The 143681-nt window shown below is 44.2% G+C and overlaps 3 protein-coding genes across 8 annotated transcripts; all 3 read left to right on the top strand.

Annotated features, from left to right (window-relative positions):
* Positions 1-22317: 22317 nt before the first annotated feature.
* Positions 22318-41449, top strand: LOC309411416 (myosin heavy chain, skeletal muscle, adult-like). 4 transcript variants are annotated; one of them, XM_082008045.1, is made up of 38 exons: positions 22318-22757; positions 22847-22990; positions 23083-23239; positions 24331-24358; positions 24457-24562; positions 24662-24754; positions 25752-25815; positions 25907-26005; positions 26099-26202; positions 26283-26421; positions 26659-26777; positions 26871-27020; positions 27926-28096; positions 29078-29372; positions 29491-29570; positions 30007-30094; positions 30189-30306; positions 31018-31141; positions 31227-31363; positions 31465-31720; positions 32236-32478; positions 32700-32876; positions 32962-33107; positions 33195-33285; positions 33374-33763; positions 34007-34133; positions 34238-34356; positions 34534-34730; positions 34980-35163; positions 35250-35415; positions 35588-35712; positions 35913-36221; positions 39188-39391; positions 39740-39865; positions 39961-40131; positions 40220-40324; positions 40468-40563; positions 41210-41449. In XM_082008045.1, the coding sequence occupies exons 1-38, from the start codon at positions 22554-22556 to the stop codon at positions 41363-41365; spliced, it is 5808 nt and encodes a 1935-aa protein (XP_081864171.1). In that variant the 5' UTR covers positions 22318-22553; the 3' UTR covers positions 41366-41449. The 4 variants fall into 4 exon arrangements, with proteins under 4 accessions (XP_081864171.1, XP_081864170.1, XP_081864168.1 ...); XM_082008044.1 differs by having other exon boundaries at positions 24457-24568; XM_082008042.1 differs by having other exon boundaries at positions 24457-24568; positions 29078-29384.
* Positions 41450-88180: 46731 nt separating this feature from the next.
* LOC309411641 (myosin heavy chain, skeletal muscle, adult-like) lies at positions 88181-107897 on the top strand (the record flags this gene model as incomplete). Its single annotated transcript, XM_082008313.1, has 38 exons — positions 88181-88384; positions 88474-88617; positions 88710-88866; positions 91700-91727; positions 91826-91943; positions 92023-92115; positions 92230-92293; positions 92376-92474; positions 92576-92679; positions 92759-92897; positions 94804-94922; positions 95013-95162; positions 95788-95958; positions 96203-96509; positions 96872-96945; positions 98375-98462; positions 98558-98675; positions 99382-99505; positions 99591-99727; positions 99829-100084; positions 101063-101305; positions 101527-101703; positions 101789-101934; positions 102022-102112; positions 102201-102590; positions 102834-102960; positions 103065-103183; positions 103361-103557; positions 103966-104149; positions 104236-104401; positions 104574-104698; positions 104986-105294; positions 105446-105649; positions 106318-106443; positions 106539-106709; positions 106798-106902; positions 107140-107235; positions 107745-107897. The coding sequence occupies 38 exons, from the start codon at positions 88181-88183 to the stop codon at positions 107895-107897; spliced, it is 5823 nt and encodes a 1940-aa protein (XP_081864439.1).
* An 8859-nt stretch (positions 107898-116756) lies between these two features.
* On the top strand, positions 116757-140138 carry LOC309411670 (myosin-1B). 3 transcript variants are annotated; one of them, XM_082008354.1, is made up of 38 exons: positions 116757-117958; positions 118046-118189; positions 118537-118693; positions 119290-119317; positions 119416-119527; positions 119613-119705; positions 119820-119883; positions 119966-120064; positions 120166-120269; positions 120349-120487; positions 122257-122375; positions 122475-122624; positions 123241-123411; positions 123727-124036; positions 124677-124750; positions 125051-125138; positions 125225-125342; positions 126161-126284; positions 126361-126497; positions 127226-127481; positions 129013-129255; positions 129361-129537; positions 129623-129768; positions 129856-129946; positions 130035-130424; positions 131068-131194; positions 134864-134982; positions 135294-135490; positions 135893-136076; positions 136163-136328; positions 136493-136617; positions 136905-137213; positions 137303-137506; positions 138379-138504; positions 138600-138770; positions 138859-138963; positions 139227-139322; positions 139944-140138. In XM_082008354.1, the coding sequence occupies exons 1-38, from the start codon at positions 117755-117757 to the stop codon at positions 140094-140096; spliced, it is 5820 nt and encodes a 1939-aa protein (XP_081864480.1). In that variant the 5' UTR covers positions 116757-117754; the 3' UTR covers positions 140097-140138. The 3 variants fall into 3 exon arrangements, with proteins under 3 accessions (XP_081864480.1, XP_081864481.1, XP_081864479.1); XM_082008355.1 differs by having other exon boundaries at positions 119416-119533; positions 123727-124021; XM_082008353.1 differs by having other exon boundaries at positions 119416-119533.
* The last annotated feature ends 3543 nt before the right edge of the window (positions 140139-143681 follow it).

The raw sequence follows: 143681 nt of genomic DNA, 5'->3' as shown, positions 1-143681 counted from the left end.
GCTATGTGCTTAGGCCACAGAAAAATTGTCTTGACCAAAAAGTGTGTTCCTCCCCAGTGACAGAAAAGGAGGGGAACAAAAAAAGAAAGAGAAAGCAAAAGAGAGGGAGAGAGGACGAGGGAGAAAGAGAAAAGGAGAGGGGAAGAATGAGAGATGGAGAAGGAAGGAAGGAAGGAAGGAAGGAAGGAAGGAAGGAAGGAAGGAAGGAAGGAAGGAAGGAAGGAAGGAAGGAAGGAAGGAAGGAAGGAAGGAAGGAAGGAAGGAAGGAAGGAAGGAAGGAAGGAAGGAAGGAAGGAAGGAAGGAAGGAAGGAAGGAAGGAAGGAAGGAAGGAAGGAAGGAAGGAAGGAAGGAAGGAAGGAAGGAAGGAAGGAAGGAAGGAAGGAAGGAAGGAAGGAAGGAAGGAAGGAAGGAAGGAAGGAAGGAAGGAAGGAAGGGCAAGACAGAGAGAAAAGAGCAGAAGTGAAGAAGAGATTAAGAAAGATTAAGAAAGAAAGAGAGAGAAAGATTGAGGGGCAAGAGAGAAAGACTGAGGAAGGGGAAGGGAGAAGGAGAAGTGAGGGACGGATGGACGGACGGAAGGAAGGAAGGAAGGAAGGAAGGAAGGAAGGAAGGAAGGAAGGAAGGAAGGAAGGAAGGAAGGAAGGAAGGAAGGAAGGAAGGAAGGAAATAAGGCATAAAAAGAGAAAGGAAAATAGAGAACAATCACATTAACATTATCTAGCTGTTGGTACCTGACCCCAGACTTCAACTCTGCTGTTTTTGATCATCTGTGAGAGCATTTTCTAGTTACATCATCAACCCTCTTCAAGTAGCTGGGTCACAGTGCAGGTAACTGCTGTTCTTATGTGCAGAATCGTGGCTTCAGAGGCCAGAGGTGTGATAAGAAGAACACAGGGATGCAGGGAATTCACTTGGGAGCAACTGTAACAGCTGTACAGCTACACTCTGGAAGGGGAATCCACACTGCTCTTGTGAACTCACTCTCCATCCACCTATTTCATGCCCATTGCCTTAGTACCTCAATGCCTGTCTTGCTGGGTAAGAGTGCCTTGGGAAACAGATTTGTTTTCTGAATCTCTGCTTTGTGCTGGCACTGCAGAGGGGCAGGTAGGCAGGCTGTGTCTGGTGCCTCCTCACACCCCAAGTCCTTGTGAGCAATGGTGCCAAAAGAAATGGGTGAAAACAGAGAAGGGAGGTGCACCTTGGGAAAGCAGAGGTACTGGTGGGGAGTGGGAGGGTGGGTAGAGTGCAGCACACTCATGGGAGAGCAGAGGGAGTAAGGGCACGCTGAGCCCTGCATGAGATGCTATTTTATAAGCATGTAACTGAGATACAGTTAGTGTGAATGTGACCTTCTTGCAAACTGTGAAGTATAGAGCAGTGAGGTCATGGTCCTTCTCCTCACAGGTTCAGCCTGCTCACAGCATTGGCATAAGTGAGCAGGGCAACAACAGTATATCCCAGCCAATAGACCAGAACCCTGGTGTGAGCTAAGAAAGAATTGAAATTCACATTTCAATGAAGGCAGATCTGATCCTGAGCTGCATCTAGGGTATTAAGGGTATTACTAGCAGAGTTAAAGCTGTGATCATCCCACTCTACTCAGCACTTGTCAGGCTGCACGGAAAGTATTGTGTCCAGTTATGATCTCCACAATTCAAAAATGGAATGACGTGGACAGACTGGAGAGGCTCCAAAGGAGGACCAGAAAGGTGATCAAAGAACTGGAGAACCTGCCCTATAAGGAAGGACTGAAGGAGTTAGGTCTTTTCTCCCTGGAGAAGAGATGGCTCAGAGGGGGACCTCATCACAATTTTCCTGTACTTAAAGGGCAATACAAAGGTGACAGAGGTTTTCTCCTCACAAGGAGCCACATGAAGAGGACAAGGGGTAATGGGTGCAAATTACACCGGGAGGTGTTTCATCTTGATGTAAGAAAGAAATTCTTACAGTGAGAACAATCATTTACTGGAACAACCTCCCCAGGGAAATGGGTGGAGTCCCCATCACTGGATGTTTCCATGAGGTAACTGGACAGGGTGTTAGATAATCTCATCTAGGCTCCCTTTTCCATGAAAGCCTAGGCCAGATGATACGTTGAAGTCCCTTCCAATCAGGGTTGCTCTACAATTCCATGATTTTTGAGATTTTTCATAAAGAAGTTTGTGGTAAAAAAGATGCAATGTCTGTATAAATTCCATTTATATCCTCAAAAGAGTCAGGCTTGAAAATGAAGCAGATACACTTCCATATGATGATCTTCAAGTATCTACTGTAGATGAATGATTACCTTATCATTTTTTTTCTTCTCTCACTGCAAGCTGGTTGTTTGCTGTTTCTAATATTGAACTTTGAACACTTATTTCTGTCATTTCTGCTTTACTCTCCAACATCTCAGATACTTCCAGACATCTCTAGTTCCCATTGACTTCTCATTCTTTCTACCGTACTCATCTTCTCTGTAACTGAAACTCCAGTGTGTGGTGGGAAAAGTATCCTCTGTATCACCCTCATCTTATTTAAAACACTGCTCATATGTCATCCTCTCAGGTTTGTTGTGATGGTAGGAGGAGGATAATTAGCTAACTCTAATGCACTTTCAAAAACTGCTTATCCTAACATCCCAGATCATAGTTTTTACCTTCGTCTCCACTGCGCAGTGAAATGATACTTTCCCCTTAACTGCAGATTATCTGTCACTGTAGCTTTTCAAGAAGCCACTTGGAATCCACACTGAAAAAGGATGTCATCACCTTTACAAAAATGCAACTTCCAACATTCTATACCAGGAGAAGTAAACAGTTTGATTTCTATAAACTGAAGCAAGATCACAAGTATACCAAGCACTAGGAACAAAGGGATGGGACTTGAAGAGGGAAAAGCCAGACATCCATACCAAAAAAACCAACTAAAAACTCCTCCCAGCCTTCACCAGCAGCACTATCCTGGGGCTTAGATTCTAGCTCCATGGATTTTAGCTTGCATCTCTCATAGCCCATGCAATGAACATCTTGAACTGCTTTTCATCCCAGAGGATGCCTTCAAGTCCCTCATTAGTTATGATCATTACCAACTTTCTTCCAGAGGTCAGTTCATGTTTCACAATTATTTTTTTCTGCACCAACATGGAATTCTCTATTAGGGATGCCAGAACAGACCTCTAAAAGACATTTCCTTACCAGGCAACACACTGTGCCAGCCACAGTATGGCACACAAACAGCCTGCAAGAAACACACAAAGATTCACTCATTTTAATTTAATCTGACCTGATTCTTATTGATTTTTATATGCAAATGATGTCCTTACCATTGCCACAGTCCAGTACGCAGCTGCATCTTAGCAGAAGAGTAGGGATGAAAAGTTTTGACCTAGAAGATGAGAGCACTGGCATTTCTTTTCATCTTGTGCTAACATTTCTGGGAGCTCTCGTTTTACACAGAGGGCAGCAGAAAAGCTGCTGCAGCAGAGGCTGGGTATTCCCTGTCAGACAGTTAATCAGGGCCCACAGGGTGCCCTGACACTCTCTTACTGAGATTGTGGCCAACAATAGCACTTGCAAGATGTTCCCATGGGGAACTTTTTTGAATAAAATAATCTGGTGTATCCGATATTCCAAAGAAGTACAAAACTCAGTTTAACTGGAAATGTTGGTGTGTTTGTCTGTGTTATCTGTGAGCTTTTAAGTGTAGCTTATTAAGTAACAGATATGTCTCTGCATATCTGAGTGTTTCAGTGTTTGCTACAACATTTCTGACAGTTTCAATATTAACCTTGAATGTGACAAAAACTATCATTGAGGAGTGATCCCATTAGCTGCATCATTGGGACTAATCTGTTCCAATGTGAGAAAATGTTCTAAAAGATGATCTAAATGGTCTCATCTCAAGCATCAACATATGTCTATAAAGCAGATTGATAACACAGATGGAAAAATAGGAGTTTTTATGGAAGACACTGATGACAGGTCAGAATATATCATTATGTCATGGTATAGGATTCTTCATGTGCCCAAAGCTTGAATATTGAATTTAGTTTTGGTAACCACATCCCAAAAAGGTGTAGAGAAGGATCTCGAGTAATATCAGAGATAGAAAACTGCTCCCATACAAGGAGGGGACAGTCCTTGATGACATCTTCAGATGGAAGAAGAGATGACTGAGGCAGAATGTGATAGACATCTATAAAACCAACAATCATGTGGAGAAGGGGAAGGTAAATAGATTGTGTTATGTGTAGATACAAAGCAAACAGCAGCAAGTAAACTTACTTTTAATGTTAGTAGAAACATTCTGCATTTCTTTGTCAGCTGCTACATGAGGGAACAGCACATAAATTTTCCTGTGCCTTCCGGCACACATAAAACAGCACCTTACGTGACAGTTCACAGAGCTAAACCGTAACATTTCTGGGAGTCACAGCAGGATGTATCCTGACAGCCTATGGCCCAGCTATGCAACTAGGAGACCATCCTTCAAGCACACTGCCCCCTTTGAGTGGTTACTCAACAGCAACATCTACATTGTCTTTGTACCCAAGAGAGTATGTCTTGGGTGCAGGACCATGTGGTGCAGCCTTGGTAACACCACTACTGTGGCCTCTGGGCACGGTATATTGTCTTCTTTCTGTGCATGGGCTGCAGGACACTGGGGTGTGGCAACTGTTCCACAACTCTCTGGATTTCCACAGCCTTGCTCTTTATTGCACACAGTGTGCACTTCACTTTTCTGCCACTTAACTGATGAGGACGAGCACACCAGCTTTTACAGCAAAAAGGGGCTATTTCCCAAACAAATACTAGATTCTGCTTAGCACTTCTTGTATCACCTTGCTACCTACTTATCTACCGCTTTCCATAGAGAGACAATGACATTGAGGATTTGAGTCGAGGCCACCTTCATGCAGTGGCCTAAAGCCAGGCCAGCAGTGGTCTTAATGGCCTGGTTACCAGCAGCAACGCAACTCAGACCTCTGTTACTAAGGAAAAGTACCAAGCACTGAGACTACAGACCTGCTATGAGCAACACAAGGTACTCACCATGGAAATGTGAGTTCTTCTCTGGAGCTTAGGAACGTCTCGCTCACAACAACCTGTGTTGAGCTAACTGAATGAGAAAGTTCACCATAAGCTTCCTGGTGGCTGACATCTTGCAGACCATGCTTTTTCCTGTGGTCTGTATGAGTTTGTCAGGAGCTTCACTTAGAGAGGTTTTCCCCACTGTAGGATATACTCCTACATGGGCTTGTCAATGCGACGCCCATCTGCAAGAAAGGCCAGAAGGAGGATCCTGGGAACTACAGATCTGTCAGCCTGACCTCGGTACCTGGAAAGATTATGGAGTGGTTCATCTTGAGAATCCTCACAGGGTGTGTGCAGGACAACCAAGGGATCAGGTCCAGCCAGCACAGGTTCATGAAAGCATGTCCTGCTTGACCAACCTCATCTCCTTCTATGACCAGGTGACCTGCATAGCAGATGAGGGAAAGGCTGTGGATGTTGTCTACCTAGAGTTTAGTAAAGCCTTTGGCAGCGTCTCCCACAACATTCTCCTGGAGAAACTGGCGGCTTATGGCTTAGACAGGCGTACTGTTTGCTGGGTAAAAAACTGGCTGGATGAGTGAGCTCTAAGAGTTGTGGTGAATAGCGTTAAATCTAGTTGGTGGACAGTCACAAGCGGTGTTCCCGAGGGCTCGGTTCTGGGACCGGTCTTGTTCAATATCTTTATTCATGACCTGGATGAGGGGATTGAGTGCTCCCTCAAGTAAGTTTACAGATGACACCAAGTTGGGTGGGAGTGTTGATCTGCTGGAGGGCAGGAGGACTCTGCAGAGGAATCTGGACAGGCTGGATCAATAGGCTGAGATCAACTGTATAAGGTTTAATAAGGCCAAAGTCCTGCACTTGGGTCACAACAACCCCATGCAATGCTACAGGCTTGGGGAAGAGTGGCTGGAGAGCTGCCCGGCGGAAAGAGACCTGGGGGTGTTGGTTGACAGCCGGCTGAACATGAGCCGGCAGTCTGCCCAGGTGGCCAAGAAGGCCAACAGCATCCTGTATCAGCACTAGTGTGGCCAGCAGGAGTAGGGCAGGGATCATGCCCCTGTACTGGGCACTGGTGAGGCCACACCTCGAATACTGTGTTCAGTGTTGGGCCCCTCACTACAAGAAGGACATTGAGGTGCTGGAGCATGTCCAGAGAAGGTCAACGAAGCTGGTGAGGGGTCTGGAGCACAAGTCTTATGAGGAGCAGCTGAGGGAACTGGGGTTGTTCAGTCTGCAGAAGAGGAGACTGAGGGGAGACCTTATCGCTCTCTACAACTACCTGAAAGGGGGTTGTGGCGACGTGGGTGTTGGTCTCTTCTCCCAAGTAACTAGTGATAGGACGAGAGGAAATGGCCTCAAGTTGCGCCAGGGGAGGTTTAGACTGGATATTAGGGAAAATTTCTTCACCGAGAGGGTGGTCAAGCATTGGTACAGGCTGCCCAGGGAGGTGGTGGAGTCACCATCTCTGGAAGTGTTTAAAAAACGTGTGGATGTGGCACTTCAGGACATGGTTTAAGGGACATGGTGACGCTGGATTAATGGTTGGACTTGATGATCTTGAAGGTCCTTTCCAACCTTAGTGATTCTGTGATTCCCATCGAAACAAAACATTACTGTTCACCAATCCCTGACTACCTTTAAGATTAATCTATCCCTTGGCAATTTCTCAGGGCTGGGAGTTACATTTAAGAAGTTTAAGACTCAGACTTATGCAATGAAATCCCCTACCAAAAATATAAGTAGACTTTTATGATAATAAAGGCAGTTCCTTTCTGGTGCCAAATCTTTGTGCCTGCCTATAGGAAGAAAGACAGAAGTTTCCCTACATCTTCTATTTTGGTTGAACCCCATTCTGGTTGAACCTCATTCTGGTTCAAATTTACAACAGACTGCCTAAATGGTCCAGAATGGCAAGGAAGTCTCAGTGACATTGGAGAAGATTCTGCCACCAGTCATGCCAGCCTTCAGTGCCTCTGTGAATCACGAGAGGATCTAAGTGCTGCCCATTGAAAACTGGAGTGCCTGAAGTGCAATGCTCCTGTTGGGACCTATTGTGGCCATTTACAGGCCAGAGTTCAACATTCTGTGGGGCCAGATGACAAGGTGGGGAGAACTTTTGTTCTAGTGGAACCATACCTTGAGGTGACACCTGCCCATTCCCCCTTCAGGAAGGATTTCCAGACCTGCCTTCTTACACCATGCACACACCACGCATGGGCTAGAGCAAGGCCTGGGAATGACAAGGTCTGGGGAACGAATGACTGTCCACAGGGTCACGGAATGTCCTCTAGCATTCAGCAAGAAGTAATGCTCTGCAACAGAGTCTGCATTACAAGGAAAAGTGGATGAAAAGTGGTTTGTCAAAGGCAGGCCAAGACAGACTAAACTGCCATCTTCCTCAGATAAGACATCCAACTGTCCAGGCAAAGGAGCTGTGACATTTCTGATCTAGCTGGAGTAGAACAGCTAGGCTATGGAACAAAGTCAACAGGGAAACCGTTGTTAAAGTGGAAAACATTTGGATATTGAGCATTGTGAGGTGGGGAAATGAGTGTTTCCCTACCAGACAGACAGCTTGCCAACTGACCCCCTTCAGCTGGCAGGGCTGCAGGGGCTTTTGCTGCTCAAAATATTCTGGCAGTGTCTGAGATAACAAGTGAATGTCGAGTGGATTTGTAAAGTTCCTCTGGCTGACCTGGCTGGGAAGGCACAAAGTTCACTATTCCTTTTCTGCATTAGCCACATGTGTTACTTGCTCAGCGCTGACAAGGAGGAAGCTTGACGGAAAGCAAATTGATCAAAATAAAAAGCAGAGGAACCAACCAGAATGGCATGTTTGTGATCAGTGTCCAGCCCCATATGCTCTGAGAGAACTATTGGTAAAAGTCTTTGGCATAGAGTAGACAGCCCTGTTCATTTGGGATATTTCCCAGGTCAACATGAAGAAAACAAGAACTCAAAGGGAAAACCACAGTAAAGTGTAAATTCCTGAGTGAAATTCAGATGCCTTTGCACACAGAGCTCACCCTCAGGTGGGAAGGCAGATAGCAGGAGATATGGGAGGGCATATGGCTGACGGCAGCAGAAGATGCAGTAGCTGTGTGCAGGCATTGCTGTACATTGACACACAGCCTAGACATGAGCACGGCTCTGAGCCACTGCCAGGGAGACACTGCTCTGGGCTGGCATTTGGGCTTACCCAGAGCAACTGCCACGTCCTGACATGCTTATCACAACAAGCCGACATACAGCAGCAAGGCAAGTAGGTCCCCCTTGGGATCAGCACTTGGCAAAGAGGCTGTGCAACGGACAGCCTGGAGCCCAGATCATCAAGTCCAACCATTAATCCAGCGCCACTGTGTCCCCGAAGCGCCTGAAGCGCCACATCCACACGTTTTTTGAACACTTCCAGAGATGGTTACTCCACCATCTCCCTGGGCAGCCCGTGCCAATGCCTGACCACCTTCTCGGTAAAGAAATTTTTCCTAATATCCAATCTAAACCTCCCCTGGCACAACTTGAGGCCATTCCTCTCGTCCTATCACTAGTTACTTGGGAGAAGAGACCAACACCCACGTCGCCACAACCCCCTTTCAGGTAGCTGTAGAGAGCGATAAGGTCTCCCCTCAGTCTCCTCTTCTGCAGACTGAACAACCCCAGTTCCCTCAGCCACTCCTCATAAGACTTGTGCTCCAGCCCCCTCACCAGCTTTGTTGCCCTTCTCTGGACATGCTCCAGCACCTCCATGTCCTTCTTGTAGTGAGGGGCCCAACACTGAACACAGTATTCGAGGTGCGGCCTCACCAGTGCCCAGTACAGGGGCACAATCCCTGCCCTACTCCTGCTGGCCACACTAGTGCTGATACAGGCCAGGATGCTGTTGGCCTTCTTGGCCACCTGGGCACACTGCCGGCTCATGTTCAGCCGGCTGTCAACCAGAACCCCCAGGTCCCTTTTTGCTGGGCAGCTCTCCAGCCACTCCTCCCCAAGTCTGTAGCATTGCATGGGGTTGTTGTGGCTGAAGTGCAGGACCTGGATTTCTGAGCAGGTATCATCAGGGTTTTATACAGTACCACTACGGCTACCCCAGCAGTTTCCAAATGTGAGCTGATGCACTCAGCATTATCTCTTACCTCTTTGTGAAGTGCTCCTGTGCCTTTCACTGATGCTCTGAACTCAGGCATTACTGTTGATGAGCTCTCATCCTACCTCAGAACTGATGTAGGAGGGTAGCATTTACTCCAGTGACACACAGCTCAGATGAATGAAATATCAAATTATCATTTCAGCTTTCATTTCAGTACACACACATTCCAGGAAAAACAGAATTTTACTTCTAGGATGCTCTTTGTGCACTATTTATGCCAGCATAATCTTCAGATGCAGTGGTTGTGAACAGCCCATTCCTGGGAAATAGGAAAAATTACCTACTGTCTTATCCCAGAGACTGAAGTCAGATTAATACCTTAATAAGAATCACAAAATTTTTACGCATCTTCATTTGAAGCTGGAGGTAATGTGCCCAATGCCTGGGGATTCTGAGTTTCTTTACATTAACTTATTACTGTTTCTAGCAAATACAATCTCAGTATTGACTTGTCTGAATCTATATTTATGAATATATTTATGAATCTATACTTATGAATATGTATGAATTTATGATATACAGTTATATTTATGAACAATTCCATGCATTTTTGCCCTAAAATAATTACAGTTTTTAATCTCATCTGTAACCTTATTCTTTATGTTTTCTTTTTGTTATTTAGAACAGGAAGATCAGTTATAGCTCTCCAACAGCAATACCTCTTCTCCTTTTTTCTTCTTTCTTTTCTTTTTTATTTAAGACATGTTTGTATGCCTCAGAGTTGCAGAAATTACTTTGTGAACTGACTATAAGTAGGTGTAATGACCGTTCCGTGATATGATTTCTGGGGCAAGTATTTTGCAAAATTACTTCACCTATGGATCTGATCAGACCTCCACTTCCAGGGTTGTCTGAAGACATTCCCGTGTGCACTGACCCATCATTGTACCTGTAGTGGCAGAGTCTTTTAAAAAAGACAACCACTGGGTCTTCTGGGAGCTTTAAAGTAATAAAGCTACTAGATATAACCCTATCTCTTCATCTAGGTCAAGTCTCCATGTTCTTTACCATGCTGAAACTGTAGCAGTGTGCTTTTCTTTCTTTCTTTCTTTTTTTTTTTTTTTTTTTAGCCAAGTCACAAAATTGAGAACTTTTTCTATGGAATACATTAGGTTTTGCACCAGAGTGACGTACAATGTGTCCTTCTGGTATGCAACTATCCAAGTCCAGGAAAGAGACCAAGGTCATAGAATAAAAACTAGTTCTAGATGTAAAAAACAAAGACACTACCGCTGGCTCAGAAAGTCTGCAAGCAACAAATCAGAAGGACTGTGAGAGTATTCTCAGCAAGATCACTATACACTTGCTATGTTCATATATTCTAACTGGGAATCTCGTCTTGGCAAGTGTCAGAGACAAGATCCTGGGCTAGGAAGATCTTGATACAGACATTCTTATGTTCATTCCCATAACGTGAACAACCACTAGACCTCAAATGTCCACTAGGACAAAGGATTTCATGGAGTCAGAGACAGGCATCCTTGAGACATTTCCACTTACTTCTATGATTCAAACTGCACTAAAATGTGGTCTCTCACTCTCAGGCTCTTTTCAATAATCACAGAACATGGGGGAGAAGCAACTGTATCATAAGGTGTGGTAGAAAGTGAGGCTGTTGCCTGATCTGGCTCTAGGTGTCAACTGGCTCTAGGTGGCCGTGCTTGTGCAAGCGAGTTGGACCAGATAACCTCCAGAGGTCCCTTCCAACCTCAGCCGCTCTGTCATTCTGCAATTCTGTGATCTTTTTCTCAAGAAGGATCTATTTTCAGCATGCCTGAATCCCCTCTCCTCCATGGGGAATATCAGCACTCCAGTGCTTTGCCCAAGACGCATTGCTGTGCAGGACAGTCTGTACACAGAGACATCATTCAAAGTGCCTCTTCTCTTTCAACTATGCTGTGTTTTGCTTCCAGCATTGGTGGAGTCCAGCCCTGCAGAGATGGACAGAAACAAGAATGGCAGAAAAAGAATGGTTGGCAGGAGCCACTTCATTTTTCTTTTTGCTTCAAAGTTTGATTCATTCATTAGATATTTTCCATAACAGAAGACTGATACACTGTTTGGGCAGCCTTTACCTAGGTGCACTTTATAAACATGGTAAGTCAGTGCTTCCGTAGTACTATCCCAGTGTATTCAATCAAATTATACAAGTGTGGAAACAGGAACAAACAGTGGTAGTTACATTTCAGTGTAAGAGCCGTGCAGACTCCTCTTTCACATTTAACAGAATTTAATTCCTCCATTTAACAGAACTGAAAGATGAAAGGAATCATTGCTCAAATTAATGTATCAGTTCTAAGTGATAAATGTTAGAGGGTTTTTTTTTCTTTTTTAGTAGGTTTAGAAAAAAACTAAATGCCAGCTGTTTCAGTGGGAACTTTCACAAATGAACCTTACTTGGCCTTTCAAGCTCATTTAGCTGCTAAAAGCTGACAATGACAGAGATTTGTAAACTCTGAAACTTTAGCTGAACCTAAAGAAGCAGCTCTTTAAGATGAGGTGAGCTGAAATGGCAAATTTGGTCTGCATATGGTGGAGATTCCATTTCTCTCCAACTCTTCCCTTTCCAGGACTGAACAAAATTAAGACCAGGGGAAAGAACAGGGAGAACAAAATCTCCTTGTTTCATCAGAAGTAAGCTGTTTCAGTGGCTCAGTAGACTGTCACAATTATCTTAGCAATACTTTTAGCAATACTTAATGATTTTATTCAATGGGGAGGTAAACAGATAGTGACAAATAGTGGCTATGGTAGCTCTATGCTGAATAATCTGACTGAATCTTCCCAGGAAGAGAAGAGAAAGCCATAATCACTTTTTCAAGCATAAATAACAGAAGGCTGTAGTCCTTCACATCAGAGGCCTTAGCAATTCCTGGACTTTTGCAAAAGACAGGAAAAAGAAAAGATCTTGCATTAGCATAGCACATAATACTAGGCAAGCGTGAAACAAAAGACTAGAATCACACCCTATGAAGAAAAGACACGTGTTAACATGTAGCAGAGATTTCCTTGGGATTGAAATTACAAGCCAAAGTAGAAAAATGTGGTATAGGGTTCATCTAACCAAAATAGTGACAACTATAATATCCTGAGGGGGAACAAGAGGTAGGAAAGGAAGGAAACACCATAGCGATAGTAAATTTAACTATTCCTATGCAGACTGGATAAATGACATATTAGGGTGTGATACAAGGAGTAAATGCTGATGGCAGCATATAGCACTGATAGCTGAAAGGGTGCATTTGCCATGCAGCAGGAGACTCCCTATTGAGGGGTGTTACTCCACTCAAAATGTTTGTACTTCCTCTCTGGTTTTCAAGGGCACACCTGAAGGGTTTCCCTTTGCTTGGGAAGAAGCAGTTCCAAGTAACCTGAACCTCAGAACACCAGTAATGGTAACCCATCTTACCCATATTATTTCGGTTTGCATGACACTATCTGCCAAAACTGTTCAAGCACCAGTTCTCTCTGTCTCTCAGGCTTTCTGAAGGCTCCATGAAAAATATGAGGAGAGTGAAACTATTCCTCCCTAACCTCCCTCACTAACAAGAGGTAGTCTCTTGTTCCCTGTTTTCTGGCCCTGAAATGATGGCTGGATGTGGTGCCTAGATGCTAGGAGAGACATATTTATGTTACTTTCTAACTATGTAGTTCATGCTGAGGAACAAAAATGGCATCAGCTCTCTTAGGTTATGCAAGACGGTCATGGGCAACAATGCCAGGCTGCTGCAAGAAATGAAAAATGCTAAAATCCTTGTGCATTTAGATCAAATTGTGGGCCAAAAGGATCTGAAACACTGCATTTATTTTTTGTAGTTGATATTTGAGTGATGTCTGGAACAATGCCAGTGAACAGAGAATGTCCAAGTATACAAAATGAGAAAAAGCTCCAACTGGTTCTTGCCACCTCTGGTGGACTGGACAAGCACCATTCAAATGTTGGTAAGACCAGTCACTCATCTGTGGAAACATTCAAGATCAGATTGGCTGGGGCTCTGAGCAACCTGATCTAGTTGAAGTTGTCCTTGCTCATTGCAGGGAGGGTGGACTAGATGATGTTTAAAGGTCCCTCCCAATCCAAAGATTCTATGATTCCATGACTGGCTGAACTGCTCAGCAGACAAGGCAACCACCACCAAGTACTGTTCCACGGAGAGGGGCCCTGTCTTATGTCAGAGGCATAAACAAATGAAACAATAGAAGATGGAACTTAAGTAGTCCAGCTGCAGTGGTATGAGCACTTTTCCGCCATCAGGACACAGTTAAGAACACCAGTATTGGATGCACTGGAAAATGCATCAGGTACTCATGAGTACAGCAGGATCCACAGTCTCCTTGAGGACACTTACGTCTGACACCTCTGTTCTTGGCCTGGCACCTCATTTCCTCAAACTGAGCAGTCGTGGAAGGCCCCTGAAGGCCACTCTGCTCAGCTATATGTCAAGCAAATCAATGATAATCTTTATTTATGGGTATCTTGAATGCTTCTGTCATAAGCAAAATTTGTTATTTCACTTTTTACCTACCTATCATTTATAAATAAGTACCTGAAAACACATATTCCAACACAATTTATTATGGGATTCTACTGAAAAAGTTCCTTCTCTGTGAAAACAAGTTCTGTTAGAGTTTATAATTTGATTTATATCCAGTTTCCTAAATTTTACATGTTATAAATCCTGAGAATAACCTTGCCTCTTTTCCAATGATGGCTTCTTTCTTTAAATGATTATGATGGGGGACTTCATTGAAAAAATTTTGATTATCCAGCCTTACAGCTTCAAACAGATTTTCTTCTCTATGTGCCTGTGTATTTCTTCACAAATCCACTTTTATGAGGCATAGTAAGGAAAATGTCCTTCTTTTGTATAGATATCCCTATTTCTATAAAACAAGCTTTTACAGATTTAACCAGCTTGTCACTTTCGTAGAGTCATTCACAGAATCACAGAATTACAGAATGGCTGAGGTTGGAAGGGACCTCTGGAGGTTATCTGGTCCAGCTCCCCTGCTCAAGCAGACACCTAGAAGCTTCCCAGCACCATGTCCAGATGATTTTTTAGTATCTTTAAGGATGGACACTCCACAACCTCTCTGGGCAATCTATTCCAGTGCTTGGTCATCCTCACAGTGAAAAAGTGTTTCCTAATGTTCTGATGCAGCCTCATGTGTTCCAGTTTGTACCCATTGCCTCTTGTCCCTGTCACTAGGCACCACTGAAAAAAGCCTGGCTCCATCTTCTTTACACCCTGCCTCCAGGTATTTGTATAATTTGATGAGATCCCCCTGATCCTTCTCTTCTCCAGGCTCCTTCAGTTTCAGCTCTCTCAGCCTTTCCTCACAGGAGAGATTCTTCAGTCCCTTAATCATCTTCACATTCCTTTGTTGGACTCTCTACAGTATGTCCATGTCTCTCTAGTACTGTGGGGCCCAGAACTGAACAAGTACTCCAAGTGTGGCCTCACTAGTGCTGAGCAGAGGGGAAGGATCACCTCCCTCGACCTGATGGCAACACTCTCCTAATGTAGCCTAGGACACCGTTAGCCTTCTTTGCAGCAAGGATACATTACTGGCTCATTCAGTTTGGTGTCCACTGGGACCCCCTGGTCCTTTTCTGCAAAACTGCTTTCCAGCTGGGTCATCCCTGGAAAATATTGGTTCCTCCTCCCCAGGTGCAGGCTCCTTGCTGAACTGCAGGAGTGTCCTGTCAGCCCATTTCTCCAGCTTGTCAAGGTCCCTCTGCACAGCAGCCACCCCTCCCAGTTTTGTGTCATCAGTGAACTTGCTGAGGGTGCACTCTGCCCCATCATTTAGATCATTAATGAAGACGTTAAACATGACTGTACCTAGTATTGACCCCTAGGGTACACTGCTAGATATTGTTCTCCAACTAGACTTTGTGCCACTCATCACCACCCTCTGAGCCTGGTCATTCAGACAGTTTTCAATCCATCCAGCTGTCTGTTCCACACTTCAACAGCTTCTCTACAAGGAACTTATGGGGGACAGTGTCAAAGGCCTTCCTGAAGTCAAGGCCAACAATATCCACTGCTCTGCTCTCATCTACCAGGACAGCCATTCATCATAGAAGGTGATAAGGTTGATCTAGCATGACTTCCCCTTGGTGAAGCCATGCTGACTACTCTTGATGATTTTCTTGGCCTTCAGTTGCCTGGAAATTGTTTCCAGGATTAGTTGCTCCAACATCTTCCCAAAGATCAAGGTGAGGCTGACTGGCCTGTAGTTCCCTGGACCCTACTTCTTACCCTTTTTGAAGATAGGAGTGACATTTTCTTTTCTCCAGCCTTCAGGCACTTCTGCTAACTGCCATGACTGATCAAAAATTATCAAGACTCACCTCACAGTGACACCAGCATCTCCCTCAGAATTTATGGGTGTATCCCTTCAGGGCCCACAGACTTCCGTATGTCCAGTTTGCTTAAGTATTCCTTGACCTCAGCCATGGTCTCCACTCAGCTGAAAACCGTGGCCAGAAGGAATGTGGCGATTCAAAGGAGGAAGGGTATAAAACCAGGCTCACTAGAGATGAGCATAGGGGTGGTATGTCAGAGCTGGGGGTGAAATTGATAGCCCAGCTCAAGTGCATCTACACCAATGCATGCAGCATGAGCATCAAACAGGAGGTGCTGGAAGCCATTGTGCAGCGGGACAGCTATGATGTAGTTGCCATCACAGAAACATGGTGGGATGACTCTCACAACTGGAGTGCTGCAATGGATGGCTATAAGCTCTTCAGAAGAGACAGGCATGGAAGGAGAGGTGGTGGGGTATCTCTGCATGTTAAGGAGTGTTTTGATTATATAGAAATCAATGACTGTGAAGACTAAGTCGAGTGCTTATGGGTAAGGATGAGAGGGAAGGCCAATGAGGCAGATATCCTGCTGGGAGTCTGTTATAGACCACCCAACCAGGATGAAGAGGCAGATGAAACATTCTATAAGCGGCTGGCAGAAGTCTCACAATCGCTAGCCCTTGTTCTTGTGGGGGACTTCAATCTACTGGACGTCTGCTGGAAGTATAACACAACAGAGAGGAAACAGTCTAGGAGGTTCCTGGAGTGTGTGGAGGATAACTTCCTGACAAAGCTAGTAAATGAGCTTACCAGGGGAGGTGCCCCACTTGACCTGCTGTTTACAAACAGAGAAGGACTGGTGGGAGATGTGGTTGTCAGAGGCCGTCTTGGGCTTAGCGACCATGACATGATAGAATTCTCGATTCTGAGTGAAGTAAGGAGGGGGGTCAGCAAAATTGCTACCATGGACTTCTGGAGGGCAGACTTTGGCCTGTTCAGGTCACTGGTTGAGAGAGTCCCTTGGGAGACAGTCCTGAAGGACAAAGGGGTCCAGGAAGGCTGGACAGTCTTCAGGAAGGAAATCTTAAAGGCGCAGGAGCAGGCGGTCCCCAGGTGCCGTAAGACGAGCTGGCGGGGAAAGCGACCGGCCTGGCTGAACAGGGAGATTTTGCTGGGACTCAGGGAAAAGAGGAGAGTTTATCACCTCTGGAAGAAGGGGCAGGCAACTCAAGAAGAGTACAAGGATCTCGTTAGGTCAAGCAGAGACAAAATTAGAAAGGCAAAAGCCCAGCTAGAGCTCAGTCTGGCCACAGTCATAAAGGATAACAAAAAATGCTTCTACGAATATATTAACAACAAAAAGAGAGGCAAAGAGAATCTCCATCCCCTACTGGATATGGCGGGGAACATTGTGTCCAAGGATGAGGACAAGGTTGAGGTGCCTTCTTTGCCTCAGTCTTTAATAGCCAGTCCAGGTATCTGCAGGGTATTGAGCTCCCTGAGCTGGAAGACGGGGATGGAGAGCACAATAAACTCCTCATAATCCAGCAGGAAACAGTTAATGACCTGTTAAGCCACCTGGATACCCACAAGTCTATGGGGCCTAATGGGATCCACACAAGAGTACTGAGGGAGCTGGATGAGGAGCTTGCCAAGCCACTCTCCATCATTTATCAGCAGTTGTGGTTAACAGGGGAGATCCCAGACGACTGGAGGCTTGCCAGTGTGATGCCCATCTACAGGAAGGGCCAGAAGGAGGATCCGGGGAACTACAGGCCTGTCAGCCTGACTTCGGTACCTGGGAAGATTATGGAGCAGTTCATCTTGAGGGCACTCACAGGGCATCTGCAGGACAACCAAGGGATCAGGTCCAGCCAGCATGGGTTCATGAAAGGCAGGTCCTGCTTGACCAACCTGATTTCCTTCTATGACCAGGTGACCCACCTAGTGGATGAGGGAAAGGCTGTGGATGTTGTCTACATGGACTTTAGCAAAGCCTTTGACAGCAGCGCCCACAGCATTCTCCTGGAGAAACTGGAAGTTCATGGCTTAGACAGGTTTACTCTTCGCTGGGTAAAGAACTGGCTGGATGGCCGAGCCCAGAGGGTTGTGGTGAACGGCGTTAAATCCAGCTGGCAGCTGGTCACAAGTGGTGTTCCCCAGGGCTTGGTTCTGGGGCCGGTCTTGTTCAATATCTTTATTGATGATCTGGATGAGGGGATCGAGTGCTCCCTCAGTAAGTTTGCAGATGACACCAAGTTGGGTGGGAGTGTAGATCTGCTGGAGGGTAGGAGGGCTCTGCAGAGGGATCTGGACAGGCTGGATCAACGGGCAGAGGTCAACTGTATGAGGTTTAATAAGGCCAAGTGCCGGGTCCTGCACTTGGGTCACAACAACCCCATGCAATGCTACAGGCTTGGGGAGGAGTGGCTGGAGAGCTGCTGGCAGGAAAAGGACCTGGGGGTGCTGGTTGACAGCCGGCTGAACATGAGCCGGCAGTGTGCCCAGGTGGCCAAGAAGGCCAACAGCATCCTGGCCTGTATCAGCACTAGTGTGGCCAGCAGGAGTAGGGCAGCGATCGTGCCCCTGTATTGGGCACTGGTGAGGCCACAGCTTGAATACTATGTTCAGTGTTGGGCCCCTCACTACAAGAAGGACATTGAGGTGCTGGAGCATGTCCAGAGAAGGGCAACGAAGCTGGTGAGGGGTCTGGAGCACAAGTCTTACAAGGAGCAGCTGAGGGAACTGGGGTTGTTCAGTCTGGAGAAGAGGAGGCTGAGGGGAGACCTTATCACTCTCTACAACTACCTGAAAGGGGGTTCTGGCGCTGTGGGTGTTGGTCTCTTCTCCCAAGTAACTGGTGATAGGACGAGAGGAAATGGCCTCAAGTTGCACCAGGGGAGGTTTAGGTTGGATATTAGGGAAAATTTCTTTACTGGGAGAGTGGACAAGCATTGGCACAGGCTGCCCAGGGAGGTGGTGGAGTCACCATCTCCGGAAGTGTTCAGAAAATGTCTGGACATGGCACTTCAGGACATGGTTTAGGGGCCATGGTGGTATTTGGTTAATGGTTGGACTTGATGATCTCGAAGGTTCCTTCCAACCTTAATGATTCTGTGATTCTGTGACCTGATGCTCTTCCACCAAGGGTATGTCTGCCTTGCTCCAAACTTTCTCCCTGCTCTCTGGGACCTAAGCATCCCTGAAGTTCTTATTAGCAGCATTCAGTACCTCAGCCTTTTCCATGTCCTGACCATTTCAGCAATGGTCCCACATTTTCCCTAGTCTTTCTTTTGTTTGCTATGTACTTGAAACCCTTCTTGCTGTCTTTAACATCTTTGGCCAGATTCAATCCTATTTGGGCTTTGGCTTGCTTTACCTCACCCCTGCATGCTCAGACAGTGTCTCTCAGGTACCTCACAGGTTGCCTGTCCTTGCTTCCACCCTCTGTATGCTGCCTTTTTCTGTCTTGAGTATTACCATGAGCTCCTTATTCATCCATGCAGTGCTCCCGGAATTTTCTTTACCTGAATCACCATTTGCCTCAATAAAGGTAAATGGTAAAATTACCTGTCATTACATATGGAGTTTCACGTATTTGAGTCTTATGTGTTACAGCTCTGTCAGCCAAGGATGGCCTTGAAAAAGCATGTCTAGGTATCTCAAGGATGTCCTTCATGATGCAAAATTATTCTCAGTGGGAAAAAGTAAAGTGAGAATAGCTGTGAAAGGACTTTGTGATGCTTACACTGGACAAAAAATATTGGTAAGTGCAAAGTAATGTACATAGGATAAGCAACACTCACTATCAAATATAGTGATGGATAGAAGCAACCCTAACTATCAAATATAGTGATGGACAGTGTTCAGATCTATGGAGGTGTAGTATGAACACTGCATGTCATCAGATCGTGAGAGAGAAGGTAGAACTAGAAAATTATAAGGGAGAACATCAAAGCTAATGAGAACTAAACAATACATTCATCGTATTGTACAGACTTTCCATACAAGGAGAGATAAAATAGATTAGTACTATTTGCCTTGTTATGTGGAGAGGGTTTATTGATTTTTTTCTATTATGGGAAGAACTAGGGATGGACAGGGAAAGAAGCGCCACTAAAGTAAAGAAAGTATTTTTCAGTAAATTAATTCAAACTATAAATCTCATTGCCAGAGAGCTCTTTGGGTGCCAAAAGTGAAATTGGTTGTAAAGTGATTAAGTCAAATGAACAAAAATCTAGCAAAAGCTCTTGAACACAGTCACATGTCCTCCTATGAATCTCTAAACTCAAGATTTCCAGAATGTTGAAAGATACACAAATGAATGTCATTTTATATTGATATCCAGAGATGGAATACAACTTAATGAACATCTAGTATGGTTCAAGGTGACTATTCTCCCTGACACAATGCACTGTATTATGTTACAACTGAAAGAAGTGAATCAGAGTAATATTTAATCTGATTAAGATAAGCAGTGCAGACAACAGTAAAATCCACATCTCATATTCAAGGTCTGTAAGTAGAGAGGTCTGTAAAAGGACAGCTGTCATCATACTTATGGTGGCCTCAGAAAAAGTTAAAGTATGCACCCAAATGTCACCGTGCTTACCCAGTGAATGATTATCCTGGCTCCCCTACCTCAGATTCATGGAGCATCTATGGCCTACAGTTATTAGTAGTTACCCTCATCCCTCTAGTCAGCATTAGCTGAAATTCCCTCCTTAGGAATCTTCTCATATTATTTATAGGAGATTTATTCACATAGCTAGTGAGAGACCAAAAATTTCTAATTATATCTAGTAACATCACTTTCCGGTTTTCAGTTCGTTCGGTTTGCCAGACAATGCTTTGCCAAAAACAAGGTTTGCCAAAAATGCTTTGCCCAAAGACAGAGGAGGCATCTGCAGCATGTGCTGACCAGACTCTATAAAAGGGTCTCTGAATCTGGGCTATCCTGTCTCCAGAGAAAAGTTCATGGTAAGTGCATGTCTGTGGCTGGTAGAAAGGGACAGTGTCCCTGCAGTCCACATGTCCCACTTCATCCCTGCTGTCCTGGTGTACGTATCTGTGTCTGCAAGGATTTAATATCTGTAAGATAAAGCATGTTGGTATTTTCACTTTGTGCCTGTGGAATTCTGTGCAGCAGTAGTGAGCGATCTGCCATTTCTGCTTTACAGCACTTACCGTCTTCCAGCCTGCAAGGAATCTTCTCATATCGTAAGAGGTAAGAGCATAAATTACTCTACACTTCAGGGACAGACAAAAAGGTAGCAGATTTCTGTAGAACAGATTTATTCATGCTGAGAAATTTCTGTAAAATTGTGTGGGCAATTGCTGTATGCCCATATATTGCTGGCCCCTGCTCGGTTATGGTAAATACAGTATGCTGATGGTTGGGTAAGTTGCTAATGGCAAGCAAGCTGTCCTAAGTAGCTGTGCTTGAAGCCACTAGCCACTGATGTCATGCCAGGAAATGCTTCTTGGGGATTCCTCATGTTTAATTATGGATCAGTGAAGTAAATAATCTGTTCTTGCATGAAGTCCGGTCAGATAGAGCCAGCCAACAGAACAGACTATTGCAAAATCTTAAAGGTTTGTTACAAATTATATGTATTAATGTATATGATACTGGCCAAAGATTTATGTGGAAATATTTTTCAGATGATACTGCAGTGTTATAATCTACATGTGGGCCCCGTGCTAGGAAACTTGGTAAAAATGCAAAAATCAACAAAACAAATGAACAAAAAAATGTACTGCTCTTGTTCCTCTGAAACAAAACAGAATAAAGTAGAGGGTCCACTTGCTCCTAGGAACTGTTGCAAATGTTAAAATTTGGTTGGCTCATGACTAAAAGTCATGACATGACATCTAAATAAGTTGCCTGTTTGTCTAACTTCCTAGGAACTCAGGTGCTTTCTATTACTGGATATGTGGTATCTCCTTGGAAATCCAGTACTGCATTTAGATATCCATTTTTGATTTGTAAATTCTTGAACGAAGGTTTCTAACTTTGCACATGATTATTTTCACAAACAATTAGTATACAAAGAAATAATTAGTGATGCAGTATTTTAACTTATTGTATTTTCTGTCCTTATATACCATTTGCTCACATACTACTTCCCAGAGTTAAGTCACTTGCAGCAAATTTCTGCCATTGTCAAGGAAATATCAGTGCAGTTGATTTAAGGCGAAAGCCATACTAAAATTTAAGCATGAAATCAAATCGGAAGTTAACTATATTTTACACACTTAAGTTCTTGGACAATGGAACATGGGGGAAAAAAAGTCTTATTTTGTTCAGACAGAACAGATCTCTCACATTTCCAGTATGACTTTCTTAGATCATTGAAATTGTTGTATTATCCACACTCAGGATTATTTCTACTTTAGACCTAGGTATATCTCTTCATTTAAACTCAGCTCCCATACCTGAAGCACCATCTTCAGTTTAGTGCTCCCTGGTGACAAGAAAGACATTGATAATCTGGAGTCAGTCCAGTGAAGCGCTTCCAACATAGGCAGGAGCAAATGATGAATGAGGAGAGACTGAAAGGATAGGGTTTGTCCATTCTGGAGACAAAATTAAGATGTGGTTGTCTTATTGCTATCTTCAACATAAAGTGGGTGGCTATACAGTAAAAAGAGCCAGACTCTTCTCAGAAGTGCAGAGTGAAAGGATGAGGGACAACAGACACGTGTTGCAGAAATAGGAATTTTGATCAGCTATTGGGAAAAAAAAATCACCATCAAGGTGGTCAGACATTAAACAGGGATGCAGAGGGACCAAGGAATCTCCATTCTTGGAGGTAATCAAAATTTCATTGGAAAAGGCTCTGGGTAATTTGACTCAACATTTGCCCTGCTTTGCACAGGAAGGGGGACCAAAGAACTGGCTGAAATTATTCCCAAATCACAAACCCTATGACACTATTTCAATTTTTCAATAAACTGCATGGCAACCAAAAATGTTGACTCATTTGGGCAACGTATCTGCTCTTCCACAGTGTTCTCTGCTGACAAGCCCCTCCATAAACTGAAGACATGTCATCAGACTCTGAGATGGCCATCTTTGGGCCGGCAGCTCCTTACCTCCGAAAGTCAGAAAAGGAGAGAATTGAGGCCCAGAACAAGCCTTTCGATGCCAAGACATCAGTCTTTGTGGTGCATCCCAAGGAATCCTTTGTGAAAGGGACAATCCAGAGCAAGGAGTCAGGAAAGGTCACTGTCAAGACTGAAGGTGGAGAGGTGGGTAAAATGCAAGATTTACAAACAGCATTTAATTTCCACTTTGGGCTCTTAGCTGAAGTGTATGTTCCTTACTTTTCCTCTGACAGACCCTGACAGTGAAGGAAGATCAGATCTTCTCCATGAACCCTCCCAAGTACGATAAAATCGAGGACATGGCCATGATGACCCACCTCCATGAACCCGCTGTGCTGTACAACCTCAAAGAGCGTTATGCAGCCTGGATGATCTACGTAAGTACCAGCAGCATCTTCCTTTGGGCAGCTGGGAGGAACTGCTCTGCCAGGCTAAGTGGAAGCCAACGTGCTGTCTCCCTTCCTCGCAGACCTACTCGGGTCTCTTCTGCGTCACTGTCAACCCCTACAAGTGGCTGCCGGTGTACAACCCGGAGGTGGTGTTGGCCTACCGAGGCAAGAAGCGCCAGGAGGCCCCTCCACACATCTTCTCCATTTCTGACAACGCCTATCAGTTCATGCTGACTGGTGAGTGGCTCTATATGTCTCAGATCGATTGTACCATGAAATTCCCTGAAGGGATACTCTGTCTCAGTAATATGAGGAGACTTCCAAAATTTTCATGGTTCTGATGCATACATGCTATTGTGTGTTTTACTATCTTCACACCATTGTTTCTACTATCGTACATGAAAGACACCCCTTGCATTCAGTGAGATGTCTTGGCATTTTGCTTGTTTGTTTTAAGTTCATGCTAAAAGGTGAGTGGCTCTCAGAGTGATTCTATCAAAAAGATTTTTTAAAAGTTATCACAAAGTTTCCCTGATGATTATGCTGATATTTTCTTAACACATCACTAGAGTTTTATTTTAGTCATATCATTAATCACTGCTAATTTAAATAGGATTTTTTTCACATCAGTATTTCTAAAAAGGAACTATATTACCACAGATAGTTAGAGTGTCAGGAAAAATGGTAAGTCAAATGGACCAGGTGGAGCAAGGAATATAATTATGCCTGTAATGAAATGTTGAAATTGAACAGGGTATGAGATCCATATGTGATATGAAAATTCTGTTTAATGATGTGAAGTTAATTCACCAAAGGGCTACAGGAAAAATCAATATTGTAATTATTAAGATTTGTCTTGAGAAAACCATGACATGAAAAAATGAAATAGAATTATACATTGCTGCTAGTTTTGCTTCCACCTTTTCCTTCTTGTCTTTCTCTGTGCTATATGTTCAGAACTATTACCCATGCTCATGATTCCTTTGTCATGGGTTCTTACTATCCCTTTCTGTACTTCTGCTCTAAATACAATCTCTGTAGCAGAAAGATAAAACAACTAAAACAGAAAATATTTACTGTATGCAGGAGAAAAAAGATTGTAAAGAGTGCCATAGGGAATAAACACATGTCCCTTCAAGGGTTTTCATGGAAAAGCAATACTTTGCAGCAATACTTTGCAGGGATTAAATTTTTAAAAAATGTTACTAGCAAGCAAAGGAAAAGAAATGCAGAAATTTTTCTTGTCATAACTTACATTTACTGCATTAATTTTCAGTCTTTGTGTGTTCTTCATTTATAAAGTCTCTTTGTTTCTGCCTCTCTCACAGATCGCGAGAACCAGTCGATCCTGATCACGTATGTACACTCCCTGCTCACGTCCCTGCCCGACTGCCAGGTACCAGGGGACCTCCTGCCTGACCACACGCTCTCTGCTTCTCTCTTTGCTTTGACAGCGGAGAATCCGGTGCAGGGAAGACTGTGAACACAAAGCGTGTCATCCAGTACTTTGCAACAATTGCAGCCAGTGGGGATAAGAAGAAGGAGGAGCAGTCTGGCAAAATGCAGGTAAATCAATAGACCCTGGATTGAATCAATGCTTTCCTCTGTTTCTTACATGATTTGTGGAAAGGATAACCAACAATAATTATCATCCTGCAGGGAACACTTGAGGATCAAATCATCAGTGCTAACCCACTGCTGGAGGCCTTTGGAAATGCCAAGACTGTGAGAAATGACAATTCCTCACGCTTTGTAAGTTTTTGAGCAGAGAAGTTGACATTTACTGGTAAACAAGGATGTCAGAACAGAAGCTGTCATTTGTGAAGTGTCACGGTTAGATGATTGTATTCATTGAACTAATATTTTCTGACTTTTGTCAACTAAAAACTATCTAACTAGACTATCTAATTAACAATATAACTTTAAAAGTGTAGTACAGCCAACAAATATTTACAAAGGGGGATCAATTAAATATATATAAATATCTGTATTATTTAACATTTTTATATTTTTGTATATATACACACATACTCCTGGTATTTTTCATACAGACGGTAAATACAAATTTCTGTGAATAGATTTAATGCAGAAGGAAGGGAAGGAGGAACCTTGATACAAGGTCTCTGGGAAGGCATAGGGACAAAGGTGCCTTCAAGACATTCTATAAGAAACCAAACTATGCTATGACATGTCCCTTTGATTATTTTAATGCAAAAAGCCATTTGTAAATTTTATTAGGTAAACTGTGAATGTCCTTGAGAAATCACAATACCAATCCACAGTCTCAACCTAAAGTTCTATGTTCTGCATGTGTTGCAGCTATCCCCACAACTCAGAAAATAACATCTGCCTTCTGTTTTTCCACAAGATCAAAAAAACTCATTTAACATTTACACCACCAAAATCCACCTTCACAGCATCTTATCTGATTAAAAAATGAAGCAACTGCATCTTGACATTCTCTGTATCCATATCTCTGTTTGAACTGAGGCATAAATGACCTAATAAAAGGCTTGCTTAATGGTTTTCTTGTTCCTGTGTATTCAGGGTTATCCACTAAATAATAATAACACAGCTCAATATAGAGAGTTTCCTGAATATTTTTTTGTTCTATTTTGCCTTTTTTTTTAAGAAAACTACGAAGAAAAAAAAATTGAAACAACTTCCAAGTTTAAATCTTGACAGAATAAAAAGTTACATACTTACAGCCTTAGTGACATCAAAATTCCTTTTTTTTTCCCCTCTAAAGGGCAAATTCATTCGAATCCACTTTGGAGCCACAGGCAAACTGGCTTCTGCTGATATTGAAACATGTAAGACACCTCCTGATCTTATCCCTTCCTTCCTCCTTTTCCACCTCAGTGTACGTTCTCAGACCTAACTCTGTCTTACCATCCTTGCCAGATCTGCTGGAGAAGTCCAGAGTCACTTTCCAGCTGAAAGCAGAAAGAAGCTACCACATATTTTATCAGATCATGTCCAACAAGAAGCCAGAGCTAATTGGTAGGAAATATTATAAATTGTTTGATGGAATCTGAACATGTTTAACATTTATTTTCATTCTTATGCCGAAATATGTCCTATTCCTCTTTACAGACATGCTCCTCGTTACCACCAACCCATATGACTACCAATTTGTGAGTCAAGGTGAGATCACTGTTGCCAGTATCAATGACCAGGAGGAGCTGATGGCTACAGATGTAAGTGACACAGAGTATATTGGTATAATGAAAGTTCTGTTCAATGGCCCAGAGCTTTATTTGACACATTCTGTTACCAGAGTGCCATTGACATCCTGGGTTTCACTGCTGATGAAAAAACAGCCATTTACAAGCTGACAGGAGCTGTCATGCACTATGGGAACTTGAAGTTCAAGCAGAAGCAGCGTGAGGAGCAGGCAGAGCCAGATGGCACAGAAGGTATTAACAAAATCTAGAACTCCTGGTAACAGAAACAGTTACATAGCTGGCAGCTGGCATTCAGATATCTTGCTCCAATTTACTTCCATAAAGACATAAATCTCAGCTTTCATAATATTCATGCTTCTAAATTTCCCTTCAAGCTATCACAATATTGAAGTGGTGAAACCTACAGTTATGTCTATTTTCAATAAGCACTTCTCCTCTGTCACTGTCTCCATCTCTCTTTGTGTATAGTTGCTGACAAGGCTGCCTACCTGATGGGTCTGAACTCAGCTGACCTGCTCAAGGCCCTCTGCTACCCCCGAGTCAAGGTTGGGAATGAATATGTGACCAAGGGTCAAACTGTGCAGCAGGTAACAACCAGCTGGTGACTGGGAACCTCTGGCCTGGTTTATTCTCTTGCTCTAGGTACTATTTTCCTTCTGCTCCATTCTTCTTTGTTTTAGGTGAACAATTCAGTGGGTGCTCTGGCAAAAGCTGTCTATGAGAAGATGTTCCTGTGGATGGTTGTTCGCATCAACCAACAGCTGGATACGAAACAGCCCAGACAGTACTTCATTGGTGTCCTGGACATTGCTGGCTTCGAGATCTTTGATGCAAGTACCACAGAAATCATAGTAAAATCTTGAAAAGACAATTAGGGCTCAAGGGAAACTGGAGAATTATGGTGTTTTTTTAAAAAAACATTCCATTCACTTGCAATTTCAAATCAAGTTTTACCTTTTTTTGGAAACAGATTATTTTTTATTTTTTGAAAATGCTTTCCTTCCTTTTATATATCACTACTTTTTCTCCAGCAAAATCCATGAGCTTCAATGGATTGGCATGTAATAGCTTTATGTGATACACAAGGAAAAAGCAGCTATCTTTTACATAATTAGCACAAATGTTGTAGCTTTTCAATAATATGAGCTTAGTATTAAAAAACGACAAATAGCACACCGACGATAAAACATCACGGAGTATAGGATGAGAAAGGCAGACTTAAGTCCTCCGCAAAATTGTGCCAAGGCTTTGGAAAAAGAGAGCGATATATATCTTTTGCTTCTGAAAAGCCAGAGGGTGATTCCAACAGGAAGAATGCATTGGCTGCCTTTAGTGCAGACAGAGAAGTTCTACAGACATTTGAGGAAGGTACCTGAATCCAAGCCAGGACCGGCAGATACTGACAATGTCTAACTTTTTTTTAAGGGCAACAGGAAAATTCACATAATACAAGAGAAGAATGATGTAAATTGCACCTTGATAGGAATAAGACTACCAAATAATTTTGGAATTTGAATTAAAAATAAATTATATATGTAAACATCATTCAGGTACCAAAGAGACAAAAAAATCACCCTCTTTAAAAATAGTTAATGGGGTGTCTTAAGACAAAAAAAAATAAATCTTTGTTTTAACTGGGCATCCCTTCTGCATGGTATTTTGAGTGCACAGGAGAAAGCTATACAGGCAGTTCCTCATCTTGAAAATGAGTAAATCTTGTCTTTGCACTGAGCAGTTCAATAGCCTGGAGCAACTGTGCATCAACTTCACCAATGAGAAACTGCAACAGTTCTTCAACCACCACATGTTCGTGCTGGAGCAGGAAGAGTACAAGAAAGAAGGAATTGAATGGACATTCATTGACTTCGGGATGGACCTGGCTGCCTGCATTGAGCTCATTGAAAAAGTATGTTGATTACATTTAAGATTTTCTAATTCTTCTTTGTGACAGAATTTTAGGATTTTTCTTCAGCCTTATTTTTTCTTGCCCTAATGCTTCACAAACCTACCCATTATTATCCAGTTATGGTCCTAGCTATTTTTATTCGAACAACACCTTTTCATTTCAAATATTGTATGTGTTCAGACAGTAATTTCTAAGGACCTTTGTGATTAGGCTACAAAAGAAGTACCTTTAGGTTATCCATTAACTACAATATTACGCCTTTTTTTTTTAAATGTAATTTTGTTTGTTTGGCAATAGAAAAATTAATGTGATCACACATAATTTGATGGCAAGGACTCTCTGTAGGTGTGTTTTCTAGTCTACAAAGATGAAAGATCTCCTCTCAGAAACCTAGACACAATTTTCAGTACTATGATTGTGATTTCCATATTAACACTGTGATTTCTGAAACACAATTTCTAAGTAAAATCATAGGTGTATATAGAAAAAAGGCACTGGATGAACAGAGATTAATAAAACCATCACTATGAGCTGAAACTCTTTTGTGGAACATCCTCTTGTATAAGAATGAAAGGACAGAGATATCACATAAAAAATAAAATTTCAGTAAGTAGCTGAAAAATCTGTTGAAAAAAGGTCAATTTTGAAGGTAAGACACCTTCATCCACACAAATTTATTTTTGGAAAACATTAATGCAAAAAATAAAAATCTCCATTTGATTCATCAGATGTGCAAAATTTTTTGTGTGTGTGTGACTTTTTCTTTGTCTGATTACTGTGACACTATCAGTTCTGAAATGCATTAATTTCAGACACAAATTCATAATTTGTCTAGAATTACATGTGCAAAACTTAACAAAGATTTGATCAGATTTGATTAAAAAAATTTAATCAATTTCTCATTTTCCTGTGCCTTACTGCAGTCCGCTTCTGAAGGCAGGTCTGTATTTTATCACTGTTATTTTTTGCTGCTTCTCCCAGCCCATGGGCATCTTCTCCATCCTGGAAGAGGAGTGCATGTTCCCCAAGGCAACTGACACCTCTTTCAAGAACAAGCTCTATGACCAACATTTGGGGAAGTCCAACAACTTCCAGAAGCCCAAGCCTGGCAAAGGCAAGGCTGAGGCCCACTTCTCCCTAGTGCACTATGCTGGCACGGTGGACTACAATATCTCTGGCTGGCTTGAAAAGAACAAGGACCCCCTAAATGAAACTGTCATTGGGCTGTATCAGAAATCATCTGTGAAGACACTGGCTTTACTTTTTGCCTCTGCTGGTGGAGAGGCAGGTCAGTTCTCTGAAATGTCATCTTTGGTGCACAGTGGTTCTGCAAAATTATGGAATCATGAATGGGCCCCAAAGCCATAAATGTTTCATTATCTTCACTTTACCAGAGGCTAGTGGTGGTGGTGGTGGCAAGAAAGGTGGCAAGAAAAAGGGTTCTTCTTTCCAGACTGTCTCAGCTCTTTTCCGGGTAAGTAAACACTTCAACTTTTCATCTATGCAAATTAGAGTTAAACTGCATTTTCAATTGGCTCAGCCACAATAAAAAAGCAAACATACAATTTTCGTTCACATCCTCATTTAAAAAAAAAAAAATCTTATGAAATAAAAAGTGGCATCATTTAATCCTAAACTTACATTTAAAATAAATATTAATGTTCTCATAAAACAATGAAGTACCCACCCTCTATCTCTCACTGATTTTATGGCAACATTTTTTCTTATCTTAAAAGGTGATGTTCAATGTTCAGAATCAAAGGAGATTGAGCTATTGATTGAGGTATTATCAGCTGATAATTTTCAGCCCAGGACATCTCCATTGATAGGCCTTTTCTGCTAAGTTCAAAGAATTAAGAATTAATTTTTCCATAATTCATATAAAAACAAACTAAATCATGGTCCCACAGGAGAACTTAAACAAGTTGATGACCAATCTACGGAGCACTCACCCCCATTTTGTCCGTTGCATCATCCCCAATGAAACAAAAACACCTGGTAAGACGCTCAAGCAGAAAGACAACTTCCTCTGATACAGCCATTCCCCTCTGCACTGGCAACTGTGGCATTCATTTCTGCTCTGAATCGCTAGGTGCCATGGAGCATGAACTTGTACTTCACCAGCTGCGGTGTAATGGTGTGCTGGAAGGCATCAGAATTTGCAGGAAAGGTTTCCCCAGCAGAGTCCTCTATGCTGACTTCAAACAGAGGTGAGAGGGTGACGGAGCACTGGAACAGGCTGCCCAGAGAGTTTGTGGAGCCTCCTTCTCTGGAGACCTTCAAAACCCGACTGGACGTGTTTCTGTGCAACCTGCCCTAGGTGACCAGATGATCTTCAGAGGTCGCTTCAAACCCCTACCATTCTGTGCTTCTGTGATATAAAAAGAAGAGATGTCATGTGTCCTCACTGATTGCTGTTCATCAAACAGTTGAACTTTGCCAGTGTCTCTGAATATGGAAACACAATAGAGCTACATAAGCCAGAGATTACAAGATTAAAAAATGCAAGTTGGGATGTGACTACAACACGTCCTCAGTCAAAAATTACAAACTCAGATAGAGTGCTTTGGCCACTGTATCAGCTGCAAGTTTCAGGCAAAGATGCTTTCTTCCTATACACATAGTGGCAACGTTCCTCTCTAGCAATTTTCTACAGCATAGTTTAAGTGAAAAAGGCATTGGACTGAAATGGCTGGAGATCAGTGTCCTCTTGTCATCTATGACTGATCACCTAAAGACAGTAAAGGTTACCTTAATGTTGTTATCAGATTAGGACGTCATTATGACTGTATCTGTAAACAAGGGATGAAAATCCAACTTCCCCAGCCTCATTCTGCTGCAAAGACTGCTGTTAATTTCAATAAACAGTGTAGCCTTATGACTTGAGATTGTATTCATTCACATTTCCTCTCATTCCGCAGATACAAGGTGCTTAATGCCAGTGCTATCCCAGAGGGACAGTTCATTGATAGCAAGAAGGCTTCTGAGAAGCTCCTTGGGTCAATCGATGTGGACCACACCCAGTACAAATTTGGTCACACCAAGGTACGAGCCCTCCTTGACTCACTCACTGTGTGCCTGTGCTTTGCTCTACCTGACAGTGATGTGTGGCAACGTTCCCTTTCTCAAGGTGTTCTTCAAAGCTGGGCTGCTGGGACTTCTGGAGGAGATGAGGGATGAGAAGCTGGCACAGCTCATCACTCGCACACAGGCCAGGTGCAGGGGCTTCCTGATGAGAGTGGAGTACCAGAGGATGGTGGAGAGGAGGTAGACGTTCCTCACCTTCTGTTACAGCCACTGTACTTGGGGGAAAGTGTTGGCACTTGTCATACTGAAAATATTCAATGTACATTTTAATTATGCTTCAGGGAGTCCATCTTCTGCATCCAGTACAATATTCGTGCATTCATGAACGTGAAGCACTGGTCCTGGATGAAGCTGTTCTTCAAGATCAAGCCCTTGCTGAAGAGTGCAGAATCTGAGAAGGAGATGGCCAACATGAAGGAAGAATTTGAGAAAACCAAGGAAGAGCTTGCAAAGTCTGAGGCAAAGAGGAAGGAGCTGGAGGAGAAAATGGTGAAACTGGTGCAGGAGAAAAACGACCTGCAGCTCCAAGTGCAGGCTGTGAGTAACATTATTTTATCTTTTTATAGGGTAGATGAGTACATAAGATCTAATTCTTCTTTTACAATACAGAACTCTCAAATTGCACACAAAGCTACCTGACAAAATATTTTAAGCAGAATACCTGTAATTTTACCTTAAAGGTAAAACTCAGGCCACATTCTTTCCCCACTCAGTCTCACTGTTACAAAGTGGACTTCATGCTAAAGAATTACTTTTTAGTCTTAGTGCCTACAGGCACATGTCTCCATGTGAGTCCATGATATAAAGCCTCATTATAGTCACTATAGTGTATTTAGTGGAGTGGGGACAGTGATTCCATTGATCAACTATTATGCCACAATTGAATTTAGTTGCTGAAATGAAGAGCCTAGTGTCATTTCTGATGGTATATCTGTAATTGCACAGTAATGTGATTGCACAGTAACCTTTTCCCAAAAAGTAATCCCCAAGGTCTTACTGATATATACATGTTCCTTCAGCATTAAATTAACTTCTCTGTATTTTCTCACCAGGAAGCTGATGCTTTAGCTGATGCTGAGGAAAGATGTGACCAGCTCATCAAAACCAAAATCCAGCTGGAAGCCAAGATTAAGGAGGTGACTGAAAGGGCCGAGGATGAGGAGGAAATTAATGCCGAGCTGACAGCCAAGAAGAGAAAACTGGAGGATGAATGTTCAGAGCTGAAGAAAGATATTGACGATCTTGAATTAACGCTAGCCAAGGTTGAGAAGGAAAAACATGCCACCGAAAACAAGGTACGTACATGGGGAGTCACATAAAGGGCCAAGACATCACTGACTCTCAGAGTAAGAGCCGGCCACTGTAAGATATGGTGGCTTTAGAAAATTTTGAGCTGGGCCTTGTCTGAGCTTCCAAATGGTAAATGAAACACCTGGCAAAACACTGGGAAGTGAAAAAGCCACTGGACCAGTGAACATGTTTTCTACCAAATTTTGACACTGGCTTATATTTGTAGGTGAAAAACCTCACAGAGGAGATGGCAGCCCTGGACGAGACCATTGCCAAGCTGACAAAAGAGAAGAAAGCCCTCCAGGAGGCCCATCAGCAGACCCTGGACGACCTGCAGGCAGAAGAGGACAAAGTCAATACGCTGACCAAAGCCAAGACCAAGCTGGAGCAGCAAGTGGACGATGTAAGCACACGGGCATACAGCAAGAACAGGGCAGGTATGGAGTTAGACCCGGCTGGTAGAGCACTGATGGTCTTGCCCTTTTTAGCTGGAAGGGTCCCTGGAGCAAGAGAAGAAGCTGCGCATGGACCTTGAGCGAGCTAAGAGGAAACTCGAAGGAGACCTGAAGCTGGCCCACGACAGCATAATGGATTTGGAAAACGATAAGCAGCAGCTGGATGAGAAACTGAAGAAGTAAGCGTGGCCGTGGGGCACCGGAGTGCTGGGCTGGTGCACTTGTCTTTTTCCTTTCAGCTCTAACGTGCTTTGCTTTGCCCAAAGGAAAGACTTTGAAATCAGCCAGATCCAGAGCAAAATCGAGGATGAGCAAGCCCTGGGCATGCAATTACAGAAGAAGATCAAGGAGCTGCAGGCAAGCCTCTGTTCCTTCCCCTCTTTCACCCAGACACAGGTCAGGTAGGAGGAGGGCATGGGTGTGAAGGGTCCCTGATGTTCCCCAGGCTCGTATTGAGGAGCTGGAGGAGGAAATTGAGGCAGAGCGAACCTCTCGGGCAAAAGCAGAGAAGCATCGGGCCGATCTCTCGAGGGAGCTAGAGGAGATCAGCGAGCGCCTGGAGGAAGCCGGAGGGGCTACCGCGGCTCAGATTGAGATGAACAAGAAGCGTGAGGCAGAATTTCAGAAGATGCGCCGCGACCTCGAAGAGGCCACGCTGCAGCACGAAGCCACGGCTGCCGCCCTGCGGAAGAAGCATGCGGACAGCACAGCTGAGCTTGGGGAGCAGATCGACAACCTGCAGCGAGTGAAGCAGAAGCTGGAGAAGGAGAAGAGTGAGCTGAAGATGGAGATTGATGACTTGGCCAGTAACATGGAGTCTGTCTCCAAAGCCAAGGTATTGAAAAATATACAGACAACAACTTGAAAATAAATAACGTTGAAACATATCTTTTTAGAATATGGTCATGTTCCAGTAGAACTCTCTGTCTCTGTACGGAACTGTATTTCTAACCTTCTCATGCCAATGAGCAGCTTATGGCTTGCACGTCTGTTCACATTTTTCTGGTGAGAATCCTACTGTTCCGAATGAGGAGGAGTCCCGATACTTCTCTTCTGTCATTCTCTGTGACCTCCACAGGCAAATCTGGAGAAGATGTGCCGCACGCTGGAAGACCAGCTGAGTGAGATTAAGACAAAGGAAGAAGAGCACCAGCGCATGATCAATGACCTCAGTGCTCAAAGAGCTCGTCTGCAGACAGAATCAGGTGAGAGAGCCTCCGCTGTGCTGTGGAACGGGAGAGCATCCTAAAACAGTTTCTTTGGGTCACAAATGACAATGAAAATGTTTCCTCTCCGTGTGCTTTCCTAGGTGAATATTCACGCCAGGTGGAGGAGAAAGATGCTCTGATTTCTCAGCTGTCAAGAGGCAAGCAGGCTTTCACCCAACAGATTGAGGAACTCAAGAGGCACTTAGAGGAAGAGATAAAGGTGATGACTTTTCCTACAGCTGGCTGTTGAAAACACTCTTCACACTGCCTAGCGGGGACAGGGTCTGCTTAGCACAAGCCATACTGGGAGAAGATTTTAATTTCTGTGGGGAGTGCAGTTAGTGGCTTTTGTCATCCAGGCTTACCATTCCTCGTGCCAATCCCACTCTCTACCTAGGCCAAGAACGCCCTGGCCCATGCCTTGCAGTCTGCTCGCCACGACTGTGACTTGCTCCGGGAACAATACGAGGAGGAGCAGGAAGCCAAGGGGGAGCTGCAGCGTGCCCTGTCCAAGGCCAACAGCGAAGTGGCCCAGTGGAGAACCAAATACGAGACGGACGCTATTCAGCGCACAGAGGAGCTGGAGGAGGCCAAGTATGTGGGGAAGACAAAAAAAGGGGTGGAGTAACAAGGGAAATTTGAAGACAAAACTGCAATTTTGTCATAAAAATTTAAAGCTGTGCTTTGGTGCAGGACAAGGGCTGAGGTAAAGTCTGTGCACCGTCTGTGCATAGGATACATACTAAATGAGTGGTAAAACATCCTGTTGTGAAAAGCCCATCAGCCACACACCACAGCCTCCCCTTTGCTCTCAAACCATGAGCTGTGCTTACCACTTCCCAGGAAGAAGCTGGCACAGCGGCTGCAGGATGCAGAGGAACACGTCGAAGCCGTCAATGCCAAATGTGCTTCCCTGGAAAAGACAAAGCAGAGGCTGCAGAATGAAGTGGAGGACCTGATGATTGACGTAGAGCGAGCTAATGCTGCCTGCGCAGCTCTGGATAAGAAGCAGAAGAACTTTGACAAGGTCTTTTGGGCTGCAGCCCTGGGGTTCCTGGGCAGAGCGTGCCCTCCTGCTTGCCACATGCATGCTGAGGTCCTGTTTGTCTTCAGATCCTGGCAGAGTGGAAGCAGAAGTACGAGGAAACGCAGGCTGAGCTGGAAGCGTCCCAGAAGGAGTCTCGCTCTCTCAGCACGGAGCTGTTTAAGATGAAGAACGCCTATGAGGAGTCCCTGGACCACCTGGAAACGCTGAAGCGCGAGAACAAGAACCTGCAGCGTAAGTGCCTGGCCCTCTGCTCCTGGCTGGGCTTTCTCTCTATCCACCACTACGTACCGCTCCACATAGGTCTGTGCCTGCAGGTCGGCAAAGATGCTCGTCAACCTGGTGCGGCAGAGCCCTTCCCGTTCTGCTCTGTGCCTGACCATGCCATTGCCCTTTGTTCCCACAGAGGAGATTTCCGACCTCACGGAGCAGATTGCCGAGGGAGGAAAGGCAATTCACGAGCTGGAGAAAGTCAAGAAGCAGATTGAGCAGGAGAAGTCTGAACTCCAAGCCTCCCTGGAGGAAGCTGAGGTACGTGCCCATAATCACTGGGGATTTTTAGTCTGCACTAAAAATATGAGCAATGGGGAAATGTGGCTAAAAAATGCTTGTTCCCCCTCTGTTCTGTCTGGGGAGCACAGCCAGCTGAGATTCCTGAAATATTCCGTAATCACCTAGAAAGCAAGCAGTAGCCATATGGACGTTACTAATGTTTGTATCCACTTGCCCAGGCCTCCCTGGAACACGAAGAGGGGAAGATCCTGCGCCTCCAGCTTGAGCTCAACCAGGTGAAGTCTGAGATTGACAGGAAGATAGCAGAGAAAGATGAGGAGATCGACCAGCTGAAGAGAAACCACCTCAGAATTGTGGAGTCCATGCAGAGCACGCTGGATGCTGAGATCAGGAGCAGGAATGAAGCCCTGCGGCTGAAGAAGAAGATGGAGGGAGACCTGAATGAAATGGAGATCCAGCTGAGCCATGCCAACCGCGTGGCGGCAGAGGCACAAAAGAACCTGAGAAACACACAGGCAGTGCTCAAGGTATGTTAAGTTAAGCATGTGCACATATGTTTCTAGCCTATTCGTTATCACAGAATCATTGAATCATAGAATGGCTTGGGTTGAAAGGGACCTTCAAAGATCACCTAGTCTGTCCCCTCTGCCATGGGGAAGGACATCTTTTACTAGTTCAAATGGCTCAAAGCCCAATCCAACGTGAGCTTCACATGATGGGGTACCCACAATGTCCTCTCACTGGATACCAGGGAGAAGAGATCAGCACCTCCGTTTTCACTTCCTCTCCTCAGGAAGCTGTAAAGAGCTATGAGGTTGCCCCTCAGCATACTTGTCTCCAAACCAGACAATCACCATGTCCTCAGCTGCTCCTCAGAGGACATGCCTTCTAGCCCTTTCAACAGCTTTGTGGCCCTCCTCTAGATGCATTCAAGTACCACAGAATCACAGAATCACTAAGGTAACCATCAATCCAGCGCCACCATGTCCCCGAAACCATGTCCTGAAGCACCACATCCACATGTTTTTTGAACACTTCCAGAGATGGTGACTCCACCACCTCCCTGGGCAGCCTGTTCCAATGCCTGACCACTCTCTCGGTGAAGAAATTTTTCCTAATATCCAATCTAAACCTCCCCTGGTGCAACTTGAGGCCATTCCCTCTCTATCCTATCACTATTTATTATCACTATCTATTATATCACTATCTATTCCTATCACTAGTTACTTAGGAGAAGAGACCAACACTCACGTTGCCACAACCCCCTTTCAGGTAGTTGTAGAGAGCGATGAGGTCTCCCCTCAGTCTCCGCTTCTCCAGACTGAACAACCCCAGTTCCCTCAGTCGCTCCTCATAAGACTTGTGCTCCAGACCCCTCACCAGCTTCGTTGCCCTTCTCTGGACATGCTCCAGCACCTCCATGTCCTCCTTGTAGGGAGAGGCCCAAAAGTGAGCACAGTATTTGAGGTGCGGCATCACCAGTGCCGAGTACAGAGGGACAATCACTTCCCTACTGCTGATGGCCACACTAGTGCTGATACAGGCCAGGATGCTGTTGGCCTTCTTGGCCACCTGGGCACACTGCCGGCTCATGTTCAGTCGGCTGTCAGCCAGAACCCCCAGGTCCCTTTTTGCTGGGCAGCTCTCCAGCCACTCTTCCCCAAGCCTGTAGCATCGCATGGGGTTGTTGTGGCCCAAGTGCAGGACCCGGTACTTGGCCTTATTAACCTCATACAGTTGACCTCTGCCCATCGATCCAGCCTGTCCAGATCCCTCTGCAGAGCCCTCATACCCTCCAGCAGACCAACACTCCCACCAACTTGATGTCGTCTGCAAACTTACTGAGGGAGCACTCGATCCCCTCATCCAAATCATCAATAAAGATATTGAACAAGACCGGCCCCAGAACCGAGCCCTGGGGAAAACATCCTTTTTAACTTGTGGGGCCCAGAACTGCATGCAATACTCAAGGTGAGGCAAAGCTTAATGCAACAGGAATTCAGTTCCAGCTGTGCCTTAAGTTTCCTGATCCTATCCCTACACATCCCTATATTCTCCCCAAGACACGTCTTTGGTTCCACTGCCTACACATTTCCTTCCTACACTTCAGGTTGACCAGGTGGTCCTTACTCAGCCATGCTATTCTCCTGCCTTTCTTGCCTGATTGCTTACACATTGGGAACTGAGAGCTCTTGCACTCTAAGAAAAATGTTCTTAAAGAGCTGCCAACTCTTTTCTGTTCCTTTATCCCTGAGGGCAGTTTCCCAGGGAGTCCCACCCAGTAATTCCTTAAACAACTGAAAGTCAGCTCTCCTAAAATTCAGGGTCTTAACTGCACTCTTCTTTTGCCCCATATCCCTCAAGATTGTGAATATTACCAGGGCATGGTGACCGCAGTTCAGGCTGCCACCAGTCTTGAAACTTCTAATTAGTTCATCTGTGTTGGTAAGCAACAGGTCCAGTAACGCTTCTCCTCCAGTTGGGCTGGATGAAGATATTATCCTTGATGCACTCCAGGAGTCTCCTGGACTGCTTACAGCTTGCTGTGCTGCTTTCCCAGCACATGTCAGGGTGATTGAATCCCCCGGCAGGATCAGAGACTGACAAAACTTTGAATATGGCACTGACTGGATGGCCAGGCATTCACCCGTTCAATTTTTCTCCTCCTTCTTCCTGAACCCCTTCCTCTGATTGGGAGGATAGAGGAGAACACCACTGTGCTCCAGATCCTTTTGACATCACTTCATGTAGCATATAATCTCTTTTGATGTTGTGAAGTTGCCTTGTTGCAATAGCATTAAAGCCTGCATGGACTAGTAGGAGCGGATGACAATGTGAAGGGTTCACCAGGCTTGGCAGCCCCTCAGTGATATCACGAATGTGAGCTCCTCGTAGGCAGCAAGCTTCTCTAGAGAAATTGTCTGGGTGGTAAATGGGTGTTTTGGTGCCTCTCAGTAAGGAATCTCCAGTTACTCATACCTTACGTGCTTTTTCTGGTGGCACTGGTTCTAATGCAAGTGGGTGATTGGATCAACTTCACATGGTTGACTTTTCCTGGATCCTGTCAGTTACTCATGTGCTCTTAATTTTTCAACCCCAGAGCATCGTGTCTGTTACGTAGGGGCACTGCAGAGGATGGGGGAAGGTTCTTACTTCTGCCCCAAGCAGGGGCAAAGGTCCAGTTTCCTTCTTCTTGTAAGTTGCTTGTGTCAGTCAGTTGGAGTTTGAATTCAGGCTTACCTTCCGCTTGCACAGCCTTTAATTCAGTCAGGGCTGTCACTCAGCCTGGGACAGTGTGCAATGTCATCTATCAATCTCCTGCTCGCATTCTTAGATACTGCACATAATAATTCTGCATAGAAATATATATTATATCTATAAATATATCTATAAATATATATATTACACTGACATAATAATTGCTAGACTGGTGGTAATTGCCATTGTGCAACAGTGCTGTACCGCCATAAGATTTCTCTTTCCTCTCTTAAAGGATACCCAGATACACTTGGACGATGCTCTCAGGACACAGGAGGACCTGAAGGAGCAGGTGGCCATGGTGGAGCGCAGAGCAAACCTGCTGCAGGCTGAAATTGAGGAGCTACGGGCAGCCCTGGAGCAGACGGAGCGGTCAAGGAAAGTAGCTGAGCAGGAACTGATGGATGCAAGTGAGCGTGTGCAGCTCCTCCACACTCAGGTCAGATTAACGAGATTCAAAATCTCAAGAGCCTTTTTTTCCCCTTTCCAGATTTTTCCTCTGTGTAAATTCTTAAATCACCTCCTGTAATAAAAAGCTTAACAAAAACCAGAATTATTACCCTTGTACAAAGAATTGGATTATAGCTAAAAGCTTAGGATTGCATTAGCAAGAGTCAGAAGCGCTTCTTAAAATTTTAAGAACTCTCGGCTATCTGGCTATGTATGACCTGACAAGATGCATTGTTTGAAGGAGGATGCTAACATCAGATATATAGCTGATAACTTTAAATTTAAATAAGTGTTCTGTTTTGGAACTAACTGGATAATATTTTTTGTTGTTCAACAGAACACCAGCTTGATCAACACCAAGAAGAAGCTGGAAACAGACATTGCCCAAATTCAGGGTGAGATGGAGGATACGATCCAGGAAGCCCGCAATGCTGAAGAGAAGGCCAAGAAGGCCATCACAGATGTGAGTCAGGGGCTCCTTTCGCTGCTGATGGTGGATGTATTCTCCCCCAAACTGTCTCCAGCCCCAAAATGGCTTTGGCCCCTTGCTCTCTCCAGGCAGCCATGATGGCAGAAGAGCTGAAGAAGGAGCAGGACACCAGCGCCCACCTGGAGAGGATGAAGAAGAACCTGGACCAGACGGTGAAGGACCTGCAGCTTCGTCTGGATGAAGCCGAACAGTTGGCTCTGAAGGGAGGCAAGAAACAAATCCAGAAGCTGGAGGCCAGAGTGCGTAGGGCTGGTATTTGTGCATGTGAGTGAGCACGTCCCTTGCAGAGGTACCGGGGAAGCTCCAAAGATGGGCTTCTCATTGCAGGTGCGGGAGTTGGAGGGGGAGGTTGATGCTGAGCAGAAGCGCAGCGCCGAAGCCGTGAAGGGTGTGCGCAAGTACGAGAGGAGGGTGAAGGAGCTGACCTACCAGGTAAGGCAGGAGGCCTCCTTGGGCTGACGGAGTTTTCTCACAGCAAGTCAGACTTTGCAGACACCACCCCCAAGGGGAATTGTTAACCTCACGTGTTGGGAAACCAATAATTCACTCTCCTTCCTGCTTACCAACCACCGTAGTCTGAGGAAGACCGGAAGAATATTCTCAGGCTCCAGGACCTGGTGGACAAGCTGCAAATGAAGGTGAAATCCTACAAGAGACAAGCTGAGGAGGCTGTAAGTATTGCTTGGAGGATGGGCAAGAGCCACCTTCCATCGGGGCAGCACGCTCCCCGAGATGAGTATGAATACCAGGAAAGGAGCATGAAAGAAACTCCCAAGACACAACAGCCTTGGCCATGCCGTTTTACTGTCGTGGCATGAGGCCTTGCTGAGCTCTGGGCACCCTGCAGCAGTCGGGGATGAAGTGAGGGGAGCTCTGCAGCCTGTTCTATACAGGAGGTCAGAGCAAACAAACCCAGGGCCCACATCCACTGACTGAGAAGTTCATGAATCTCTGCTGCTGACCAACAGCAGAAGGCTTCAGGGTCTTTCTCAACCTAGTAAGTCACACTGATAGTGGGGCAGCAAGCAGTGGGAGAATAAGAACACACATGACAAATCCAAGTGACGAAATAGCTCCCCAAGAGTGGCACAGTACCGCTGGAGTTAGTGACACAGTACCGGTGAGGGTTTTCACAGTGGGGTCGTGAATAAGGGAGGATGAGGAGGCCTGCGTGAGGCTTATGTGTAAGCAGCCGTGGCGGGGTATGGAGATTTGTGCCTTCGCCCCGGGAAGAGCCGCAACCCCGCAAGGCCGAGGTGCAGCAGGAGTGAAACCCCTGCCCTGGGCTCTCACCACCGACTCCCTCTCCCCACACAGGAGGAGCTGTCCAATGTCAACCTCTCCAAGTTCCGCAAGATCCAGCACGAGCTGGAGGAAGCCGAGGAGCGGGCTGACATTGCAGAGTCACAGGTCAACAAGCTGCGAGTGAAAAGCCGGGAGTTTCACAGCAAGAAGATAGGAGAGGAAGAGTGAGGATGTCATGAGGCAGCAAAGTGACCCGAGGGATGCACAAAATGTGAACCTTTTGGTTGCTTTCTTCTGTGATTAGTCTTTGTAATCATGTCAGTGTCTAGAGAATAAAGAACGTAGATTCCTTTGCATACACGGCAGAAGCAGTGCTTTTGGTTGTTACAATTCAATTTTGCAGTTACTTAAGTTTGGGGCATTTTCAACTGAAACATTTTATTTCACTGTAACCCTTGGATAGCAGTGAAGCTTTAATTATCCCATCTCCAGTGTTTTTCCACGGTGTCCTATTACATTACTGGGTAGGGAATAACACTAATTTAATCCTCTTACTGGCAAGAGGAAAGGATCAGGACAAAGGTAGGATGAGTACCGCGTCTGTCCTGGCACAGCAAAAATGTTTCTGCCTTGCAGACTCCTCTTTCTAAATGGGTACATTACACAGAGGCTCTCTTTGCCGGTCCCATTCTCCCTTTGGCAAGTTGGATTTAGAGGCAAGTTGCCCCATAAAAAAAGTCTGGAGCCCCAAAGGCATCTGGCTGTCTCTGAGTCCTCACGGAGGAACTAACGCAAGGACTAAGGTGCTGCTTCCTTTGAACAAGGCAGGTGAAGGCCATGAGCTCCGGAGAGTGGCCTTTTATTGAGCAAAATTAAAGATGGGGCAGAGCTTTTTTTATGGAAGAAGTTATTAACAATCAGTCCTAAAGCAAAACAAATCATGTATTTGGATAAGAGGACATTGCAGTTCCTTACTTTCTCCGTTAGACAGAAGAGTAAGACAGAATGCTCCTGTTGTAAATGAAATGGAGATTGATGAACGGTGCTGTATAGTGTTTCCGGGTACTGAAATATTAGTATAAGACTATAATAAACTTTTGTGCCGAGGAATAATGTGGCGTTATATAAAAATACAAAAAGCTAAAGGAACTAGTTTTCTGATCACTTCAGATAAGACTTCAAGTGGGAATACTTCTGGGAATATTACAGCTTTAAAGAAATCACAAAACCTAGCATTTCACAGAGGAAGAAAACATAGATGACAGTGCCAAACTATGTCCTATCTGCCTGACTTGCGGCAATGGATGAGTTGGAAGGTAACTGCATCCTGGCTGGACAGAGAAGAAACAAGTCACCTACACAACGTGTGCTGGTCGGAAATCTTAACCAAATGACAGGCTTGTCTCCTGGAAGGCAAGAAGCAGTACTTAAAACACAGAACAGCCATTCTGGCAGCACTGGGCCCCGGTGCATCACGTAGCTGCTAAGGACAGATGCTGCACGCAGGTGTCCGGAATGGTAAAGGAGACTTGGCTCTCTTTCACTACAGGGACACTTATGGCTCCCTTGAGGTTCCTGGCTCGCTCTACACTGCTACATTTCCAGGGACTACTTCAAGAAGCTGTGAAGTTGCTGGGGAAGGGAGCTGGAGCTGTTGGAGGGGAGGGGAGGAGGAGACAGCAGGGAAGAAGCCTTTTGCGTTGACCACAGCAGTCAGTGTGTTTGCAGCAACCGCACTCAGGATTAGGAGGTCCTCCTTCTCCCAGGCACGCTGAGGTTTACACCCAAGGAATCCTCCCATGTTATAACTAAATATGGAAATAGTTTGCTAGGCAGCAGCTAAATATATTTAAGGAAAAGATGACACCCTGTGTTGACTCCTGTGTCACTGTAAGTGATGCTCTTGAGAGACAGCATCTTTATGTGTGAAGCTGTGAAAGCTGTATCAATGCCAGTGGTATCTGGGCACCAAAGAAGGGAAACCACCCCTCTCCTCTCTCCCCTCCCACAGTACGCTCACAAGAAATAGGTGGGATTTTTTCTTTCCAGGCAAAACCTTTGTTTCCACTTCTTGAAAGGAAGCAAAAGGGTTTTGTTTGTACTAAAGCACATATCTCTTTAAACAAACAAACAAGCAAACAACCCCAAAAGCTTAATTCTGAAGTCAGTGTATTGCAACTGTGGCTCAGTGAAAGCATGGGGAAGTATTTCTAGCTCCATGGGTACCTTTTTAAACCTGCTGGCTGACTAGAAAATACCACAACAACTTTGGGGACCACATTTTGATGCCTAAAATCCCTGTTCCCCTTGGACAATATTACAGTGACCATCCACAATGAACAACCTGGCCTGACTGTGGAAGAATCATGATGCACTTGAAGCACTTGAAAATGTTAGCGCTCTTCTCTCACCCCTAAGAAATCGTGGCCTGAGGATTTGTTTCTAAATGCTCAACTGATGAAAAGGTAACGTTGCAGGTTCTTTAAATGGCGAAATATCTTGGTCCAATAGATAATTGCAAATAGATATCCAATAGATAACTTCAAACTGCATGTGTGGGAAACGGAGAGAAGTCCCGCACTTTGCACTGGGCTGACCTGGCTTTGCCACCAGCCATCCCGGAAAGCATGATTGGAGACTTCTTGGAAACAGAGTGGAGTACTAAAGGGAGGGGTAAGGAAAATTATTTTCTCTTCACTTCATAATTTGTTGCCTTAGCTGGAGGACAGGAGTCGTTTTGCATTGACACACTATTTCTGGAGTCAGACTGCTTGTGACCTGGTAAGTGCTGATGCAAAGGTAACTGATCTTGGGAAAAACATGGGTCCATAACAGGCATAAAGGAACATCTCTAAGAGAAGGTTTAACATCGATGCAGCTGATGAGCTCCACTAGAGCTGCTGCTCACGTGGACTACAGCGTTCTCTGACCTTAAGCAGCCTGGGCGTGAAAGAGTGTGGTGTCTCTCTTTGAGCACAAAAGCATCAGTCCCGTAAGAGACACTAAGACATGGAGAAAGTAATTCTGACCTGCAGAAAGAAGTTCCTTTACAGAGACTTCTTGCCAGCAATGCCAGCTTCAGCTTTCCAATTCTCCAAGTACTTACTAGCTATGTGCTTAGGCCACAGAAAAATTGTCTTGACCAAAAAGTGTGTTCCTCCCCAGTGACAGAAAAGGAGGGGAACAAAAAAAGAAAGAGAAAGCAAAAGAGAGGGAGAGAGGACGAGGGAGAAAGAGAAAAGGAGAGGGGAAGAATGAGAGATGGAGAAGGAAGGAAGGAAGGAAGGAAGGAAGGAAGGAAGGAAGGAAGGAAGGAAGGAAGGAAGGAAGGAAGGAAGGAAGGAAGGAAGGAAGGAAGGAAGGAAGGAAGGAAGGAAGGAAGGAAGGAAGGAAGGAAGGAAGGAAGGAAGGAAGGAAGGAAGGAAGGAAGGAAGGAAGGAAGGAAGGAAGGAAGGAAGGAAGGAAGGAAGGAAGGAAGGAAGGAAGGAAGGAAGGAAGGAAGGAAGGAAGGAAGGAAGGAAGGAAGGAAGGAAGGAAGGAAGGAAGGAAGGAAGGAAGGAAGGAAGGAAGGAAGGAAGGAAGGAAGGAAGGAAGGAAGGAAGGAAGGAAGGGCAAGACAGAGAGAAAAGAGCAGAAGTGAAGAAGAGATTAAGAAAGATTAAGAAAGAAAGAGAGAGAAAGATTGAGGGGCAAGAGAGAAAGACTGAGGAAGGGGAAGGGAGAAGGAGAAGTGAGGGACGGATGGACGGACGGACGGACGGACGGAAGGAAGGAAGGAAGGAAGGAAGGAAGGAAGGAAGGAAGGAAGGAAATAAGGCATAAAAAGAGAAAGGAAAATAGAGAACAATCACATTAACATTATCTAGCTGTTGGTACCTGACCCCAGACTTCAACTCTGCTGTTTTTGATCATCTGTGAGAGCATTTTCTAGTTACATCATCAACCCTCTTCAAGTAGCTGGGTCACAGTGCAGGTAACTGCTGTTCTTATGTGCAGAATCGTGGCTTCAGAGGCCAGAGGTGTGATAAGAAGAACACAGGGATGCAGGGAATTCACTTGGGAGCAACTGTAACAGCTGTACAGCTACACTCTGGAAGGGGAATCCACACTGCTCTTGTGAACTCACTCTCCATCCACCTATTTCATGCCCATTGCCTTAGTACCTCAATGCCTGTCTTGCTGGGTAAGAGTGCCTTGGGAAACAGATTTGTTTTCTGAATCTCTGCTTTGTGCTGGCACTGCAGAGGGGCAGGTAGGCAGGCTGTGTCTGGTGCCTCCTCACACCCCAAGTCCTTGTGAGCAATGGTGCCAAAAGAAATGGGTGAAAACAGAGAAGGGAGGTGCACCTTGGGAAAGCAGAGGTACTGGTGGGGAGTGGGAGGGTGGGTAGAGTGCAGCACACTCATGGGAGAGCAGAGGGAATGGGTTTACACATTGGGCATTGCATGGCATAGTAAAACTTTGCAAGTTGTCCCCTCTTGGTATGTGAAATCATAGTATTCCAAAACACTTTTTAATGTTTGTCCTGAAAGACACCTGCTTCAGGTAGCCAAATATCTGGCCTTAATGAAGAATGGACTATGTCCATGCCTCCACATTGCAGTATGGAGGCACTGAAATTAAGCAAGGAAATGCTTAGGAAGAACAGAGAGAAAATCTTTTTTCCTTAGGGGTGATCTGAGATTGTGGATGAACCCACATGTCAGTGAGGGGGAAATGGGCATGAAAAAGATAATACAAGATAAGCCACAATAGTTCTGTCTATAACTGCGTGCACCTATCTCTGTTGTCATCAGATGTTCTGGGTGTTCAAATTGGTGTTTGGATCATAAGTAACTTGTGACAGTACCTAAGAAGGGTACAGCCACAGCTCAGACAAGGATAATATGCATGTTCCTTCCATTCACAGCATTCAAAAGCAAGGCATCAAAACCATATTAATTGTCTGACATTATGGTACCTCTGTTAGCTGTCAGCAATTGCAACTGTTCAACATGGTCTCAGACCTTTTCTGGGGGTCACTTTCTCAAGGTTACACTACACTAGTAACCCTGATTTCCCTTCACTCCAAATCCTTCTCCTTCTTCAACTCCTTCTGTTGTCTCTCTTTCTGCCTGTTCAATCCCTGAGACAATCCAACCTTCTCACCCCACTCACCTGCTCTGTAACAGGAGCTCCTCAGCTGCTTTGGTGAGTGATGGAAAGGGCATTCTTAATGTCACGTCCTCATTCAGGACCCACTCTCCAGTTCTCTTCCATGGATGCTTGCTGGAAAGATAGGAGGAGCCTAAGTAACTGTGCAACTTTACATTCATTCAGCATCTGCCCAGGTATTATTTTTTACCTTCTCCACTTCACAGTTAAGTGGTGCTGAGCTATCTTTGGAATCTCAGTTGCTCTCTTCCTGCTCTCTCTTCTAAAAGACATTTAAGTGTGAAACATTGTACATATTTATGTGACAGACTTCTTTATACCATTAAACTATACCACAAATGCACTGCAAAAAATTAACCTTGGAGCAGAGTCAATAGAGTACAATTAGGAGACAAAAAGATCTTCATAGTGCCTCCATGCTTTGGTGCATGGGACAGGGCAGTCTTCAGAGTAACTTCCAGTCCCAGAAATGCTAGCTTGTCTTTGCCATGGCTAATGTCACAAAGGGCCAAAATGGCCCTATACCCACTCTGTATGTCTCCCCTGAACATTTTTAAGTTTCTTGTAGTTCTGTTCATCAGTCTGTTTTCCTCAAAAATAAGTTAATACCTTTAGTCTTATCTCACACTCTTTATGAGATTTTAACTACATTGTACACCGCCACCACTTTGGACTAGACACTTCCTGCAGGGAACATTAAAAACATGCATTTCATTAGTCAATAGGAGAAAGAGATGTTTTAATGAGGAAAGTGTGTCCTACCATCTCGAGAGTCCAGTGCCCAGCTGCATCTTAGTGTTGGGAAGTGCTGGGATGAGAAGTCTTGCTCTGAACGATCAGTGTTTCAGCAATTCTGTTTCTTGGGTGCTAACATTCCTGGAAGTTCTCATTTTACACAGCGGGAAGCAGAAATGCTGTTGCATCAGAAGCTGGGCATTCCCTGTCAGACAGTTCGTCAGGGGTCCACAGGGCACACTGATCCCTCCAGCATGCCCTGCTCATACTGAGAGCATGGCTGACAACTGCACTTGCAAGCTGCAAATCCCGTGGGGATTGTTTCTCAAATAAAGTGTTGTATTGAATAATCCATAGATTTATAAGATCTGGCCACTTTATTTGTTTCTTTCTGGAGATCTTGATAGTTTTAGTTCCTTCTGAATCATAGTTTAGTCTTTTATCTGACAATTCATGTCTGGTACAGATAAGTGCAAAGAAGAAAAAATATTGTTCATAGTGGGGGAGTAAAATCGTTGGCAGTGGCTCTCTGAAGACATATTGGTTCTTACGCTGATTATTCAGAGACATCTACTCTGCTGTGATACCAAAGGTGCTGCCCCAGGAAGAATTTTTATCAATGTGATTAGGAGAAAATTGATTTTTAAATGAAAGCAGCTTGTGGAGCTAGCTCTAGATTACCAGAAACTCCACGGGAGTTGCTTGTTAGCTTTTGGTTGCAGTGAAGACTTCAGGAGCATTTAAAAAACCAGCAGATGGTCAGGCTGTAAAAAGAGCACAGAAGAAAATAAGATCTCTGCATAAAAGTTGATTTTTCACTACAAAGCTATTAGGGATATTCCCACATTTTTATACATTTTTTATTTTGGAATAAATAGAAGAGTAAGAATGCACCAGGAATAGATGGCACTCACACAATATTGCTAAATGAATTAAAATCTGAAGAAATTGGATTGTTTTCTGGGGCATATAAGCAGTGCTTAAATCAATGCCAGAGAAATGGAAATGGCAAATGTAATATCAGGCTTTACAAAGGACCCAGGAGTGAATCTGAGAATACATCCCAGCACCTGTGATTTCTATCAACAGATACTGCTAAGAAAGGAAAACAGAAAGTGTAAGTACCAGCACAGCTTTTGTAGAATAAAGTCATGCCTTACAAGCCAGCAAGTGTGTGCAAAAGGTGTCTGCATCAATGCTGGGTGCTTCAATGCTCACACTGAAGCAGTGCTAATACTGCCTTGCTCCTCTATCACCGCATGTATTGACAAGCATCTCTCTCTGGGTGTGGCATTGTCAACCTGATCTTATCACAAGAAACCTCAGCTGTAGAACAGCAAATGCCACAGTTCACAGTGCAGTGTAGTATTTGCTGGAGGGTCGTTGTGAAAATTGCACTTCTCTGACTCACTAGTAAGCCTCTAAATCCATACAAGCTGGCTTGCATACTCTTCAGTACTGGCACACCAGCTTTCAAGAAGCCCTTACATCTCTCTCTTTTCTGCCACTGAGGCAGGCATACAAATCAGAGCAATGGAGGGCATGGGAGAAGGTCCTTGCTAGTCAGTGCTTTCTGGAAGCATGCCTGTGCTGGAAAAATGTAGTGGCAGCAACAGAAGGTTACTGACACCTCTCTGTCTGAGGCCAGATCCACTCCAGTGCAGAAATATGCCTGTTTAGATCTAAAAAAATTTAAAAATATTATCAAGGAAAGCAGAATTGTCCACTGATGGTACCTCATCATCCCTCTATTTAGATGAGAAATATTTGTCTACACCATTACTTTCATCCCAGGCCTAAGATCTTTCTATTTGTCTGGGATAATAGGATTCAGTATAAGCAGTTCAGCTGTGTAGAAAGTTCAAAGTAGAAGAGAGGGGCTATGAGAGACAGGCACTCTCTTTTTTGGCAAAGTTATTTTTAACTTTGTCAGTTCTTTTAATCAGTTCATGTGCAGTATCAGAAATAGCTGCATTTCTCTACATAGGAGGGCAGAAGCTTGAGATAAGAATTTGCTTAACTAATATTGCTACCAAAGCACCTCACAATCATTATCAGAATTAATCTAAGTCTTGAATGTGGATCAGCCTCAAATATCTTCAAATGAGTGTTACTAATGGTACCAGTGATTTCTATCCTGATAAACACATGGAAAAGATTGGCAGAACAACCTCAGAAAGGATGTAGGTACAAGTAGCCAGAAAGAAAGAAATAAAATGGACAGAGTCCACATTGAGAAGTGTGGGGTACAGTAGGAAATCAAAATGAACTGCATCTTAAGAAAGGAATTAAAACAGAAAGCATATAAATAAAACAAGAATAGACAATTAGGCTCTATATGAAAGGAAATTAGGCAGAAATTAAAGATAAGTTAGTGCAGCTTCTGGGTTGAAGAGCAGCACAGGCTTGCCGTCCCAAATGACCTTTTGACACCAAGGAAATGTTTGTTGGGCTCAATGCAGCCACAGCACAAATTTGCTATATAAATCCTGCAATCAGACATTATCACAAAAGACTTGGGAAAGAAAATCCCATGGGATACCCATACAGGCATGGCCAAAGGCTGTGATTTCTAACTCACAGATGCGTGAATGGAGCAGGGTCCAGTGGTCCAATCCCTTTTCTGCATTAAGGAAATGGCTAATGTCATATTATTTTTGGGATCAGGCACAAGACAGATGCCAATGCATATCAGGCACCAATCCTATCTCCAAATGGCAGAAATGGGACTGACCTCCATCAGGAATGTACACACTGAAGCCAGGTCCAACACAAGGGAAGGAATATTCAACTCCAGTTCATTTGCTCCTTTGCATGATCCAGTCATCTAGTCCTTGCTAAGCAAAGTAGAAGAGTTTTGTCCACATGAAATATTGCAACAGACTCATCATGTGGTATAGTTAAGCAGCAGCACACTTATCTGCAGTCTAGAAAGGCATGCCAAGAACAATGACAGATCTGGTGAAAACCACAAAAAAATACAGTCGTCAGAGAATTGGAGCCACTGGGGCCTAAAGATGCAAAACACTTCTGGAAATATCCCAGACTGAAGGTTTGTGCAGATTTCAATGAGGTGTAACTCAAAGGAGCTGGGGACACCAGTATATAAATAAAACAAGAATCCCCAGGAAGTCACAAGAGAAAGAAGACAATGATTGCTAACAGAACTGTAAGAGAAAACATTGAACCACACCCTAAAACTGATATCTGTAAATAAAGGAGCAAAACATTACTTTGTACCATAGCAGTAGGTACCCAAACACAGGTTACCTGAGGGAAAGAGAGAAAGTCCTCCCATTCCTTCAGACATCTAACGCCTGCCCAGTCCCTCTTCAGGAAGGATTTCCATAGCTGCCTTCTTACAAGCCATGAGGAACACATCATGCAGCCTGGGGAGACTGGGATCCAGGGGCAGCTACTGGGAACACTGGGTGTCTGTGCCCAGGTACCATCAGGTTCACTTCATAACTATGTGTGTCGATATTGCCACTACCAGACCTTCATCCTGAACTGTCAGAGAGCAACAGGATGAAGCCGTTTGTGCTGTTTGTACTTGGGAGAGTGTTGAGTGTGTTCACCTGTGCTGATCTGCGTGGCCAGCTGTGTATATATGCACGTAAGTGTTACGTATCTGTGCTCCCTGTGCATGTGCCTTCTGGGAATACATGATCAGCTTCACTACTTGGCTGGACTTGGGCTTGGAACCATGAGAGTCTTGCCTCTGTCACACTGCCAGATTCAGTCCTGTTCCGTGACAAGAAACACACCTGGAATAATTCCAGCAGGGAAACTGTTGTTAAAGTGGAAAACATTCAGGTGTTGAGCATTGTGAGGTGGGGAAATGAGTGTTTCCCTACCAGACAGACAGCTTGCCAACTGACCCCCTTCAGCTGGCAGGGCTGCAGGGGCTTTTGCTGCTCAAAATATTCTGGCAGTGTCTGAGATAACAAGTGAATGTCGAGTGGATTTGTAAAGTTCCTCTGGCTGACCTGGCTGGGAAGGCACAAAGTTCACTATTCCTTTTCTGCATTAGCCACATGTGTTACTTGCTCAGCGCTGACAAGGAGGAAGCTTGACGGAAAGCAAATTGATCAAAATAAAAAGCAGAGGAACCAACCAGAATGGCATGTTTGTGATCAGTGTCCAGCCCCATATGCTCTGAGAGAACTATCGGTAAAAGCCTTTGGCATAGGGTAGACAGCCCTGTTCATTTGGGATGTTTCCCAGCAGGAGAGTTGGCACAGCATTTGGCTCAAGGCAACAGAAAATGCAGGTGCGTGTGGGAACCCCTGTACATTGCCACAGAGACACAGACACTCTCACACATATACACACACTTCTGCACACTTGTATATAACCTAAAAAGGGCTCTCTTTTGTCATCTGCAATTTGACAGTCACAATTCAAGAAACACCTTTCCATCGTATTCTCCTCTGAGTCTTAAGGTCAAACTCCTCCCTTTCCTTCTCCTTTCTGAGAAGAAAAAGCTGTGGTAGTACCAGCATCCAGTCTGTACCCTGTCCTGGCTCTGAACTACTTGCTCTGTGCATGCCTCCCTCCTACTGCCCTGCATGGTTGGCCTGTGCTGGAAGCAGCCCGAATGCTTTGCATAATATGGAAGCCAAGCTCTTAGGTGCCAAACTTCCTTGTTATGCAGATAATCCACTGGTTAGTAGATGCCATGCCACAGGCTATTCCCAAACAATCCAAGTAGCCGTTGCATGTGTGGATTGTTTCCTGGGCATGTTAACAAGCCCTTTGCTGCTGGCAGGACTGCTGCATGGGCATCTCAGATGAAGACATGAGGGAACTTCTGCTTTGGCAAGAATGAACTAATGGAAGCCCAGCACTTTCCCTGAGCTAAATGCAAGCCACTGTCAACAATAGCCCAGTCTTCTCCAGTCCCTGTGGTACATTGCCAAGTTCCTGATAACACAACTCACTTTTCTGCAATACTTCTGTGACCACTGACCACATGCTGTTTTTTCTGGTGCTGATATAACATTTCTGGCCGATATAGCATTCCTAAGGACAGAACTCATTTGAGCATGAAGTAGGTTGCTAAGTGAAATTTCCATGATCAGATTTAGATATGGTGGATAAAACTTTCCCCCATAATTTCTCTAAGTTAGTGCCTCTGGTAATTGGGTTAGTTACCCCTGGTAATTGAAGACTTGGAGGACAGAGATGCTGCTGCAGAAAATTTTCCTGAGCCCAACACATGATGATCCTGGTTCCCTATGGAAATCTGATGCCACATAGGAGACCTACCTTCTGTTGCATTACACAGAGAACAGGTAAATGTTAGTCCAACATGACATAAGGACTCTTTTTCTGCAGTTCCACAGCCACACTTCTGCTGCCAGAGAGGAAAATTAGTCCATCTCCCAGTGCAAAAACAACAGTGGAGCAATCTCTCTCTGTGGAAAAATTTTACCACATAAAGGAGAGGAAAATGTTTCCTCTCTGGCACACAGGAACCTCTTTTCTTACCAGAAAGATATGAATGTTGTTTCATATATTTATATGAGAACTAGGATGATGAAACAGGAAAAAAGGAGTGAACATGGTCATGGTTAACAATGTCCATAGCTCTCTGAGGAAAAACTAGTCCACCTACACATTCACCCAGAGATCACCTCCCAGGAAGGCTTCAGACTCTGCACAGCAACAGCAAGGCCAATCCAGAGGAGAAACGTTAGAATACCATAAATGGTGTGGGACAGGCATATGGGAGTATGGCTGTAAGGAGAACCATCACTTTAAATGAACTTCTAACATCTAAAACAAATGTATAAATCCCCGAGTTCTTATATTTGGCCCAGATCATATTCCCTGTGCAGCTGGTGGAGCCAAATGCTTCACTTACTCCCCAGAGACGTCTAACCTCCCCCTCAAATTTTACAATGTCAGCGAAAAATTAGATTCTTTCTGCTGAAACCTGACGCCTGAGAGCAGTGATATCAATAACCATAAAAATAGGCACTTCAGCTGGGATCCTCAGAGATGTGTTTGTATTGGAATTCCTGAGGCAAGAGATTTTCATACCAAACGAGGCTCCACTGGGTTCCCCCAGTATAAGCAAGCTCATTTTGAGGAGAACCTCATATGCTTTATGTACACTGAGGAGACAGACAACTTTTTCATCTCTTCAACACAAACATGACTCAGAATGACAGGTATTTTCAAGCACCCCACAGGGGTCCCTCCCACTGGAAAGAGCATTCAGTGTCATCTGGCACAGGCATCTGAAATGACCTTCAGTACTTGAAAATGCCCAGTCAGCCTTGGCCCCTTCAAGATGAAGAGGAGACAGCTAGTAGATATAAGATAAAGTCTGTAAAATCAAGAGAGGACAAAGAGAGGGAGTGGATGAATAACTGCCTTTCCCTGCACAAGAAGTAGGTGGCCAAAGACAGAAGGATAGGATTCTTCAAACCACTAATTGTTAATCTGCACAGCTCTTCACCACCAGCGGAGTGTCTACTGAACGTTTTAAAAAGCTGCCACACAAATCGATGGGAAGAGAACCAGCTGCAGACTCCTGACTCCACACACAACACACACATCTGGATTGGGATGTGCCTGAGCCAGGAGCACCTGGGAACTGGGGCGGTGTTCAGGGAAAGCCTCAGCACATTTGTCTGTTGTCATAATTCCCGTACTTTGTCAGCCTCGGACACCAACGAGGCTCTCAGCCACTGCCAGGGAGACACTGCTCTGGGCTGGCCTTGTGGTTGACCCAGAGGAATTGCCACGTCCTGACATGCTTATCACAACAAGCCAACACACAGCAGCAAGACAAGTAGGTCCCCCTTAGTATCAGCACCTGGCAAAGAGGCCGTGCAACGGACAGCCTGGAGCCCAGGTGCTGCTGCTCCAGAGCCAGGGCTGGCTCTGGTCCCTGGCAGGGTGGACACCCTCTGCTTGCACAGGCAGGCTGGGCACGGGCTGCGTCAGACGCAGCCACTGATTGTGGTTCTGGACAGAGCCTGCACCTGGGAGGCAAAGCACTCCATGGTTCCATCCCATGGCTGTTGAGCCACAGCCTTGTCTGCTCACTGGGTTCAGATGACAATGTGTGACTGCAGCACAGCCGGGTCTGCTCACAGGTGAGCAAATCCTGCTCACGGGCTGCTATGGGCAGTGGGGACACACCAGTACGGCTTTCAGCAAAGCTGCTGGTATTTGTCATAGATTCTGGGTTACTTCTTCAGTGCCTGGCCCATAAGCTCAGTGTTAATGCTGTTTGACTAGCGAGATACAAGCGAAGTGGGGTGTGCCATGCTGTTACTACATGTCTGCACTGCAGTCTGCAATGTCATGCAGACGTGCCTGAACCAGCTGTGTGCTGTTTCTTGCCTAAGTAGGAGAGCCTTGCTGGGCTGCTTTGCCTGTTCTGTAGCTGGAATCATGAAATCATAGAGAATAGCTGAGATTAGAAGGACCTCCAGAGATCATCCAGTCCAACACTCTACTCAAAGCAAGCCTAATAGATCAGGTTGCTCAGGGATTTGTCAGTCAAGTCCTGAAAAAATCCACAGATGGAGACTCTCTGGACAGTCTGCTCCTGCCTTGGATCACTCTCATGGTAAAAAAAAAAATTCCTTATATCTAATCTGTATTTCCCATGTTCTAGCTTGTGTCCACTCTGTCTCATCATATCAGATAGCTGTAGATATCAGTAAAATCTCCCTTCAGCCTTATCTTCATCAGATTGAACAAATCTATTTTTTTAGCTTCTTATACATCATGTGCTCCAGTCCCTTGACCATCTTGGTGGCCTGAAGACTACAAAAGAGTCCTTAGAAACCAAATTCTCACCTAGAGTTATTTGTGACCATGTTATGTTCTTGGCAGTTTTAAAGTGCTTTTGTAAAAGCAGTTCTTTAGATCAAAATGTTCCTTCCTTCCACTGGAATAAGCCCTCTTCATGTATCCATTTTCATTGAAAGTTTTGGTTTTGACTAGACTAAACAAAGCAAACTCTTTCATTTGCTTCTTAAGTCAGTAGTTAGTTTTCTAGGTCACTTTTTTTCCTGCAACAGTTCCAGACCGAGTAAGTCTCCTTTTTTTTGGCCAGAAATGGCAAGTACCACACCCAGTATCCTAAAGAGGCTCATACAGCATCCTTAACATTTCCACAGCTGTACCAGAACTATTTCAAACTCTTGATCATATTAGGGATCATACTGGTGACTTACAGCTCTGCTCTGACTTCCTAGGGTGATGGAGGCTGGTACCTCTTCTTTATACTGTGTCTAGAGAAGTGACAACATTATCTCCCAAGGCTTGGGCTTACAGCGCTTGAAAGACTAAAAAAGAAACTCTCTACTGAGATTTGTTCCCATCTCCATAACTTTTCATGTCTCTGTATCACACAGAAACAAAAACACTGGACATAACTCTTAGACATTCATCTTCTTGCCATGAGCCTTCTGCCACTTACAGTTCAGACAACAGCGTAACTGAGCCAGGAAAAATCAGTGGGTAGGGCTGCCCACGCAAGTATCTCTGGCACACCAAGGCAGAATCCACAGAGTATCTGTGGTTCCTTTAATGTCAGAGACAAAGCAAAACTAAGCTTGTTGGCCTCTGGGTCAAAGAACAGCTTGTGCCATCTTTTTAAGTTAATAGTACAGACAAAGCCTGAGTTTGTATCAAAGATCTACACTCTTTGGGGGCCATTACATCACATATTCTCATACGATGCCCCAAAAAAAGAAATTCCGCTGCTTGTGTAGGCTCCCAAGTACTGCACTCCTGTAAGGTATTCATGTGCCAGTCACAGAACTGAGGGAAATGTACAGTTGAGAGAAGGGAATAATGAAAATTCTGAGCTATAGCTCATAATACAACATCTAACTAACCACTTTTTCAGAAAGCTTGTGAGGAAAGATCAGAGTTGAGCAGACTGCACTGTATACCACTGCCAGAAACTTGTTCAAAGCCAACTACAAGTTCTGTTCTAATGCCAAACTTGTTTCCTCATTAAAGATCCAGTAAGCCAAGCCTAAAATCTGTCAAAGTCTCACAACAAGTGGGTGATGCTGAAGAGTCCTTGAGGCAGAACAGCATTTCAGGAAAGGTCGGAGGAAACCTACAGACTCTCACAGCATCCCCATCTGGGCCACCTCCACCTGCCCATCAGTGCAGCTGCTCAGCCAGGCCCTTATCCATTTGTCTCATACCCTGATGGCTATTATAGAGTGGAGAAACATCTCTCTCAGCAGCATAGGAAGAATATTGCTTCCCAGCAGCTGGGGACACCCAGCAATGGTGAGTACATAGAGATGGGTAACAGGAATCGCATTTGGTTTCTGATTCAACTCTGTATTGCAATTGCTCTATTGAGTTTGTATTGTGATTTCATCACACTGTTGTATCACTCTGTTAAATCAAATACCCATGTAACATCAAACATCTTCAAATAAGTAAATTTGTTACTAAAAACTAAACCCTCCTCATGTGGAATATCTAAAAGGACCAAAGAGTATTGGTCTCTGACATAATCTCATAGGAGATGCTCACACATGGATCTGTTGTGGGTAGGCATGGTGAGAGTATGCTGCTTGTCATAACAGATAGACAGGAAGTAGGCTCTGGCATGACTTATTTTTACTGAAGAGCTGGTAACGTTGCTGAATCTGTATGGGAGGCAAGTCCCTCTAGGAACCTAGGTCAACAGAAAAGAATGTGAAAGAATTTATAAGAATTTGATGAAAGCCAAGTTGAGAATTCACTTGCTTTGTTGTGGTTTAATCTGGCAGGGAGCTAAACACCACACAGCCATTTGTTCCCAGCGGGATGGGGGAGATAATAGGAAAAAAAAAAAAACCAGTAAATTTTGTGGGTTGAGATAAAGACAGTTTAATAAGACAGAAAAGGAACAGAAAAAAATAATAATGATGAAAGGATACACAAAACAAGTGATGTACAATGCAATGCTCACTACCTACTTACCAACGCCCAGCCAGTTCCCGAGCCGCAGCCCTTGCTGGCCAAGCTCCCCCAGTTTATATACTGAGCATGCTCTTGTATGCTATGGTATGGAATATCCCTTTGGCCAGTTAGGGTCAGCTGTCCTGACTGTCCCCCCTCCCAACTTCCTGTGCACCCCCACCTTCTCACTGGCCAGGCCAGCATAAAAAGCTGAACAGTTCTTGATTGCTTAGCCACAACTAAAAACATCAGCACATTATCAACATTATTTTCATCCCAAATCCCAAACACAGTACTACACCAGATGTCAGGAAGAAAATTGGCTCTAAATCTATCTATTTGGCTCTATCCCAACCAAAATCAGGACCACTCTTAGAATTCCAAACTACTGTATTCTGAAGTCTGCCATGACTTAAATGCTGGTCATACTAGTATATCTGAGTTTATCTTCCACAGACCATAAAGCAGCTGGGCAAGGCCACAGCCCTTTTTTCTTCTGCACTAAGACTGGTAAATCTAGATCATTTCATCCTGCTCCCACTTCCTAATATAGTAACTTTCTTCCACCAGAGGTAGGTGTCACGTGCTGGTCATAGACTGGAACGAGGTTTTGTTTGTATTCTCGGGAACAGAGTTAAGACTCAAAATGGAGTCAAGAGTCAGGTAACTTTATTTGCCTGACAACAGGTTCACAAATGCAAGAGAAAGAGAAAAGAAAGGAAAGAAAGAAAGAATTAGTTGCAATAGCTACCACCACGGAGCTGCGCTGTCCCAACAGTCCTATTCAGTGGGAGAACATTAGCCCGTTTCCCTCCTGTCACCAAACACCTGTCCATTTTCTTGCAATTCAGTCCGTAAGATTCTCTCTCGGTCATCTAAACAAACAAGTTCTGTGCAACATGTCATTTATACTTCGACAAGGGGGGGGTGGGGCGGGGAGAGAGAGAGGCAGCAAAGAAGATATCGCCACCCATGGATCCATCGGCGTCCCGTTGGTCCTCTTGATGTTCCTTGGTGGTTTCGCTTCTGATGGTGTCATTTTTATACAGTCCGAGTCCCACAATCTCCGTCTGATCCCAAGAAACTTCATGCATATACAACAGGCTGATTCCAAGAAACTTCATGCATATGCAACAGGCTGATGCAACAGGCAACAGCACATATGCAGGCCTTGGTGTCTCCTCTCACCGTATCTCTGCTCTGCAGGAACTGGTCATTGCACCTGTACTGTACCTCTGCTCTACAGGAACAGGTCCTTGCGCCCACACTGTATCTCTGCTCTGCGGGAAACCAGTATCTCGGTCTTCTCTGGGGTCCACTCCGTATCAAGACATGTTCAAGCCGTTGTACCAAAAGAGGTGTGGGTTCCTCAGAACTGTGAAATGTTTAAGACAGAAACTGTGTATCAGTCCACCACAGTAGGACAGGCAATTAAGTAAATTGTCCTAGCACACCTTTGTTTTTAAGAGCTTTTAAAGAAACTTTTTTTTTTTAAGAGAAACATCCTTCGAAAGAAAAAAGTTTTTCAGGTAGTTATTTTTGCCTCTGTGAAAAGAACATGCTCTTTCTAATTAGCCTCCAAAAGAAGGACTTTCACAGTAACTCAAAATGCAATCATGGCCTGAGGTGAGAAGGTGTGAACAAGCTTTAAAATCTCAATATCCAATGGTGTACTGCAAGGGGCGGGGGGAAGATAGACAATGCAGGTTTCTTTCTGTATCTCAACAAGAAAGACCCAACAACAAATGGCTTAATAAAATAGTCAGTTGGATAAGGTAGAATAAAAAGATTAACATAGGTGCTGAGTAAATCTTACAACCCTTCAGATGCTGGGAACCTCATGGTCATGTGGCATTGGCTTGACCCAGGATGGATTTTCCCATGGTACACTGCACAGATCCCATCTGTGGAGAGGTTCCTTGTTTTCAGGTTATTCGTGCTACCACAATTTTAAAACAAATTCTATTCATAAAGGATGGCCACATGACAACCTCTTTTCACACTTTCAGATACAGGCAAGGCCACACAGGTGGTGTAATCACAGGTACTGAGTGGGACATGCCTGCAGGGTCCTCCCTTACAATGATCTGGCTGAGCACGCCCATCAGCCAAGGGATTTGTGCAGCACAGCACAGCCAAAAGGCCATGCTGGATGGGCAATGCAGCGCAGCGCAGCACAATGCAGCACAGGCCTGGGCAAGCTCAGGTTAACTGTGATGTAGATCACTGACTCCTCCGTGTACAGTGGTCTCTTGGTCAGGATCAAGACATTTCACCCATTGATGCAGACATAGTTTACATTTCTCATAGATATTGTAAGTTAAAACTTATGTTACCAACATATGGAATTCTTAAGCCCTAAATACAAGGACAGAGTAGACGTGGCTTTTTCAAGATCACTGACTACTCAAGTACAGTGTCTTACACAAGGCTCCCAGCACAAATGGCCTCTAATAAGTTTCATATTTCAACACATCACACCAAACGAAATCTCTGGCACAGCTCTAAGGTGAATTTTCACTGAAAAAGAAATGTAACTGAGGAGTATGAAATTAAAAAATTCACACATTGGTGTCCATAATTAAAGGATGGATAATAGCCTGTTTTTAATCTCTATGAGGTCAAGTAAAACCCATCTCATTTCAGAGGTAGATTCAGTCTTAATAATACTTACTGTTATAAATGATTTAGTCCCAAACAGGATTCCAATTCAAATTTACAATTTATTAAGCGAATAGAGGCAAGCAAACAGCGCTGGGTGCACTGGGAGTCTCTGCTCCACCAAGATGCACGCGGTACAGTTCCTGTTCCTGGTTTATATCCTGTCAGTTAATACATATTCATGAATAGGCGTGTCTTCTTCGGCGCATGCCCTCTTCTCCTTCTAGAATCTTCTCGACTCTTCCTCAGCGTGATCCTGTTCGCCAATACATATTCATGAATAGGCGTGTCTTCTAATACATATTAATGAACAGGCGTGTCTTCTTCAGTGCATGCCCTCTTCTCCTGCTAGAGTCTTCTCGAATCTTCCTCGGCGTGCCCCCAGGATGACCCCAAACCTTATGCATGCACTTTCTTTACACAATACTATGTGGTCAGTGGTCAAACTGGTTTGACCTGATATACCAGCAAAGTAGTTTAACTTTCTCCTGTAAAATACCCCTTTTTAAGGTGCAGGAGAAATCCATGAAAGTACAGAAGATTACACTTCATCACACGAATCAGATAAACATATTTCACATTACCATTAAAACCTAGAGACTCCAAACACCTGGCATAAGGTTTGCCTGGCAGTTCTCATGGAAGGGCATGCAGGAAAGGAGTACTCACCCTAACAGCTCAAGAGGTGAGTTCTGTTGTTGGTCATCACACCCTCAGAAAGACCTTAGCTATGGTAGCTGGCTGGTGGAAAGACGTGTCCTCTGCACTCGCCAGAATGAAGGTGGCAACCCAGAGAGAGCTCTCACGGAAACATGCAGCCACCCAGGACTCAGGCTGCAGAGAGTGCCAGAACCTCTCACCGCTAACCGGTGGGAACAGCTGTGTGAGGCGTGACCAGGGGGATGATCTGCTCAGCCTGGTGGCAGAGCTACGAGAGGAGGTAGAAAGGTTAAGGAGCATCAGGAGTCGGAGAAAGAGATGGACTTGTGAACCATGCTCTGCCCTCCCTGAGACAGAAGCAGGAACAGCCACCAGAAAAAAAACAAGATCAAGGGGATCCTGTATCCTCCCCTGCCAGGCAGAAGGCAGTAGTAGCTTAAAGGAAAGGAGTGAATGGAGGCAAGTCCATGCTCAGGGCGGCAGGCAAACCCCCTCCTTGCCCACCTCGCCTCCCCAGATGCCTCTGTACAACAGGTATGAGGCTCTGGATGCCGGACAGACCCTTCTCTTAGGGAAGCCTGCTGCCTCCCTGGGGCCTGGGTCAAGGACATCGCTAGGAAGCTTCCTAGACTGGTATGGCCGTTGGCCTGTTACCCACCAGTGCTCCTTCCACGTGGGTGGAGACGAAGCTGCAACACATAGTCCAAGGGCAATCAAAAGAGACTTCAGGGCCTTGGGACTGTTGGTAAGGGAATCTGGGGCACAGGTTATTGTTTCCATCCTCCTTCCAGTTTCAGGCAGCGACACAGGAAGAAACAGAGGGGCCCAGGCTATTAATACATGGCTCAGTGACTGGTGTCACCACCCCAATTTCAGGTTTTTTGATAATGGGACAGCATACATGGCACCTGGCTTGCTGGCATCAGAGGGGATTAACCTTTCTCAAAGAGGGAAGAGGGTCTTTGCTCACAAGCTAGCGGGACTTATTGGCAGGGCTTTACACTAGGCTCGAAGCGGGAGGGGGATAGTATCAGGCTTACCCATGACAAGCCGTGGGATGACACACCAAGGTGAGAGTGATGGGGTGCTAGCAAGGCCCCTCAGCCTGTTGCACCAGAGAAAGACCTCAGGGGAACTAAAGAAGGTTCCTCTACGAGGGTGACACAGCTGCCAGCCCGGGTAAATTGCCTCTACAGCAATGCGCACAGCATGGGCAACAAACAGGAGGAGTTGGAAGCCATCATGCTACTAGAAAGCTATGAGCTGGTTGTCATGACTGAAACTTGTTGGGACAAATCCCAAGACTGGAGTGTGGCCATCAATGGCTACAGGCTGTCCAGAAGGGACAGGCAAGGAAGGAAGTGCAGAGATGTTGCCCTCTATGCCAAGCAATGGATAGAGTGTGAAGAGCTGTCTCTGAAGAATAGCCAAAAGCAGGTCAAAAGCCTATGGGTAAGAACCAGAGGCTGAGGCAGCAAAGGGAACCTTCTGGCTGGTGTCTACTAAAGGCCACCCGATCAAGGGGAGTCTATTGATGAAGCCTCCTCACTCCAGCAGCTACAGGAGGCATCGCGCTCACAGGCTCTCGTCCTGCTGGGGGACTTCAGCCACCCCGACATCTGCTGGGAAAGTAGCCCAGCGAGCTGCAGGCAATCTAGGACACTCCTGGAGTGCATGGAGGATAACTTCTTAAGCCCTAGGCGGCCCTACCAGAGGGGATGTGATACCAGACCTGTTGGTTGCCAACGCAAGTGAGCTAAGCAGTGACGGCAAGACTGGAGGCAGCCTGGGCTGCAGTGATCATGCACTGGTGAAGTTTGCAGTCCTGAGGGATATGGGGCAGGCAAAGAGTGAAGTCAGGACCCTGAAGTTTAGGAAAGCAAACTTTCAGCTCTTCAAGGAGTTAGTCAATAGGACCCCCTGGGAAACTGCCCTCGGGGACAAGGGAGCAGAAGAGAGCTCTTTGAGAACGCTTTCCATAGACTGCAAGAGCTCTCAATTCCCAGGTGTTAAGAAATCAGGAAAGGAAGGCAAGAGGCTGGCACGGCTGAGTGGGGACCTGGTGGAAAAACTAAAGGGCAAGAAGGAAATGCACAGGCAGGGGAAGCAGGGACAGGGATCCTGGGATGAGTACAGGGACGCTGCCTGGTTGTGGAGGGATGGGGTCAGGAAGGCCAAGGAGCGTCTGGAGCTGAACTTGGCAAAGGATGCAAAGAATAATCAGAAGGGCTTCTACAGGTATGTCAGCCATAAAAGGAACGTGAAAGAAAGCAACCCGCTTCCTGGATGAGCAAGACTGGCAGGTTGGTAGCAACGGATGAGCAGAAGGCTGAGGTCTGGTTCGACCCACTGATTACTACCCGCTGTTGGTCATGCAGGTTGGCAACGATGAGGTTGCGCTAAGAAGCCCGAAGGCAGTCAAAAAGGACTTGAGAGCACTGGGGCGACTGGTCAATGGAGCGGGAGCACAGGTAGTGTTTTCGTCAATCCCTTCAGTGACGGGGAAGAACGCTGAAAGGAACAGGAAAGCACACCTGATCAACACATGGCTCAGGGGCTGGTGCCGTCGTCAGAATTTTGGGTTTTTTGACCACGGGGCGGTTTACACGGCACCAGGTCTCCTCGCAAATGATGGAGTGCAACTGACGCCGAGGGGAAAAAGGATTCTTGCTCATGAGCTGGCAGGCCTCATTGAGAGGGCTTTAAACTAGAATTGGAGGGGGGAGGGGCTAAAACCGGGCTCACTAGAGTTGAACCTAGGGGTAGGTTCAACGTGCCAGAGTTGAAATCTATAGCCCGGCTCAGGTGCATCTACACCAATGCACGCAGCATGGGCACCAAACAGGAGGAGCTGGAAGCCATTGTGCAGCGGGACAGCTATGACGTAGTTGCCATCACAGAAACATGGTGGGATGCTTCTCATGACTGGAGTGCTGCAATGGATGGCTATAAGCTCTTCCGAAGGGATAGAATGGGAAGGAGAGGCGGTGGGGTGGCTCTGTATGTTAGGGAGTGTTTTGATTGCATAGAAATTGAAGATTGTGAAGACCAAGTAGAGTGCTTGTGGGTAAGGATGAGGGGGAAGGCCAATGAGGCAGACATCCTGCTGGGAGTCTGTTACAGGCCACCCAACCAGGATGAAGAGACGGATGAGACATTCTATAAGCGACTGGAGGAGGTCTCGCATTCGCTGGCCCTTGTTCTTGTGGGGGACTTCAACCTACCGGACATCTGCTGGAAGTATAACACGGCAGAGAGGAAACAGTCTAGGAGGTTCCTGGAGTGTGTGGAGGATAACTTCCTGACACAGCTGGTGAGTGAGCCCACCAGGGGAGGTGCCTTGCTGGACCTGCTGTTTACAAACAGAGAAGGACTGGTGAGAGATGTGGTGGTCGGAGGCCGTCTTGGGCTTAGCGACCACGACATGATAGAATTCTCAATTGTGAGTGAAGTAAGGAGACGACTCAGCAAAACTGCTATCATGGACTTCCGGAGGGCAGACTTTGGCCTGTTCAGGTCACTGGTTGAGAGAGTCCCTTGGGAGACAGTCCTGAAGGACAAAGGGGTCCAGGAAGGCTGGACAGTCTTCAGGAAGGAAATCTTAAAGGCGCAGGAGCAGGCGGTCCCCATGTGCCGTAAGAAGAGCTGGCGGGGAAGGCGACCGGCCTGGCTGAACAGGGAGATTTTGCTGGGACTCAGGGAAAAGAGGAGAGTTTATCACCTCTGGAAGAAGGGACAGGCAACTCATGAAGAGTACAAAGATCTCGTTAGGTCAAGCAGGGACAAAATTAGAAAGGCAAAAGCCCAGCTAGAGCTCAGTCTGGCTACAGTCGTAAAGGATAATAAAAAATGTTTTTACAAATATATTAACAACAAGAAGAGAGGCAAGGAGAATCTCCATCCCCTACTGGATATGGCGGGGAACATTGTCTCCAAGGACGAGGACAAGGCTGAGGTACTTAATGCCTTCTTCGCCTCAGTCTTTAATAGCCACTCCAGGTATCCACAGGATATTCAGCCCCCTGAGCTGGAAGACGGGGATGGAGAGCACAATGTACTCCTCATAATCCAGGAGGAAGCAGTCAAGGACATGCTAAGCCACCTGGACATCCACAAGTCTATGGGGCCTGATGGGATCCACCCGAGAGTACTGAGAGAGCTGGCGGAGGAGCTTGCCAAGCCACTCTCCATCGTTTATCAGCAGTCCTGGTTAACAGGGGAGGTCCCAGAAGACTGGAGGCTTGCCAATGTGACGCCCGTCTACAAGAAAGGCCGGAAGGAGGATCCTGGGAACTACAGGCCTGTCAGCCTGACCTCTGTTCCAGGGAAGATTATGGAGCGGTTGGTTTTGAGAGTGCTCACAGGGCACCTGCAGAACAGCCAAAGGATCAGGCCCAGCCAGCATGGGTTCATGAAAGGCAGGTCCTGCTTGACCAACCTGATCTCCTTCTATGACCAGGTGACCCGCCTAGTGGATGAGGGAAAGGCTGTGGACGTTGTCTACCTGGACTTTAGTAAAGCCTTTGACAGCGTCTCCCACAGCATTCTCCTGGAGAAACTGGCGGCTCGAGGCTTAGACGGGTTTACTCTTCGCTGGGTGAGGAACTGGCTGGATGGCCGAGGCCAGAGAGTTGTGGTGAATGGCGTTAAATCCGGCTGGCGGCCGGTCACGAGTGGTGTTCCCCAGGGCTCGGTTCTGGGACCAGTCTTGTTCAATATCTTTATAGATGATCTGGATGAGGGAATCGAGTGCTCCCTCAGTAAGTTTGCAGATGACACCAAGCTGGGTGGGAGTGTTGATCTGCTGGAGGGTAGGAGGGCTCTGCAGAGGGATCTGGACAGGCTGGATCGATGGGCAGAGGCCAACTGTATGAGGTTTAATAAGGCCAAGTGCAGGGTCCTGCACTTTGGCCACAACAACCCCATGCAATGCTACAGGCTTGGGGAGGAGTGGCTGGAGAGCAGCCCGGCGGAAAGGGACCTGGGGGTGCTGGTTGACAGCCGGCTGAATATGAGCCGGCAGTGTGCCCAGGTGGCCAAGAAGGCCAACAGCGTCCTGGCCTGTATCAGGAATAGTGTGGCCAGCAGGAGCAGGGAAGTGATTGTGCCCCTGTACTCGGCACTGGTGAGGCCGCACCTTGAATACTGTGTTCAGTTTTGGGCCCCTCACTACAAGAAGGATGTTGAGGTGCTGGAGCGTGTCCAGAGAAGGGCAACGAAGCTGGTGAGGGGTCTGGAGCACATGTCTTATGAGGAGCGGCTGAGGGAACTGGGGTTGTTTAGTCTGGAGAAGAGGAGGCTGAGGGGAGACCTTATCGCTCTCTACAACTACCTGAAAGGGGGTTGTGGCGATGTGGGTGTTGGTCTCTTCTCCCAAGTAACTAGTGATAGGACAAGAGGAAATGGCCTCAAGTTGCGCCAGGGGAGGTTTAGATTGGATATTAGGAAAAATTTCTTCACTGAGAGGGTGGTCAGGCATTGGAACAGGCTGCCCAGGGAGGTGGTGGAGTCGCCATCCCTGGAAGTGTTCAAAAAACGTGTGGATGTGGCGCTTCAGGACATGGTTTAGGGGACATGGTGGTTCTGGATTAATGGTTGGACTTGATGATCTTAAAGGTCCTTTCCAACCTAGTGATTCTGTGATTCTGTGATTCTGTACCCAATGACTTCTTTGCCTCAGTCTTCACTGGCAGTCTCTCTTCCCACACCTCTCAAGTGGATGGACTGCAAGACAGGAACCAGAGGAGCAAAGTCCCTCCCACTGTTGGAGAGGGATCAGAGAAGATCAGGTTGGAGAGCACCTGAGGAACCTGAACATACACAAGTCTACGGGACCTGATCCTGCTGAGATGCGTCGCAGAGTCCTGAGGGAATTGGCTGATGCAGTTGCCAAGCCACTCTCCATGATATTGGGAAAGTCCCGGCAGTCAGGTGGAGTCTCTGGAGACTCAAAAATGGGAAATGCAGCACCCATTTTTAAAAAGGGTAGCAAGGAGGACCCTGGGAACTACTGACCATCAGCCTCATGTCTGTGCCTGGGAAGATCATGGAACATAGCCTCCTAGAAGCTGTGCTAAGGCACATGGAGGACAAGGAGGTGATTGGAGACAGCCAGCATGGCTTCACCAAGGGCATGTCCTGCCTGACCAACCTAGTGGCCTTCTATGATGGAGTGACCACATCCGTGGACAAGGGAAGAGCTACCGACGTCATCTATCTGGACTTCTGTAACGTTTTGACACAGTCCCCCACAACATCCTTCCCTCTAAACTGGAGAGAGATGGATTTGATGGGTGGACTTTTGGGCGTCGGGATACGATCCCGAGAGAGAGATTAAGACACAAACGATGTCAAATGTTGTATACCCAAAACAACTTAAATATAATTTGATAATAATCAAAAGTAAAAAACTGGTAGCGATAGGACAGAATAGAAAAAAAGGACAGAAATCAAGCAAGCATTGGGGATAGAGTTGCAAGGACAGTCACCACCATGGATCTGCAGCGTCCCGGCATCCAAGTTTCTCACAGGGCAGTAAAATATTGGAAGAGGTTGCCTAGTGAGGTGGTAGATGTCTCATCCCTGGAAACACTCAAGATCAGGTTGGATGGGGCTCTGAGCAACCTGCCCTAGTTGAAGATGTCCCTGCTCATTGCAGGGGGGTTGGACTAGATGACCTTTAATGGTCCCTTTCAACCCAAAGATTCTATGACCCTAATGTTCTATGTACCCTGCCCTGTTCATCAGCAGACCCACATTTTCCCTAGTCATCTTTTTGCTGCTGGATATAGCTGTAGAAGCCCTTCTTGCTCTTCACATCCCTTTGCCAGATTCAACTTGAGATGGGTTATTGGTTTTCTAACCCCATTCCTGTACTTATACACTGTCTTGTATTCCTCCTGGGACACATGACTGTGCTTCCACCTCTTGCATGCCTCCCCTTTTCTGTTTGATTTTAGTCAGCATTTCCTTGCTTATCCACGCCACTACCACTTTTCCCTGACTTCCTGCATTTCAGGTTGAACCAGTCTTGAGCTTGGAGGAGGTGATCTTTGAAAATCATCCAGCTCTCCTGGACCCTTCTTCTCTTCTCTACCATGGGTTTTTTCCAAATAGATCCCCAAACAGGTGACAGTCTGCTCTTCTGAAGGCCAGGGTTGTAATCCTGCAATTTGCTTTTTTTTCCCCTCCTCTGAGGCTCCTGAACCCCAGGATCTCATGGTCACTGCAGGGTTGCTGGCCCTGATCTTCACAGCCCATTCTTCCTAGTTTCTAAGTATCAGATACAGCAGAGCACATTCCCTTTTGCTTCTGTCACCTGGGTCAGGAAGTTATCGTAAATGCATTGAAATCTGCTGGACTGCTTGTGCACTGTTGTGTGGCCCTTCCAGTAGATATCAGGGTGGTTAAAATCTCTCATAAACTTCACGCCAGCTGTCTTCTCCAGGTTTTTGTTTTGATCTTTATTTAAGACATGTTCTACTGCAAGAAAAAAATGTTGGTAAGTGACTTACTTAACCCTAGGTATTGGGTGTCTGTGGCAAGTTTTTTGTAGCAGGGGTTGCAGGGATGGCCTCTGTGAGAAGAGGCCTCAAGCTGTGCCAGGGGAGGTTTAGATTGGATATGAGGAAAAATTTCTTCACCGAGAGAGTGTTTAAGCATTGGAACAGGCTGCCCAGGGAGGTGGTGGAGTCGCCATCTCTGGAAGTATTCAAAAAACATGTGGCTGTGGCACTTCAGGACATGGTTTAGGGGGCATGGTGGCGTTGGGTTAACGGTTGGACTTGATGATCTTGAAAGTCCTTTCCAACCTTAGTGATTCTGTTATTCTGTGTCTTGGCAAATTCATATAGCATGAAAAATCTCTCTTTCTGAGGGCATGAGTTCATTTGACATGATTGCCAATCTCTTCACTGAAGTTTTGAAGTCTTTTTATGTCTCCGGCTGCACCTAAACACAGTGGAAAATTTTTAATAAAAACATTAAAGTCTTTCTGTCATCCTGTCTATGAAAGGATGTCACCTGTGCATTTCACAGTCCAAGCCAGCACTAGAGATGGCACATTGTATTTTACATTCCCCCAGATATAAAATGTTCTCAACACAGAGAAAATATCAGCCAAATTCCACCGTTCAGAGAGAGCACAATGGATTGGGGAAGGAAGAAATAAGAGAGGAAGAAAGAACTGTGCAATGGGCATACCACAGGACACAGCTGAGCCCATCAGTGAAATATATTTTTAAAAGTACCGAAAACGTTGGAAAGAGGGACGAGGCAGGAACAAAAGGAGTGGGAACAAAAGGAGTGAAAAACAGCAGAGAGAAGAAAAGTGGAGGAGGAGATGTTCCATGGCTCCTATTTTCTCCCCATGTCCCACTGAGGTTGTGTGTGCCTGGGTGGGCATTTGGCTGCTAGTGGGGGCTAACCTATTACACTCTAGAAAGAAATGTAGGCAAACAACATTTAAGGGTGGATAATAAGCTCTAAGTTAAAACACTGCTACGGTGCATTTCCAAGTATTTCTCTGTACACTAATTACTTGTGAAAACAGGCAAATGCAAAGCAATGCAGGATTCAGGAATTTCCAAACTAAAGCTGGAAAATTGTAAGAACACGCCGCATGTTCAGTAACAAAGAACATTGATGTTCTTTGGAATTTAAACAGACAGGCTATTTTATTGTCAGACTTTTATTTTAATTAGATAGGCCAACCCAGTGTAAACAGTTTGCAGACTGAAAACCAGTCAGGTCCATTAAACAGAAATGTCAGGCCCCTTCTTACTGCTGCACAGAATTCCACAGACAAGTCAGAGGTCTCTGCCATGCTGCTTCTGGGTGTGGAGTGGGGATAGAGTGCGAAGCTGTGTTCTCCTACTCTCCTGCAGAAAAACCTCCTGAGGCTCTTTTTTCTGCTATGTTACAGAATTGGTTTCACAGATGTAGGAGTAGCTGGAAAACATCAAGTGCAGTATTAGAATATGATGTTCCTCATTAATTTTATGTAGCAGCTTGTTCTTTGATGCTGTGTTAAGTAGCATGGACCTCTCTTCCGCAATGGTGGGTCTAAGAGAGGAAGGACTGGAGAGAGGTGCTTAGGTAGCCTTGCTCCGACATATAGGAGGACAGGAATCTGTGAGTTTCTTTTTATTAAGGCCAGATATTCTCTGTTACTCCATTATGTGATCCTATTTTTTCACTATCATGGGCATGCCAGACTTGACACTGTCTCAAAACAGGCATGTCTGAATGTCCACGGGGCTGATGTTATAAAAAAAAACAGGTGATATACTAAAAAAACCAGGTGATATACAACAAAAACCGATACTGAGGATACAGAGGTGAGAAATGTTGATGGGCATTTTACACCTCTGGGGAGATCTAAGGGGAGAGGAATGAGGACCTGGCACAAATGAACATTGCAGTCTGAACGGGGCCCTCTGTAGTATGTGGAGACATGACCATCCATCCTGTGTACTGCATGTATTTTGCTGGTGACACTTGGGTCATGTCTTTCCCAGTGCCATGCCTTTCTTGGGTCTCCTGGCTCCCTGGCTTCTTCCCAGAGCTGGAAATGCCACGTGGGAGAGAAGGGACAGCAGTCTCTATGTCTAGCACAGGGCTTTCCTCTAGCTGTGCGGAGAAGGCAGGACACAGAACTCTGGCTCCTGGTGCTTTTCCTTGGCTCATGTATGGCCTCTTGTTTAGTTCCTTGAACCTGTACTTATATTCCCAGCATCATTAACTGCTTGAATCAGTCACTGATGTTTTCTGGGGCCCAACTATGATGGAAATTCAGGAAATACAGGTGTGAACGGGACTGGTAAAGTATGAATAAGAATAACAGGGGCACAAAGAGGTGGCCTTCCAGTGCTGTCAGAGGAAAAATGGAACAAGCTATTACCTCAACACATTCGAGATTTCCTTTTTCATTAACTGCAAGAACATAACCTCCTTTCACTTGCTTGCACAAGCTTTTTCCCTCTTCAGCAAAATACATTTTCCTTTTGTCTAGCTCTCCAGAAAGACTCACTTTCAGTTAATGGCAGTGCAAAGTTCTCCACTAAAATGAAGGTGCTTTTGCTGTCATACAGGTGTGGTGTCCTCTGCTGCATCCTGGAACAGTAAGATTTCGAAAACTCTGAGTTAACCATTTTTAAAATTATTCAAAACAGTCAAAGACATTTAAACTCAATAACATCAGAGTGTTATTAAGCAGACGTCTTTATTGCAGTGCTGGACACATGGGGGATATCTCCTCCTAACATGCGTGCACTGAAACAAAAGTTCATCCTTTATATACCTTAAAGTAATGAATATTCACACATTTTCTGAGAAATCACTGCCTCCCTGCTTATCTACTACATTTACATAATGCTGGCATTGTGAAACTACACTACGCATGCACGGGGGTCTCGGGTGGCCATCGGTGGTCTTTTGGGGAGTCAGCCCCCTACTCCTTTTTCCCTTTTATGGTCACATACTCCTCTTGAGGATAATTTCTTCTCCTTGGATGTTTGCCCTTTCTGTTGTCCAGCCAAGCGGTTCCTTCTTATCATCCTTGTTAGAGCACTCCTGCCAATCTGTCTCTACGCTCACGGTTAAGATATCTTCTCTGTTCTCTTTAATCTCTCAGTCCTTGCACTTAACTTGTCTTTGTTTTAATTTTCATGAGGCCTGCTTTCCTCGTTATTAACCATTTACACATAGTTACAATGTTAGCATTGAGGAAATACAGCCTAAGGACTATGAGAGTAGGCCATTAAACAATCACACAGTTATTAGGCTAAAGAAATCTATATAAAAGTTAAACTAATCATCTAATCAATAATCTTCCAAAAAGTATATATACTGAGAGATTGACTGTATAATTGTTTTAGATCCTTGTTTCAAAAATTAGAAAAATGTCTTTAAGGTCTTTCAACAGAATGACAAAAGAGAACCTCACATCTCCTGATCCTTTATATAGAAATGGAGACACAGAGTAATGGCCAAAATGGACATTACTGGACCTTAGAAAGGCTAATGGGGAGGGGTGAGTACTGACAGAGCCAATACACTAAATTTAGATACCCAGATTCCCACTCAGCTTCTGCCTAATTCTGAAATTGATTCTGAAATTCTGAAAACTCCAGCATAAGAGCAGTGATAACCCTATCACCATGACTTGACTGGTGGAAAAAGTTGAGTTTTGAGTTCTAAGAGCCTTTGTTAAAACACCAGCTCAAAGCCCCACCCAGAAGCCTAGGAGAGTTGATCTGAGCACCCTCCCTTTTCTATTGCTAGTGTAAACAGGCTTAGTTAAAGAGTGCATTACTGGAAAGACGATAGGAAAACATAGTAACATGTGAAACAGCACAATTAGTCACTGGTGTCCTCTTTCCCTTGAGACTCTGTGGTTATTATCTGATTTTGCACTTCCTGGAATCTGATTTTAACACATGAATGCCCACAAGTGTGAACTATTTGCAGGTCAGTGCTCTTTGCTCACTGTCCCTTGCAGCAGCTCCACGCTGCTGGCCATCCTGTTAACTGCACCTGGCCTTGAATAGTCTTCACAGCTCCTTCAAAGTCACTCTTCAATAGGTCTACAGCTTCCTCTGATATCCCCTTTCCAGCATGACCACTGTCAGTCCTGGGTGAATAAACTTCCCAAATACTCCTATGTCCCGCCTTTATCCAGGCTTCCTTCACCCAAGGCTGTAACTTACTGCAGTATACAAAATGATTGTTGACACTGGATGTACTTTTGGCATGTTCTTACAGCATATTGCAGAGAGTTCACAGCAAATCTGAAAGTCGCTGAATGGGAGAAGCAGCCTGCCAGGATGTAAAGGATAGGGGTTTGTATTTTTTTTTTATTTATAAAATAAAATATATTTTATTTTATAACTATATTTTATATAGTTATAAAATCTTTGTGCTTCTGGTCTGTCTGTTTCTGAATTTTTTTGTTTTCTTACAAATTGTCCTTCATAGTAGGATCAGCTTTGGGGGTATAATAGTCCTATAATAGTGTTGATTTCATCACCTCACAAAAATGATGTGTGCAGATCAGCTGCAAAGTTTTGAATAGTTCAGGGCCCTGACATAGTCAGACATCTCAGAAAGTTTAGAAAAAAGAAATAAAAATATGGTACTCAGAAAAAAAATAGGTCAGAGCTCAGCAGCACTCAAAACATTAATAGAATATAAACCATTATTAACCATTATTAAGCTGTGCTATTAAATTTATTGGGCACTCACAACTTGTCTAGGGATTCTGTGTGATTACTTCACTTAAAAATGTATGTATGTAGTAGAAACCAAAAAAAAAAAGGGGGGGGAATGATCAGAGATCAGGAGTGGCCTGCAGATAAAGGACACTTTGGTCAAGCATTGGAACAAGTTGCTCAGGGAAGCAGTGGAGGTATTCAAAAAACATGTAGATGTGGCACTTCAGGACATGGTTTAGTGGGCATGGTGGGGTTGGGTTGATGTTTGGACTTGATGATCTTAAAGGTCTTTTCCAACCTTAACGATTCTGTGAGTCTATTCTATGATTCTATGACACTACATAGGACAGGCATGTAAAGGTGTGTATAGAAAAATAGACGTATGGTACCAATGAAGCGAATAGTACCAAAAATGGACACCTGGTACCAATGAAGTAGCTTTTCTTTGAGTGCACAACTGAACTGTAGAAATAATTTCCACAGAACACTGTGAAAGTCAAAGGATAAACGAGTTAAAAAGAATTAACAAGTTTTTGTTGTGGGTTTTTTGTGTTTAATTTCATAAAAATTTAGACTAACTTTTGGAGAATAGGTCCATCAGAAACAACTATTCATACTAGTCCTGATAGACCATTCTGTTGAAATCTCTTAACCACTATCTTTATTGTTCTCTCTGGACCTTATCCAGTTCTGCTATCTCCTCTTGAGATGAGGGATAAGAACAGCCATGGTATTCAGGCATTATAGACTTGTATTGCAATACAGCAGAAATCTGAGGACTTGTTTCGTTTTTTCTCTATTCCCATTTCTGATAATTTTTGCAGTTTATTTTACCCTTTTACCAGTGCTGAATAGAGGGGAAGGATCACCTCCCTCGACCTGCTGGTGACACTCTTCCTAATGCAGCTCTGGATGCTTGGCCGCCTTTGCTGCAAGGGTACATTGCTGTCCACCAGGACTGCCTGGTTCTTCTTTGCAAAGCTGCTTTCCAGATGGTTGGTTCTCAGCCTGTGCTAGTGCACGTGGCTATTCTTTCTCAGGTACAGGACTTCACTCTTCCTGACAAAATAAAACATAGAAAGTATTCCTACAGAAGAGAAGGTGATTATGAGCATAAATACAGAATGGCCTCTGAAATTCACAAATAGGATTGCATTCAGTCTGTGAATCCACATGTCATATCTAATCAAGATTCAGGTAGATGGTGTGGATAGTCCTGAAAGAGCCAGCAATGTTTGTGAAAATGCAAAAAGAAAAACAAGTAGGGTCTTAAGACTAATTGAATTTCTACCATTTCTGTTTCCATATATGCAGGGTTGGGCTCCACTGGCACTGGAAGCAAAACACAGCACAGCCTAAAAGCAGTGGTTGATTGAAAGCCATCTCTGGATATAGAATATCCTGCACAGCAATGTGGTGTGAGCAAGGCACTGGAATGTTGGCATTCCCTACAGAGGAGGGGGGATTCAAGTATGCTGAAAATAGATCCTTCTTGAGATGGCGATCAGGCAGCTGCCTCACTTTCTGACAGATCAAAATATATTACTTCCCTTCCCCCATGTTGAGAGGGCCCAGAAAGGACAGACAGGTAATTTCAGCAGTTCAGATAAAATAAAGTTGACATATCTCAAAATTCTCAGTTTATGGCTTTCCCCTTCCAAGACTGTCAATAAAAATTACCATCTTCCTCCTGTTCATTCTGCTGTGGAGGTGACTTTTACATTTCAAGTGGGAATAATTGATATGAACAATGCACTGGTCTGAAAGGAGCATTTACTCATAAGCAATACAACCTTTATGCTACTATCCTCATCCAATATTGCCCACTGATTATAAGGTAGCAGACTAGACAGTCGGACAGAAAAGTCAGCATTACTGTAATACTTGCAAGAAATCTGTGAAGATTAATGATATGTAGGTGCAATACAGTAACTCATGCAAGCCCTGGTATGCCCACAGTAATACTTTCTGTAAGTGTAAAATTATCACTGAGGCATTTTGGTGTTTGGGCTCTAGCTTATATTAAGCTCTCTTTTGTTAATGCATTAGGTGCTTTTTCCTTTTTTCCCCATGTCTGATGTTATTGCTGGACTCCTAGAGTTTCTCTCTTGGACTCTTTGTCCCAGGCTGTAAATTCTGATCCTGCCCTTCACTGGTGTGGTCTGAAGGTTCTCTACTCAGTCTAACTGCATGGGTAATATCAGTCATTGCCCAGGCTGAATCTTTTCTGGGCTTGCTGGCATCTCTGCTTCTACCACAGAAAAACAGAAACTTACAGCCTTACCGATGCTGCTGACTTACCTGGCTTTGGGTCCTGTCCCCCCTCCACCTCCATCAGCTTTGATAAACAGAAAATTTTTTAATCTTGTTTTAGTTGGGAAGGGTATTTGCACAGGACCTGTAACTATTTCATTCTTTGGGGTAGTCTATACCAAGTGGTGTCTATTCATGTTTAATTGTTTGTCAACTCTGCCAACAGGACGGGAGTTGAAGCGTTAGGCTATAAGAATGCAGCAGCATGTCTCTCAGCATGGACTCAAGAAATACACATAGCAGGTGTCCCAGGACACGTGGCAGCTCTAACCAACTACAAGGAGGCACGGCAAAATAGCAGGAGGTTATGTCTCTCTGGTTGGTCTGAATGGGTTCTTTTCCTGACCTGTCATGATCAAACCAATACCATAACCTTGAACATTTACTCTGACATGGATTCTTCATTTCCTTGACAGTTACTCATTGTTGTATCCAGTTTTCAAAGTACTGGGAATCAGTTCTTTCTTCCTCTCTTATTTCTTCCTTCCCCAATCCATTGTGCTCTCTCTGAACGGTGGAATTTGGCTGATATTTTCTCTGTGTTGAGAACATTTTATATCTGGGGGAATGTAAAATACAATGTGCCATCTCTAGTGCTGGCTTGGACTGTGAAATGCACAGGTGACATCCTTTCATAGACAGGATGACAGAAAGACTTTAATGTTTTTATTAAAAATTTTCCACTGTGTTTAGGTGCAGCCGGAGACATAAAAAGACTTCAAAACTTCAGTGAAGAGATTGGCAATCATGTCAAATGAACTCATGCCCTCAGAAAGAGAGATTTTTCATGCTATATGAATTTGCCAAGACACAGAATAACAGAATCACTAAGGTTGGAAAGGACTTTCAAGATCATCAAGTCCAACCGTTAACCCAACGCCACCATGCCCCCTAAACCATGTCCTGAAGTGCCACAGCCACATGTTTTTTGAATACTTCCAGAGATGGCGACTCCACCACCTCCCTGGGCAGCCTGTTCCAATGCTTAAACACTCTCTCGGTGAAGAAATTTTTCCTCATATCCAATCTAAACCTCCCCTGGCACAGCTTGAGGCCTCTTCTCACAGAGGCCATCCCTGCAACCCCTGCTACAAAAAACTTGCCACAGACACCCAATACCTAGGGTTAAGTAAGTCACTTACCAACATTTTTTTCTTGCAGTAGAACATGTCTTAAATAAAGATCAAAACAAAAACCTGGAGAAGACAGCTGGCGTGAAGTTTATGAGAGATTTTAACCACCCTGATATCTACTGGAAGGGCCACACAACAGTGCACAAGCAGTCCAGCAGATTTCAATGCATTTACGATAACTTCCTGACCCAGGTGACAGAAGCAAAAGGGAATGTGCTCTGCTGTATCTGATACTTAGAAACTAGGAAGAATGGGCTGTGAAGATCAGGGCCAGCAACCCTGCAGTGACCATGAGATCCTGGGGTTCAGGAGCCTCAGAGGAGGGGAAAAAAAAGCAAATTGCAGGATTACAACCCTGGCCTTCAGAAGAGCAGACTGTCACCTGTTTGGGGATCTATTTGGAAAAAACCCATGGTAGAGAAGAGAAGAAGGGTCCAGGAGAGCTGGATGATTTTCAAAGATCACCTCCTCCAAGCTCAAGACTGGTTCAACCTGAAATGCAGGAAGTCAGGGAAAAGTGGTAGTGGCGTGGATAAGCAAGGAAATGCTGACTAAAATCAAACAGAAAAGGGGAGGCATGCAAGAGGTGGAAGCACAGTCATGTGTCCCAGGAGGAATACAAGACAGTGTATAAGTACAGGAATGGGGTTAGAAAACCAATAACCCATCTCAAGTTGAATCTGGCAAAGGGATGTGAAGAGCAAGAAGGGCTTCTACAGCTATATCCAGCAGCAAAAAGATGACTAGGGAAAATGTGGGTCTGCTGATGAACAGGGCAGGGTACATAGAACATTAGGGTCATAGAATCTTTGGGTTGAAAGGGACCATTAAAGGTCATCTAGTCCAACCCCCCTGCAATGAGCAGGGACATCTTCAACTAGGGCAGGTTGCTCAGAGCCCCATCCAACCTGATCTTGAGTGTTTCCAGGGATGAGACATCTACCACCTCACTAGGCAACCTCTTCCAATATTTTACTGCCCTGTGAGAAACTTGGATGCCGGGACGCTGCAGATCCATGGTGGTGACTGTCCTTGCAACTCTATCCCCAATGCTTGCTTGATTTCTGTCCTTTTTTTCTATTCTGTCCTATCGCTACCAGTTTTTTACTTTTGATTATTATCAAATTATATTTAAGTTGTTTTGGGTATACAACATTTGACATCGTTTGTGTCTTAATCTCTCTCTCGGGATCGTATCCCGACGCCCAAAAGTCCACCCATCAAATCCATCTCTCTCCAGTTTAGAGGGAAGGATGTTGTGGGGGACTGTGTCAAAACGTTACAGAAGTCCAGATAGATGACGTCGGTAGCTCTTCCCTTGTCCACGGATGTGGTCACTCCATCATAGAAGGCCACTAGGTTGGTCAGGCAGGACATGCCCTTGGTGAAGCCATGCTGGCTGTCTCCAATCACCTCCTTGTCCTCCATGTGCCTTAGCACAGTTTCTAGGAGGCTATGTTCCATGATCTTCCCAGGCACAGACATGAGGCTGATGGTCAGTAGTTCCCAGGGTCCTCCTTGCTACCCTTTTTAAAAATGGGTGCTGCATTTCCCATTTTTGAGTCTCCAGAGACTCCACCTGACTGCCGGGACTTTCCCAATATCATGGAGAGTGGCTTGGCAACTGCATCAGCCAATTCCCTCAGGACTCTGCGACGCATCTCAGCAGGATCAGGTCCCGTAGACTTGTGTATGTTCAGGTTCCTCAGGTGCTCTCCAACCTGATCTTCTCTGATCCCTCTCCAACAGTGGGAGGGACTTTGCTCCTCTGGTTCCTGTCTTGCAGTCCATCCACTTGAGAGGTGTGGGAAGAGAGACTGCCAGTGAAGACTGAGGCAAAGAAGTCATTGGGTACAGAATCACAGAATCACAGAATCACTAGGTTGGAAAGGACCTTTAAGATCATCAAGTCCAACCATTAATCCAGAACCACCATGTCCCCTAAACCATGTCCTGAAGCGCCACATCCACACGTTTTTTGAACACTTCCAGGGATGGCGACTCCACCACCTCCCTGGGCAGCCTGTTCCAATGCCTGACCACCCTCTCAGTGAAGAAATTTTTCCTAATATCCAATCTAAACCTCCCCTGGCGCAACTTGAGGCCATTTCCTCTTGTCCTATCACTAGTTACTTGGGAGAAGAGACCAACACCCACATCGCCACAACCCCCTTTCAGGTAGTTGTAGAGAGCGATAAGGTCTCCCCTCAGCCTCCTCTTCTCCAGACTAAACAACCCCAGTTCCCTCAGCCGCTCCTCATAAGACATGTGCTCCAGACCCCTCACCAGCTTCGTTGCCCTTCTCTGGACACGCTCCAGCACCTCAACATCCTTCTTGTAGTGAGGGGCCCAAAACTGAACACAGTATTCAAGGTGCGGCCTCACCAGTGCCGAGTACAGGGGCACAATCACTTCCCTGCTCCTGCTGGCCACACTATTCCTGATACAGGCCAGGACGCTGTTGGCCTTCTTGGCCACCTGGGCACACTGCCGGCTCATATTCAGCCGGCTGTCAACCAGCACCCCCAGGTCCCTTTCCGCCGGGCTGCTCTCCAGCCACTCCTCCCCAAGCCTGTAGCATTGCATGGGGTTGTTGTGGCCAAAGTGCAGGACCCTGCACTTGGCCTTATTAAACCTCATACAGTTGGCCTCTGCCCATCGATCCAGCCTGTCCAGATCCCTCTGCAGAGCCCTCCTACCCTCCAGCAGATCAACACTCCCACCCAGCTTGGTGTCATCTGCAAACTTACTGAGGGAGCACTCGATTCCCTCATCCAGATCATCTATAAAGATATTGAACAAGACTGGTCCCAGAACCGAGCCCTGGGGAACACCACTCGTGACCGGCCGCCAGCCGGATTTAACGCCATTCACCACAACTCTCTGGCCTCGGCCATCCAGCCAGTTCCTCACCCAGCGAAGAGTAAACCCGTCTAAGCCTCGAGCCGCCAGTTTCTCCAGGAGAATGCTGTGGGAGACGCTGTCAAAGGCTTTACTAAAGTCCAGGTAGACAACGTCCACAGCCTTTCCCTCATCCACTAGGCGGGTCACCTGGTCATAGAAGGAGATCAGGTTGGTCAAGCAGGACCTGCCTTTCATGAACCCATGCTGGCTGGGCCTGATCCTTTGGCTGTTCTGCAGGTGCCCTGTGAGCACTCTCAAAACCAACCGCTCCATAATCTTCCCTGGAACAGAGGTCAGGCTGACAGGCCTGTAGTTCCCAGGATCCTCCTTCCGGCCTTTCTTGTAGACGGGCGTCACATTGGCAAGCCTCCAGTCTTCTGGGACCTCCCCTGTTAACCAGGACTGCTGATAAACGATGGAGAGTGGCTTGGCAAGCTCCTCCGCCAGCTCTCTCAGTACTCTCGGGTGGATCCCATCAGGCCCCATAGACTTGTGGATGTCCAGGTGGCTTAGCATGTCCTTGACTGCTTCCTCCTGGATTATGAGGAGTACATTGTGCTCTCCATCCCCGTCTTCCAGCTCAGGGGGCTGAATATCCTGTGGATACCTGGAGTGGCTATTAAAGACTGAGGCGAAGAAGGCATTAAGTACCTCAGCCTTGTCCTCGTCCTTGGAGACAATGTTCCCCGCCATATCCAGTAGGGGATGGAGATTCTCCTTGCCTCTCTTCTTGTTGTTAATATATTTGTAAAAACATTTTTTATTATCCTTTACGACTGTAGCCAGACTGAGCTCTAGCTGGGCTTTTGCCTTTCTAATTTTGTCCCTGCTTGACCTAACGAGATCTTTGTACTCTTCATGAGTTGCCTGTCCCTTCTTCCAGAGGTGATAAACTCTCCTCTTTTCCCTGAGTCCCAGCAAAATCTCCCTGTTCAGCCAGGCCGGTCGCCTTCCCCGCCAGCTCTTCTTACGGCACATGGGGACCGCCTGCTCCTGCGCCTTTAAGATTTCCTTCCTGAAGACTGTCCAGCCTTCCTGGACCCCTTTGTCCTTCAGGACTGTCTCCCAAGGGACTCTCTCAACCAGTGACCTGAACAGGCCAAAGTCTGCCCTCCGGAAGTCCATGATAGCAGTTTTGCTGAGTCGTCTCCTTACTTCACTCACAATTGAGAATTCTATCATGTCGTGGTCGCTAAGCCCAAGACGGCCTCCGACCACCACATCTCTCACCAGTCCTTCTCTGTTTGTAAACAGCAGGTCCAGCAAGGCACCTCCCCTGGTGGGCTCACTCACCAGCTGTGTCAGGAAGTTATCCTCCACACACTCCAGGAACCTCCTAGACTGTTTCCTCTCTGCCGTGTTATACTTCCAGCAGATGTCCGGTAGGTTGAAGTCCCCCACAAGAACAAGGGCCAGCGAATGCGAGACCTCCTCCAGTCGCTTATAGAATGTCTCATCCGTCTCTTCATCCTGGTTGGGTGGCCTGTAACAGACTCCCAGCAGGATGTCTGCCTCATTGGCCTTCCCCCTCATCCTTACCCACAAGCACTCTACTTGGTCTTCACAATCTTCAATTTCTATGCAATCAAAACACTCCCTAACATACAGAGCCACCCCACCGCCTCTCCTTCCCATTCTATCCCTTCGGAAGAGCTTATAGCCATCCATTGCAGCACTCCAGTCATGAGAAGCATCCCACCATGTTTCTGTGATGGCAACTACGTCATAGCTGTCCCGCTGCACAATGGCTTCCAGCTCCTCCTGTTTGGTGCCCATGCTGCGTGCATTGGTGTAGATGCACCTGAGCCGGGCTATAGATTTCAACTCTGGCACGTTGAACCTACCCCTAGGTTCAACTCTAGTGAGCCCGGTTTTAGCCCCTCCCCCCTCCAATTCTAGTTTAAAGCCCTCTCAATGAGGCCTGCCAGCTCATGAGCAAGAATCCTTTTTCCCCTCGGCGTCAGTTGCACTCCATCATTTGCGAGGAGACCTGGTGCCGTGTAAACCGCCCCGTGGTCAAAAAACCCAAAATTCTGACGACGGCACCAGCCCCTGAGCCATGTGTTGATCAGGTGTGCTTTCCTGTTCCTTTCAGCGTTCTTCCCCGTCACTGAAGGGATTGACGAAAACACTACCTGTGCTCCCGCTCCATTGACCAGTCGCCCCAGTGCTCTCAAGTCCTTTTTGACTGCCTTCGGGCTTCTTAGCGCAACCTCATCGTTGCCAACCTGCATGACCAACAGCGGGTAGTAATCAGTGGGTCGAACCAGACCTCAGCCTTCTGCTCATCCGTTGCTACCAACCTGCCAGTCTTGCTCATCCAGGAAGCGGGTTGCTTTCTTTCACGTTCCTTTTATGGCTGACATACCTGTAGAAGCCCTTCTGATTATTCTTTGCATCCTTTGCCAAGTTCAGCTCCAGACGCTCCTTGGCCTTCCTGACCCCATCCCTCCACAACCAGGCAGCGTCCCTGTACTCATCCCAGGATCCCTGTCCCTGCTTCCCCTGCCTGTGCATTTCCTTCTTGCCCTTTAGTTTTTCCACCAGGTCCCCACTCAGCCGTGCCAGCCTCTTGCCTTCCTTTCCTGATTTCTTAACACCTGGGAATTGAGAGCTCTTGCAGTCTATGGAAAGCGTTCTCAAAGAGCTCTCTTCTGCTCCCTTGTCCCCGAGGGCAGTTTCCCAGGGGGTCCTATTGACTAACTCCTTGAAGAGCTGAAAGTTTGCTTTCCTAAACTTCAGGGTCCTGACTTCACTCTTTGCCTGCCCCATATCCCTCAGGACTGCAAACTTCACCAGTGCATGATCACTGCAGCCCAGGCTGCCTCCAGTCTTGCCGTCACTGCTTAGCTCACTTGCGTTGGCAACCAACAGGTCTGGTATCACATCCCCTCTGGTAGGGCCGCCTAGGGCTTAAGAAGTTATCCTCCATGCACTCCAGGAGTGTCCTAGATTGCCTGCAGCTCGCTGGGCTACTTTCCCAGCAGATGTCGGGGTGGCTGAAGTCCCCCAGCAGGACGAGAGCCTGTGAGCGCGATGCCTCCTGTAGCTGCTGGAGTGAGGAGGCTTCATCAATAGACTCCCCTTGATCGGGTGGCCTTTAGTAGACACCAGCCAGAAGGTTCCCTTTGCTGCCTCAGCCTCTGGTTCTTACCCATAGGCTTTTGACCTGCTTTTGGCTATTCTTCAGAGACAGCTCTTCACACTCTATCCATTGCTTGGCATAGAGGGCAACATCTCTGCACTTCCTTCCTTGCCTGTCCCTTCTGGACAGCCTGTAGCCATTGATGGCCACACTCCAGTCTTGGGATTTGTCCCAACAAGTTTCAGTCATGACAACCAGCTCATAGCTTTCTAGTAGCATGATGGCTTCCAACTCCTCCTGTTTGTTGCCCATGCTGTGCGCATTGCTGTAGAGGCAATTTACCCGGGCTGGCAGCTGTGTCACCCTCGTAGAGGAACCTTCTTTAGTTCCCCTGAGGTCTTTCTCTGGTGCAACAGGCTGAGGGGCCTTGCTAGCACCCCATCACTCTCACCTTGGTGTGTCATCCCACGGCTTGTCATGGGTAAGCCTGATACTATCCCCCTCCCGCTTCGAGCCTAGTGTAAAGCCCTGCCAATAAGTCCCGCTAGCTTGTGAGCAAAGACCCTCTTCCCTCTTTGAGAAAGGTTAATCCCCTCTGATGCCAGCAAGCCAGGTGCCATGTATGCTGTCCCATTATCAAAAAACCTGAAATTGGGGTGGTGACACCAGTCACTGAGCCATGTATTAATAGCCTGGGCCCCTCTGTTTCTTCCTGTGTCGCTGCCTGAAACTGGAAGGAGGATGGAAACAATAACCTGTGCCCCAGATTCCCTTACCAACAGTCCCAAGGCCCTGAAGTCTCTTTTGATTGCCCTTGGACTATGTGTTGCAGCTTCGTCTCCACCCACGTGGAAGGAGCACTGGTGGGTAACAGGCCAACGGCCATACCAGTCTAGGAAGCTTCCTAGCGATGTCCTTGACCCAGGCCCCAGGGAGGCAGCAGGCTTCCCTAAGAGAAGGGTCTGTCCGGCATCCAGAGCCTCATACCTGTTGTACAGAGGCATCTGGGGAGGCGAGGTGGGCAAGGAGGGGGTTTGCCTGCCGCCCTGAGCATGGACTTGCCTCCATTCACTCCTTTCCTTTAAGCTACTACTGCCTTCTGCCTGGCAGGGGAGGATACAGGATCCCCTTGATCTTGTTTTTTTTCTGGTGGCTGTTCCTGCTTCTGTCTCAGGGAGGGCAGAGCATGGTTCACAAGTCCATCTCTTTCTCCGACTCCTGATGCTCCTTAACCTTTCTACCTCCTCTCGTAGCTCTGCCACCAGGCTGAGCAGATCATCCCCCTGGTCACGCCTCACACAGCTGTTCCCACCGGTTAGCGGTGAGAGGTTCTGGCACTCTCTGCAGCCTGAGTCCTGGGTGGCTGCATGTTTCCGTGAGAGCTCTCTCTGGGTTGCCACCTTCATTCTGGCGAGTGCAGAGGACACGTCTTTCCACCAGCCAGCTACCATAGCTAAGGTCTTTCTGAGGGTGTGATGACCAACAACAGAACTCACCTCTTGAGCTGTTAGGGTGAGTACTCCTTTCCTGCATGCCCTTCCATGAGAACTGCCAGGCAAACTGCCACGCCATTCCCTGGCTGACTTGCCACTCTCTGTTTTCTCGCTCTGTTCGCAGTACTCCCCGTGCCGTTTTTTACAGGCGTGGGGGTGGGCCGCCATTGCTCTGGCAATGCCCAGGCCTCACCAGCATCTCCTGTTAGAGCTTCTGGCTCCTGGCAGGTCTTTCCATTGCCCTGGCATCTCCCTGCCTCAGGAAACCCCCTGTGCGCCAGGATCTGCCGCTCCTCTGCCTATCAGGCCAGATCCAGAGCAGTTCCCCTCAGCCACTAACTCCATCCCTGGAAACGTACAAGGTCGGGTTAAATGTGGCTCTGAGCAACCTGATTTAGCTGAAGATTTGCCTGCTCAGTGAGGCAGGGGGCTGGACTAGACAGCCTTTAAAGGTCCCTTCCAAGTCAAACTCTTCTATAATTCTATGATTCTAAGATGCCTTCTGTGACTGTCTTCTAACCTGATGTTAACACCCCAGGCAGAACCAGTTTCACTCAGAAGATGGAACGGGGAACTTTAGGCCAAGTCATACTATGCAAAGGAGGAACAGGTCACTTATTGCTCTTTTTCCCCTCAGCAGGCTGAGGATCAGGACAGGGGCAAGAGGAGCACTTCTTTCTTACACAGCAAAGTGATGAGAAATGCTTCTGCTTTGGCAAGTCTTTTTTCCAGTCAGGTAATGGATAGAACTTATTTCCAGACTGGTGACAGTCTATACATTCTCACTTTTCCAAGCTAGATGGAGAGGCAAGGCAATCCACAAGAAGTCATGGCCCCAGGATGGCTTTGGGACTTGATCGTGTACTTACTGTGGGAGGAATATGTGTGAGTGCTGTTTCCTGAACTAGGTAGCTGAAATCCATGCATTGTAGAAGGTGGTCCTTTATTACCAAGTTTCCAGCAAGGGAAGTTAAAAACATGGGGAACAGAAAAACAAGTCATCTGTCATTCCCTTGCAAATCTGTTGCCTTCCCAGATGATTCCCATTACCCTAGGAGGTGAAACAAAATACAAGATATCAAACTGACAGAGTGGATGATATACTGCAAGTGTGATCTTTGAACCAGTGTACTGGAATCCAAGTTGTCCTCTTTAATTAACATGTGCAGAGGACCCAAGAAGGTAGCTGAAATATAAAGAATAATTTTGCAGCTACTGTTAGACATATAAACACCATAATGACTGTAAAAGTGGATATTGCCAAGCTCACAGAGAGTCTTAATCAGAATTAAAAGTATGAGAGGTTTCTTACAGCTATATGGATTTCAGCTGCTAAGCTTTCAGTTCCTGCACAACTTGGAAGTCACTATATCAACAGACAGATACAAGTTTATCAAAAAACTGCAGATCCAACTTGGAGTTATTTTCATGTAAAGAAAGTCAAGTCTGTTCTTTGTTAAATTGTGTTATAAGACATATAAATATATATAAATATATATGTCTTACAATGCGTTAGAAGAATAAGGAAAAATATATCCTTTCTTTCTTTCCCTTTATCCTGTTTTGCATGCTAGAGGATGAATAAGACCTTTCCATTTTCTTCAATGACATTTCTACAAGTGCTCAGTATTATTTTTCAAACAGAAACTATAAAATCTCTACATGTATTGTAGAGATTTAAAAGAATACTTATTCTTATAAGTATTATAAGCCTTATAAAAGAATACTTGGTATCAGATGTTTCAGTTGTATATGCAGTGTTGGAAACACAAAAGTTCTTTAAAGGAGTGAGTTGAGAAGACTGGTCATCCTCTCTTGCCCTTCTTACACTGCTTTACCTCCCAGACACTTGAGGGAGAGTGTCTTCAGAATGCGGTACAGAATTACAGTATATTATCCTAGCTCCATGGAAGAACTTCAAATAGCAGAACATACCTAACTCTTTGCAAAGGAAATGACAGCTCTGCAGGACCCAGAAGGTATTCCCAGACATCTCATGAATTCAACCTTTTATTATATAGAGCAACTAGAGTGTTCTACTTGTGTCTTTCCCCCCTACACCCTTCCCACAAGATATGATATAAATTTTCTGCGGTCTGATGAGTATCTGTAGCACCAGAGGATATGGCCACACCACATTCCCTAAAGTGTCCATGTCCTTAAAATTCCCTACAACTTGCTAAAAGCCATGTGAGTGACTTTTTTTTGCATTTACTTAATGCATCTCTTCCTAGGTTTACCTAATGTTCACTTTCACTCAGAACTATCATGCTTAGTTGAAAAGCTATCTGCAACAACTGAACTTATTTGTACATAGATAAACAATGTGCCTGTCTTAAGACAAAATGTATTGTCACTGATGTATTGGAACAAGTCAAGTGCTCTTCTTCCTCTATGTAAACAGCATCCAAAACCTTTGTGAATTTTTCTTAAACTAATGACTTTGTTGTTTTTTTTAGTAATGACAAGGCATTTTAAGATTAAGAAAAAACTTCCTTCTCAATCTAGATTTGTATTCCTAGGTTGAGGTTTAGGTTACTTTTGTTAATAATTTCTGTTAAACAAGGCTTCTGGCAGAATAAATCTACCTAGAATACCTAGGATTTGCACTGGATTGCTATGGGGGAAAAAAAAAGTCGTGTCTACATCCACAGATTAGACATGTCAAGACCTGGGTCCTCCCAGGAGTTCTCTAAATTTCTCTGGAGTTCGTGTTTGTGCTTGGGAAGGATAGAGGAGTTGTGTGATCTAAATCCCATTCTTGCATTTGGTAACTATAGACACTGTCCAAGGTTTCTACAATAGCAGCAAATTGGCAAGTTAAAACTGCCAGTAAAACTAAAAGATGAAGGACACAAAATGCCAGTAATCACTGTTAATCTGACTTTACCGAAACTTCCACTAGACATATATCTGAGCAAACCAGCGCAGCCTGCTATGAAGAACAGCAAAACAATACCTTTAAAAGCCAATTTCAAATTGTAGTCAATTGGCAATACTTCAGAAGAAGGTAAAAGATATAACTAAATGTATGAATCAAGGAGGGTGAACAGCCTTCTCTGATCTTTTGAAAGCAGCCAGCAAAAACCTAAGGAGTTGTAAATAGGTGCAGTAACACAAGCATGATACTTTTGTCCAAACTTTTGGAATTAAACTATACTGGATTGTTCCTATTCGTTATTTCCAGAATATTTCAGAACAAAATCTCCCCAAAGCTCTTTGTAATAGTACTCTTTCTCACTACTGCTGAGTCCTGAGACACACAAATCTTATATGTCAAACAGCAACTCAGAGTCAGGAAAAGAGACGCCAACAATTCCAAGTTCCACTGTCCTGCTCTATTTGCTGGACAGCACTTCCTCCTTTCAGATTCCTACTCAAAATATTTATAGGAGATTTATTCACATAGCTAGTAAGACTTCAAATATTTCTAAATATATCCACACGCACGAATGGGAATCATGCACTCAGTCAAGTTTGCCAAACAATGCTTTGCCAAAAATTTTTTGACCTAAGAAAGAGGAGGAGGGATTTGTATGTGCAGACCAGAACCTATAAAAGTGCTGGTAGGACAAGTCTGTTCTGTCTCCACGGAAAGTTTCAAGGTAAGAGTATGGAGGGCTGGGTGCTGGCAGAATCCCTCTGCATTCCTGCTGCCTATGGAACTGTTTTCCTCAAAGGACTGCCTGTATTAATACAGTTTTTCTTTCAAATCACTGGCATATTTTTTCCCTGTGACTTATCCTTGGGATTCTGTGCAAAAATAAGAAGGAAGTTATCATTTCTGTTTTTCAGTATTGACCAGCTTCCAGCCTGAGAGCCAGCTGGTATCACAAGAGGTAAGACTGTTCTACCTACTCCATAGGAATAGATTCTCCAAGATGTTTTTTTTTATGCAGCTGTATTGGTACTTCCCATCTCCCTTTACATCTGTGCATACTAATGCCTGAGCTGTGCTGTCTAAACCAGCAAATTTTCTTTCATAACTGGGCTGGACACATTTGTTTGGTACCTGCTGGGAAATAGTTCACCTCTTACCACACAGAACTGTACACAGGAGAGTGCCTGTAAACAGAAATCCAGGAAAGAGAAGATGAATGAACAGCACATACATAGTTAAGATTTTGTCAAATCCCTCTGAGTGTTTTTATTGAGAAATTTTTCTCTTTTAGTGCAAGTTAATCTTGAAAGATCAGCTTGAACTGGAAAAGGGAGAACAACTGAGAAGCTAAAATTTTGATTTCTAACTGAGGAAAAAGTTTTACATAGACAATTCACACTTGTACTTCTGCTTTCTCTACACCTTTTTTCTTATGTTGCTTTGTATCTATAGTCAATACAAATTATATGGCCTAAAAAGTGCAAGAGAGAAAGGATATAAGTGGACTTTCATAATTCGGATGACTTCCCTTGGTATCTCTGTTGCTTTTGTATACAAAAATTTTTTGCCAATAATTCCAATATTTCTGAAACATTAATAAATATAAAGAACTGAATATTTTAACATGGAACAAAGGAGGGAAAGTTAAAATAATCTAAATCAAAGACTATTATCTTCCTTAGGATCTAAATAAATTAGGTATCTAGGGTGAAAAGCAGACAAGACAGACAGGGAGACCGTAAGAACAGACAGAGCAGAACACAACAGGGAGTCAGGTGTGTGGTACGAAGGCATTTCTTCCTTCACTCAGCACTGTGATATATCTCTCCACTTCAGTCCCATCCTGTGCTGCACTCGGTAAACTGCAGCTATGTCGTCAGACTCTGAGATGGCCATCTTTGGGGCGGCAGCTCCTTACCTCCGAAAGTCAGAAAAGGAGAGAATTGAGGCCCAGAACAAGCCTTTCGATGCCAAGACATCAGTCTTTGTAGTACATGCAAAGGAATCCTATGTGAAAAGCACAATCCAGAGCAAAGAAGCAGGAAAAGTCACGGTCAAGACTGAAGGTGGAGAGGTGGGTAAAATGCAAGATTTATAAACAGCATTTAATTTCCACTTTGGGCTCTTAGCTGAAGTGTATGTTCCTTACTTTTCCTCTGACAGACCCTGACAGTGAAGGAAGATCAAATCTTCGCCATGAACCCTCCCAAGTACGATAAAATCGAGGACATGGCCATGATGACCCATCTCCACGAACCCGCTGTGCTGTACAACCTCAAAGAACGTTATGCAGCCTGGATGATCTACGTAAGTACCAGCAGCATCTTCCTTTGGGCAGCTGGGAGGAACTGCTCTGCCAGGCTAAGTGGAAGCCAACGTGCTGTCTCCCTTCCTCGCAGACCTACTCGGGTCTCTTCTGTGTCACTGTCAACCCCTACAAGTGGCTGCCGGTGTACAACCCGGAGGTGGTGTTGGCCTACCGAGGCAAGAAGCGCCAGGAGGCCCCTCCACACATCTTCTCCATCTCTGACAACGCCTATCAGTTCATGCTGACTGGTGAGTGGCTCTCAGAATTATTCTAACAAAAACACATTTTAAAAGTAATCACAAATTTTCCCTGATAAATGCTGATGCTTAACACATCATTAAAGTTTTATTTTAGTCAATTAACCACTGCTAATTTAAACAGGATTTCTAAAAAGGAATTGTATTACCACAGATAGTTAGAGTATCAGGAAAAACAATAAGCCAAATGGACCAGGTGGAGCAAGGAATACAACTGGGAATACAAAGAGGGGATCGAGTGCTCCCTCAGTAAGTTTGCAGATGACACCAAGTTGGATGGGAGTGTTGATCTGCTCAAGAGTAGGAAGGCTCTGCAGAGGGATCTGGACAGGCTGGATCGATGGGCCGAGGTCAACTATATGAGGTTTAATAAGGCCAAGTGCCGGGTCCTGCACTTGGGTCACAATAACCCCATGCAACACTACAGGCTTGGGGAGGAGTGGCTGGAGAGCTGCCTGGTGGAAAAGGACCTGGGGGTGCTGGTTGACAGCCGGCTGAACATGAGCCGGCAGTGTGCCCAGGTGGCCAAGAAGGCCAACAGCGTCCTGGCCTGTATCAGCACTAGTGTGGCCAGCAGGAGTAGGGCAGGGATCGTGCCCCTGTACTCAGCACTGGTGAGGCAGCGACTTGAATCCTGTGTTCAGTGTTGGGCCTCTCACTACCAGAAGGACATTGCGTTGCTGGAGCATGTCCAGAGAAGGGCAATGAAGCTGGTGAGGGGTCTGGAGCACAAGTCTTATGAGGAGCGGCTGAGGGAACTGGGGTTGTTCAGTCTGCAGAAGTGGAGACTGAGGGGAGACCTTATCGCTCTCTACAACTACCTGAAAGGGGGTTGTGGTGAGGTGGATGTTGGCCTCTTCTCCCAAGGAACTAGCAATAGGGCTAGAGGAAATGGCCTTTAGTTGCACCAGGGGAGGTTTAGACTGGATATTAGAAAAAATTTCTTTACTGGGAGAGTGGTCAAGCATTAGAATAGGCTGCCCAGGAAGGTGGTAGATTCACTATCACTGGACATTTTCAAAAAACATCTTGACGTGGCACTTCAGGACATGGTTTAGTGGGAGTGGTAGTATTGGGTTGATGGTTGGACATGATGACCTTAAAGGTCTTTTCTAACCTTAATTATTCTGTGATTCTGTGATTCTGTAATTATATCTGTAGTGAAATAGTGAAATTGAACAGGGTATGAGCTCCATCTGGGATGTGAAAATTCTGTTTAATGATGTAATGCTAATTCATCAAAGGGCTACAGGAAGCATCAATATCACAAATGTTCAGATTTATCTTGGTAAAACCATGACATGAAGTGATTAAATAGAATTATATATTGCTGATAGTTTTGCTTCCACCTTTTCATTCTTTTCTTTCTCAGTGCTATTGAGTTCTCATGCTCAGGATTCCTTGTGGGTCTTTACTGTCCCTTTCTCTACTGCTCTTAATACAGTCTGTGTAGCAAAAAGAAAATACAGAAACAGAAAAAGATTACCGTATGCAGGAGAAAAAAGACCACAGATTGCAGTAGAGAAGAAGCATGTGGCCCTTCTAGAGTTTTCAATATTCATGGAAAAGCATTATAGAATCATAGATTGAAGAACAGTTTGGGCTGGAAGGGACCTTTAAAAATCATGTAGTTCTTCACTCTGGCATTGGGCGGGACATCTTCCACTATCTCTGTCCAACCTGACCTTGATCACTTCCAGGGATGGGACATCCATGACTTCTCTGGCCAACCTGTTCCAGTGTCTCACGACCCTCATCGTAAGCAATTTCTTCCTTATGTTCAATCTGAATCTACCCTCTTTCAGTTTAAAACTATCACCCCTTGTCCTGTCACTACAGGCCCTTGTAAAAAGTCTTTCTCTGCGTTTCTTATTAAGCCCCCTTTACCTACTGGAAGGCTGCAGTAAGTTGTCCCTGGAACCTTCTCTTCTCCAGGTTAAACAACCCCAACTGTCTCAGTCTTTCTTCAAAGGAGAGATGTTCTAGAACTCAGATCATTTTCATGGCCTTTCTCTGGACATGCTCTTACAGGTCTTTCTTGTACTGGAGACAAGAGTGGAGTAGAGGGGTTGAATCACCTACCTTATCCTGCTGGCCACATATCTTTTCATGCAGCCCAGGATCTGATTGTCTTTCTGGTCTGCAAGTGCACATTGCTAGCTCATATCTAATTTGACATTTAACCAGTACTCCCAAGTCCTTCTTTGCAGGGCTGCTCTCAATCCCTTCATGTCTCACTCTGGAATGATATTGGGGGTTGCCCCAACCCAGGTGCAGGACCCGCACTTGGCCTTGTCAAACTTCATGATGTTCAAATGTGTCCACTCCTCAAGACTGTCAAGGTCCCTCTGGATGATATCCCTTCCCACTAGTGTATCAACTGCACCACTCAGCTTGGTGTCATCTGCAAATTTGCTGAGGTACGCTCAATCCCATTATGTATGTCATTAATGGAGGTATTCAGTACTGTTCGTCCCAGTACAAATCCCTGAGGGACACCATTTGTTAACCATTTGGACACTCAGCCTTTGACTATAACTCTTTGGATACCACCATCCATCCAATTCCTTATCCATCTAACAGTCCAGCCATCAAAACCATCTCTCTGTAATTTAGAAGCAAGAGTGCTGTGGGTGTTTAGAGGTAGGAATGTGGTGCAAATTGCTTTGCAAGGAATTGAAACTGAAAAAAAAAAAAATATTAGGAGTAAACAAAGGAAAAAAATCAGAAATTTTTCTTGTCATAACTTACATTTACGGCATTAATAGTCAGTCTTTGTGTCTTCTTCATTTATAAAGTCTCTTTGTTTCTGCCTCTCTCACAGATCGTGAGAACCAGTCGATCCTGATCACGTATGTACACTCCCTGCTCAGGTCCCTGCCTGACTGCCGGGTACCAGGGGACCTCCTGCCTGACCACACGCTCTCTGCTTCTCTCTTTGCTTTGACAGCGGAGAATCCGGTGCAGGAAAGACTGTGAACACAAAGCGTGTCATCCAGTACTTTGCAACAATTGCAGCCAGTGGAGATAAGAAGAAGGAGGAGCAGCAGCCAGCAGGCAAAATGCAGGTGAGGTCCTAGGGGTAGGAACATGCAACTGTCAGATTTATTTATGAGCTCTATCACGACAGTAAGATTTCTATTTTAGGGGACACTTGAGGATCAAATCATCAGTGCCAACCCACTGCTGGAGGCTTTTGGTAATGCCAAGACGGTGAGGAACGACAACTCCTCACGCTTTGTAAGTTGTTGCCTGGGACAAAATTACTTTCTTTGTATCAGCACACTGACTCAAATATTCTTGCAGTCAGGACTGGTAAAAGACATCTCCTTTTTTTTTTTTTGCTTCCTTCAGGGTAAATTCATCAGAATCCATTTTGGTGCCACAGGGAAACTGGCTTCTGCTGACATTGAAACATGTAAGTGGCCCTCCTGGCCTGATCCCTTTCCTTCCAGCCTTCCTCAGTTCTTGGGTTAACTCTGTCCTACCGCCCTTGCTAGATCTGCTGGAGAAGTCCAGAGTCACTTTCCAGCTCAAGGCAGAAAGAAGCTACCACATATTTTATCAGATCATGTCCAACAAGAAGCCAGAGCTAATAGGTAGGAAAGATCAGCAACTTCTCCAGACAAAGGTCATGAACAACATTTAATTCCTTTACGTGATGATTACATTTGATCTGTATGTGTTTTGTCCTTTTCAGAGATGTTACTGATCACCACCAACCCGTATGACTATCAATATGTGAGTCAAGGTGAGATCACAGTTCCCAGCATTAACGACCAGGAGGAGCTGATGGCCACAGATGTAAGTAACACAGGAGTTTTCTTAGGCAGACTTGGACCTTTACCAGGCATGGTACTTACTGCAATGATTCTTTTGTTAGAGTGCCATTGACATCCTGGGCTTCACTCCTGATGAGAAGACGGCCATTTACAAGCTGACGGGGGCTGTCATGCACTATGGCAACCTGAAGTTCAAGCAGAAGCAGCGCGAGGAGCAGGCAGAGCCGGACGGCACAGAAGGTACCAGCATGATATATACCAGAGCACAGTGTATGCCGGAACACCCACTAATCCAGGCGGTAATTCAGGGTCAGAATCGTTGACTCCGCCTGCACATTTCCCCAGATGCTAGTACTGACGAATATAAGCGGAGGAGGACTTTGTTCTTCCAGAGGACTTTGCTGGAAGAACACAACTCAGTGGAAGCTGCAGATCATTTTGAACTATGCAAAGTATAATGGCCGGTGAACCCTTAAAGCACGCTTCCATTGGCTGACACAGTAGGAGAAGAAAAGTAAGCTTTGCTGCTATACGGAATGACAGCTTCCCACATCTGGCTCAGAACCAGGAGCCGCTCTGCTCACTGACTTAAGTTTATTTACCCAGGCAGCTACTATCATTTCCCATCAGCTGTAGTCATCTCCTAATGGTATGGTGTCCAGGTGACAAGAAGCCAGGATCCTGAAGCTGCTCTTTCAAAGCCCATATTCTGGAGGCAACTGAGAGCATTGTGCTACTTCATTGTACATGGGGGGTCAAAAAGAACACCCGTTAACACTGCAGCTGTGGCTCATATGGTCTACATTTTCTGTAGAGTCTCAGCACGTCTCCAGGACTTCTGTTTGAAAAATAGACACCTAACATATGTCCATCGCATTTGCTTTGCCTAGAATTATTCAAAGGTACATTTCTTTAAAAGTTCATGGAAGTATTTTCAGGAAAACAGAGTTATTTGCATATGTCATAAACATGTACTATGAAGTGGATTTTTTCTTTAGTTGTTTTTTTGGAGGGGGGGTTGTTTTTTTTTTAGGAAAGTTAAGACATAAGTAAAAATGACTGCAAGGAATACAATAGCAATGAATAGGCTAAAAATGATATCTGTAGCTTTACTTAAGTGATGGTATTTTGCTGACCAAATCTTGGAAGCATTTGGAGCAGTGTACCTAACACTTATTCCATTGAAATCAGTTCTGTTGCCTGGACACTTTAATCCTCTTCTGAGTATTACTTTGAACCTGTGAACAAATGTCTCAGTGTGGCAAAGTCATCTTTTATTTGGTAGTTTTACTTGCTCATAAAGCTGTGAGAAGAGTGTGGCAGTTCATCTTCTCCACCTCCTGTGGACTGCATTTACTGTACAATCTTTCTTTCTTTATCTGCTTTTGAAAAGAATGTGGAAAACATGCCTTCTATTCTAGTACTTCATTATCCTTACTCATTGGAAATTTTTCCTCACTTTCTAGCCTAAATATCTCTTGACACAATTTCAGACTGTTAGATCATGTCCAATATTCAGGAAGCAATCTGCTATACTTTTTTATTATGGTTTCATATTAATTATATAAACATTCTTGAACAAATAATTTTACATACTGTGCCTTCTGTCAGAATTTGAATTCAATAGTAAAAGCAACAGCAGAAGGTAAAATGCCAAACTTTTTGTTTGAGGATGCACTTCTAAAAATAGCACTTCATCTCCTATGTTTATCTGTAGATTCGTAAACACATAATTGACACTTATGGGTTGTGCTTTCTTGAGTATTAGTCTTTAAAGTCGCTGAAACAAATTTCACTGTACTTGCTTCTGAGATAGTCTGTGATTGTCTTCAACGTGATCATCATTCCAGGCTTATCTTTCCTTCTTCTTTTTTCAGCATTTATTATTGAGAAGTCTGACTGCCAAAATGTCTCTAAACTGAGGTTTGATTCAAAATTCAAAATAACCTAAAAATAGGTAATAAAAAAATAGCCAACATAAATGCTCCATAATTCCTGGGGAATGTTGCTTACGATGAAGTACAAATACATTACTTTTTTATCTTAACTAGTCTTTATGTCTTTACTAGAAATGCCTTTTAATACTTGTTTTAAAGGAACGCTTATATCTGCTGGTACCTGAACAACTGATTTTTTTGGTCTTTAGTTGCTGACAAGGCTGCCTACCTGATGGGTCTGAACTCAGCTGACCTGCTCAAGGCCCTCTGCTACCCTCGAGTCAAGGTTGGGAATGAATATGTGACCAAGGGTCAAACAGTGCAACAGGTAACAAAAATCCCTGTTTTATTGACACGTCCTCTGGACATCCTCTTTTGCTCTGCATGAAAACTACAAACCTTCTGGTTTTTATTTTAGGTATACAATTCAGTAGGTGCCTTGGCAAAGGCTGTGTTTGAGAAGATGTTCTTGTGGATGGTTATTCGCATCAACCAACAGCTGGATACCAAGCAACCGAGACAGTACTTCATTGGTGTCCTGGACATTGCTGGCTTTGAGATCTTTGATGTAAGAACAGTGTTTTATTACCACACTTTTAGAAGTAAATCTATAGTGTGCCGAAGCGTTTAAGAAGGAATGATGTCTTTTTTTTTTCAGAAATGGTTTGATCCTTTCAGACTGCATCTAAGACATCATGATTCTCATAGGTTTTTAATTGCAAATAGATTTTTGTGTTGCACATATACCAATGGAAATCCATAAATGTAGTTATTTGACTGATACCAAACAGTAGACTAAGGATGGCATTGGGTACCTAATGCAGATACACCAGTTCCATAGACACAATTTGTGCTCAGAAGGCTTGGGACATGCTTTGAAATCAACATTTGGAAATGTTGCATAAACTGTTGCACGGTGGACTCTCCTGTAACTGAATTGGACCAGTTGAGTAGAAACCAAAATTGACAAGTCTGAAATATTAGACTGGCCTAAGCTTCTAGGGGTCATAAACGTATGGAATACAGTTCAGCTTGATGAAAGAGACAGACTGACACAACTTCCAAATTCCTAGCTGAGCAAAGACAGAACACTCAAAGATCCTCCTGTAACTTGGTACAAAAAGCCAGCACAGTTCTTTATCCCTAGCTTTCTAAATTTATACTAATAGTAATCTATATTTGTAACCATGCAGTTCAACAGCCTGGAGCAGCTGTGCATCAACTTCACCAATGAGAAACTGCAACAGTTCTTCAACCACCACATGTTTGTGCTGGAGCAGGAGGAGTACAAGAAGGAAGGAATTGAATGGGAGTTCATTGACTTTGGGATGGACCTGGCTGCCTGCATTGAGCTTATTGAGAAGGTATTTGTGTACTTCATAATGTCAAAATATTTTCAGAAATGCATTAATTTTTATATATTTATAAATGTAGCTTGAAAGGGTAAATGAGATATTGTAAATACATAAGTTTAGATTATTTTACAATTGCTCTGCTGAGCAGAACAATCCCCAAGAGTGTTAATATTGTCCCACTCAGGAAGCTATTTCATTATCTGTGATTCTTTCTGCCTTTTCACCTTTGACTACCTCCTTCTGCTTCTTCCAGCCCATGGGGATCTTCTCCATCCTGGAAGAGGAGTGCATGTTCCCCAAGGCAACTGACACCTCTTTCAAGAACAAGCTCTATGACCAGCATCTGGGCAAGTCCAGCAACTTCCAGAAGCCCAAGCCTGGCAAAGGCAAGGCTGAGGCCCACTTCTCCCTAGTGCACTATGCTGGCACGGTGGACTACAATATCTCTGGCTGGCTTGACAAGAACAAAGACCCCCTGAATGAGACTGTTGTGGGGCTGTACCAGAAATCATCCCTGAAGACACTGGCCTTACTCTTTGCCTCTGTTGGAGGAGAGGCGGGTAAGTTCTGTGAAATTAATATTTTCATTTGTATCTCATTATTCTACTAGATCCATAAATATCAATTAGAGTGTTCTAAAGAAACTGCCTGTTGTGCAGAGTCTCCCATGGCTTGAATTTATTAATAAAGGAAAAGATCAAATGTGTTTTAGGCCTTCTACTCTGCCATGATAATCCCTTGGATTATCACACACCTTTGTTCCTTGTGTCCCTTCAGATTGAGTGTTGACTCTGTTTCCCACTGCATCCTAGGTTCCTTTCTTAGCATGACAGACACATATGAACAAGCTTCTTGCAGTCTCATAGAGAAAAATTTTACAAATAAAAGTTGTAAAACAATCTTTTTTTTGGTGTTCTTGCAGAGAGTGGTGGTGGTGGCAAGAAGGGAGGCAAGAAGAAGGGTTCTTCTTTCCAGACTGTATCAGCCCTTTTCAGGGTAAGTACAGAAGTCATTCTCTCTATTTTTTCCTCTTTTTTTTTTCAGTTGAAGATTGTTAAACCTCACACTGTTTCCAACAAGGCCATTTTAATGCACCTATTAGCATTTTACTGCATCAAGAACATCTCTTCAGTTATTCATAAAAGAGCTGACTGCAAGTCAGCTGAGGCCATCTGAGGAAGATACATCTTGATCTAGCCTTTCTTCAAAGGTTTGGAAAAATACTTAGGTCAGGCTACAGTTTCATTTACTCATGAGTACACCAGTTGGTAGGATCAAGCTTTTCCCTCTCTCCCTCTGCCTTGGGAGGACCATGGTGGATCTGGCAACCTGCCTCAGGGAATCTCAAGTCTGGATTGGCACATACAAATGCATGTGCATTTGCACATGATCATACATAACACATAATACCTAACACATAATTGTTTGCACATGATTGTACATATGAAGACAAGGCAATAGAGAAATGCCAAAGCCAGTTACCTTTCCACTAATGGACAGAGCTTAAGGCAGATGAAAACACTCTTGTTTCAGCACCTGTGGCAGCTAGCTGCTGTCTGGCATCCTGAACAGTTTTTCACACTGTGAAAGAGGTATGAGCAGCTTTGCCTCTGCTCCAAACCAGGGCTATACTGAGAAGTGTTAGGACCTAGCTAGTAAAGGTGATTGATGAAATCAGAGATAGTTCATGGTTTGTTTTTAAAACCACTTCTAGACAGAGGTGCCAAAGGACCTGCCTTTTCTCTATGACTTGTGACCGTATTCTCACCAAACAGGGAGTTTTCTTGTCTTTCCCTGCTCAACATTTGTCAAATATATCTTCACAAGTAGCACCTAATGCAATTAGGTGTAGAGTGCTAGAGTAGCACTCTAAGAATTTTATACAGCGTAGTTTAAGTGAAAAAGGTATCGAACTGAAACAGCTGGAGATCAGTGTCCTCTTTTCATCTATGACTGATAACCTAAAGACAGTAAAGTTTTCCTTAATTTGCTGTCACATTAAGACTTCATTATGACTGTATCTCTAAACAAGGGATGAAAATCCAGCTACCTTTTCCCAGCCTTCTCTGCAAATTTGGTCTTTGCACCTCTTCCCTTTTGTCCTATTTTTGGTTTTATCTCTGTTCCCATCAATAGTCAGTGTCTTCCATAGAGTGAGATATCTTTCACTCAGAATTACATCCTTTGTCACAAACTTCTGGTCACCATTCTCCATAGGTGCCATGTCTGAGTGGATGTATCCCTCAGTCTCATGAAAACACATTACACAGTTTTGTGACTTTTTCACATGCTTAATTAAAAAATTAAGATGGCTATAGGTGGGAATAATAAATCTATTATTGCTTTCCAACAATTTTCTCACGTCTGACAGTATAACTGTAGAGGTACCATTTGTTAATGAAAAACTTTGCCCGTGAACCCACAGGAAAACCTAAACAAGCTGATGACCAATCTACGGAGTACTCACCCCCATTTTGTGCGCTGTATCATCCCCAATGAAACAAAAACACCCGGTAAGAACCTCAAGTAGTGAGAAATTATAGTGTGATGCATCCATTAGTCTCTATGTTTTATCATGAAATATCAAATAATTGCCACCTTCGCTTAGGTGCCATGGAGCATGAACTGGTGCTACACCAGCTGCGCTGTAACGGCGTGCTGGAAGGGATCAGAATTTGCAGGAAAGGTTTCCCCAGCAGAATCCTGTATGCAGATTTCAAACAGAGGTCAGTCTCCTTTCTGCTCTCCATGCTGTCTGTACTGCATAAGTTGTACACCTTAACTATTTTAACATTTGCGGTTAATTTTTAATGCCAATTCTATCTGATTGTAACTGGCAGAAGGATAAAATGCTGGAATGCATAACCAAAGGCAACATGTATGGGTAAAAAATGAGAAATTGTTGAGAAATTAAGAGATATGTCAGGTGTCCTCGAACAGCTGAACTTTGCCAGTGTCTCTGAATATGGAAACACAATAGAGCTACACAAGCCAGAGATTACAAGATTAAAAAATGCAAGTTGGGATGTGACTACAACACGTCCTCAGTCAAAAATTACAAACTCAGATAGAGTGCTTTGGCCACTGTATCAGCTGCAAGTTTCAGGCAAAGATGCTTTCTTCCTATACACATAGTGGCAACGTTCCTCTCTAGCAATTTTCTACAGCATAGTTTAAGTGAAAAAGGCATTGGACTGAAATGGCTGGAGATCAGTGTCCTCTTGTCATCTATGACTGATCACCTAAAGACAGTAAAGGTTACCTTAATGTTGTTATCAGATTAGGACGTCATTATGACTGTATCTGTAAACAAGGGATGAAAATCCAACTTCCCCAGCCTCATTCTGCTGCAAAGACTGCTGTTAATTTCAATAAACAGTGTAGCCTTATGACTTGAGATTGTATTCATTCACATTTCCTCTCATTCCGCAGATACAAGGTGCTTAATGCCAGTGCTATCCCAGAGGGACAGTTCATTGATAGCAAGAAGGCTTCTGAGAAGCTCCTTGGGTCAATCGATGTGGACCACACCCAGTACAAATTTGGTCACACCAAGGTACGAGCCCTCCTTGACTCACTCACTGTGTGCCTGTGCTTTGCTCTACCTGACAGTGATGTGTGGCAACGTTCCCTTTCTCAAGGTGTTCTTCAAAGCTGGGCTGCTGGGACTTCTGGAGGAGATGAGGGATGAGAAGCTGGCACAGCTCATCACTCGCACACAGGCCAGGTGCAGGGGCTTCCTGATGAGAGTGGAGTACCAGAGGATGGTGGAGAGGAGGTAGACGTTCCTCACCTTCTGTTACAGCCACTGTACTTGGGGGAAAGTGTTGGCACTTGTCATACTGAAAATATTCAATGTACGTTTTAATTATGCTTCAGGGAGTCCATCTTCTGCATCCAGTACAATATTCGTGCATTCATGAACGTGAAGCACTGGTCCTGGATGAAGCTGTTCTTCAAGATCAAGCCCTTGCTGAAGAGTGCAGAATCTGAGAAGGAGATGGCCAACATGAAGGAAGAATTTGAGAAAACCAAGGAAGAGCTTGCAAAGTCTGAGGCAAAGAGGAAGGAGCTGGAGGAGAAAATGGTGAAACTGGTGCAGGAGAAAAACGACCTGCAGCTCCAAGTGCAGGCTGTGAGTAACATTATTTTATCTTTTTATAGGGTAGATGAGTACATAAGATCTAATTCTTCTTTTACTATACAGAACTCTCAAATTGCACACAAAGCTACCTGACAAAATATTTTAAGCAGAATACCTGTAATTTTACCTTAAAGGTAAAACTCAGGCCACATTCTTTCCCCACTCAGTCTCACTGTTACAAAGTGGACTTCATGCTAAAGAATTACTTTTTAGTCTTAGTGCCTACAGGCACATGTCTCCATGTGAGTCCATGATATAAAGCCTCATTATAGTCACTATAGTGTATTTAGTGGAGTGGGGACAGTGATTCCATTGATCAACTATTATGCCACAACTGAATTTAGTTGCTGAAATGAAGAGCCTAGTGCCATTTCTGATGGTATATCTCACCTGAGCTCCTGTAGTTACCACTCCCAGAAGATGCTGATGCCCATTACATCCTACAACACAAGTGCCAGCTTTGTATGTTTGTCTCCAATGCCATTTGGCCTCTCAGAAAACAGACAACATTTAGGCAATACACTTGAGTTGAAGTGTCCATTTCAGGGAAAGATTAATCTTTTTCAAGTGTCCACTGACTGCATTGGCTGGGTATAAATCTACTAATGGGACTTTCCAATACTTTCTCAGTTGTGGAATTATTTACATTTCTTAAGGCTTCCAGAAAAATTTGAATAGAGTACATTATATAATACAATCCCTTTCTAAAGTAGAAAAGGAAAACATCGATTAAATCCAAGTAACCCGCTGACGTACCTGAAAGGAACAAGGTGAATCGTAATGGAGCTAGACACAGTATCTGATGATGAAAAAGGCCAGAAAAAAAAAAAAAAACCACCAACAAAAGCCTTATTCTAAATTTGTAATGTGATTGCACAGTAACCTTTCCCAAAAAGTAATCCCCAAGGTCTTACTGATATATACATGTTCCTTCAGCATTAAATTAACTTCTCTGTATTTTCTCACCAGGAAGCTGATGCTTTAGCTGATGCTGAGGAAAGATGTGACCAGCTCATCAAAACCAAAATCCAGCTGGAAGCCAAGATTAAGGAGGTGACTGAAAGGGCCGAGGATGAGGAGGAAATTAATGCCGAGCTGACAGCCAAGAAGAGAAAACTGGAGGATGAATGTTCAGAGCTGAAGAAAGATATTGACGATCTTGAATTAACACTAGCCAAGGTTGAGAAGGAAAAACATGCCACCGAAAACAAGGTACGTACATGGGGAGTCACATAAAGGGCCAAGACATCACTGACTCTCAGAGTAAGAGCCGGCCACCGTAAGATATGTTGGCTTTAGAAAATTTTGAGCTGGGCCTTGTCTGAGCTTCCAAATGGTAAATGAAACACCTGGCAAAACACTGGGAAGTGAAAAAACCACTGGACCAGTGAACATGTTTTCTACCAAATTTTGACACTGGCTTGTATTTGTAGGTGAAAAACCTCACAGAGGAGATGGCAGTCCTGGACGAGACCATTGCCAAGCTGACAAAAGAGAAGAAAGCCCTCCAGGAGGCCCATCAGCAGACCCTGGACGACCTGCAGGCAGAAGAGGACAAAGTCAATACGCTGACCAAAGCTAAGACCAAGCTGGAACAGCAAGTAGACGATGTAAGCACACGGGCATACAACAAGAACAGGGCAGGAATGGAGTTAGACCCGGCTGGTAGAACACTGATGGTCTTGCTCTTTTTAGCTGGAAGGGTCCCTGGAGCAAGAGAAGAAGCTGCGCATGGACCTTGAGCGAGCCAAGAGGAAACTCGAAGGAGACCTGAAGCTGGCCCACGACAGCATAATGGATTTGGAAAATGATAAGCAGCAGCTGGATGAGAAACTGAAGAAGTAAGCGTGGCCGTGGGGCACCGGAGTGCTGGGCTGGTGCACTTGTCTTTTTCCTTTGAGCTCTAACGTGCTTTGCTTTGCCCAAAGGAAAGACTTTGAAATCAGCCAGATCCAGAGCAAAATCGAGGATGAGCAAGCCCTGGGCATGCAATTACAGAAGAAGATCAAGGAGCTGCAGGCAAGCCTCTGTTCCTTCCCCTCTTTCACCCAGACACAGGTCAGGTAGGAGGAGGGCATGGGTGTGAAGGGTCCCTGATGTTCCCCAGGCTCGTATTGAGGAGCTGGAGGAGGAAATTGAGGCAGAGCGAACCTCTCGGGCAAAAGCAGAGAAGCATCGGGCCGACCTCTCGAGGGAGCTAGAGGAGATCAGCGAGCGCCTGGAGGAAGCCGGAGGGGCTACCGCGGCTCAGATTGAGATGAACAAGAAGCGTGAGGCAGAATTTCAGAAGATGCGCCGCGACCTCGAAGAGGCCACGCTGCAGCACGAAGCCACGGCTGCCGCCCTGCGGAAGAAGCATGCGGACAGCACAGCTGAGCTTGGGGAGCAGATCGACAACCTGCAGCGAGTGAAGCAGAAGCTGGAGAAGGAGAAGAGTGAGCTGAAGATGGAGATTGACGACATGGCCAGTAACATGGAGTCTGTCTCCAAAGCCAAGGTATTGAAAAATATACAGACAACAACTTGAAAATAAATAACGTTGAAACATATCTTTTTAGAATATGGTCATGTTCCAGTAGAACTCTCTGTCTCTGTACGGAACTGTATTTCTAACCTTCTCATGCCAATGAGCAGCTTATGGCTTGCACGTCTGTTCACATTTTTCTGGTGAGAATCCTGCTGTTCCGAATGAGGAGGAGTCCCGATACTTCTCTTCTGTCATTCTCTGTGACCTCCACAGGCAAATCTGGAGAAGATGTGCCGCACGCTGGAAGACCAGCTGAGTGAGATTAAGACAAAGGAAGAAGAGCACCAGCGCATGATCAATGACCTCAGTGCTCAAAGAGCTCGTCTGCAGACAGAATCAGGTGAGAGAGCCTCCGCTGTGCTGTGGAACGGGAGAGCATCCTAAAACAGTTTCTTTGGGTCACAAATGACAATGAAAATGTTTCCTCTCCGTGTGCTTTCCTAGGTGAATATTCACGCCAGGTGGAGGAGAAAGATGCTCTGATTTCTCAGCTGTCAAGAGGCAAGCAGGCTTTCACCCAACAGATTGAGGAACTCAAGAGGCACTTAGAGGAAGAGATAAAGGTGATGACTTTTCCTACAGCTGGCTGTTGAAAACACTCTTCACACTGCCTAGCGGGGACAGGGTCTGCTTAGCACAAGCCATACTGGGAGAAGATTTTAATTTCTGTGGGGAGTGCAGTTAGTGGCTTTTGTCCTCCAGGCTTACCATTCCTTGTGCCAATCCCACTCTCTACCTAGGCCAAGAACGCCCTGGCCCACGCCTTGCAGTCTGCTCGCCACGACTGTGACTTGCTCCGGGAACAATACGAGGAGGAGCAGGAAGCCAAGGGGGAGCTGCAGCGTGCCCTGTCCAAGGCCAACAGCGAAGTGGCTCAGTGGAGAACCAAATATGAGACGGACGCTATTCAGCGCACGGAGGAGCTGGAGGAGGCCAAGTATGTGGAGGGCATGTGGGGAAGGCTGGCAGAAACTAAGAATAGAAATGTGAGGAGACCACTGTGATATTGTCAGGAAGAAGTCAATGTTCTGCTTTGGTGTGGGGTGCCAGGAAGAGAGAAAATGTAACTGAGAGCAGGTATGCATTGTGGAAAAACAGAAGCAGCAAAGCTCTTCAAACACAGAACAACAGAGAGATGCTAGTGTGAATAGTGCAGTGAATAGCAGTGTGTGATTTTCTGTAGCCCTGGATTCAGACACAGAAATAGAGTGCCTGGCTGAGAGAGGTCCTAAATGGGATCACACACTACCAAGTGGCTAAGTGTGCTCTTGTGAAAAACATACTCATTGTACACCACAGGATCCCATTTTCTTCCTCACCCGGACCTGTGCTTACCACCTTCCAGGAAGAAGCTGGCACAGCGGCTGCAGGATGCAGAGGAACATGTTGAAGCCGTCAATGCCAAATGTGCTTCCCTGGAAAAGACAAAGCAGAGGCTGCAGAATGAGGTGGAGGACCTGATGATTGACGTAGAGCGAGCTAATGCTGCCTGCGCAGCTCTGGATAAGAAGCAGAAGAACTTTGACAAGGTCTTTTGGGCTGCAGCCCTGGGGTTCCTGGGCAGAGCGTGCCCTCCTGCTTGCCACATGCATGCTGAGGTCCTGTTTGTCTTCAGATCCTGGCAGAGTGGAAGCAGAAGTACGAGGAAACGCAGGCTGAGCTGGAAGCGTCCCAGAAGGAGTCTCGCTCTCTCAGCACGGAGCTGTTTAAGATGAAGAACGCCTATGAGGAGTCCCTGGACCACCTGGAAACGCTGAAGCGCGAGAACAAGAACCTGCAGCGTAAGTGCCTGGCCCTCTGCTCCTGGCTGGGCTTTCTCTCTATCCACCACTACGTACCGCTCCACATGGGTCTGTGCCTGCAGGTCGGCAAAGATGCTCGTCAACCTGGTGCGGCAGAGCCCTTCCCGTTCTGCTCTGTGCCTGACCATGCCATTGCCCTTTGTTCCCACAGAGGAGATTTCCGACCTCACGGAGCAGATTGCCGAGGGAGGAAAGGCCATTCATGAGCTGGAGAAAGTCAAGAAGCAGATTGAGCAGGAGAAATCCGAAATCCAGGCTGCTCTGGAGGAAGCTGAGGTACAGTCTTCTGTTCTTAATTCTTTACTTACGTCATTTAGTTTTGCAACAGTTTAGCAACCTCAGATACATTTATGAAATTCTATGCATTGAAGATAAACTGCAGGAACAGGAAGCAGAGGATTTTGGACACCATTAAATCTTTGGGTACACAAGAATCCTCCTTTTTTTTTTCCTGCAGTCTCAGACCTCATGCTGTACATAATTCTTCAAAAGAATAATAACTTTCATGTAAGGTTACTGACATTGTTATTTATACAATTAACTGATTCTTATCTTTTTTTCAGGCCTCCCTGGAACACGAAGAGGGAAAGATCCTGCGCCTCCAGCTTGAGCTCAACCAGGTGAAGTCTGAGATTGACAGGAAGATAGCAGAGAAAGATGAGGAGATCGACCAGCTGAAGAGAAACCACCTCAGAATTGTGGAGTCCATGCAGAGCACGCTGGATGCTGAGATCAGGAGCAGGAATGAAGCCCTGCGGCTGAAGAAGAAGATGGAGGGAGACCTGAATGAAATGGAGATCCAGCTGAGCCATGCCAACCGCGTGGCGGCAGAGGCACAAAAGAACCTGAGAAACACACAGGCAGTGCTTAAGGTATGGCACAACTACATGTGTGCTGACTGGTTTTTGCCACAGCTAAAAATTTTCCTGTGCTACAACTATATTAGTTCTATACTGTTGTGCAAATAAGAAATAGGAAAATAGGAAAAGTACACCTCACAATCTGTCTTGTCTCTCTTACCAGGATACCCAGATACACTTGGACGATGCTCTCAGGACACAGGAGGACCTGAAGGAGCAGGTGGCCATGGTGGAGCGCAGAGCAAACCTGCTGCAGGCTGAAATCGAGGAGCTACGGGCAGCCCTGGAGCAGACGGAGCGTTCGAGGAAAGTGGCTGAGCAGGAGCTTCTGGATGCCACTGAACGTGTGCAGCTCCTCCATACCCAGGTCAGTGTAAATATGTTTAGTATTTATACTTTTGCTCCATTCATATAAAATAAATACTGACTGGCTGATCTCTAACAGTATTTTGTAAAATGCATTGTAATTTTCAGTGTGGATAAAAAACGCTAAAAGTGACGTTTCAGCTGCAGATATATATTGTGACTTTCTCTAGACTACACTGCATATATCTGAACAGTAATAAACTCAGGGCGAAATGTGAGGTTCTTACTCTACAACTTAAGTGAGTTCAAGAGCTTTCACATTTACATTTGAGACTGTAAAGTCAAACTTACGTTGATCATTAACAAAATATGAATACACTAACACTGTCATTAACATAATTTAACAATGTAATTTTACGTATTCTATAGTACCCTTTAACATTTTTACTGCCACTAGGCTGAAAATGGTAAGGGAAGATTATGTCTTTTTTTTTCATAATTCTAAATTCCTCTCTGTTGACTGAGAAACTGTGAGGAAAGACTTTACAGAGGGTGTTCTTGAAATACTGAAGCATATCAGAGCTGAGAAACTAGCAGTTACCACAGCAACTCCTTTAGAACAGAATCCCATTTGACCTGATGGCACATTATATATTAAAAAACATATATGCAATGGCCTTGACATTACATTGCAAGCAACATAACTGTGATGTTGATGCTGCTCAACAGAATACCAGCTTGATCAACACCAAGAAGAAGCTGGAAACAGACATTGCCCAAATTCAGAGTGAGATGGAGGATACGATCCAGGAAGCCCGCAATGCTGAAGAGAAGGCCAAGAAGGCCATCACAGATGTGAGTCAGGGGCTCCTTTCGCTGCTGATGGTGGATGTATTCTCCCCCAAACTGCCTCCAGCCCCAAAATGGCTTTGGCCCCTTGCTCTCTCCAGGCAGCCATGATGGCAGAAGAGCTGAAGAAGGAGCAGGACACCAGCGCCCACCTGGAGAGGATGAAGAAGAACCTGGACCAGACGGTGAAGGACCTGCAGCACCGTCTGGATGAAGCCGAACAGTTGGCTCTGAAGGGAGGCAAGAAGCAAATCCAGAAGCTGGAGGCCAGAGTGCGTAGGGCTGGTATTTGTGCATGTGAGTGAGCACGTCCCTTGCAGAGGTACCGGGGAAGCTCCAAAGATGGGCTTCTCATTGCAGGTGCGGGAGTTGGAGGGGGAGGTTGATGCTGAGCAGAAGCGCAGCGCTGAAGCCGTGAAGGGTGTGCGCAAGTACGAGAGGAGGGTGAAGGAGCTGACCTACCAGGTAAGGCAGGAGGCCTCCTTGGGCTGACACACTCTTTCTTCCAGGAAATCAAAATGTTGGCACATTACCTTCCAGAGGGACTTCTTTCTATACCTCAGTCAGTGACAGTTAACAGGATTATGACCTCTGTCCTCTGGACAGCAATGTTCCTTAAGAAATGTTGCTCCCTCTGTTTCACATTCATGAACTTTAGAGAAAGAAGCAAACGAGGGTTTTTATTACTTGCCATCTCTGTAGTCTGAGGAAGACCGGAAGAATGTTCTCAGGCTCCAGGATCTAGTGGACAAGCTGCAAATGAAAGTGAAGTCCTACAAGAGGCAAGCTGAGGAGGCTGTAAGTACCACACCAACCAAGACCAGACTTCCTTCTGATGGAGGTGGAATTCTGTTTTGGTGTTTTCTTCTTTCCAACTTTTTGAAACTGACTGTTTTGATGCACTTGCTGCTACAAGACAATGGGGAATGTAAAAGTAAAAATTTCTGGTTTGGGGAGGAAGTATGTTTCCCTATCTCTATTTGTTTTGCTCCAAGCCTCACTTCCTGCCTCTATTTCTTCCTCCCTACTCTATCCTGGGTGTCAGAAGCAGCTGGTAGTCTGTCTATTCAGGACTCTTCCATGAACTCTGCCTAGACTGTGCTATGTGTAATGTGGCCATGGCGTTTTTGACACTCTGATGTTCTTTTCTCTTTTGGCACATTTAACACTCTGAGCAGTTACTTATCTTGGTTTTGCACCTGCCCTGCTTGCCCAGCTGTGACATTTAAATTTTTGTTTGCCCAGTTTTCAGATATTAAATGTCCACATGCTGCCTGTTGTATTCACAAATCCCTCTCCCCACACAGGAGGAGTTGTCCAATGTCAACCTCTCCAAATTCCGCAAGATCCAGCACGAGCTGGAGGAAGCCGAGGAGCGGGCTGACATTGCGGAGTCACAGGTCAACAAGCTCCGAGCAAAGAGCCGGGAGTTTCACAAAAAGATAGAAGAGGAGGAATGAGGATCCCAAGGCTAAAAAGTGACCTGAGACATGCATAAAATGTAAATCTATGTGTTGCTTTCTTCTGTAATTGTAATTTATATCTATGTAATAAAGACAGTAGAGACCTTTGCATATGAACAGTGATTAGCATGCTTTATTTATTTATTCTGGCAATCATTATTTTTGGAGTACAGGTACACAGTTCATGTTCACATTTTAAAGTATATTAAACAGCAAAAAATTTTTACATTTGCATTTTTAAAAATGCATGAGGAATTATAACAATTATATGTATTGTCTATTCATCTTGCAATGAGAAGTATGCATTTCTTTGATAGACTAAGAATACATTTGTTCAAGTTATTTTGATGAATTCTTAGCAAAATATAAAAGAAAAGGAAAAGAGATTCCTGTAACTTTTTTTTTTAAGTTGTATATTATTTTTGTTAATTGAGAAATGTTGTTTATTTGGTTAGGCTTAAGGAGATGAGAAGCTGAAATTTTTACTCTGATTCAACAGACTGAAGTTCACTCCAAGCATTGACAAGGAGTCAAACCAATGTGGTGAGATAGTGGCATGAAGGGATATCCTCACTCTCTTTCTCTGAAACTATTTTATTTCATACGTAGCACAAAATGATAGCCATTTCACAGATGGGGAGAGTGATAGGATTCCACCATTAAAAGACTATGGAAGAAAGAATAGCTAAGGCTGCAGACTCCTTGGCACAGGTAAAGATGAGTATGTTATAGACAATTGAAAGATAATTGAGCGTATATTAAGACTGACAAAGGTGATGAAATGTTTTCTTTTTTTTATTATAGATACGATAGAATGTAAAGAAGTAATGTCATACATAAAAAGAACAAGTTTAAGTAAAAGTAACTTTGAAGAATGATAACAGTTTCTATTGGGGTAATAGTAGGTAATAGTAAATCAGGAAAGTCTGCTACACTTACCAGAGATTGGATTTGAATATGGATAAGTATTTCTATACCATAAAAAAGAGAAATAATTCTGGAAATTGTATTCTCACGTTGAGAACAGTCATACAGACAGAAGATCAAACGCAATCATGGGGGTGTCCGGGTTTCAGCTGAGATAGAGATAATTTTCTTCATAGAAGCTAGTGTGAGACTATGTTTTGGATTTGGGATTAGAAAATGTTGATAATGTGCTTTGTTTCGAGTTGTTGCTAGGCAGTCAAGGACTGCCCAACTTCTTGTGCTGGCCTGCCAGCGAGCAGGCTGGGGGTGCAAGGGAAGCTGGGAGGGGGCACGGCCAGGACAGCTGACCCAGGCTGGCCAAAGAGATATTCCATACCATATGACGTCATGCTCAGTATATAAAGTTGGGATGAAGAAGAAGGAGGAGTGGTGGGACATTCGGAGTTACGGCGTCTGTCTTCCCAAGAAACCATTACGTGTGACGGAGCCCTGCTGTCCTGGAGATGGCTGAACTCCTGCCTGCCCATGGGGAGTAGTGAATTAATTCCTTGTTTTGCTTTGCTTGCATGCATGGCTTTTGTTTTACCTATTAAACTGTCTTTATCCTCAGGCCCCTCATCTGTTTTTCACGCTGCATTGCCATTTATTTCACAAGCTCCTTAGAGGACTGAAGAGTGTCTTAGAATTGGTTGACATTTGATTTAGCCATCACAGTATATTTAATCTATTAATAATTTGAGTCAGCCCCCCTCTATCTTTTTAGGAGTCTTTACTCTCTCTATTGCAGAACCATCCAAGAATGGGCTTAAGAAACAGTGGTTATACCAGTGTCCACAACTATAGCAAAAATATAGCTGCCTCCTCATAGATGAGGAGTGACATGGCAGTTACTGTTTCTGTTAATGATTCACTTCCAGATGAATATGCCAGCCAAGCAAGGTCTGCCTGTCCTTACTCAGGTCCACCAGCTCTCCTGCCTTCTCTCTCCCCTTCTCTCCTTGCCCCTTCTGTTCGCCTTCTCTGCCCACAGGTTAACTCTCTTGCCTATTGTCATTATCAAAATACTAGGCTTGTTAATTTTCCTAAGAACAATTTATTAGCCCAAAACGTAATATTTTGCATCAAGCTGAACTAGACATTCAACATTTACATGTTGATTGCAAAGACAACACAAAGTACAGCATTAATTATGTAAGACGTCTAACTACTGATCACACTTTACAGACGGGCAAGTAAATTAGATGGTTTGGGAATACATTCAATGTGTCTAAGAGCTCTGGTAAATTAGAATTGAAGCTGTATAGGGACTCCTGTTACTGTTAAATAAATTTGTTTTTGCCAAGCCACAGAGAAAGAGTGTGAGACTGACTTGGTTGGTATTTTTGGTGTATGTGACAAGCTTTAGCAGCTACCTCAAACATGCTGTTTATTTAAAGCAAGTGCTAAACATCTCTGTCCATCCTGCCAGAATTGCCAATCCCTAGCTGACCTTCAGGTGTCCTTTTTGGATATCTTTTCTAACCCTCCAGACAGCCTTCAAGTGCTGTAAAAAAACTCTGACTTCAAATGTTAAGGATTCTTAATAAAGCATGTAAATAACATCTGGGCAGCAGAAGACAGCTGGAGTTTGGAAGGAACACTACTCCATCCATTTTAGAAACAGACCCACCGTAGCTGAGCATCTGGTGCTTTTAGTGCCCCCTTGAACCCTTTGGGTTATTGTGGCACCCTTTGTACGAGCAGCACCCATTTCCCTGTGACACTGGTAATGTTAAACACAACCCAACTGCAGTGAGAAGCATCATCGTCCATCACAGGATTTGTAAGTGTACCAGCATATGCCCTGCTATTCTAAGCGTTCATTCATCCATTAATACACCAGGTTTTGGTACCAGCCACATTTCAGAAAGAGTGGCAGGAGGTGAACAAGCTGTTCTGCTAATGCACTTACTTGTTTGGCCATGCACCAAGAGAGAGATTGTTTTTATTTCCCCCTATAGCAGCTCACCTACGTCCAGCTCCTCTACCACAAAAGCAGGGCATGGGAGGAGAGCTGTGGGAGGCAGGCAGCTGGTGGTCCAGTGCAGCAGGAGAGACGTGAAGACTCCGTCAGTGCCTCACGCTACCCTCTTCTGTGGGGCAATGGCCACCGCCCTGGTTGCCTCTTGAGGGCAGGGGCTCTGCTAGGGCAAGTGTGCAGGGAGGTAGGCCAGTGAATGCCAGCTACAAGCTGGTTTTAAAACCCCTCTTGCTGGTCTGTTCAGCTCTCTGGGAATTTCAATAGTTCCCTTTCTTTTTTCACTATTTTCTCAGCCTTGGTCACCGCGTGCTGTGCTCCTGATGCCTCACATCTAGTTGCCTGCCTGAGCTCTGGCCTGATCTCCTCACCCATGACACAGCCTGCCACAAGCCTGGGCAGGCCAAGGGCCCCACTGGCCAGCTCAGGCCCCTGCTAATGTTAGGCCTGTCCTCATGGCAGTGCTGCACAGCAGCATGGATGCTGGTTACACTGCTGGAGGCCCACAGACCATCCACACTGCAGCCCCTGCCTCTGAGGTCTTCTGCTTAGACGTGGAGCCTGTCCAGGTTGGCTGCAACCTCTGCATCAGGGCAGCAGGATGAGGGAGGAGAGGATGGGGTGAACCTGTCAGAGGTAGGGGATGAAGAAAAACATTGTGGCATGACACTGTTAGTCCTTTCTTCTACTGGTTGGAAAGGACATAGTACTGGTGACGGTAGATAGGAAAGTGTCAGTGACATCAATAGACACCCAGACAACTTCTGGAGTATATCCAAAATGAGAAATAATTTATTTTGTTTTATATGCATTTATTCTTTTTTCTGGGATATATCATATATAAGCTAGTCTTTATGCCCTTTCAGTTTGTAGCAGTTTGTTTAGTGAATGTTCAACAGCAATTAGTTGCAATTTCTCTCTGGCTCATGTTTATCAGGGATTATAATTTATCATTGTTGACTTCTTGGAATGCTGCATTGTTAGCCCAAACTGAACATGGTATAAAGGTAAAGCATGATTAGTTATAATGCAATTTTTATTGGCATAGTATTTGCCATTATGCTCAATAAGCAAAACTTGTCCGTTATAAGTGCCTCAAACTTTTCCCTGTTGAAGAAACCACCATCTTTCAACAGGTCTGAGAGCTGGCTGAAGAGGCTGCTCAGGGTTCCTATTTCACTGCAGCCTCTCTAGAAGGTTTTATAGGTTCCTCTGTGCTCAGACAACTGCTGCTGCCCCTTTCTCAAGTGGCAGTGCAGCAATTTTAGCTTCAGTAACTGTTGCCATTGTGGACACCCTCAGAATGAATAAAGGAGCAAAACGAGCAGGAATTGGCCACAGGGAGAGAGGAATTTCAGTGATGGACAGGTGTGCAATAGTAAGTTTGGGTTTGTTACATGTGCGGGTGAGATTCAATTCTAAACTCAAATATCTACATTTAGTCACCTCCATGACTAAATTAATATGTAGGTGAGTGAGCTGAATATCTAAATTCCCATTATAGACAATACTATCAGAGCCAAGCAAATATTTCGGTTCACACTAAGGTAGACAACCACATTAGGACAACTGAATCATTCTCTAGACTCCGTTAGCTCAAGCTCCATCAATGATAACAGGATCTCAGACACCTAGTTCACAGGTATGAGAGCATGTCTGCATATAGTATGTTGTGAAGGGTTGTTGTTGGTGGAAGACTTGAGCAAATGAGGAGTGCATGTGTATAGTAGGAGGGCTATACTTGTGCATGTAGTAGGGAGGGATTTGCTAGAGAAGGGGAGGCCCTTATAGCTGGCAAAAAGATGTTAAAATGTCTTTTCTGAAAGGTTGTGGAAAATTTGTGGATGTTTTCATTCTGATGGATTGAAACAAAACCATTGTTTTGAAGATTTCCTGACATTTTGGAGAAGGAAAAACCTGCATTTTTTACGAGCTGCCACAATTATTATTTTAGCATTTTGACTTTTTTCTTTTACTAACAAAGGCAGCAAAATACGAGGCTTAATGTCCCAGACACACATGCACACATACAGTTTTTCTTGACCTCTAGCTTTTACTTGCCCGTATTTTTTCCAAGTTTTTCCAATTCAGAAAGTCACAGTTTCAGTTTTTCTTTGACAGCTACAGAGTTCTTCCAAATTAAGAAAATTTTGCTCTTAAAATGCCAAAAAGAAAAAAACAAAAGCAAGTATGCAAACATACAGATAGAAAACCAATAGTCACATTGTATTCTGTTATATTGACTAGCAACATGAATGCAAACAAGAGCAAGGGAAAAATATATGTGAAAACATACCAAGCAAAATGTTCCAGGTTGTGGAAATTTTCAATTTCAATGTAATTTTGAAAAATGCTTTGAAAAATTATTTCTTATAAGTCCTTTTTCAGTTCTTCAAAAAGTTATGGATTATTCTTTTGCTGTTTGAAAAAATCATGCAAATAAAGGCTTTTAGCCAACTGTCAGCTTTATACTAGTATTACATATGACTGTGGGAAAAATATGTTAATCCAGGTCAAAACTGCATGCACCAGCAAAATGAGACAATAGACCGAGTCATTGAAACACCTGAAATTCACAATGAATTCCAGTTTTCAGACAATGTAATTGTATTAAAGACATGAAAGAAGTGCTGTTTTATACTTGGGTGAGGATTTAGCAGCTAGGGTTAAACCATAGGCCTCAGTCTTATTATTGAGTGTGAATTTACTTCAAATGTGAAGCTGACCTCTGCCAATTTCCTCCCCACCTCCAGGATTACAGTGCTATAACAGAGACACAGTCAGCTGAGAGAAGAGGAGGAAGGAATTTCCTCACTTTCTTATCCAGACCTCTGAGTAGGTGATGCTAAGAGGGAGTGGAGCACAACAGGTGCTGTAAGTGGGGAGGCAGTAGGCTATGGGATCAGGTGAAGCTGCTGAGATGTGATTCAGTTCAGGCTGCCTTGTTTGTCATAGGAACTGTAATTTGGAAAGTGAAGATCAATACATGAAAAAAAAAAAAACAACCCAAACCAAAACCAAATCAAGATCTGTTGCATGGGGATGAAATTGTTCCTCAACAAAGTGAAGGGCTCCAATGCCCTCTTGACCACTACCCTCCTTGCACTGCTGCAGAACATGTGTAACCCCCTCCTTAATCTGGGTGGGAAACATCCCAGGGATCAGCATGGTAGACTGGCTTTTTTTCACATACTAGCATGGGGTTCAGCTCCTTCTAACAATAACTGCCTGTCTTCCAGACTAGCATAGAAACATACTGTTTCTCCTCTAGAAAATGTAAATTCATTAATCCTTCGCTCTTTCTACTACACTTATCCTGCAAAAGTAGTGCTGAATGACTTCCCTATGTTGAGACAGCACCTATTTCTCCTGCTTCCAGTGGGATACATGTCTTAAGTTCAGTACAATTCCATAGTCCTGTTCATATGACCTTTGAAACCCTTCAGCCACAGAAACAAGAGTTGGATTTCTATGCTTTTCTTCTGGCATCTAACTCCATGACTTCAGTCTTAGAGGCTTCTTACCTCATCTCTAGACTTAACTTGTTTTGCCCTTTTATTGGTCCTTGTGTCCATGGTGACTTGCTGCTATCCCCTTGGAATCGCACCCCTATTTACTTGCACTTCCTTAATCACATACCCTTCCTTATTGATACCTTTAGACCCTTCCTTCCCCCCTTCCCTTGCTTTGGCTTTGGTCCATTTTATTACTTGGTCATATCACCCCTTGATTCTCACTCCTGCACCTTCTGTTCATATTTAGATGCTTCCTCCTGTGTAGGGATTTCTGTCCTCTAACAATGACCCTGCTTCTCAGTAGGACCCCTCATGATTTTCCACACTACAGACTCAAGAGCATTTGCAGCATGCAGGAGCCTGTGCATTCATCTCTCCATCCTTACATGTTTCCTGTAACAATACTGTAGCTCTTAACTCTTCACTTTCTTTGCCTGAGTCAGCATCCAATGGATTACAGTACCAATGTAGCCCCTTTCATCTCCTTTAGCATGCTTTCCTGCTCCCCCCCCTTCTCAGGCTCTCTTGTCAAATTATTTATAGGAGATTGATTCACAGACCCGTTATGTCTAATTATAACCATTCACTTCTAATATGAATGGCAATTCTGCTAGGAGTTAAGATTGCCAAAAATGTTTTGACCTAAGAAAGAGGAGGTGGTGGCTACGTATGCAGCTCAGACCCTATAAAAGTACCCTGGGATCAGTTTGTCTTGTCCTTCCTCAGAAATCTCTAAGGTAAGAAAGAGTGTCAGAGGGTTTGGACTGGGGAGGTTGGGGCTGAAGGGAAACTGGCTCTGCATTCCACGAGGACCAGTGCATTCCTACAGACGCTCACATTCATTCAATGGGGAACTGCCAGTGTCAGCTGGGATTTTCAGTCTGCTTTCAAGGCATCCGTATGTTTTCAGTCTATACATTTTCTCTGGAATTTTGTGCAGCAGTAAGAAGGAAGTTAATTCTGTTTTACAGTACTAACCAGCTTCCGGTCTGCAAGCCATTAATCTTGTATCACAAAAGGTAAGACCTTGATTTATCCACTCTTTAGGGACAGAGATGCTCTAAGGTAGGAATTCTACACAAGCGTGATGGCAATCCCTGTATTTATTATATTTATGTCTATTGTGTAAACAGAAGATGAGAACTGGGCTGGATTGCCAATATTTTTGCCACAAGATTCTCAATGACAGTGGTCTTAAAAGTACTGATAACTGCTTGTCCTGGTTTCAGCTGGGATAGAGTTAATAGTTGCTGGCTGGGGTTAAACCACAACACTGCTGCATTCCCTACATTATCCCCAGGATTCTTCTATAGAGAGCAGTTTCCTACATTAACAGATGTTAGGTCCTAAGCTTAGGAAAAACTGTCCTAAGAAAAAAAACCCAACCAGGAACTAGTTTCTAATTACTTGTCCATAAAATAAATATAATCTTGAAGTAATTTTTTTTTTCTTGCATTTACCTTAAACGTCAAGGGTCACTGGCACTAGCTGTGAAGCAACAGGAAAAGACATTCATATTTAAATAATGCTAATATTTTCTTTTTTCACAGGGAACCTTGGGGAATGGGGTTAGAATGTTGTGTTATCAAACGTTAATTTATATTAATTTTGTCAAATATTGTCACTGGAATGTATCCCTCAAAATTATAAAATGTCAACAACCTATCATGTAAAGAATATAACTAGCATGCTTTGAATAAGTGGAAGACGGCTAGTGTATCACTGATTTCAGGAAAAATCATATAAAACAGTCAAAAGAAGAGAGTCATCAAATACTTTAAAAAGGCAATCTACTGATATATTATATATATATTATATGCTAACGTAATATATTCTGGCCTACTATATGTACTATACATTGTAATAATACCATAAAGATACATTCTGATAATAGCATATAATTTCCATATTAAAAAGTATAAAATATATATGCAATATACATAATACACACTAATATACTATAATATACATTAACATAATATATACTAACACAGCCTATTATTATATGTATAATTTGCTAGTATTATTTGTCTTAGGGATCTTGTAAGAAAATGTGAGATATTATAGGCAATAATAAAACTGCTAGTGAAAGACTAGGTCCATTTTACAACCTTACGTAATTATTTTGTGAAATGGTCTCATTTGATTAATAACACTTTAATGAAGTGAAAAATCATGTAGTTAGACACAAAACCATCAGTCAGGAGGTTGCACCCATGCATTTGAATTGATAGCAGTAAGTTCTATCATGAAGTCTGTCTTTGCTGGCTAAGAAGGCAAAGCAATTTTTTTCATGTGTAAGCAGCAGATTACTGAGTGGAACGAGTTTTATAATGTAAAAAAAAATTGTGATCATTATTAAAATATTATTTCTGTTAGGCTGGCCATACTGCAATAATGAGCTTGCTAAATGGTAAAGGGTTCAGAAAAGAGTTTAAAAAAATATTCTAAGTTCAGAATATCTTCCCTGCAATCAAAGTGAAACTTTCTCAAGGAGAAGTTAACCAATTATTTGATTATCACCTAGAGGTCTGCCATACCATACTTTCTGCCATGAAAGTATTGATAGAGAAATGAGCATCTTAATTCATTCAGAAAAGCTACTCAAAATCTAAATTGTAGGTGATGAACCTAGATAAAATTAGGCTAAAAAAAAAAAAGGATAAATTTCCTAAATTCCAGTTTCACAACTGCATGAAACTTTTCAGTCAAGACAATTGTTTGGCAATAATAAACAGGTTTACTAATAACTTTTTTTTAAATAGTAGTTAATGCATGCAAGATTACTCAGTGTCTGTTACGAAAAAGATCAAAGTGGAGAATATCAGCTTTGTTTCTTAGCAGATGGATCTGTGGAATAATTGAAATATTTGACAACTTGGGCTGGTTTATCACAAGGGAATGTCTTCAATGAGAAGTGCTAATAATAGCATTAGCATATCCAGCATACTGTGCCCCTTCCCGTGTTTTATTGTAAACAAATATCATAATCTGAAAGGTGCTAAACAAAAAAGACATGAGAGGGCTTTCACAGTTCCAAAATTGGGAATATCTAGTGAATGCAGTGTTTGGAACCTTGGGAAGGATCTGCTTATCCTGTTAATTCAACAAATAAATTAAAAAAAAAAAAAAAAGAAACCCACAAAAAGCATTCCTCTGTAAATCCAGTAGGCCTAGAGATCTGACTACATAAAAGAGAAATAAAGGAAAGAAAATTATAGAACAGAGCTCTGTATTTGCCAAAAAATTAAAGAGTCAATTCAATCAGTTGATATATACAGCAGAGCACCACCTAATCCACTGTGCTCTAGGAGTGTTTCTTCCATCATGCACTATTGTAATGTATTTTCTACCCTCACAGATACTTACTGCTTTACCCCTAGTAAACAACAGCCATGTCATCAGACTCTGAGATGGCCATCTTTGGGGAGGCAGCTCCTTACCTCCGAAAGTCAGAAAAGGAGAGAATTGAGGCCCAGAACAAGCCTTTCGATGCCAAGTCATCCGTCTTTGTGGTACATGCAAAGGAATCCTATGTGAAAAGCACAATCCAGAGCAAAGAAGCAGGAAAAGTCACTGTCAAGACTGAAGGTGGAGAAGTGAGTAAAAAAAAATTCAAGCCTTAAGAATACAATTTAATCCTGTTGTGGACTTTCAGATGGCAAATATGTATCTTTCTTTGGCAGACTCTTACTGTGAAGGATGATCAAATCTTCTCCATGAATCCTCCCAAATATGATAAAATTGAGGACATGGCTATGATGACCCACCTCCATGAACCTGCTGTGCTGTATAACCTCAAAGAGCGTTATGCAGCCTGGATGATCTACGTAAGTACGAGTAGAAGGAGACAATTCCTGCTTTTGAGGAGTTGAAGACAGCTTTCAATCTCCCTGAAGAGTTTCCTGACTTCTTGTCTTCTTCTTTCCTCATTTTTCTATGTCTTCTTTCTTTCTTGCATGTGTTTTCCTCTTCCTGTCTGCATTGTCTCCCTCTTCTTCCTTCCCACTTTAACCTTTCCTTGTTGCATGCTATATCACACCCATTCTCTGATAGATCATTCCTCCACTTTATTTTCATGGACTACACTGGTCTCCTAAGAACATCACTCACCTTTGCCTTGTCTGCAACTCTCCTCAGCTCTGCAAAATCAGCATCCTGTCCCCCTTCCTTACAGACTTACTCAGGTCTCTTCTGCGTCACTGTCAACCCCTACAAGTGGCTGCCGGTGTACAACCCGGAGGTGGTGTTGGCCTACCGAGGCAAGAAGCGCCAGGAGGCTCCTCCACACATCTTCTCCATCTCTGACAATGCCTATCAGTTCATGCTGACTGGTGAGTGCTTGACCTCCCTCACAGCAATCTAAACCAAAAAGGCGCACTGATCTCACTGGAGCATGTGACAAGCCAGCTAAAAAAACCACAGAGATGTCTGACTGAGAACTTGATTGAGATATGCAGGAATTAATTTCAAGTGAAACTGACCCAGAAGCATGTATGTACTCAGCACGGGGGATTTATTTGCACTTTATTATATGAAATACTACACTCTCCCACTGCAGAAGTAGTACTTAACTTTGTTAGCTACCTTTTTTTCCACTGATGACACAAAAGAATTATTATTCCATAAAATCCTCTATTTTGAATACAGATAGGCAGTTTGATTAGATTTCTTCATGAGAACCGTGTGCAGGGCAAGTGGATGCACAGCTTGTGTGAGGATCACATGCCTCTGACAGCTCTATGCATCCATTTTGGCTTATAATTTCAACTGTTGGGACCTGAAAGGGAATCAGATAGTCCTCAACTACTTAGACTACTAGTCTTGGACTTGGGAGAAGCCCCAACTTCCATTCAAAGCTTTACTTCTCATTCAGCTTAGTGTTATTCAGGACAACTGCTAACACCATCTCATTCTTCCTCTCTCACAGATCGTGAGAACCAGTCGATCCTGATCACGTATGTACACTCCCTGCTCAGGTCCCTGCCCGACTGCCAGGTACCAGGGGACCTCCTGCCTGACCACATGCTCTCTGCTTCTCTCTTTGCTTTGACAGCGGAGAATCCGGTGCAGGGAAGACTGTGAACACAAAGCGTGTCATCCAGTACTTTGCAACAATTGCAGCCAGTGGAGATAAGAAGAAGGAGGAGCAGCAGCCAGCAGGCAAAATGCAGGTGAGGTCCTAGGGGTAGGAACATGCAACTGTCAGATTTATTTATGAGCTCTATCACGACAGTAAGATTTCTATTTTAGGGGACACTTGAGGATCAAATCATCAGTGCCAACCCACTGCTGGAGGCTTTTGGTAATGCCAAGACGGTGAGGAACGACAACTCCTCACGCTTTGTAAGTTGTTGCCTGGGACAAAATTACTTTCTTTGTATCAGCACACTGACTCAAATATTCTTGCAGTCAGGACTGGTAAAAGACATCTCCTTCTTTTTTTTTTGCTTCCTTCAGGGTAAATTCATCAGAATCCATTTTGGTGCCACAGGGAAACTGGCTTCTGCTGACATTGAAACATGTAAGTGGCCCTCCTGGCCTGATCCCTTTCCTTCCAGCCTTCCTCAGTTCTTGGGTTAACTCTGTCCTACCGCCCTTGCTAGATCTGCTGGAGAAGTCCAGAGTCACTTTCCAGCTCAAGGCAGAAAGAAGCTACCACATATTTTATCAGATCATGTCCAACAAGAAGCCAGAGCTAATAGGTAGGAAAGATCAGCAACTTCTCCAGACAAAGGTCATGAACAATATTTAATTCCTTTACGTGACGATTACATTTGATCTGTATGTGTTTTGTCCTTTTCAGAGATGTTACTGATCACCACCAACCCGTATGACTATCAATATGTGAGTCAAGGTGAGATCACAGTTCCCAGCATTAACGACCAGGAGGAGCTGATGGCCACAGATGTAAGTAACACAGAAGTTTTCTTAGGCAGACTCGGACCTTTACCAGGCATGGTACTTACTGCAATGATTCTTTTGTTAGAGTGCCATTGACATCCTGGGCTTCACTCCTGATGAGAAGACGGCCATTTACAAGCTGACGGGGGCTGTCATGCACTATGGCAACCTGAAGTTCAAGCAGAAGCAGCGCGAGGAGCAGGCAGAGCCGGACGGCACAGAAGGTACCAGCATGATATATACCAGAGCACAGTGTATGCCGGAACACCTACTAATCCAGGCGGTAATTCAGGGTCAGAATCGTTGACTCCGCCTGCACATTTCCCCAGATGCTAGTACTGACGAATATAAGCGGAGGAGGACTTTGTTCTTCCAGAGGACTTTGCTGGAAGAACACAACTCAGTGGAAGCTGCAGATCATTTTGAACTATGCAAAGTATAATGGCCGGTGAACCCTTAAAGCACGCTTCCATTGGCTGACACAGTAGGAGAAGAAAAGTAAGCTTTGCTGCTATACGGAATGACAGCTTCCCACATCTGGCTCAGAACCAGGAGCCGCTCTGCTCACTGACTTAAGTTTATTTACCCAGGCAGCTACTATCATTTCCCATCAGCTGTAGTCATCTCCTAATGGTATGGTGTCCAGGTGACAAGAAGCCAGGATCCTGAAGCTGCTCTTTCAAAGCCCATATTCTGGAGGCAACTGAGAGCATTGTGCTACTTCATTGTACATGGGGGATCAAAAAGAACACCCGTTAACACTGCAGCTGTGGCTCATATGGTCTACATTTTCTGTAGAGTCTCAGCACGTCTCCAGGACTTCTGTTTGAAAAATAGACACCTAACATATGTCCATCGCATTTGCTTTGCCTAGAATTATTCAAAGGTACATTTCTTTAAAAGTTCATGGAAGTATTTTCAGGAAAACAGAGTTATTTGCATATGTCATAAACATGTACTATGAAGTGGATTTTTTCTTTAGTTGTTTTTTTGGAGGGGGGGTTGGTTTTTTTTTAGGAAAGTTAAGACATAAGTAAAAATGACTGCAAGGAATACAATAGCAATGAATCTGACAATGGTGAATAGTAATAGTAGAATAGGCTATAAATAATAGCGGTAATCATTCCATTAATATATACAAAGGAAGGAGTTATAGAAGGGTATAATAGAATTGGATAAGTATTTAATTTTAAAAAAAACTCTACAAAAGTCAAATAAAACATAATTTTATTTTTTTTATTTTGTTGTTTCATACTTCCCTCTTGCTAGTGATAAATGTACATTAAATACTTAGTTGTAAATAACACATAGAACCAGCTTAAAATTGTCATCTGTATATGTACACTCTATAATGAGGTTTAGCCTTCTCACATTCGGGGACTCTGTAAACAGTATTGGTGTTCACTATCAACCTTCTCTGTAAGAAGAGAGGCAGCAAAATGGAAAGCAATGACAGAGTATATCCAGTACTCTAGTGCTTGTATTTAATAGTCTAGATTCAGAGAAAATGAGAGCTGGAAAAGATTTATGTGTGTGGTATTTATCCTTAGGGATAATGTGGTCCCACTATGAAAGTTGTATAAGATATCATATTCATACTTTTGGCATAATACTTCTCTAATCATTCTGTCTCTAAAGACAGTAGAGTTTCATTGACTGCAATTTTCAGTACAACATATTTCAATACCAATCAGTTTCTTCTGTTTATTCAAAAATTGTGACTTGTTTGATCTGCCATTTTCATAGCCTTTTACCCTTTTGACTAGTTATTTGTTTCAAAATTTGCCTGTTGGTTGTAAAGATATTTGGGAGAATCTTTACATTTATAAGTTATCTAAATTAAATGGGGAAAAAAAAGTAAATCAAGAAAAATTACAATATTTAAAGTATACGACAAAGTATATGTGGCTTCTGCAGAAACAATTCTGAATTACTACAAGATATGTCTACTGGAGAGCTAATATTCAATCCTGCTGTATGCTTGTTTCCTTAGTTGCTGATAAGGCTGCCTACCTGATGGGTCTGAACTCAGCAGATCTGCTCAAGGCCCTCTGCTACCCCCGAGTCAAGGTTGGGAATGAATATGTGACCAAGGGTCAAACCGTGCAGCAGGCAAGAAGCTAGTGGTGATAGAAAACAAATTACATGAATTAAAAACTTTGAACTTCCTCTTTTACCCTGGATGGTAACTTTTATTTTACTATTCTTTAGGTGTACAATTCAGTGGGTGCCCTGGCAAAATCTGTCTTTGAGAAGATGTTCCTTTGGATGGTTGTTCGCATCAACCAACAACTGGATACGAAGCAGCCCAGACAGTACTTCATCGGTGTCCTGGACATTGCTGGCTTTGAGATCTTTGATGTAAGAGGAGGATCTTCATACAAGTTGCCTGGAAGGGGCACTAAGAAACTGGAATAGTCTGGGGTTTGGTTTATTTTTTTTTTTTAGTTATGGATTGTAGGAATGACACTCTTCTGGTTCTCATAGTATGTATTATCCCACAAGGACTGCAGGTTTTTATAGATGTCTGTTGTTGCATGCCAAAGTGAAAATTGCATTGGAAACTGATATGAAATTGTTGAACAACTAATAGGTAATAGCAGAGACAGGTTTTGAGGAAGTTAAAATACACCATCTTGAAAGAAGATTTTGTTAATGCTGAAGCCAGATTCCCTCTGAATGCTTGGGAATAGACTGGCAGTGTAGAGAAATTCAAGGAGATGAAAAGCTGGACTTGGACTAAGCTCTGCAACTGTTTTCAGAGCTCAGAAATATGTTGAGACAGTTGCCAGGGCCTGAGAGGGTAGAAATTCCATTAGAGGATGGAATATACCAGTCACCTGTCCAGTCCCATGGCTAGAAATTCAGGATCTGAATCGTGTAGACCTTAATGGGTTGAAAATAAAACCTATAAGAAGATGGAAAGTGTTCCTGGAACTGAACTTCACAAGTAAGTAAATCTCTTTGCATTCTGCAGTTCAACAGCCTGGAGCAGCTATGCATCAACTTCACCAATGAGAAACTGCAACAGTTCTTCAACCACCACATGTTTGTGCTGGAGCAGGAGGAGTACAAGAAGGAAGGAATTGAATGGGAGTTCATTGACTTTGGAATGGACCTGGCTGCCTGCATTGAGCTCATTGAGAAGGTTCTTGGGCCCTATACGCTTAGTGATGCTAATTTCATTAATTTCCATCTTCAACTAACATGAACATAGTGAATTTCTACATGCTAGATCTTTATTACATCACAACCCTGAAACTTATGGGTGAGCTTGTTTTAATGTAACTGAAAGCATACCTGCTAACAAAATGCCAGTTTCTGGAAAACCATAAGATTAGACATTCTGAGAAGGTTGTTTTTTTTTTTATAATTTTTATCTTCCATTCCTCTCTCATATACATTTTCACAGAGAAGTGTTGCTTCCACACTTTCTTTCTTCACATGTTGCTATTTTTTCCAGCCCATGGGGATCTTCTCCATCCTGGAAGAGGAGTGCATGTTCCCCAAGGCAACTGACACCTCTTTCAAGAACAAGCTCTATGACCAGCATCTGGGCAAGTCCAACAACTTCCAGAAGCCCAAGCCTGGCAAAGGCAAGGCTGAGGCCCACTTCTCCCTAGTGCACTATGCTGGCACGGTGGACTACAATATCTCTGGCTGGCTTGAGAAGAATAAGGATCCCTTGAATGAAACTGTTGTGGGGCTGTACCAGAAATCATCCCTGAAGACACTGGCCTTACTCTTTGCCTCTGTTGGTGGGGCGGAAGCAGGTGATTTCTTTGAAATCAGTTCTACTATAATTTACATAAAGAAGATATTGCAATATTATTTTGCAATAAGACTTACATTTCAAAAATTTAAAACCCAAAACCTCATTTACATTTGTAACTCAGTTACTCAAACTAATAAAGGATATTACATTTCCCTAGAGACCTTAATAGATCTGTAGGTTTTAAGACCAGACAACTGTACTACAACATTAACACAAGCTAGCTGACAAACCAGATTTCTGCAATATGGGTCATTCCCAAATACTTCAGGGAATGCGACCAAATGTATCAACATGCTGCTAAATTTATGCATACCCTTAGATGTAAAGATACATAAAGACTGCATTTGGTGTATTCACTACTAATTTATTTAATTCTTTAAATACCTTACTATGCAAAATGTTATGCTTTATTTCCTGTTTGCATTATCTTAGCTTCTGCTTGAAGTAATTATATTTCATTCTGCTATCATCCAAAAAAAACAAGTCCCTCATTCTAACTGTAAACACTGCATGCTTTTTGCAAATTTTAATCATATTATTACATTTTCTGTTTTTTTAAGACGAACACGCAAAGTTCTTCAGATTCTAACTGTATGCTTTTGTTGTTCATTTCTTTTTAAAAAAATATTATTGTTTAGAGAGTGGTGGCGGTGGCAAGAAGGGGGGCAAGAAGAAGGGCTCTTCTTTCCAGACTGTCTCAGCTCTTTTCCGGGTACTGTAGATTAATCATTATAAATTTTACTGCATTTGAAAAAACATACAGAAAATACAGTTCAGAAAAGCTTTAGACTGATCTAATATACAGAATCTTTATGTTCAGAAAGGATAAAGGCATGTGCTTCTTAATAAAGAAGGATTCTCGTTGAATCCCTGGAAGCATTCTTTTAGAACTGCCCAAAAGTTCTGTTAAAAAAAAAAAAATCATGGTTTTATTGCAGTGTTTTTATTCCATCTAATATTGAGATTATGTAAATTACATTTTTAAACCCAAGTCTTTCATCTTGCTCTTAAGGAAAATTTAAACAAGCTGATGAGCAATCTGAGAAGCACACATCCCCATTTTGTCCGATGCCTTATTCCTAATGAAACAAAAACACCTGGTAAGTTGTTAAAGTTCAAAGACGTGATAAATCTGTTCTTCCCTCTGTGGTATGATGAAGTACCAATTCATTATGTCATTTTCTAGGTGCCATGGAACATGAGCTGGTGCTGCATCAGCTGCGGTGTAATGGTGTGCTGGAAGGGATCAGAATTTGCAGGAAAGGATTCCCCAGCAGAATACTCTATGCAGACTTTAAACAGAGGTCAGATTCCATGTCACCCACTCTCTACCATATCCACCGATGTTGAACAATTTGCATTTCCTACTTGTTTTAACTACTGTGGGAGTTATGGGAGGGGTTCATTGTACCTACCTTTAGGCTTACGAAAGTCGGTAGTCCAAGTAAGTCATCCAGATTCTTTCTATAGCTAACTAGAAGAACAGTCATTTTCAAAGGGCAATTATTTACTCCTGTCCTTGATTCATATTCTGGTATGGGATAAAGCGTATATTAATTAACTATCCAGAAATTAAATTGACTAGCTTAGGCTTAGTTAACTTCTGGGTAGCGAAGTAAGGTGACTTGCACCCATCAGCACAGAAATGTGAATAAGAAACTACACGATATTCCAGACTAGCTTGTTGGAAAGCCAAATAAGATAAAAAGATCTTGCTTCTTGTTCCAAATCAGCTGGAAAAGACTCAGATAGTATGTACTGCCACTATTTTAGACGAAGAACTGCTTCTCCTCTCCACATATTTTGTTCTTGCACATAAAGTTCTCGTTTGGAGATAAGACATTAGCTAACAGGGCATGTGAAATATGTCAGCAGTTACTCATGGAAATCAGACCCATTCTGTGTCAAGAATTTCTCGATTAAGGAAAGTGCAAGGTTTTTCCTAAAAACATATTTACCTGTGAAAATGTGATTTCTACACAAGGGAACACATTTCACACTTATTCTCCTCTCTTCCGCTCTTGATTCCCCTTCAGAGAATTGTAACAATGGCATCAGTTGGTACAGGTTTGATAGAGCTTTCACGAATCTGACCTTCTTCATATTCTACTTCCTCTCTTAGGTACAAGGTGCTTAATGCAAGTGCTATCCCAGAGGGACAGTTCATTGATAGCAAGAAGGCTTCTGAGAAGCTCCTTGGATCCATTGATGTGGACCACACTCAATACAAGTTTGGTCACACCAAGGTACAAATGCTGCTTGACTTATGTACTGTGCTTGCAATACCTGATAATTAAGTACTGCAACATTCCCTTTCTCAAGGTGTTCTTCAAAGCTGGGCTGCTGGGACTCCTGGAGGAGATGAGGGATGAGAAGCTGGCACAGCTCATCACTCGCACACAAGCCATGTGCAGGGGTTACCTGATGAGAGTGGAGTTCAAGAAAATGATGGAGAGGAGGTAGATACTTATTTGGCCTGCTGGGCCAATCCTCATCAGATACCAATGACATGAACAAAACTGAAAATTAGTTGCTTCTCACCAAATCTCATTTATTTCTCATTAATTTAGTCTATCAATACGGATGTATTTGGGAATATACTCTGGCTATAGATGAAGCAGTATAAAATCACAGTTTAGGAAAAAAAAATATTGTTTTTAACTTATACCACTCTTTGTACTAATTTTTGCTAAATTCAGTAAATAGTTACATTATATGCATCTCCAGAAATCAGATATCTAGTCTAAGCTAATTATTTTAGCTCACCATTACAATCAAAGATGAGAAACACATACTTATAGCACAAGAGAAGTATCCTCTTCCCTTGGATAACTTTCATGAAAGGGACCAAGTCAGCTTCTGGAGGTGTTCCTTTTCTTAGGTCATGAAAGTGAGCCAAAACATCTGGACTTCAAAACTGTCCATACAGGTTGACAATCTACACCACACTAGGGAGTTTTCTTTGGAGATATATTTTTAATATACTAAATATTATTAACAAATATATTTAATAATCTGTAATAAATATTTTACATACACACAGAACTATATATAAGGACTATGTATAGAACTATAACTATAAGGTATCTTAAGTAGAACTTCATGTTATACAAATGAATATATACTATTAAATATATATTATACATTCTAAAATATGTAACATAATATATTTTTTATTACCTTTCAGAGAGTCCATCTTCTGCATCCAGTACAACATTCGGTCCTTCATGAATGTCAAGCACTGGCCCTGGATGAAGCTGTTCTTCAAGATCAAGCCCTTGCTGAAGAGTGCAGAATCTGAGAAGGAGATGGCCAACATGAAGGGGGAGTTTGAGAAAACCAAGGAAGAGCTTGCAAAGTCTGAGGCAAAGAGGAAGGAACTAGAGGAGAAAATGGTGAAATTGGTGCAGGAGAAAAATGATCTGCAGCTCCAAGTGCAGGCTGTGAGTATTGCTAATGTTTTTTTGCTTGTAATGTCCTGTGTAAAACAATCCCAAATTTCTCAGTAACAGACACATTATCCCAAAACAGTATTTATTTTTAAAACATGCACACTTTTAATAAAATAGGAAGGAAAACCACATAGAAAAGCTAAACTGAAATTACAAATATTAATAAATTCAAAATGAATTATTGCAGCTGTTTCCTTACACTTTTAAACCAAGACAGAAGTAATCAGTTTCAAGTTAGTAAATACTACAGTTTACAGTATGTCATTTAAATCATACATGGCAACCTACAGCAGCAATTATCATATCTTTATAAAACTTTATATATTATGTATTTTTTTTATGTTATCATCTGATCAATGAAGGTAGCCTGGAGATCCTGTTAACACCTTTTAATTGGAGAATCACAAGTGGATTCAGGTGAAGTAGAAGGGGCTGAGAGTGTCAGGCATTTCTCTAGCAATTATGGTCCCTGTGTCCTCAGAAAAACAGTGATGAAAGTGGAGTCTTCCCCTTTTTCCCTGGAAATAAAAAAGGTAAAAACTGGTTTTACCAGCAAGGATTAGGATTCATCTGACCCCATTTTGATGTCTGCAGTCTAAAAGTCTATATCTCAGCCTCAGGTTCTCTTCAACTTCAGGAAGAAGAAACTTATACTTCCAGAGTGTGATACAATTCATCCAAAAATGTAAATTTTTTTGCTTGAATGGACAGCATCTTGATATCACAGCAGATATCTAAATCTACATAGGTAAACCCCAACCTGTCTGTCTTGCTGAGCTATAAAAAGTCTTCTGCCTGGATGGTATCATTGCTCTTCACTAGAACAAAGAGGAAAAGAACAAGCAGTATGTAGAAAATAAAAATTACTCCTTAGTAACTTGCATCTTAGAACGCATGTAAATTCAGGTAATTGATACTGCCTTGGTAAATACCAGTCTCCCTTCCAAACTGTTCTTCTTGACCACAAAGGCTAGAAACACGCCTGATGCAACTACTGTCTTTGAAACAGTGATCTTAACACAAAATTTTGCCAAAACTAAATATTAAATTCATGTCAGTAAATCTTTTGGGAGAGTTGTAATAAGATTTTTTCTCAGCTGAATGTTGGAGTTTTGAGCATTCAGGTTTTAAACTCTGTGTGTTAAAAAACCTGCATGCATAGTTCTCTTCAGCAGAACTCTATGACAGTTTCCAGTCCAGTCAAGGGCAAAGTAAGTAAAACGATGAAATCATACAGGGGACATACTGCCATATCTGACTTCAGGGTCTATCTTCAAATCAATGTTGGAGTTGCATGAGCAGTTAAAGAGTTTAAAAAAATGCTCAGAGCCTCTATTTATACTGTGATAATATATTCCTCCTATATTCTGGGCTGGAGGCAGCCCAAAGGAAATAGATACTCTTGTAAGTTTTAACTATGAAGGACATTGTAGAGCTTCTTTGAAAATAATAATTCCTTGTTTGAAAATCAGTAAGAAAAAATAAGTATTTGAAAACTATTTTATTTAAATAAATCATGTAGGAAGCTGATGGTTTGGCTGATGCTGAGGAAAGGTGTGACCAGCTCATCAAAACCAAAATCCAGCTGGAAGCCAAAATTAAGGAGCTGACAGAGAGAGCAGAAGATGAAGAAGAGATGAATGCTGAGCTGACAGCCAAGAAGAGGAAACTGGAGGATGAATGCTCAGAGCTGAAGAAAGATATTGACGATCTTGAGTTAACACTGGCCAAGGTTGAGAAGGAAAAACATGCCACCGAAAACAAGGTATGAAGCAGAAACTGTCACTCACGCACCAGAGAAGAGCACTGTCCTGTTACGGGACTTAGGTATCTACTTCCTTTATTTACACTTCCTATCTTCTTCTGAAAGGTGAAAAACCTCACAGAGGAGATGGCAGTCCTGGACGAGACCATTGCCAAGCTGACAAAAGAGAAGAAAGCCCTCCAGGAGGCCCATCAGCAGACCCTGGATGACCTGCAGGCAGAAGAGGACAAAGTCAATACGCTGACCAAAGCTAAGACCAAGCTGGAACAGCAAGTAGACGATGTAAGCACACGGGCATACAGCAAGAACAGGGCAGGTATGGAGTTAGACCCGGCTGGTAGAACACTGATGGTCTTGCTCTTTTTAGCTGGAAGGGTCCCTGGAGCAAGAGAAGAAGCTGCGCATGGACCTTGAGCGAGCTAAGAGGAAACTCGAAGGAGACCTGAAGCTGGCCCACGACAGCATAATGGATTTGGAAAATGATAAGCAGCAGCTGGATGAGAAACTGAAGAAGTAAGCGTGGCCGTGGGGCACCGGAGTGCTGGGCTGGTGCACTTGTCTTTTTCCTTTGAGCTCTAACGTGCTTTGCTTTGCCCAAAGGAAAGACTTTGAAATCAGCCAGATCCAGAGCAAAATCGAGGATGAGCAAGCCCTGGGCATGCAATTACAGAAGAAGATCAAGGAGCTGCAGGCAAGCCTCTGTTCCTTCCCCTCTTTCACCCAGACACAGGTCAGGTAGGAGGAGGGCATGGGTGTGAAGGGTCCCTGATGTTCCCCAGGCTCGTATTGAGGAGCTGGAGGAGGAAATTGAGGCAGAGCGAACCTCTCGGGCAAAAGCAGAGAAGCATCGGGCCGACCTCTCGAGGGAGCTAGAGGAGATCAGCGAGCGCCTGGAGGAAGCCGGAGGGGCTACCGCGGCTCAGATTGAGATGAACAAGAAGCGTGAGGCAGAATTTCAGAAGATGCGCCGCGACCTCGAAGAGGCCACGCTGCAGCACGAAGCCACGGCTGCCACCCTGCGGAAGAAGCATGCGGACAGCACAGCTGAGCTTGGGGAGCAGATCGACAACCTGCAGCGAGTGAAGCAGAAGCTGGAGAAGGAGAAGAGTGAGCTGAAGATGGAGATTGACGACATGGCCAGTAACATGGAGTCTGTCTCCAAAGCCAAGGTATTGAAATATTTCTTTGTAGTAATTCAAATATAATCAAGTATTTACATTTTAACATAGAAACTTAAGTTAATCATACTTTAAAATAAATAGTTGCACTTTACAACTTATATTTGAGTTTATACATTTCAGTATTAGTATAATAATATTTTCTACCCTTTGGGTGAGAGATAAAAAACTTCCCCTGAAGCACCTAACCTAAGGAACTAAAGGGTCTCATGCTTGGTTCAGAATATTATGATAGTGAAATGAAAGACGTTGACCTTATCAGTTTTTTAGTTTCTTCTAAAATAGAAATTACTCCTACTCTATCCTTTCCTTTTTATTCATGTTTTTCTTTTCCTCCCTTAAATATTTCACTGACATAATGACTTAGACACAAACAGAAATTTAAAATAATTCCTCATGTTACAGTGTCCCATCATCCTTTTTATCTACTGAAAAAATGGAGTGTGCATTAATAAATTATACAAATATTAGAATTATGGATTCAAATTTCATAGAACGGTATCAGTTAACTGAGACACTTTGACTTGCCTTCTAAATCACTTGCTCCTTTTCTTGCCCTTCCTAAAACTTCAGATTCTCCGTAATTATGTATTGAACCAGCAATCATATTTTATTGTGTTCTTCATGCAAATAGGCAAATCTGGAGAAGATGTGTCGCTCCCTAGAGGATCAACTCAGTGAGATTAAGACAAAGGAGGAGGAACAACAGCGCACAATTAATGACATTAGTGCTCAGAGAGCTCGGCTACAAACAGAATCCAGTAAGACATTTGTGGTTTTTAAGGGGACACTGTGTATTACCTGAGGCTTTAAAGAAAAGCATCAAAATGACCTGAGTGTCTTGGTGGAAACTAAGTTGAACATAAGCCAGAAATGGGCGGCCAACAGAAACCTGAGCTGCATTAAAAGTGTTGCCAGCAGGTTAACAGAGGGTGATCCTTCACCTTACTCAACACAGGTGAGGTCATACCTGGAGTGCTGTGTCCAGTGCTGGGCTTCCCAGCACCAGAGAGATACAGACATCCTGGAACCGGACCAATAACATGTTTAAGGGACTGGAACAACCACCCCAGGGATGTGGTAGAGTCCCCATCACTGGAGGTTTTCAAGGAGCGACTGGATAGGGTGCTAGAACATAGAATCATAGAATAATTAAGGTTGGAAGAGACCTCTAAGATCATCAAGTCCAACCATCAACTGAATACCACCATGCCCACTAAACCATGTCCTGAAATACCATATCTACAGAATTTTTGAATACCTCCAGTGATGGTGACTCCACCACTTCCCTGGGCAGCCTGTTCCAATGCTTGACCACTCTCTCAGTAAAGAAAATTTTTCCAATCTAAACCTCCCCTGGAGCAACTTGAGGCCATTTCCTCTTGTCCTATCACTAATTACTTGGGAGAAGAGACCAACACCCACCTCACCACAACCCCCTTTCAGGTAGTTGTAGAGAGCGATAAGGTCTTCCCTCAGCCTCCTCTTCTCTAAACTGAACAACCCCAGTTCCCTCAGCCACTCCTCATCAGACTTGTTCTCCAGACCCCTCACCAGCTTTGTGGCCCTTCACTGGACATGCTCCCCTTGTAGTGGGGGCCCAAAACTAAACACAGTATTCGGCGTGGATGCGACCATCCAACCAATTCCACATCCATCCAATAGTCCACCCATCAAATCCATCTCTCTCCAATTTAGAGAGAAGGATGTTGTGGGGGACCATGTCAAAGGCCTTATAGAAGTCTAGATAGATGACGTCAGTAGCTCTTCCCTTGTCCACAGATGTGGTCACTCCATCATAGAAGGCCACTAGGTTGGACAGGCAGGACATGCCCTTGGTGAAGCCATGCTGGCTGTCTCAAATCACCTCCTTGTCCTCCATGTGCCTTAGCACAGCTTCTAGGAGGCTATGTTCCATGATCTTCCCAGGCACAGACATGAGGCTGATGGTCAGTAGTTCCCAGGGTCCTCCTTGCTACCCTTTTTAAAAATGGGTGCTGCATTTCCCATTTTTGAGTCTCCAGAGACTCCACCTGACTGCCGGGACTTTCCCAATATCATGGAGAGTGGCTTGGCAACTGCATCAGCCAATTCCCTCAGGACTCTGCGACGCATCTCAGCAGGATCAGGTCCCGTAGACTTGTGTATGTTCGGGTTCCAGCTCTCCAACCTGGTCTTCTCTTACAGTTCCTGTCTTGCAGTCCATCCACTTGAGAGGTGTGGGAAGAGAGACTGCCAGTGAAGACTGAGGCAAAGAAGTCATTGGGTACCTCAGCCTTCTGCTCATCCGTTGCTACCAACCTGCCAGTCTTGCTCATCAAGGGAGCGGGTTGCTTTCTTTCACGTTCCTTTTATGGCTGACATACCTGTAGAAGCCCTTCTGATTATTCTTTGCATCCTTTGCCAAGTTCAGCTCCAGACGCTCCTTGGCCTTCCTGACCCCATCCCTCCACAACCAGGCAGCGTCCCTGTACTCATCCCAGGATCCCTGTCCCTGCTTCCCCTGCCTGTGCGTTTCCTTCTTGCCCTTTAGTTTTTCCGTCAGGTCTCCACTCAGCCATGCCAGCCTCTTGCCTTCCTTTCCCGATTTCTTAACACCTGGGGATTGAGAGCTCTTGCGGTCTATGGAAAGCATTCTCAAAGAGCTCTCTTCTGCTCCCTTGTCCCCGAGGGCAGTTTCCCAGGGGGTCCTATTGACTAACTCCTTGAAGAGCTGGAAGTTTGCTTTCCTAAACTTCAGGGTCCTGACTTCACTCTTTGCCTGCCCCATATCCCTCAGGACTGCAAACTTCACCAGTGTATGATCACTGCAGCCCAGGCTGCCTCCAGTCTTGCCGTCACTGCTTAGCTCACTTGCGTTGGCAACCAACAGGTCTGGTATCACATCCCCTCTGGTAGGGCCGCCTAGGGCTTAAGAAGTTATCCTCCATGCACTCCAGGAGTGTCCTAGATTGCCTGCAGCTCGCTGGGCTACTTTCCCAGCAGATGTCGGGGTGGCTGAAGTCCCCCAGCAGGACGAGAGCCTGTGAGCGCGATGCCTCCTGTAGCTGGAGTGAGGAGGCTTCATCAATAGACTCCCCTTGATCGGGTGGCCTTTAGTAGACACCAGCCAGAAGGTTCCCTTTGCTGCCTCAGCCTCTGGTTCTTACCCATAGGCTTTTGACCTGCTTTTGGCTATTCTTCAGAGACAGCTCTTCACACTCTATCCATTGCTTGGCATAGAGGGCAACATCTCTGCACTTCCTTCCTTGCCTGTCCCTTCTGGACAGCCTGTAGCTGTTGATGGCCACACTCCAGTCTTGGGATTTGTCCCAACAAGTTTCAGTCATGACAACCAGCTCATAGCTTTCTAGTAGCATGGTGGCTTCCAACTCCTCCTGTTTGTTGCCCATGCTATGCGCAGGGCTGGCAGCTGTGTCACCCTCGTAGAGGAACCTTAGTTCCCCTGAGGTCTTTCTCTGGTGCAACAGGCTGAGGGGCCTTGCTAGCACCCCATCACTCTCACCTTGGTGTGTCATCCCATGGCTTGTCATGGGTAAGCCTGATACTATCCCCCTCCCCCTTCGAGCCTAGTTTAAAGCCCTGCCAATAAGTCCCGCTAGCTTGTGAGCAAAGACCTTCTTTCCTCTTTGAGAAAGGTTAATCCCCTCTGATGCCAGCAAGCCAGGTGCCATGTATGCTGTCCCATTATCAAAAAACCTGAAATTGGGGTGGTGACACCAGTCACTGAGCCATGTATTAATAGCCTGGGCCCCTGTTTCTTCCTGTGTTGCTGCCTGAAACTGGAAGGAGAGAGGAAACAATGTCCTGTGCCCCAGATTCCCTTACCAACCGTCCCAAGGCCCTGAAGTCTCTTTTGATTGCCCTTGGACTATGTGTTGCAGCTTCATTTCCACCCACATGGAAGGAGCACTGGTGGGTAACAGGTCAAGGGCTGCACGAGGCTAGGAATTTTCCTAGCGATGTCCTTAACCCAGGCCCCAGGGAGGCAGCAGGCTTTATCTAAGAGAAAGGTCTTTTTATAGGCTTGGGCCGCCATTGCTCTGGCAACACCCCGGCCTCCACAGTGTCTCCAGTGAGAGCTGCTGGCTCCTGGCAGGTGTCTCCTTTGCCCTGGCATCTCCCTGCTTCAGGAAATGCCCTGTGTGCCAGGATCTGCCGCTCTATTGTGGGCTGGGACAGCTCTTGACCATCTCCCCTCAGCAACTAACAGCTAATTTCCGTTTATAATGGGTCTTATTTCTTGCCTCTAAGACGAATAAATAAACTTGGGCATACTCAGAGATATGGAAAAGTATCAGTGATTAGGATTCCAGGAAAGAAATAAAATTTTATTTAACTCAAAATATTTCTTATGTGCATTTAATTACTAAAGTTAACACTTTTAAATAAGATATAAAATGTTCTTTTACTCATCTGAACTCTCCTAGGTGAATATTCACGCCAGGTGGAGGAGAAAGATGCTCTGATTTCTCAGCTGTCAAGAGGCAAGCAGGCTTTCACCCAACAGATTGAGGAACTCAAGAGGCACCTAGAGGAAGAGATAAAGGTGAGAAAGCTTTCAAAATTCTGTCATATCCATTAGATTTCTCCTTTTCAGGAGGCACTTCAGATACATACAAAATTACAGAGTCAACAAGATGAGAGGGAGGAAAAAAAAATTTGGTAATTCACTGCAAGTCTTCCCATATTAGCTTTGCTCCCCCTTCCCTACCGTCTATACATTGATTCTTTTTCCAGATTTTCAGATCTTCCTTTCTCATTCAGTAGCTTTCCACAGCAGAATATTCCAGCATCCATCAACATGGGAGATTTCCCAGGATATTACCATTCATTGTTGCACTGCTATTTTCCCCCCAGGCCAAGAACACCCTGGCCCACGCCTTGCAGTCTGCTCGCCATGACTGCGACTTGCTCCGGGAACAATACGAGGAGGAGCAGGAAGCCAAGGGGGAGCTGCAGCGTGCCCTGTCCAAGGCCAACAGCGAAGTGGCCCAGTGGAGAACCAAATATGAGACGGATGCTATTCAGCGCACGGAGGAGCTGGAGGAGGCCAAGTATGTGAGAAGTGGGATGTCGAACGGCTGGAGAAGACTGAGGCAGTCAAGGGAAACTGGAAATTGGAGTCTCGGAGAGTGGGTTAGGACAGGGCGGGGATGAAGGCATGGATATACTGTCTTTGTGAACAGAGGAGGGAACGGAGGAAGGAAAAGTGTGCTGTGGAAAAGGTGTAGGTTGGAAGGACAAGCCTAGAAAGGCTAAGACAGTCTGAATACTCAGGAGGTGCTAGGACACAGAAGTGACAGAGCCTTTAGGCTGCATGCAGTCTTGGAAAAGAAAAAACACTGTGAAAAGCGCTAGGCTCAAAGCCCCCAAAGTGCCCACCTCCCTTCTCGTGAACAGTACAAAATTGGCTCCCCTCTAAGCTCTAACCTGGAGCTGTGCTTATCTCGTCCTAGGAAGAAGCTGGCACAGCGGCTGCAGGATGCAGAGGAACACGTCGAAGCCGTCAATGCCAAATGTGCTTCCCTGGAAAAGACAAAGCAGAGGCTGCAGAATGAAGTGGAGGACCTGATGATTGACGTGGAGCGATCGAATGCTGCCTGCGCAGCTCTGGATAAGAAGCAGAAGAACTTTGACAAGGTCTTTTGGGCTGCAGCCCTGGGGTTCCTGGGCAGAGCGTGCCCTCCTGCTTGCCACATGCATGCTGAGGTCCTGTTTGTCTTCAGATCCTGGCAGAGTGGAAGCAGAAGTACGAGGAAACGCAGGCTGAGCTGGAAGCGTCCCAGAAGGAGTCTCGCTCTCTCAGCACGGAGCTGTTTAAGATGAAGAACGCCTATGAGGAGTCCCTGGACCACCTGGAAACACTGAAGCGTGAGAACAAGAACCTGCAGCGTAAGTGCCTGGCCCTCTGCTCCTGGCTGGGATTTCTCACAATCTTGTCTATCTACCTGACATGCTAAATGGATCTGGGCCTGCAGTGATAAGAAGCTGCCTGCCATCTTGGTGCACCAGGGCCTTTCCCCATTCACCATACCACTTTTCATCCTTCCTTGCAGAGGAGATTTCTGACCTCACGGAGCAGATTGCCGAGGGAGGAAAGGCCATTCATGAGCTGGAGAAAGTCAAGAAGCAGATTGAGCAGGAGAAATCCGAAATCCAGGCTGCTCTGGAGGAAGCTGAGGTACAGTCTTCTGTTCTTAATTCTTTACTTACGTCATTTAGTTTTGCAACAGTTTAGCAACCTCAGATACATTTATGAAATTCTATGCATTGAAGATAAACTGCAGGAACAGGAAGCAGAGGATTTTGGACACCATTAAATCTTTGGGTACACAAGAATCCTCTTTTTTCTTTTCCTGCAGTCTCAGACCTCATGCTGTACATAATTCTTCAAAAGAATAATAACCTTCATGTAAGGTTACTGACATTGTTATTTATACAATTAACTGATTCTTATCTTTTTTTCAGGCCTCCCTGGAACACGAAGAGGGAAAGATCCTGCGCCTCCAGCTTGAGCTCAACCAGGTGAAGTCTGAGATTGACAGGAAGATAGCAGAGAAAGATGAGGAGATTGACCAGCTGAAGAGAAACCACCTCCGAGTAGTGGAGTCCATGCAGAGCACCCTGGATGCTGAGATCAGGAGCAGGAATGAAGCCCTGCGGCTGAAGAAGAAGATGGAGGGAGACCTGAATGAAATAGAGATCCAGTTAAGCCATGCCAACCGCCAGGCTGCAGAGGCACAAAAGAACCTGAGAAACACACAGGCAGTGCTCAAGGTCCATTGAACAAAAGCTGCCTGCAGAGAAACATCTTAGCTGTCACACAGCTCTGAATCTGCTTATAATTTCTTTCAATGGCTCTACAGGATACCCAGATACATTTGGACGATGCTCTCAGGACACAGGAGGACCTGAAGGAGCAGCTGGCCATGGTGGAGCGCAGAGCAAACCTGCTGCAGGCTGAAATTGAGGAGCTACGGGCAGCACTAGAACAAACAGAGAGGTGTAGAAAGGTGGCTGAACAGGAACTGATGGATGCAAGTGAGCGTGTGCAGCTCCTCCATACACAGGTGAGGTCACTTGGTGAGAAATGGCACGCTTGGTAATTAGGAGAACACTTGTATGCTTTATTCCAGTCACCATTAGAGGCTCAACTTTGAAGATGAGAATTACCTTTTCTGAAGTAATCATCATGATACTAAAAGCCATTTTTGCTGAGAAGGTGTGTACACTGTGTTCCCAGGTTGCATTCGATGAAACCCATGCTTCTACCTTCTTTGCATCCTAATATAATCTCCAGAGGAAAGACACTTAGTTACAGGGACCAGACTTTTTAGTGACACATGCCAAATGGTCTGCCACCTGAGCAGTCAGAGACTTGAAACTCGGAGTCTACAGCAATATTCATTCCTTTCTCTGTTGAAATGTAGCACTAGGGAATCCTCACATTCCTTAAAAAATGTGCTTGTCCACTCTAGCAAGAAAGTGCAAAGGAACTCCTGGCTCTGATGCAGCCCGTGTCGAGCATGAGCTACATGTCATAGCAGTCATCCAGCAGTCAAGTGCTGAAATCTACAAATTTTTCTCTTTTCAGCTGATGCAAGTGGATTACTCTTCCCTAATTATGTTGAAGAGAAGGTATTTCATTGTATTCCTGATTCCCTCACTCACTATTTCACTGACTTCCGTCACTGTATTTTTATTACAGCATTGGTGGATGAGATGTGGCAGAGATTATATTTCTAATTACTCTTTTTCAAATTAATAAAATTAATTGTTGGAGAAAAAAAAAACACTGTTCCCCAATCATAAGAAATTTTTACAAAAAAATCTGTAGTATCAATTTTTCACATAACTGTGTCTGAAATTATTAAAAATCCTGTAATGTTCTTGATTTGAAATCATGAGCTAACAAAAACAAACCTCTGATGCTGTTCAACAGAACACCAGCTTGATCAACACCAAGAAGAAGCTGGAAACAGACATTGCCCAAATTCAGGGTGAGATGGAGGATACGATCCAGGAAGCCCGCAATGCTGAAGAGAAGGCCAAGAAGGCCATCACAGATGTGAGTCGGGGGCTCCTTTCACTGCTGATGGTGGATGTATTCTCCCCCAAACTGCCTCCAGCCCCAAAATGGCTTTGGCCCCTTGCTCTCTCCAGGCAGCCATGATGGCAGAAGAGCTGAAGAAGGAGCAGGACACCAGCGCCCACCTGGAGAGGATGAAGAGGAACCTGGACCAGACAGTGAAGGACCTGCAGCACCGTCTGGATGAAGCCGAACAGTTGGCTCTGAAGGGAGGCAAGAAGCAAATCCAGAAGCTGGAGGCCAGAGTGCGTAGGGCTGGTATTTGTGCATGTGAGTGAGCACGTCCCTTGCAGAGGTACCGGGGAAGCTCCAAAGACGGGCTTCTCATTGCAGGTGCGGGAGTTGGAGGGGGAGGTTGATGCTGAGCAGAAGCGCAGCGCTGAAGCCGTGAAGGGTGTGCGCAAGTATGAGAGGAGGGTGAAGGAGCTGACCTACCAGGTAAGGCAGGAGGTCTCCTTGGGCTGACACACCCTTTTGCAGGAAACCCTTTCTTTTTGTCCTGAGTAACACAGTTTAAAAGGAGAAGGCTGAAAACATCAGAAGAAATTATCTTTCTGGTCATGTTAGGAAGATCCAGCTTATCACCTCTGTTTTACCAGACAGCAATGGCCCCGTAAAGGATCAATACGGAATGTTTCTCTCTGTTTCATGTAGAGGGCATTTAAAGAGAAGGGGCTTCTCTTTCTTGCCCTTCTCTTTAGTCTGAAGAAGACCGGAAGAATGTTCTCAGGCTCCAGGACCTGGTGGACAAGCTGCAAACGAAGGTGAAATCCTACAAGAGACAAGCTGAGGAGGCTGTAAGTATTGCTGTGTGCAGAGCCAGTCTCTATCCAGGTGGAGGTGCAATTCTGAGCTGGTGCTTTCCCCTGCGTAGCTCTGTTCAAACCCTTAACATTTTTGACTTTTCCTCGCTGTGCACTCTCGCTGAACAGCTCAGGGGTCTAGAGGGGTGTTAGAACACATTTTCTGTGAGCATTATTGCATCACTGGGAAAAGCAGTGAAGGCTCAGGTTAGCATTGTGGTCGTAGGTCTCTGCTTCCTTTCACTTTTTTTATTTCATATTTCTGTCAAGCAGAAAAAGAAATTACCTTCAAAAATTTTAATACATAATTTTATAGCAGTAAATAAATGGGAAATGATTTAATGGAAAAAACTGTAATTATATATAATTATTCAAAAATTCCAAAATCCAGAGAAGGATTCCTGGTATATTTTATTAACCATCTAAACATTTAACATTTAAGCTATTCCTTTGGATTCCCCTGGAGAATTATTAGAGACAATTACATACTAACTCAGAGTCTTTTTTTTTTATTATTATGTAAAGGTGAAATTCCACACCATGTCCAGTGCAGTGTTACAGTAAGAATGTTATTAAACATTTTAAAAATTATTTTATCTCTATTCCTATCCCCAGGAGGAGCTGTCCAATGTCAATCTCACAAAGTTCCGCAAGATCCAGCACGAGCTGGAGGAAGCTGAGGAGAGGGCTGACATTGCAGAGTCGCAGGTCAACAAGCTCCGAGCAAAGAGTCGTGAAATTGGCAAGAAGGCAGAAAGTGAAGAGTAAATTCCTCCAGTCGTGCAAAGTGAGAGAGTTACACAAAATGTGAAATTCTATCACTTTGTTTTTGTAATCACTGTTTAGTTCTTCATCAATCTCTAGATAATTAATGCTTAGATAATAAAAATTGTAGAGATTTTTCCATTGAAATAATGAAAGGTTCACTGTTGTATTTTAACCATTATCCTGAATTCTTATAAGGTTTACATTTTTCCTTACTATCTAAATTCATTCAATTAAAAATTTTGCTTCAGGTATTTTCAACGCATTTCAGACACTGTTAAAGTGGTGTAATCAGACATCCTGCAGATGACACCAAGTTGGGTGGGAGTATTGATCTGCTGGAGGGTAGGAGGGCTCTGCAGAGGGATCTGGACAGGCTGGATCGATGGGCAGAGGTCAACTGTATGAGGTTTAACAAGGCCAAGTGCAGGGTCCTGCACTTCGGCCACAGCAACCCCATGCAATGCTACAGGCTTGGGGAGGAGTGGCTGGAGAGCTGCCCGGCGGAAAGGGACCTGGGGGTGCTGGTTGACAGCCGGCTGAACATGAGCCAGCAGTGTGCCCAGGTGGCCAAGAAGGCCAACAGCATCCTGGCCTGTATCAGCACTAGTGTGGCCAGCAGGAGTAGGGAAGTGATTGTCCCCCTGTACTCGGCACTGGTGAGGCCGCAGCTTGAATCCTGTGTTCAGTGTTGGGCCCCTCACTACAAGAAGGATGTTGAGGTGCTGGAGCGTGTCCAGAGAAGGGCAACGAAGCTGGTGAGGGGTCTGGAGCACAAGTCTGATGAGGAGCGACTGAGGGAACTGGGGTTGTTCAGTCTGGAGAAGAGGAGGCTGAGGGGAGACCTTACCACTCTCTACAACGACCTGAAAGGGGGTTGTGGCGACGAGGATGTTGGCCTCTTCTCCCAAGTAACTAGTGATAGGACAAGAGGAAATGGCCTCAAGTTGCGCCAGGGGAGGTTTAGATTGGATATTAGGAAAAATTTGTTCACTGAGAGGGTGGTCAGGCATTGGAACAGGCTGCCCAGGGAGGTAGTGGAGTCGCCATCTCTGGATGCGTTCAAAAAACGTGTGGATGTGGCACTTCAGGACATGGTTTAGGGAACATGGTGGTGCTGGATTAATGGTTGGACTTGATGATCTTGAAGGTCCTTTCCAACCTAGTGATTCTGTGATTCTGTGATTCTCACCATGGAATTTCATTTACTTCCTTAAGGGAGAAAATCATTATTTGCAACAGAACGTAATTATCCCTTATAACTTTTGCTTTAGGAACACAATAGATTTTAATTCAAAGGTTCTGTCCAAAGAATAAGAATTTATTGCATCTTCCAGTAATCCAGTCTAATCGTTGATTATTCTATTAAATCATGTCTTTATTCAGGTTAAACCTACTCAGTCCTTCAAGCCACTTTGAAACATAGTTTAGAAAACATTTAAACCTAAAATGAGATCTGCTTTTAACTTCCATCCATGAAAGTGATGTGCAAACCAATATTCCAAGGGCAGTACAATCAGCTACCTCAGATAGTCATTCATTGTCTATGTTCTGCTCCCAAAAGTCCCCTGAATCTTTTATGCTGGTCGGGCAGCCACTTAGCTTCTACGTAGTCTCAAGAGTAATCCAAGTAACTTTGTCTAGGTTGGCCTCACTCAAAATGTGGGTTTTCATTCTTTGTAAATATCAGCATACATCAGAGAATACATGGTCACCTCTTGAAAACAAGGGGAAATAGGTAAATAGGTGTCACTTTCTCTGTCATAATCTAATACTCAGAGAAGTTTTCCTTCCACAGTCTGAAGGGATTTGAACCACTGAGACCCTCTCAGGATTGTGTCATATTCCACCTGGTAATAAGATAATTGGAGAAGCCAAATCAACCATTCCTGTTGAAGATGCACTGCTATGCCTTCAGGAATAAAAAATAATTATCTACAATAAAAAATGACCAAAATTATCCTACAGTCTCTGTAGGATAATAGAGAAAATACTCATCTGAGAAAAGGATGACTGCATTTGATAGACCCATCAGCACTACTGAATGGCTGGCAATTCACTAGTGTTACATGGGCCTGTCCAACTCCCTTTTTGATTGCTATGATGAACCTGCTGACTTGTCAGAGTTCCCAAGCACCAAGGAAATTCAATTAGCTTCATTTTGAGTTAGGCCATACCCTAAAATTTTCTTCCCCATCTCTCCCATCTTCTCAGATCTTATCTTCTTCTTTTCATACTCCAATGTTAACTGGGACAATGAGGCTGTGGTGCAGTCTACTGTGTTTTGAAGAAGTCCAGAGCAGAAGACTGTGATAAACAACACAATGTAGTTGCTTTTCTAACTGTAGACTTCAGTTTGTAGTTTCTTCATTTGACTTCTGAGAGGAGTGATCTAGCCCACAATGCATATGCCATTTGGCATTGAGTCACCACTGTCTCAGACCAATCTTACAGCCATTGTACTTCCCAGTGAACACAGGTTAGACTAAACAATATTGCAGGTCTCAGAACTGATCATCATTCTAAATGGTTTGCCAGTCATTCATAACCCTCCCATTTCCTCTTTAAAAAAAAAAAATGTTATTAAGCTTCCTAACCATGGAGTGGTTAGGAAAAGACAGAATTATGACTAGTGTTCAGTTACCACTATCACTTCTGATTATGTATTAGGTTATATAACCATTAGTTGTTTTCCACAGGTCTGATTCTAAATTTAAGACACAAGAAAGACAGCATTCAGTGACTGAGTGCTGTTCAGTAATTTTTTGCCTTTGTTTTCTGTTTAATGAGTATTACTCAAACCAAGCATGAAGATGGAAATACTAAATTCCTCATAGGCTTTCCAAGGTTACATGTGTGAAACTTTAAATATTCATGTATTTGCTGTATGCAATTTATGCATACATATATATCTATGTGTGTATATATACATACACATATATATACCTGTATATATAAATATACATTACATACACACACACATATATACTTATATCTACAAAGTTCCCAAAGCTATTTTTTCAGCAGCAATGCAGTAACATGAAGATGTATATTACCGTTTCATGACTGATATGTAATCAAGGTCAAAAGTAGTCACTGTTTTTAGCATTCAATTTCAAGGCTTTGATAAGCATTTGACAGCTTTCCCTGACTGCAGCCATAGCTGAGTGTCACCATATCTGCAAACCCGTTCCCAGAGTCCCATGGCAGAGACCTGAGGAATAGAGTCTGTGGGATTGATTGCCACCTGTGAAAGTTATTGCTACCAAGTTCCTTTCTCAACTTCCTTTTATCAACCTAACAGGGCAACTCAGCCATGAGGGGAAGCTTGTAAGCCCACTGGCAGTGGCAGATGACATTATTCCTGTGGGACAGGCAGCACCTCATCACCCATGGACATCAGCTGGTGTTGTCACAGTACTGCAGCAAGTACAGCAAACCTCCTCTGACTGTGGAGTACTGCAGGTTATATGTACACTTCAGCTGTGTCTAACAACCAACCTGACTGTGAGTAGTCAAACCCTGAAGAAGAGGCTGGGCAACAGTTTCTCCCCCTCTTTGTCAGCCTGACACACCTTGCAGACACTG

This window comes from Phaethon aethereus, assembly GCF_964289735.1.
Source record: "Phaethon aethereus genome assembly, chromosome: 18".
NCBI classification, from domain to species: Eukaryota; Metazoa; Chordata; class Aves; order Phaethontiformes; family Phaethontidae; genus Phaethon; species Phaethon aethereus.
The sequence above is the reverse complement of the archived record's forward strand: the minus strand, read 5'-3'. Positions and strand labels throughout refer to the sequence as shown.

Bases quoted from the DNA above. Each gene is read 5' to 3' on its own strand.
- LOC309411416 (XM_082008042.1), top strand. From the start codon at position 22,554: ATGTCATCAGACTCTGAGATGGCCATCTTTGGGCCGGCAGCTCCTTAC. The intron at 31,142-31,226 runs GTACGAGCCCTC...CCCTTTCTCAAG, and splicing joins ACAAATTTGGTCACACCAAG to GTGTTCTTCAAAGCTGGGCT. The intron at 33,108-33,194 runs GTAAGCGTGGCC...CTTTGCCCAAAG, and splicing joins CTGGATGAGAAACTGAAGAA to GAAAGACTTTGAAATCAGCC.
- LOC309411670 (XM_082008353.1), top strand. From the start codon at position 117,755: ATGTCATCAGACTCTGAGATGGCCATCTTTGGGGAGGCAGCTCCTTAC. The intron at 125,139-125,224 runs GTAAGTTGTTAA...GTCATTTTCTAG, and splicing joins TAATGAAACAAAAACACCTG to GTGCCATGGAACATGAGCTG. The intron at 125,343-126,160 runs GTCAGATTCCAT...TTCCTCTCTTAG, and splicing joins TATGCAGACTTTAAACAGAG to GTACAAGGTGCTTAATGCAA.